Raw genomic sequence first — 139,649 nt, forward strand, 5'->3', positions numbered from 1 at the left:
GAGATCATGATCTTAGCAGAAATCAAGAGCCCAACACTTAACTGACTGAATCACCCAAATGCCCCTAAATATAACTTTTATATGTGCTGAGAAACCAAAAAATTCATTTGACTCACTTTATTGTGATATTTGCTGTATTGTGGTGGTCTGGATATCTCTGAGGTGTGCCTGTTAAAACTTTCCACACATAGTGACAGATGATCAAAATATATGAACCAAAAATGGACAGAATTAAAGGGAGAAATAGTTCTATAATGATAAGTGGAGACTTCAGAATCCCACTCTGAATAATGGATAGAACAACCAGACAGGAGATAAATAAGGAAATAGTCTAAACAGCACAACACAGATCCATCGGATGTATACAGAACATTCTACCCATCAACAGCATACATATTCTTCTCAAGTGCATGTGGAACATTTTCCAAGATAGACCATATGTTAGGAGACACATTGAATCTCAATAGACTTTTTTTTATTTGAGAGAGAGAGTGAGTGAGAGTGAGAAAGCACAAGTGGGGAGAGGAGCTGGGGGAGAGGGAGAAACAGACTCCCCGCTGAGCAGGGAGCCTGATGCAGGACTTGGTCCCAGGACTGTGGGATCATGACTTGAACTAAAGGCAGACACTTAACAGACAGAGCCAAGCAGGCACCCTAGACTTTAAAAGATAGATATCAACAGTCTCTCTTTGACCACCATGAGATAAGGTGAAAATTAAGAAAAAATGAAAACAAAAATTCTCAATATTATGAAAATTAAACAATACATTTTCCAAACAACCAATGACTTGAAGAAATCATAAGGGAAATTAAAAAATACTCAAAGTTGAGTGAAAATAAAAATGCAACATATTGAGCCTTATGAGTCATAGCAAAAGCTGTACTAAGGGGAAATTTATATAGTTATAAATGCTTATATTAAAAACAAGAGGGCTGGCCCCTCTCTGCCACTTCCCCTGCTTGTGCTCCCTCACTCTCACTCTCTCTCAAATAAATAAATAACTAAATTTTTTTAAAAATTAAAAAACCCAGGAAGGATCTTGGGGTCTCTGAAAGGCTCAGTTGGTTAAGTGTCTGACTCTTGGTTTCAGCTCAGGTCATGATCTCATGGGTTGTGGCATTGAGCCTTGGGTCAGGCTCCTCACTCAGTGAGGAGTCTGTTTGAAAGAGTCTCTCCCCCTGCCCCTCTCCATGCTCATGCTCTCTTTCTCTCTAAAAATAAATTTTAAAAATCTTTTTAAAAAGATTTAAAAAACCAGGAAGGATCACAAATCAATAACATAACTTTACAACTTAAGGAACTAGAAAATGAAGAGTGCACTAAACGCAAAGCAAGCAGAAGTAAAGAAAACCATAAAGATTAAAGCAGAGATAAATGAAATAGAGAATAAAAAACAATAGAGAATATCAGTGAAACCAAAAGTTGGTTCTTTGGAAAGATCAACAAAAATCTTTAGCTATTTGAACTAAGGAAACAAGAGAAAAACTCAGATTACTTAAATCAGAAATAAAGTGGGGACACCACTACCGATTCTACGGAGATAAAAAAAGATTATAGGAAAGTACTATGAACAATTGCATGTCAAAAAATTGGGTAGCCTAGATGAAATGGACAAATTCCTAAAAACACAAAACCTACCAAGACTACATCATGAAGAAATAGAAAAATCTGGAGGTATAGTAAGGAGATTGAGTCAATAATCAAAAATCTTGGGATCTCTGGGTTGCTCAGTGGTTTGGCACCTGCCTTGGGCCCAGGGCATGATCCTGGAGTCCCGGGATCAAGTCCCACATTGGGTTCCTTGCATGGAGCCTGCTTCTCCCTCTGCCTGTGTCTCTGCCTCTCTCTGTGTGTCTCTCATGAATAAATAAATAAAATCTTAAAAAAAAAAATCTCCCAATGAAGAAAAGTCCTGGACCTGTTGGGTTCATTGAGGAACTCCACCAGGAATTACAGAATCAACATTATTCCTGCTCACACCCTTCAAAAAATGTAAGGGAGAACACTTATTGACTCATTTTATGAGGCTAGAGTAACCCTGATACCAACCCAAAGACACTACAAGACAAGAAAACTACAGATCAATATCTCTACTGCAAAAATTTTCAACAAAATACTAGCAAACAGAATTCAGCACCATATTAAAGGATTATACACCATGACCAAGTGGGATTTATCCCTGAATTGCAAGGATGGTTCAACATGTGAAAATTGATCAATGCAATACTCAACATCAACACAGTGAAGGGAAAAATCCATATAATTATCTCAATTGATGCATTTGACAAAATGCAATACCTTTTCATGATAAAAACACTCACTACACTAGGAATAGAAGGGAACAACTCCAATGTAATAAAAGCCATGTATAAAAAAAAGCCACAGCAAACATCATGCTCAATGATGGAATACTAAAAGCTTTTCCTCTAAGACCGGGAATGAGGCAAGGATGCCTACTTTCACCAGGTCTATTCAATATAGTACTGGAAATCTTAGAGCAATTAGGCAAGAAAAAGATATAAAAAGACAACTCACAGAATGGAAGAAAATATTTGCAAATCATGTATCTATTGGATATATTGGATCATATATCTAAGGAATTAATATTCAGAACATAAATAGAACTCCTAAAACACAACAACCACAAAAAACAAGCTGATTCAAAAGTTAGGGAAGGGAGGGTGCCTGGCTGTTTCAGTTGGAAGAGCATGTGACTCTTGATCTCATGATCGAGAATTCAAGCCCCATGTTGGGTGTAGTGATTATTTCAATAAATAAGTCAAAATTTTCAAAAAAGTTAGGAAAGGCCTTGAATAAACATTTTTCCAGAGAACATATATGAACGCCTAGTAAGGACATGAAAAGATGCTCCATATCACTAATTACTAGAGAAATGCAAATCAAAATGACAATGAGATGCCACCTCACACCCAGTAGGATGGCTAGTGTCAAAAAACAATAACAGCAACAAGAAATAAGTGTTGTCAAGGATGTGGTGAAATAGGAACCCTTGTACATTGTTGATGGGAATATAAGATGATACAGCTGTGAAAGACGGCATGGAGGTTTCTCAAAAAATTAAAAGTAGAATTACCATATGATCCAGCTGTTCTACTCCTGGGTATATACTCAAAAGAACTGAAAGCAGGGTTTTGAAGAGATAGTTGTACACTCATGTTCATGGCATCATTATTCATAATAGCTAAAATGTGGGAGTGACCCATGTGTCTATCAGCAGATGAAAGGATAAAAAAATGTGATATACACGCATATGATCCATATATAATAATGAAGTATCATGCAAACTTGAAAAGTAAGGAAGTTCTGCAATATGCCGTAACATGAATAAAACTTGAGAATATTATACTAAGTGAAAGAAACCCCTCACAAGAAGGTGACGAGAGAGATTCTACTTCCATGAGGTACAAAGAGGAGTCAAAATCCTAGAGACTGGAAGTGTAATGGTGGTTTCCAGGGGCCTTCCAGAAAGGAGAAGAAGGACTTACTGTTTAATGGGTATAGAGTTTCAATTTTATAAGATGAGAAGAGTTATGCAGATGGATAGTGGTGAAGGCTGCCCAGCAGGGTCGGTGTACTTAATATCCCTGAAATGTACTCTAAAAAATGGTTAAGATTTTAGTATTTATATTATGTGTATTTTCCTGTAAAAAAGGAAAAAAAGTTTGTTGTTCAATTGACTCTTGTAGTTGAACGAAGTAGTATTTACTTTTTGAAATTTTATATGTAATTTCTTCTCTCATGATATTGGCTGTTACATTATTAATCTCACTTTGAACTCTATCTCAGAAGTGATTATTGACTTTGTTCATCACTTTTGTTTATCCATCATACATATTTGTCCATTCTATAATCAAATTTCCAAATCATCTTTACTATACCCAGAAAATATCTATTAACTTCAGCAACTATTGTGCTTTTGTTAGTAACATATCAAGATGTCATATTATTCTTTTAAGAATACTATGCCAACATTCTTTATCAAAGTTCTTATTTGCTTTTTTAAATGATTTTATTTATTTATTTGAGAGACTGAGTGAGAGAGAGAGAGAGAGAGAGAGAGAGAGAGAGAGAAGGAGCAAGGGGAGGGGAAGAGGGAGAAGCAGATTCCCCACTGAGCAGGGATCCTGATGCAAGCCTCCATCCCAGTACCCTGGGATCGCGACCTGGGCTGAAGGCAGAACCTTAACCAACTGGGCCACCCAGTTACCCCAAAGTTCATATTTGTTTAGTGCTATCAATTGTTCCTTTTTTGAGCTTTTTCCCTAGACATTTTATTAGATGTAATTTCAACAGTACTAGGGGCATCCATGTGTTCTTTAATAAATTGTGGTGTGTGTGTGTGTGTGTGTGTGTGTGTGTGTGTGTGTTGTGCCTGACTCTCCAAAACACAGGGACCAGAGATGGACCTCTTTTCCTTCAATTTAAGGAGGATACTGTCTGGACCCATCTGTTTCTTTCCTAACATTTGATCTGTAGTAGGAAATTTTAAGTGTCCCAATGTTCAGAACACTCTTCAAATATTTAGACCTATTGTCCCCATAAATGGGGATAGCCAACATTTACTGAGGGTTTCCTACATCTCAGGCACTGTTCCACCCATTTTATACTTCTTTACTAATGAAATTAGTTAAATCAAGTCTTTTCTCATAGGAGCTCTATAAAGTAGATACCACTATTACCCCTATTTTATAGATGAGGAAACTAAGGCTAGAGAGACTAAGCAGATTGCCTAAAACATGAAGATATCCCAGAATGTCAATATTTTGGTATCAAAATTTTCTCTCTTGAATCTTGGAGGAGCACAAAAATTCATAGCATGGTTCCCATTTCTTGTTTCAGAAAATAAATCAGAAGGCGCCTGGGTGGCTCAGTGGCTGAGCATCTGCCTTCGGCTCAGGGCGTGATCCCGTGTTCCTGGGGTTGGGTCCCCCATCGGGCTCCCTGCATGGAGCCTGCTTCTCCCTCTGCCTGGGTCTCTGCCTCTCTCTCTGTGTCTCTCATGAATAAATAAATAAAATCTTAAAAAAGAAAAAAGAAAGAAAAAATCAAATATATCTAATCTACCTATCTCCTACCTTTTCTTGGAGTTCTCATGCCGTAGGTCCACCTGAGTACTAGAGATAGTCTCCTGGGAGTCCCATGGGCATTTCCAACTCAGTATGTTTAAAATCATATGAATATCTTTCTCTTCCAGTCCTCCTTTTCCTCCTGTGATTTCTATTTCAGTGAATGGCACTGCTCAGTCATTGAGCCAGACCCTGGCGTGATCTCAGGCTCTTCCTTTCTTTTCCTACCAAGTCCTCCTTATTTGGACATATGCTTTCATGCTGATAATGTGCTGTTTCTTGATTAGGACTGGCTATAGGAATGTTTACTCTGTGACATATTCATCAAGTGACACCCTTATAATTTATGCAGTATATATGTATGTGTGCATATTATATACAATCCAGTTGTGATCAATAGAATCATTTTATAGATTTAAAAATGTAATCTATTTAACATTTTAATTGATTTTTAAAAAGAAAATTTTACTTTGTCTCTCTCTCTCTCTCTCTTTTTTTTTTTTTTTAGAGAGGGAGGGGCAGAGGGAGAGGGAGAAAGAGAGGATCCTAAACAGGTTCCATGCCAAGCATGGAGCCAGACACAGGTCTCAACCCCACAACCTTGAGATCATGATCTGAGCTGAAACCAAGAGTTAGGTGCCTAACTGACTGAATCACCCAGATGCTCCAAGAAAAATTTACTTTTAAAAAGTATTTTTATTTTTTAAAAGATTTTATTTATTTGACAGAGAGTGTATAAGAGCACAAGCAAGGGGAGCAGCAGGCAGAGGCAGAGGGACGAGCAGCCTCCCCCCCCCCCGCCCCCCAAGCAGGGAGCCTGATATGGAATCATGACCTGAGCTGAAGACCAACGCTTAACTGACTGAGCCACTTGGCCACCCCTCAAAAGTATTTTAAAAACTTTTAAAATGATATAAATGTCACAGAATGTCATGGTTGGGTGTGACCTGGGGCTCAGGTGTTTCTGAGGAATGTTGGGCAAATCGTCCTCTCTTTGTACCCATTCACATCAAGTGATTTGCACAAGGCCCGAGGAAACCCCGGAGAGAGACCCTGAACTCTTCAGAATAGACAGATATGGCTGATGGACGGGTGACCCTACCAGAAGCCAGATATAGGGAAGGAGACTGGAAGTCACCGAGGGAAAACCGCCTCGATAAATGGGAAGAGTTGTCGAGTGCCTCAACCAGCTCTCACGCTAGGTCACAAGTAAGGGAGAAGAGCGGTTCCAGTCCAACCGCTCTAGTGGCAGGTGTGCATCCTGGGAGACGTGGATTAAGACTTTGAATTGGAAGAGTTAGGTCATCGATCTCGAAGACACCACGGGGCTCCATCTGCCTTGCTGGGCTCCTCTCCTCTTCCCCTGAGCGTTTCTCAGCAGAGTCTCTTGCTTGCTTCCAAGGAGCAAAGACCTGGGCTTTCTGCCTCGACTGCAGTGCAGTGTCTCAGTTTCACGGCCTTCAGGCCATAGCTGCATTCTAGCTCTGCCAGCACGTGGCCCAGCTGAGCGAGTTGGGGCTTCGCGGGCTCCCAGGGCTGATGGTGGGGGTAAGGTCCGTAGGAATGGACTGTTAACAGGCGTGTGACTCTTGTGTGGAGACATTAGGTCCTTTGGAAGTTATATACTCTCTTTCTGTTCTTTTATTGATTACTCCACCAATTTTAACATATTTATTTATCAGAATCTGAAGTTAATCTCCTTATCCTCCTTCCCCCAAATACAAGGACCTTAGACACTTACTTGAACTCTACTTTTTCCTTCCCAAAGATACAGGCTACTGTCACCTGTTTTAATTCTACCTTTGAGGGCAGCCTGGGTGGCTCAGCGGTTGAGTGTCTGCCTCTGGCCCGGGGCCTGATCCTGGGGACCTGGAATCGAGTCCCGCATCGGGCTCCCTGCATGGAGCCTGCTTCTCCCTCTGCCTGTGTTTCTGCCTCTCTCTGTGTGTCTCTCATGAATAAATAAATAGATAAAAATCTTTAAAAAAAATAATTCTACCTTTGAAAAACTCACCAGAGCTTATTATTACTATTTTATACAGTCATGGTTTATTTATATGTATTCACATGTTTACCATTTTCTTTGTTCTTTATTACTTCTTGCATCCTAGACCTTCCATCTGAGATCACTTCTTACACGAGATCATATTTTGTCTGAAGAACTTCCTTTATAATTTTCTTTAGTGAGGGCGGGCTAATGGCAGGCAGTCTTTCGATTTCTTTCTTTTCCGCAAGGTCTTTATTTCACCATGATTCCCAAGAAGTCTTTTTAACTGTGTGTAAATCTCTAGGTTGACTGTTTTGTTCCCTCAGCACATTGGACAGACCATTCCATTGTCCTCAGGGTGTCTGTAGCTGCTTTGTGAAGTCACTTGTCAGCTTATCTATTGTTTGTTTGAAGGCAAACTTTCTTTTCTCTGGCTGCTTTTAAATTCTTCTTTGTATCCTTGATTTTGCAGTTTTTAAAAAAGATTTTATTTATTTGAGAGAGAGAGAAAGCACTAGTGGGGTGACGGGCAGAGGGAGAGGGAGAAGCAGACTCCCGGCTGAGCAGGGAGCCCGATGTGGGACTCGACCCCAGGACCCTGGGATCATGACCTGAACCAAAGGTAGAAGCTCGCCTGACTGAGCCACCCAGGTGCCCCTTGATTTTGCAGTTTTAACATGATGTTGTAGATTTATTTCGATTTATTCTATTTGAAATTTGTTGGGCATCTGTAATTTGATATCTTTATCAGTTCTGGAAAATCATCACCCACTCTCTCTCCACATATTGCCTCTGTCCCATTGTGTCCCTCTTTTTGGGGGGGCTTCTGATTCCATGTGTGCTTGGTCATCTCACATTACCCTTCATATTTCGTGACCTCTCTCTTAGAGCTTTCTCTCTCTATGATGCCTTCCACATATATTCAGCTCTTTCTGTTCACTGATTCTATTAGGACCTGCATCTAGTTGGCTGTTAAACCCATTTATTGAGTCTCTAATTATAGTTATTATATTTTTCATTTCTGGAAGTTATATATAGTTTCTTATCTACTTGATCATTCTTTAAAATTTCAGTTCTTTGCTCATATTTCAAAATTGTCTTTTATTTTTTAATGAATCTGAGACACACAGAATTAGATAAATCTTAATCTTTGGTTCATGGTCACTCACTGTCATCATTGGACATAGACATCTTATTTTGTATATGAATGTATGCATGTATATGTGAGTGTGTATTTATAAAAGACTGTAATGAATACCTGTAATCCCACCATCCAACCCAAGAGCTAGAAAAGCTATCTATTTGCTTCTTGGCATCCTATAATTCTGCTTCCCCCTCCTAAAGTTTGTGATTATCAGACACTTTTTTTTTCTTTTTATAGTTCGACCAAATATATTTGTGACCTAAGTATATTCAGTTTGAATAGTTTCTGAATTTTAAGAAAAGAGTATTATGGCATACATAATCTTCTGGGACTTTATTTATTTTTAAAAGATTTTGTTTATTTATTCATGAGAGACACAGAGAGAGAGAGAGAGAAGCAGACACACAGGCAGAGGGAGAAGCAGGCTCCCGTGGGGAGTCTGATGTGGGACTCGATCCCATGATCCCAGGATCACGACCTGAGCCAAAAGTAGACGCTCAACCACTGAGCCACTCAGGGGCCCCTCTTCTAGGACATTAAAAAATATCTACATTATATTAACTAAGACTTTTCCATATTTTTGCACATTCTATATAATTTCCATTTTGTAACTATTCCATGATTATTTCATCCATTTTTCTGTTAATGAACATTTTCTATTGTTTCTATTTTTTGTTACTATTTTTTGCTACTACCAAGAGTCATGCTGTGGAATATTCCTGTATCTGTCTCTTGATAAACATGAGACATTTCTACTGGCACATAACTAGGCGTGGAATGCTAGGTGGTAGTGTACATAAGGTAAGTAGCCGGTACACACCAGTAGAGCTACTGGCTAGCATCCAATCTGATGGGCCAGGCATCTGTTCTGATTGGTGAGGATCCATGTAGTATTGGTTATTAATACTCTGAATATTATCCTTAAGGGTCTATGAATGGCAAACATAATCTAATGCCAAATTATTTTAAATGATTGGTCTAATTTTCTTCTACTAGAAATCTATGAGATCCCGTTGATCCATATTGTTTCCAACATTTGGAATCATCAGGCATCTTAATTGTTGCCAGTCAGTTGGGTATGAATTGGTATCTCATTTTGGTCTTGACTTGCATTTCCTGTTCAAGCATCTCTTCAAATGTATTGGCCATATGCATTTCCTCTGAGAATTCCCTGCTCACATATCTTGTTCACGTACCATGTGCTTTTATATTTGATTGTCTTTTTCTTATTTATTTGAAGGAGTTTATTTAAAGACATTTAAAAATACTTGATGCCAGTTCTTGGTCAGTTATATGTGTTATGGATATCTCTGCCCCGTTTGTACCTTTTCACTTTCATTGTAAGATGGTTATGAAATAAAAAAATAATCAAAAAATGAACAAAAGATTATGTATGAATAGAAGTTCTTCACTTTACTATAGTCAAATGTATCAATTTTTTCTTTCCTAGATAGTGCTTTCTGCATGCCTTGTTTAAGAAAGTCTTCCTACAGGTGCCGGGTGACTCAGTTGGTTAGGCAACCAACCTTTGATTACAGCTCAGGTAATGATCTCAGGGTTGTGAGATTGAGCCTGCATTGGGCTCTACACTGAGCATGAAGCCTGCTTGGGATTCTCTCTCTCTCTCTCTCTCTCTCTCTCTGCTCCCACACCTCCCCCCACCTTGTGCATGCTTGCACGCACAGGAACACACTCTTTCTCTCTCTCTCTCTCTCTCTCTCTCTCAAAAAAAGAAAATCTGAGTGGCTCAGCGGTCTGCCTTCAGCCCAGGGCGTGATCCTGGAGTCCCAGGATCGAGTCCCACATTGGGCTCCCTGCATGGGGCCTGCTTCTCCCTCTGCCTGTGTCTCTGCCTCTCAATCTGTGTCTCTCATGAATAAATAAATAAAATCTTTAAAAAAAGACAATCTTCCTAATCCATGTTCAGAAAGATATTTACCTATACTTCTGTGAGGTGTCACATTAATTTTATTTGTCAACATGATTGGGTCATGTGGTACTCAGATATTTGGTTAAATATTACTTCTGAATGTGTCTGCGAAGATGTTTCTGGTTGAGATTAACATTTCAGTAAAGCAGATTGCCTTTCTCCAAGTGAGTGGGCCTCATCCAATACATTGCAGCCTGAACAGAATTAAAAGGCTGAGTAAGAAAGATTTGTCTGTGTCTGCTTGTCTTCAAGCTAGGACATGAGTCTTTTGCCTTCGAACTTGGACTTCAATTGGAACTTATGCCATCTGCTCTCTTGGTTTTCAAGCCTTTGAACTTGGACTAGAACTATACCATTAGTTCTCTTGGGTCTCCAATTTGTCTACAGCAGATCTTGGGACCTCTCAGCCTCAATAATTGCATGAGCCCATGCCTTATAATAAATATATATATGTATATGTTTAATAAATATGTAAATCATGTAATTATATATCCATACCCATATATTTCTATAACTCATAAACAATATATTTATATAAATATACAATATTGAAATATATTTTAACATAGTAAATATGTACTTAAATATTTATTTATTAAAGATTTTATTATTCATTCATGAGACACAGAGAGAGACAGAGAGGCAGAGACACAGGCAGAGGGAGAAGCAGGCTCCATGCGGGGAGCCCGATGTGGGACTCGATCCCAAGTCTCCAGGATCAGGCCCTGGGCTGAAGGTGGTGCTAAACCACTGGGCCACCCGGGCTGCCCAATATATATTTATTTAGATTTTTTATTTTTAAGTAATCTCTACATCCAGTGTGGGGCTTGAACTCACAACCCCGAGATCAAAGTCTCATGCTCTACTAACTATGCCAGCCAAGTGCCCCATATACTTATATATCTTTAATAAATTGAGTAAATGTATACTTATGTGTATGTATATATATTTATCTCCTATTGGTTTTGTTTCTTTTTTTATATAGATTTATTTTTATTGGTGTTCAATTTGCCAACATATAGAATAACACCCAGTGCTCATCCCATCAAGTGCCCCCCTCAGTGCCCGTCACCCAGTTACCCCCACCCCCGCCCACCTCCATTCCACCACCCCTAGTTCGTTTCCCAGAGTTAGGAGTCTCTCATGTTCTGTGGTTTTGTTTCATTGGAGAACCCTGACTAATACAGTTTCTATTACGGCATTTGAATTTATTTGACATTTAAGTCTTTAACCCAACTGGAGTTGACTTTTGTATTATATAAAATAGGGATCCAATTAATTATTTTTCTCAATAGATCGTCAGTTCCCCTCATTTTTCCACTTACCTGCTATGCCACCTCTGTTATACATCTAAGTTCCATATATAAATCTGTTTTAAACAACTTAGTCTATCGTACTGATTATTTTGTCTCTCTGAGCCAGTACGACTTGGTCTTGATTTTATACCTTCTTAATAAGTCTTGGTATCTATAGAGCAAATCACATCTCTTTATTCTCTTTTGTAGAAGTGTTTTAAAGTAATTAATTAGATCTCTTAGTACCCAGTTTGGAGCTTTTAATATGATTTAATTAAAAAATGACCCTGGATTCTTGGAAAAAATGACTATTTTTCATATTTGGATAGAAAATGTACAAAATGAGTTGAAACAGTTTCTAATATTAAAAAATGAGGAGATTACAAATATTTCTGGGATTACAAATGACTTAGTAGCCAACCTGAACCCTGTTCAAAGATGAGAAAAATAAAACATAAATAGAATAATAACTTCAATGGATTAAAATATATAAAATACATTTAAATCTATGAGTTTGTAATGATCCTAAAAAACCTTCACTGGTTACCTTTGGAATATGCTAGTGAACCATTACTTTTATTTGATCATCTTAATTTTGTATTGGGTTAAAAAAGACACAGTAAAACACATCTTAAATATATAGATCTTAATATGTACAACCTAAATGTACAACCTTAAATGTGTAAATTGATGAAATTTTACATTTATATATGTCTATGTAACTATCACTCAAAAGAAGGTATAAAGTTCTCAAGTCATTTTTTTAAAAGATTTTATTTATTTATTCATGAGAGAAAGAAAGAGAGAGAGAGAAAGAGAGAGGCAGAGACACAGGCAGAGGGAGAAGCAGGCTCCATGCAGGGAGCCTGATGTGGGACTCGATCCCCGGACTCCAGGATCACGACCTGAGCCAAAGGCAGACGCTCAACCGCAGAGCCACACGAATGTCCCAAGTTCTCAACTCTTAATGTGCATATGCATCAACTGGTGGTTTTCAAGTTCTGATTCAGTAGAACTGTTGTGAGCCCTCAGGTCCTGCATTTTTAAAAAAGTTTATTTTTGTTTATTCATGAGAGACACAGAGAAAGAGGCAGAGGGAGAAGCAGACCCCTGTGGGGAGCCCCATGCGGGACTCGATCCTGGAACTGCAGGATCACAACCTGGGCCGAAGGCAGGTGCTCAACCGCTGAGCCACCTGGGCGTCCCAGGTGCTGCATTTTTAGCAAGCACCCGGGTGATGCTGCTCTTGCTCGTCTCTGGACCACACTCGAGAAGCAAGGCTATGAATTCTCCTATGTTGTAGTTTATAGTAATAGTTTGTTTGGTGCTGAATGATTTTCATCTGTTAAAGGAATGAATATTCGTACCCATATGGATGACAGACATTTGTGTTTCCAGTTTTAGGCCCTTATGAATTAGATAGCTGTGAACATCCTCGTACATGGCTAGGCGCACTCGGTTGGTGGGGAGGATAGGCCTAGGAGTAGAATTGCTGGGTTATAAGGTCTCCGTATAGCTATCTCTAGTAGATAGATGCTGTCAAACGGTTTTCCAAAATGGTTGTAACATTTCACTCTTACCAGTAAGGCATCAGGTTCCGGTTGGCCCACATTTCACCAACACTTGGTCTCGTTCTTGTTAAAATATAGCCATCCTGTTGAGTGTACGGCGGTATCCAGTTGAAGTTTTTGGCTAGCGAAAGATCCTCTTTGCAGAAATGCCCACTCGAGTCCCCCCCCCCCCCCCCATTAAAATTTGGGCTTGTTGTTTTTTGTTGTTGTTGTTTCCTTTTTTATTTATTTATTTTTTGTTTGTTTGTTTTTTGTTTCCTATTGATTTGTAGAGATTCTCCATATATTCTGTATTTGAGTTTTTTTTATTAGATTACAAATATCTTACAAATATCTTACAAATATCTTACAAATATCTTTCCCCAGTTTAACGATCTGTGCTCACTCTTTAACGATCTTTTAATGAGCATAAAGTTAATTTTAACAAAATTCAATTTGTATTTTTTTCTTCAATGTTTGAAAGTTATGGTAAAATACACATCACGTCAAATGTGCCATCTCCACCATTTTTAAGGTCACAGTCAGTGGCATTAAGTACATTCATACTGTGGTGCAACCATCACTACCATCCGTTTCCAGGACTCTTTCCCCCTTGCAAAACTGAGATCTCATACCCATTAAACAACTACTCCCCATTCTTTTCTCCCCTCAGTCACTGGTGATCACCTTTCTACTTTCTGTCTCTCTGATTTTGACTCCTGTTAGTACTTCATGTAAATGGAATCAGACACTGACACTTATGGGACAATAACAGTATTTGTCTTCCTATGACGGGCTTATTCACTTAGCATAATATCTTTCTTTGTCTCTTGTAATGTTTTTTGATTTAATGTTTTTGATATTAGCACGGCCCCTCCTGCTCTTACACCGACTGTCCTCTCTTGTGTTTAGTTGCTTTTTGTAGTGAAATGCTTGCCATTGAAGCCCTGGTGGCTCAGTGGTTTAGTGCCGCCTTCAGCCCAGGGTGTGGTCCTGGAGTCCTGGGATCGAGTCCCGCATCGGGCTCCCTGCATGGAGCCTGCTTCTCCCTCTGCCTCTCTCTCCTTCTGTGTCTCTCATAAATAAGTAAATAATTTAAAAAAAAAAAAAAAAGAAATGCTTGCCATTCTTTTCTCATTTCCTGTTGTGTATATTTTAGAGCTCTTTTCTTTGCGGTTATTATTGGGGATTTCATTTACAAATTTAAAGGTACAGCACTCTAATTTGAATTTGAATTTATACCAACTTAACTTTAATGATATACAAAAAGCTCTGTCACCGCTGATTTAGGTTGTTGATATCACAGAATTATATCTTTACATATGGTGTATCCCCAAACAGGAACTAATAATTATTTTAAATGCATTAGTCTCCTAAATTACATGGAAAACAAGATTTGAAGTCACAAACTAAAGTTCTAGTAATACTAGCTTTTACACTAATACTTTTTTTCTTTAAATGTATTGGTTTCTGAAATCATGTAGAAAAAAAACAAAAAATGCAGTTACAAACCGTTGTTACAATAATACCAGCTTTGAGTTCCTTTCATTTCAACCTGCAGGACTCCCTTGAGCATGTTTTTTTGTTTGTTTGTTTGTTTGTTTTTTCAGAGAAGGTCTAATGGTGACAAACTTCCTCAGCTTTTGTTTATCTGGGACTGTTGTAATTTCCTCTTCACTTTTATTTTATTTATTTAAAAAAAATCTTTTATTTATTTGAGAGAGAGAGAGGGAGAAAGAGAAAGAGAGAGTGAGCACAGGGTGAGGGCCAGGGACAAGCAGAGTTTGTGCTTGAGCGCAGAGCCCGAAGTGGGGCTTAATCTCATGACCCTGAGATCGTGACCTGAGCCCAAACCAAGAGTCGGACACTTAACCAGCTGAGCTACCCGGACGCCCTCACCTCCTCACTTTTTAAAGATAGTTTTGCCAAATATAAGATTTTTTTATTGACAGGTTTTTTTTTTTTCTTTTAACACTTCTGATATATTGACCACTCTATTCTGGTCTCTAGAGTTTCTGATAATAAATTTGCTTAGGGGACGCGTGGGTGGCTCAATGGTTGAGCACCTGCCTTCGGCTCAGGGCATGATCCCGGGGTCCTGGGATCGAGTCCCGTGTCGGGCTCCCTGCATGGAGCCTGCTTCTCCCTCTGCCTGTGTCTCTGCTTCTTTCTGTGTCTCTCATGAATAAATAAATAAGACTTTTTTTTTTTTTTTAAAAAGAAGAAATTTGCTTAGGAGTTTATTGAGGACCCATTGTAATGTGACAGGTCACCTCTCTCTTGTGCCTTCACAATTTTTAGTCTTTGTCTACGGGCAGTGTGACTATAACGTGTCTCAGTATGGGCCTCTTTGAGCTCATTGTAGATTGGTTGAACCTCTCAGATATTTATATGTGTGTCTTTTACCAGATTTGGGGAGTTTTCAGCCAATATTTATTCCAATATTTTTAATATTTCAAATGACTTTCTCTTCTTTCTCTCCTTCTGGACTCCCCCCGCCCCAATATATATGTTGGTTCCTTTGATAGCATCCCACAGGTCCCTCAGGCTCTGTTCGTTTTTTTTCCATCTTTTCCCTTTCTGTTCCCTCAGCCTCAATCCCTTCCATGTCTTACTTCCAAGCTCACTCTTATTTCTTCTGCTTGCTCAAATATGTATTTGATTGACTCTAGTGAAATTTTCATTTCAGTTAGTGTATTTTTTATCTCCAGATTATCTTTTTAGGTTTTCTCTCTATTGACATTTCCATTTTGTTCATATATCATTTTCTTCGCTTTCTCCACATCTCTCTTTAGTTTTTTGAGCATCTTTAAAACTGTTGTTTTAAAATCTTTGTTTAGGGGATCCCTGGGTGGCTCAGCAGTTTGGCGCCTGCCTTTGGCCCAGGGCATGATCCTGGAGTCCTGGGATGGAGTCCCGCATCAGGTTCCCGGCATGGAGCCTGCTTCTACCTCCTCCTGTGTCTCTGCCTCTCTCTCTCTCTCTCTATGTCTATCATAAACAAATAAATAAATCTTAAAAAAAATAAAGTCTTTGTTTAGGGGTGCCTGGGGAGCTCAGGGGGTGAGCATCTGCCTTCAGGCCAGGGCGCGCCCCCGGGGTCCTGGGATTGAGTCCCACATCGGGCTCCCTGCATGGAGCCTGCTTCTCCCTCTGCCTGTGACTCTGCCTCTCTCTCTCTCTCCGTGTTTCTCATGAATAAATAAATAAAATCTTAAAAAAAAAGTCTTTGTCCAGTAGATCTACCATTAGATCATATTCAGGGAGTTTCTGTTGACTTATAATTTTTTTTTACTTATAATTTTTCTTTGAATGGATCATACTTTTCTGTTTCTTTGTATGCTTTGTGATATATTGCTGAAAACTTGACGTTTGTGTCTAATAATGTGGTAACTCTGGAAATCAGAGTTTTCCCCTAACCCTAGAGTTTGCTCCTTCTTTCTTTCTTTCCTTCTTTCTTTCTTCTTTTTTCTTCCTTTCCTTTCCTTCCTTTCCTTTCCTTTCCTTTCCTTTCCTTTCCTTTCCTTTCCTTTCCTTTCCTTTCCTTTCCTTTCCTTTCCTTCTTCCTTCCTTTCCTTTCTTCCTTCCTCTCTCTCTTCCTTCCTTTTTTTCTTTCAAGAGTGCAAATGGGGAGGAGGAGGGGGTGAAGGGGAGAGGAACAGGGAGAGAATCTTAAGCGGACTCCATGCTGAGCACAGTCCCCAGCAGGGCTCAGTCTCACTGCCCTGAGATCATACCTGAGCCAAAATCAAGTCAGATGCCCAACAGACTGAGCCACCCAGGCACACGCTCCCCCACTTTTTAAAAAATAAATCCTTATAAGCTGTTTCTGTATCAAGGATCGACCTGGGGAGTAAACTTAAGGTCTTCTCAGCCATTTTCTGAGCCTGTGTCTTTTTTGGAACATGCACAGTGACTATCTAGTTTCTCCTGTATATGTAGTTGCTTTTGAACATCTTAGACTTTAATGTCTGGTTCCCAAAGAGGGAAAAGAGGAAAATGAAGGGGAGAAAGGCCCCTTAAAATCCCTAGAAGTCACTTGCACCCGGGTATGGGAGTACATGTCTTGCAACAATGGGGGAAGGTCCGACAACAATGGCTACCTCCCCTTTGTCTACACCCTGTTATTAGAAGGAACTTTCAGTGGTCAGAGCACAGATTGCTGATATTTGGAGGAAAGGGTCCTTTTGGCACCCTGGCGCCTTCAGGCTGCTTCAAGAACATATGCACGGCTGCCCATCAGGTCACTGGAGGTAGGAGATAGGCACATGCCACTGGGCTAAAATTGCTGAAATTGATAGCAATTTACTGTCTACATTTTTCCTGGAAGTTGCAAGCCTTTCAATAAACTGCAGAGTTCCAAAAATTGTTACATCAGACAGATTCACCAATGCAATTGTTACCTGGTTGAGGAGATAGGTTTTTGGTGCTTCCTACTCTGTCATCTTCCCAGAATCCTTCTGTCAATATTTTATTATATGGTTATTATCTTTTGCATTCTGCTTAAGAAAGATTTGCCCACTCCAAAGTCATAAAGATATTCGCCTATATCTTCACCCAGAAGCTTTAATATTTTACCATTCATATTTAGGTATGCAATCCCTTTTGAAATGTTTTTTTTTTTTTGTAGTCAGGTTTTTTGTTTTTTTCTTTTTCATATTTTTTTAAGGTCAAGGTTCATTTTTAACCAACTCATTGCTTTTCAACCTTAAAACTAAAGGAAACAAATCAAGCGTTTTCTTGCTTTTCCTATATGAACTATACATTAGAGTAATAAAATAATTGAGAAGTTTCTCTTCATAGAAGTGTTCCAGCTAATAATTGAGGAGGGAATTAAATAATTGGCATGCCACCATTTTGCAACCTTTAATGCATAAGAGAGAGCCATCATGAAAGGAAAGATTACCAGACACAATATATCTGCTGATGGAAACATACAACACTATATAATTTGCCCTCAAATTGAAGTTGCATCTGATCAGACCTCTAGATCTACTTGCCAATTAATAAAAAAAAAGGAGGGATAGAGAAATGTGATAAACAATTTTGTAAGCAGAACCCACAAACTATAGGAAATTCTCAAGACAAATTTCTTTCTGCCACAAATACATTTGCTGAAAAAAAAAGTGGAGAGAGGGAATCTATATATTAAAAAGACTTAAGTGACATCACTCAATTACAATATATGAGAAAAATCAGAAATTTGACTGCATATTTTAATAGATTTTTGATGATATTTGATGATATCGAGGGATTATTGTTAAATTTTTAGATGTGATTATTACATTGTATTTATATTTAACAAAAATGCTTGTATTTTAGAGATACATACTAAAATGTTTATTAACAAGATATTATGTCTGGGACTTGCTTCAGAATAATACAAAGAGAGAGGGGAGTGAAAGCTATGTATTAAACAAGATTGGCCTGGAATTTCTAATAATTGAATTATTATAAATAATGATAATTATATTATTCTCTCTTCTACATTTTTTGTGTGTGTACGTGTGTGTGTTTGAAATTTATCATGGTAAAAAGTTTAAAAACTATGCCTTAATCATTCTTGATTGTTTACTTTTCCATATTGATTTTAGAACCAGCTTATCAAATTACATGGTTTTTTTATTGAAATTGCATTGAATCTGAGGATCAATATGAAAAGAATCAATATCATTATAAAGTTATAATTTTTAAATTCATGAATGTGAATTATCTTTCCATTGATTAGGTCTTTTAAAATGACTTTCAGTAACTATCTATACTTTTCTGTATCTTAGATTTATTTCTAAATATATAACATCATTGTAGATATTGTAAATGATGTACATTTGCAAATGACATGTTTTGCTAATGTGCTAATGTAAAAACATGCAAATGACTTTTGTATATTGATCTTCTATTCAGGCACCTTGCTAAATAGAGTTTCTTTTTTTAAAATTTTATATATTTATTCATGAGAGACACACAGAGAGAAAGAGACAGACAGACAGAGAGGGGCAGAGACACAAGCAGAGGGAGAAGCAGGCTCCATGCAGGGAGCCCGATGTGGGACTCAATTTTTTTTTTTTTTAAATTTATTTATGATAGTCACACAGAGAGAGAGAGAGAGAGAGAGAGAGAGGCAGAGACACAGGCAGAGGGAGAAGCAGGCTCCATGCACTGGGAGCCTGACGTGGGATTCGATCCTGGGTCTCCAGGATCGCGCCCTGGGCCAAAGGCAGGCGCCAAACCGCTGCGCCACCCAGGGATCCCTCGATGTGGGACTCAATCTCGGGTCTCCAGGATCATGCCCTGGGCCGAAGGCAGCGCTAAACCGCTGAGCCACCTGGGCTGCCCTAAATACAATTTCATCTAACAATTTTTTAGATTCTTTTGTATTTTCCAAGTAAGCAATATATCATCTGAAAATAATGTTGGTTTTATTTTCCCTCTTTAATCCTAACATGCATGTGCCTGATGAAGTGTCTTAAAATACTTAAAGAAAATTTTATTGGGCTACAATAGATATGAAAAAAACAAATCCACCACCATAGTGGGAGACTGCAATACCTTTCCTTAAATCACTGATAAGTCAAGCAGATACAAATCCACAAATGATGTTGAAGACGTGAACAACAAAATTGAACAGCAGAGGCTTGACGTATACATAATTCTGCTTCCTACAATTAGAGAGTACAAAACATTCTCCAGAACTGTCTTAATTATCTATTGTTGCATGAACTCAGTAGTGTTAAAAAAAAAAGGCATTTAAAAAACATCTCAACGTCTATGGGTCAGGAATTCAGGAGAGATTGACTGGATGGTTTTAGGTCAATATTTCTCATGAGATTCACAGAGATGTTGTTAGTGATTACAATTATCTGATGGCTTGACTGAAGCAAGAATATCTGCTTTCTTTTTTTTTTAATTTTTAATTTTATTTATGATAGGCACACAGTGAGAGAGAGAGAGAGGCAGAGACATAGGCAGAGGGAGAAGCAGGCTCCATGCACTGGGAGCCCGACGTGGGATTCGATCCCGGGTCTCCAGGATCGCGCCCTGGGCCAAAGGCAGGCGCTAAACCGCTGCGCCACCCAGGGATCCCCGAATATCTGCTCTCAAACTGATTTATCCACATTATTAGTAAGTTGGTGCTAATGGTTGGAAAGAAGCCTCAGTCCCTCCTCATGTAGGTCTTTTCACAGGTCTACTGGAATATCTTCATGACATGGCAGCTGGTTTCCCTTAGGGTGAGCAACTTCAGACAGCAAAGTGGAAGCTGCAAGGTGTTTTATGGCTTAGCCTCAGAAGCCACATGCTATCATTTCTGCAACATCCTATTGCTTGTCCATATCAGCCTTATTATTCAATGTGGGAGGGGACTACCCAAGACCATTAATGCCTCGAGATGAGAATAATTGAGGGCCACGTTAAAGACTGATAACCACAAGTACATGTGTTATATTTACAAACACTGATTATATACTAGTCACAGAGCAAGTTTCAATAAATTTCAAAGAATAATCATCATACAGGCAAGGTTCTTTGATCACAGTGCAATTAAATTAGAAGTTAGTAACAAAAATATACACTAAATACTATTTGTAAGTGAAAAACACTTTCAAATAACTCATGTGTCAAAGAAGAAATCATAATGGACATTTTAAAGTACTCAGAACTGGGATCCCTGGGTGGTGCAGCGGTTTGGCTCCTGCCTTTGGCCCAGGGCGCGATCCTGGAGACCCGGGATCGAATCCCATGTCGGGCTCTCGGTGCATGGAGCCTGCTTCTCCCTCTGCCTGTGTCTCTGCGCCTCTCTCTCCCTCTGTGACTATCATAAAAAAAAATTTTTTTTCAAAAAAAAAAATAAAGTACTCAGAACTGAATGATAATAAAACATGTGAGATATAGTGAAAATAGTTCTTCAAGGGTAATTTATAGCATTACATATTTACATTAAAAAGGAAGAAAAGCGGGATCCCTGGGTGGCGCAGCGGTTTGGCGCCTGCCTTTGGCCCAGGGCGTGATCTTGGAAACCCGGGATCGAATCCCACGTCGGGCTCCCGGTGCATGGAGCCTGCTTCTCCCTCTGCCTGTGTCTCTGCCTCTCTCTCTCTCTCTCTGTGTGACTATCATAAATAATAAATAAAAATTAAAAAAAAAAAGGAAGAAAAGCTGAAAATTAAGAATCTAAGTTTCCAATTTAAGTGGTAAGTTGAAGAATGAGTAAACCCAAAGAAAGTAAAAGAAAGTAGGTGATAAAAATAAGAGCAGAAATCAAGCAATTAGAAAAGCTATAGTAGAGAAGATCAGCAAAACCAACAAACTGACTCTTTACAACTATTAAAATATGGATGAATCTCTGTCAGTGGGAATCACAAAAATGGAGAAGACACATAAATATTACAAGGTGGGCACGATTACAGGGGAAGCAGAGATTCAGATGATAATGAGAGAATTTTGTCAACAACTTTATGGAAACACATTTGAAAACGTAGACAAAATAGACATAGTATTAGAGAACTATAACTTATTAGAACTGACTCACAAAGAAATGGAACACCTGAAATAGTCCTTTAAATAGTCCTGTTAAAGAAACAAGCAATAGTGAAACAAAACAAAAAAAACTTCTGTAAACATCAGTTGCAGATGGTTTTACCAATGTGTTTCACCAAACTTAGAAATATCAGATCCTTCCAACCTTAAATAAACATTTTTCAGAGGAAAAAAAAATAAGATAGTACTCTCCCAACTCATTCTATAAAAGTAGAATCATTTAAATATCAAATTCTAATAACAAAAAGTGAAAACATCAGGCTTGTTTTATTCATTAATATAGATGCAACAATCTATATGATATGTGTACAATAAATCATAAAGTTCCTTGACTAAGTTGATTTTACTTCAAGAAAGCAAATTTAAATATCAGGAAAATCTCTAAATGTAATTGATCACAACAGATTACAGGAGAAAAATCATATATATGGTCCCTTAAAAGATGCAGAAAAAGCTCTTGATAAAATTCAATGTACATTTAGTTAAAATTTTAGTAAATTAGAACCAAAATTGAACTTCCTTTACTTGATCAAGAGAGGTCTCCAAAAACTAGAATAAATACCATCCTAGAGAAGAAATGTCAGAGCATTAAAATTACAAATAAGACAAACATACTCACCATCACCCCCTTCTTTCTGACATTGTCCTTTAGGACCTGGCCAGAGCAATAAGAAAAGGAAAATATGTCAAAGGCAACAGTTTTATTTTATTTCTCTAAATATATTAAACATAATTATTTTATATTCTGTGTCTCACAGTTTTGAGTTATTTGCAGATGTCTTTCTGCTATTTGTTGTTTTAGCTGGTTCTTGTTCTTGATGCCATGTTTCCTTGTGTGTTTGGTGATATTTGATTGTGTTAGCTCATTTCCTTTGGAACTTTATCTGTGTAATTTACTTGAAGCCTGGGATTTATATTGGCTTCTACAAGGCACTGGGGGCACTAGCAGTTTGGGACCATTTTATACTAAATTCTTGGTTTGAGGTCTTTCGGATCTCCTAGATCTGATCGCCTATGGTGTGAAGTCTAAGTTGTAGGTTTGGAATCTTAGGAGGTGATCCTTCTTTCCTACATTCAGGAAAACAGTAGTTTTCTGGGGCACCTGGGTGGTTCAGTGGCTTAAATGTAGGACTCTTTATTTCATCTAAGGTCATGATTTCAGGGTCATGAGATAGAGCCCTGCATCGGGCTCCCTGCTGTGGGGAGTCTACTTAAGATTCTCTCTCTCCCTCTGCCCCTTCCCCTGCTCTCTCTCATAAATAAATGAACAAACAAACAAATAAAATCTTAAAAAAAAAAAAAACCAACAAAACCCAATAGTAATTTTCTTGCAATTTCCTGGGTGTAGGTTGGGGCAAGTTTTTTCTAGTTCACCTGTACCTTAGAGTAGAAGGAGCTCTTTGGGAGCGCGCTCTTTGGGATTCTAAGTAAATGCGCGCTCTTTGGGATTCTTTGCCCAACTTGGGCACACCCTGTGCTTCATCTTCTTTCCCATATGCCCTGAGAGATCATGAGAACTGAAGTTCAATTTCATCTGTTAACAAGTACCCTTATATCAGTTATTTATTGCCACAATATTATGGCATAACATAGCATTAAAAGATTTAGTGGCTTAAATTAATAATGCAAGAGCCATCAAATCCATGGAACGGTTCTTCTCATTCAGCTTATCTCACTTAGATGTCAGTCAGGTATCTACCCCTCTTGCTCCTGGCTGGGCCCTCTTGTGTTTGGGGGTCAGCTGGCTATACCCGACCACGAGATGATTGCTCCGATGGTCTTGGCTTGGAAAGCCTGGCTCTCTTGCACCTTGTCTCTTGTCTCAAGCAGATTATTCTAGGCTTATACTCCTAGCAGAGGCAAGAATTCAAGAGAAAGAGTAAAAGTATGCAAACGCTGAAGCTTAGGCTTAGAACTGGTCCACTAGGACTTCCTCCCCGTTCTGTCGGTCATAGCAAGTCACAAGTCAGACTGGTTGAAGGTGTGGGAAAACAGACTATCTCTTGGTGCAGGGAGTTCCAAAGTCTTATGGCAAAAGACCCGGATTCAGGGAGGGGTGAACTAGTGCCATTTTTACAATCAATGGATCTCAACCCCCAAGACTAAGGGTCGGCTTCAGTGTTCTGCATACTTCTCTGATTATGCCTTCGCTTAGATTTTGGCTCAGGTGTTTATTTTCTTGCCAGGTCATTGATGCATTTAAGAAAATTAAAACAATTTTTTATCTATCATTGTTTAACACTTACCACGTTTTCAGTGGAAGGATCAATAAGCACCAGCCCATCATATTGCTAGAATGACCACTTGAGGAGTTCTGGTACCTGCATGTGTAGGGTTCTCGGCCCTAATTCTCTCTCCCGGCTTGGAAGTCTCCAGTGTCTCCTTTACGTTTCCTTACTTCTCTGCCTGCCCCTCTTCACTGAGGCAGGGCTCACTGTTGCCTCTAGACTCAGAGTATCTTGTGCCCATCTCTGTGGAGGCATAGAATTCCTAACATAGCAATCATAATTTGTGAAGTGCAGGGCCCCTTGTTAAGAAATCATTAAGCATTTCGAGACGGTGACAGGAGAGCATTAAACCGAGAGTGGGGCCTTTTTAAGTGTGGGGCTCTGTGTGACTGCACAGCTCACACTCGTTCGAAGCTGGTCCTGGAAGTAATTATTGGTTTACATCTCTGTCTCCCTTACACATCACCGGACGGCTGTGAAAGCACACTGCCCAGGGTGAGCCTGTCTGATTAATCTTAATCAGTAAATGGTTGTTGAATTAACAGATGAAAACTACATCATGTTCTCAATTCTAAAACACGTCAACCCTTGGATAACAGCCTTCAGAGAAAAGCAGAAAACCGTATTGAAGGTCCCTATCGGTTGCAGGACACGTTCCAATTTCAGAATAGCTAACAAAACGTTCATCTTAGGACTCAGAAACCACGGTGGTGCCCCGGGTGTCCTACGTGATGGCTGGTCTTATCCTCCACGGAAAGCAAAGTGGTTCTTTCAGTTCTAAGGTGGGTTCCTGGGACCAACTTTCCACTTTCTTTTCTGTTGTATCTGGTTTTGCCTGGTCCCTGGGCTGGAAATGAGCTGCAACCTTAGCTTAGATTGAAAATTCCTGATGGAAAGGCTCTCGTGGGCCGCAGGGCAAGGTAACCGTCCTGCCGGGCCCCCACTCCAGAGTCTAGATTTCCTTGGGCAAGGGCTTTCCACACTCCTTTTTGTCATTTGTGTCATGTGGGATCTTTAAACAGTTCTCTGCAGCAAGGGGAAAGGGCTTATTCCGTTTTAACTTTTTTGGGGCCTGTGACTCCTACTTTACCCGCCTCAGTTTCTCCCTTTATACAAGGAAGAGAGCCGGCAACCCCAGAGGGGGACCGGGCAAAGGGGGTAGTTGAGTGAATGTGGAGTCACAATGACTTGAACGTGTGTCCCTGAAGAGGAGGACAGCTAGGACAGCTGGTCTCCGAGGCTCCCGAGCCCTGGCTGGGGACCAGAACCGGCGGAGGCAGGCAGGGCGGAGGGGGGCTCCAAGCAGCACAGGCCCCCTCTTCCCGGCGCCCACCGCACCCCGCGGAATCCCAACCCAGGACCAGCCCCTCCCCCGCTTTCCAGCCCCTCCCCCTGCGGCTTCCCCAGCACCCCCCCCAGCCCCCCAGCGTCTCCCAGGCGCCGGGACCGACTCCAGCCAGGAAGTGCTGCAGTCAGCTCTCCGCCTCCGGGCTGGACTGTCCCCTGCCCTCCCCGCAGCGCCCCGCACGGCCCAGGGCCCCGAGGTGGGCGGGCACAGGGGCTGGGGGGCAGCCGGCCGGCAGGTGGCCTGGGCCGCGCCGGTGTCAGGCTGGGGGGCCCCCGGGCACAGCGCCCCTCCCTGGCCGCGGCTGGGGGGCGGCCCGCCGGGACCCCAAGAGCCTCCCGAGGGGATGCAGGGGGGGATACGGGGGACCCGAGGAGCCTCCCGAGGGGATGGGGGGGATGCGGGGGGATGCAGGGGGCGGACCTGAGGAGCCTCCCGAGGGGATGCGGGGGGGGATACGGGGGGGGGCCCGAGGAGCCGCCCGAGGGGATGGGGGGATACGGGGGGACCCGAGGAGCCTCCCGAGGGGATGCGGGGGGGGGGTTACGGGGGGGCCCGAGGAGCCGCCCGAGGGGATGGGGGGATACGGGGGGGGCCGAGGGGCCTCCCGAGGGGATGCGGGGGGGGGATACGGGGGGGGCCCCCGAGGAGCCGCCCGAGGGGATGGGGGGATGCGGGGGGGACCCGAGGAACCTCCCGAGGGAATGCGGGGGGGCTCCCGGGTGACACCCAGGCTGTGACCTGCCCTGGGGGGGCGCGAGACCTGTGCCCGGGGCTGCCCGACCGTGTCCCCGGCTGCGCGTGGTGGCGACGCGGTGGCTGCCCGGGCCCGCGGCGCGGGTGGTCCCGGGGGGAGGGGCTGGCGGGGAGCCCGGGCCGCTGCGGGGGCAGGAGCGCGGCCGCCTGGGGCCCGGCAGGCGCGCGGGGGCGGGGGCGGGGGCGGGGGCGGAGCGCGCGGGCGGGATCCCCCCGCCTCCCCGTCCCGGTCCCCGGGAAATCCAGCCTCCGTGGCTTGGCCGCCTCCCGCTCCCGCTCCCGCGCCCGCAGCCGCCCGGCGCTCGCTCGGGGCTCCGCAGCCGGCGCGGCCCCTCCGCCGGGGGCTCCGCAGTGCCGCCCCCCGCCGCCCGCACCATGGCCCCCGGCCGGAGCCCCAGCCCGGCCAGGTAAGCGCGGGGGGCCGGGGCCGCGCCCTCGGCAGCGCCCCCCAGCCTCGGCCTGGCTGCGGCCCCGGCGCCGCCCACGCCCCGGGCGCCCGCGGCCTCGGCTCCCGGCCCGGGGCGGGGGGAGGGGGAGGGGAGGGGGGACGGGGGAGGGACGGGGAGGGGGGGGAGGGGGAGGGGAGGGAGGGAGCCCTGGGCCGCCCCCCCCGCCCCTGCAGGCGGCCGCGGCCGGACCCCGAGCAGGGGGGCGGCGGGAGGGCCGCGCGGGGCCGAGGGGGCTGCGGGCCGGCGGGGGGGCGGGGCTCGGGCCGCGGAGGGGGCGCCGGGCCGCGGGGGCAGCGGAGGTGTCGGGGAGCCCCGGAGAGAAGTTTGCCTGCAGGTGTGCGAGCGTGCGAGCGTGTCACGGGGCCCGCGGTGAGTGTGCGAGTGTCCCCGCGTGGGTCTGCGGCCGTGGGCGCGGGCGCGGGCGCGGGCGCGGGTGCGGGTGCGGGTGCGGGTGCGCGGCGCGAGCGTGGAGTGTGTGGCTGTGTCCGCGGCCGTGTGCGAGGAGCGTGTGCGCGGCCGCCTCGCGTGCCTGTGTCTGTCCCTGCGAGCAGGGTGTGTGCCCTGAGCCTGTGCCTCCGTGAGTGGGTCCGGGCATCCGCGGCCTGTGCGTGTGTGTGTGCGTGTGTGTGTGTGTGTGTGTCAGGTGTATGTGAGCGGGGCTCACTCTGAGTCGCAGCACCCGGGCTTTGTCCCTCCTTCCCCGGGCCGGGGACGCTGGGAGGCCTGGCGCTGGGAGATGAGGCTTGGCCCAGGTCGGGTCATCCCTCCCCGCCTGCGACTCCGGCCCCTGACTCAGGCAAGGGCTGCGCTGCGCTCCCCACCTTGAGGCTCACCTTCACCTCCCCAGGGGCCACCCCCCACGATGACGCCTGGGTCCTTGCTGCCTGTGGGGCCCCGGTGGTCGGCCCGGGGCGTGGAACTGTGTGTGTGCTGCTAAGCATCTTGGGGCCTAGGAACTTGTGTCACCCCCGTGACGCTCACCAAGGGCCCCTTAGTGCCAGGAGCTGAGGAGGCCAGGTGGAAGCTGCTGTCCTGTTGTTAGTCATCAGAGCAGGTGGCTGTCTCCCAGACTTCCAAGTCCTAAATTTCCAAGTTCTGGGTCATTTGTTCAGGCCCTTGGCTCCAGGTGGGTCTGTGCTAAAGCTTTTGAAGTAAGAATAGTAAGAAAACAGTGCCTTTGTATCAGTGCAGGGCTTTTGAAAAACTAACCCTCCCTCACCTCCTTCCTCTTATCCCCCCAACAGCCTCAGGAAGCAGGCAGGCCCGGTTAAGGCTCTGAAAGGGCCAGGATTCAGCTGTTTTTGTTTTTTGCCTACAAGAGCAGCAATTTCACGTAGTTTGGCTTAGTATGATGCCGGTTGACAGATGAGGGTGTTGAGGCTTCAGAGGTGAATGTCAGTTCTCCGGATTGCCCCCTGCTAACCAGCAGGGCAGAAGGACTCCAACCCAGGTCTTGGGGTGACTCGCAGAGTTGGGCTGGGCCAAGGCGAAAGAGTGGCGCTCCCTGGCGTCTTCTCTCTGACCCTGGGCCGCTGTGTCTCCCCCCACCCAGCGTTCCCTGAGTGCCGGGGCTACTTCTGCACCCAGCTGCCAAGGCCTAAAAGAGAGATTGGGGGAGAAGAGAGGAGGGAGGGAAGGGAGAGGCTTCGTGAGTTGGCAGTGAATCAGGGTCTAAAAAGGGAGCCGGGAGGGCTAGGGTGGCAGGTGTTTCTAAAAGGAACATGAGCATAGGATGAACAGCCTCAGAGGCAAGCCCTGCAGCCCCCACCCTCAATGCCCCCACTGATCCTGCACGTGGTGCCCACTGCATTTTATGCCAGGGGGCTCCCGTCCAAGGGGTGCGCTTGCATGGAGCTGTGGAACAACGGCCAGGAGAGGAACCTTGGGACTGACTTGCTCTAACCTCTTGATTCTAAAGTGAGGGCACTGAAGCCCAGAGAAGGGCGCGGACTTGCCCAAGGTCACACAGCAAACTTGCCTGTTCCTGGCAAGTCTCAGCCCGGAAACTTTCCAACCCTGCATGTTGCTTTCCATTCCTGGACCCCCCGCCCGCCCCAGTCTATGCCCGTCAGAGCCGAGCAGAGGGGGTTTGAGGAGAAGAATCAAAGACCCAATAAGCCCGAGGCTGTAGACCCTTTAGCCTGGGACCCTTTATAAAAGAGAGGGCCAAGGGTTGGGGGTGGGCTTCACGGCCATGCCCACCGTGGAGTAGGCCACGGGCTTGTCCGGATTCCTGCGTGTGAGGGGCCGGATCCGCTGAAGACCAGACTCACAGACTCTCCGTGGCGGTGCCTGCTTTCAGCTGCCGCCTGGCACCTCACATCATCTCTCTCCAGCTGATGTTGGGGCTCGAGCTGGCCGGGCTCCATCTTCCTTCATCCCACCCAGTGTCTGATACATTCCGCCTCTAGCTGGCCTGACAGTCCTTATCTCATGGGTTCCTGTTGGGTAGAGAAACTTCTGGGGCTTTTCTGGTTTGGGGAGGGTCTGTAGTTACCCTTAAACCCTTTCGAATCACACTTTCCAGAAACCTAGGGTAAACGCTAAGATAATTGTCCCCATTTGCCAGATGGGAAGACTGGAATTCAGAGAAGGGGCCTTCTATTTGGTGTTTTTTTTTTTTTTTTTAAATTTTTTTCTCTTAATCTGCTAAGATCAGTGGAAGGGTTTCTTGGAGTGAGGGGACTAGGCGGCAAATGACAGCCGAATCTTTTGCCTAGAGGGGCTCCTACAGACCCCTTCCAGGGTCTTGCTGTCTCCGCCGTCAGGAAGCCTTCCCAGAGTCTGATTTGATTCCCACTTGGTGGAGTCAACGTGTTGTCTCAGTGGGAGTTGGAGGACCAGCTGTGTGCCCTCCGCTGTACGAGCATCGGAGCATCGTGTCTTGCTGCCTTCTTTGCCCGCCTGCCCCCCCCCCCAGCCCCAGTCTGAAGACTGCTGGCTCAGCGGGCCTCCTGCCGTCTGGGGAGTCTGGGTTTGAGCTGGGGCGAGGCAGCGGCACCATCGGCACCATCGTTATGGTAACGAGCTGCTAGCTCATTGTTGCTAATAACTCGTCAAGTCCCTGGGCTCCGGGGCAGCTTGCCTCCCCACCAGCCCTTGTCCCCAAGTCACAGAAAGGAAAAGTGAGGCTGCGAGGGAAGGGCCGATGAGTAAGGGTGTCTGGGGGAGAGGATGGCCTTGCCCTTGGGTCGCTTGGGGTCCGATTTATGCGTGGGATTACATAAGTTTGTGTAGGATCGCCTGGGCTGTGACATGGGAATCCACCCAGAACATACTTGCACCGACCTGCACATGCTAGCTGACGTGTTCATGTGCTTGCCCAACAGCCCACATGCAAACATGCTTCTGAGCATCAGAACATGCTTGCGCCTGAATACTTGCCTCTACCATCTGCACATAAGGCACCCAAGAAATCTGGGTTTGTGGGGGTGTCCAGGTATGTGGGTGGGGATCTGATCCTTTTTTCTGATGCAGCTTCAAAGTGTCTTGTTAACAAAGGGCCAGAATGGTCCCGGGGTCCCTTCTTCCTCCCAGCCAAGAGCTCAGAATGGGAGCAGGCCGGGATGGAGGCGGGGGGCTCAAGCTCCCAGCTCCTGCAGGCTCCTGCCTCTGTGTCCTTTGAGCTCAGGTACCCCCTGCCCCCCTCACTCTCTGTTCTTTCCCATCTTCTCCTCTTCCTATGTGTAAATATTAAAGAGCTGAGCCTGCAGGGCTGATGTAGACATGGGGAGAGAATGAAATTAAAAAGGATTCCCTTGCCCCCATCCCGACACCCCCACCCTGCAGTCCCCCGCTCCTGCCTCCTCCCCTTTTTCTTCTCCCCTCCCCTCAATCCCTTCCACATGTCTCTCCTCCCCCCAGTCCAGATGGGAGCTGGCTCCTTCAGAAAGGGGGCTCCGATCGGGGTGTGGGGAGGTACCTCTCTCGGCCTCCCCCCACCACATCTGCCTACAGGGCTGGGAGCCCCCACGTGAGTATTTCTCTTATCTTCGGGGTGGTGGTTAAGAAGGAAAAAGTGGTTTTTAGAGCCAGCTGTGAGTGGCGTTGAGAGGCTCTGGGCTGAAAAGGAGGTGGGTGGGGTCCTCTCCCTGGGCTCCCTCAGGGAAGCCTCGTGGCTGGGTTTCCTTTCTCTCTTTGGACACAGAGGCGAGGGAGCAACAGCAGGTGCTCCCGGTGGCCAGGAGCCGAGCGTGGGCTGGGCAGGGGCTTGGGGCTCGGCGGGCGCGGTGGGGGTGTCAGGCGGGCGCTCCGGGGCGCAGGCTCTCTGGGAGCTGTCCCGAGTGCTGACCGGGCTCCGTGGGGACTGGCTCCTTCCCGGCCTCGGCCTCGGGGCTGAGCGGCGCTGCGCTGGGGCCTGTGTCGGGAAGGGGACCGAAGGGGACCGGGCCGCGCTCGGGGCTCACTAGCAGAATTCTCCCGGATGACCCACTTTCCAAGGATGGAGCCCGTGCATGGGGAGATAGATTTTGGGGTCCTCCCTGGGGCTTTAGGCCTCACGGTTAGTTATTAGCCGTATTTGGGGGGGGGAGGCCTCCTCTCTTCCTCTTCCAGTCCCCTCACCCCTCTCCCAGACCACTTTTCCGTGAGTGTGGGGGTGGCCATGGAGGGGGGTACCGTGGCGGCGAGCTCGCTCTTCTTCTGCATAGTTTTTAGTGCCATGAGCTTAGGGGTACGGACACCGGCTTTTTCTCCTCCCGGGCCCCCGAAGTTCAGGTTCAAGGCAGCTCTGGACTGGGAGAGCTTAGATTTTGCGAGTTAGGCCTGGGGGTACACAGAGCCCAGGAGTTCGGGACCATTTGCTTGACCGCGTGGCATCCCTCTGCCCAGCATACTTGGAATCGAGACAGGGGACAGCGAAATATTCTGCAAGCCTGCCTCCTGCTCTCTGCCCACCCTAACCACAGCTCGGAGCAGCATTTGGGAGAGACTTTTGTTGGGGAGGAAGATTTCCAAGCAGAGGATTCAAGGAGTGGGTGGGGTTGTTCAGTGCCATGGAGCAGAGAAGGAGGAGGCTACTGGAGACAGGGCAATGGGGAAAGAGGAAGATCTAGGGGAAGAAAAACCCCCTCAAATTAGGGGGTAGGGTCTAGGTTTCAATCCTCAGCTTCCTTGGAAATCTTTTCCCCACTAACCTAGCGCCGTCTCAATTTTCTTGTGCTTTGTCTTTGTAACTCTAAAGGGAATAGAGCAAGGAGTTATTTCTCCAGGTCCCTTCCCTTGTCATCCCAGGGGGATGAGAGCCAAATGTCAGGACATGCAGATGAGACTGTGGGGAACAACAGGCAGGAAGGGTTGATGGCAGCTTCACCTCCCAGCCCCAAGAGCACAATCAAATATTCAAATGGGATCCTTCTTGAGGGGAGAGCAGAGAAGGTTTCCAGATGATGCTGGGCAGAAACTGGGTGTGGCAGGGAGTTCAAGGAAAGGGGGGACGTATCCAGGGACCCCAAACCGAGCCAGTTTGTTCTTTCCCAGATGTGACTTGTAGTTAATAAGGAGCCCATCACCCATCATGTTTTTGATGTAACTCATCAGGATGATTCTTCCCTTCTCGCTGCTTGGGAGGAGCCGAGTTTTCCTATGCTGTGGGTGCTGGGAGGTGGTGGGTGTGGGTGTGGGTGCCTGTTTGGGGAGGGGAGGTGTTTGTGTTCCACTCAGCTCCCTCCGTTACATAACAGCTTTGATAAGACTTTACTTTGGAGCTGCTGCTACTGCCTGAAGCAGTCACCCCTCCACCCCCACATGCAATGCTGGATGTCCACCCCCCTCTCCCTGGCCCCTTGGAGAGTCCTGCTATCCATGATCTAATGTTCCAGCAGCCACTTTCCTGCTAGGAGGTGTCTTCAGTTTCCCTCCCTGCTCCCTACCCAGCTCATGTTTGTTTTATTTTTGTTTTTTGTTTTGTTATTTTTCTAAGTACTTGCTTCTTTTGTTATCTTGAGCCAAGGTCACCATCTTTACATTTTTAAGCCTTAAGGTCTGGCCTCTTTTTGGCAGGGTCCTTGGGCTGGGATGGAAGGGGTTCGCTGGACATCATGAAGTTGCCCTCTAGGGAGGAAGAGGGGGATCCCAGGAGGTTTTAGAGCCCAGAGATAATTTTCTGACTGTTCCTTCCTGCGCCCCAATAACTGTTTTGGAGTCTGGGAGCGGTGGGCCATACCCAGAGGTATGGGGAGGAAAAACTCAGGTCTCGATATTTTCTTCTTATGTCCCCCTTTTGCATTAAAGAGTTGTATGTGTATATGGGGGTGGGGTGGGGGTGGCCTCTTAGGTGGAGGAAAAAGTGCACCTTGGGATGGGTGCACCTGCTTCGTTGGTACTGATTCCCCAGGTTGTCTGAGGAAATATTGGTTACTACAGGCATGGGACAAGGGGATAACAGCCCATTTTTAGAATGACTTTTTTTGTTTTGTTTTGTTTTTCCTGAGCGTGGGTGGGAATGGGGTGTGTCCAGGAGTGGGGCATATCCTATTGATAGTAGGAACAACTTTCCAAATGGAGAAGTGGGAGACTGGCAAGAAAGAGAGCAAGTGCAAACTTGTGATGTCCCTTGGAAAGGATATGGACTCCTGGCTTTGTGCGCGGGATAGAAGCCAGGGGAGGGGCTGGATAGCTCTGCTGTTCCGGCGCACGTGCCTGTGAGGGGGTATGTGACTGTGCATAGGTACACACATACGTGTGAGCATGCCGTATAAATGTGTACAAACACTTATGATTTCGTGTAGAAGCGTGGACATGTGTATACGTAGGCGTATGTGTGCATGACTCTATGCGTGCATCCTTATATATATGTGACTTTGAAGGCAATGATTTAATTAAACCGGTACATGAGACAGTGTGTGTGTGTGCTGGGGTGCTCACCCAACAATGCATATATGGGAGTGGAAGTTTGCATGTGGGCATACATGTGGGGACACACATGTGCATACGTGAATTAGTAGCACATGAATTATGTACGTAAGCTGGGTCATGTGAATAAATGTGACACAGAGAGAGAGAGAGGGAGGGAGAGAGAGAGGTTCTGAACACTGGAGCTGCCCAGAAGCTGCTTTCCCACACGCTTAAATTTGATCCACCCTGATGCCTGTGGCTCTTCTCCAGAAAGCAGCCTCCTTGAGGTATCTCCAATTCTCAGGTCACGGGGACCCAACTGTTCCTCACTACCATCCACATGGTGGGGGTTTGCAGAGAAGCCTACACAGGCCTTGGACACAGCTGAGTGGGGGAGCCCAACCCAAGGCTATCGGAGGCTGGGGTGCTCAGGAGCGTGTGCAGGGAAAGAGTATGGGAGCTTAAACCTCGACATGACTCGAGACATTTCGAGAATCGAGGGGAACGAGGGGGGCTTGGTGGGTGAAGGGGGCAAGGATAATAGAGAAGCCCAAGTGTGTGCATGAGCCTCACACTCGCGGGGCAGGTGGCGGTATGTGTGTACGTGTGCATGTGCATACCACCTGTCCGAGCTTTCATATGCCGCTCTTGGCATAATTGCACTAAGGTGTACGCGCATGAACGGATTGGCAGGAATGTGTGCACCAACATGGGGATTTGTCCGCACGTACCCGCCTGCTAACACACGTACACATGACCAGAGCGCGCAGAAGTATGTGGGTATGTGCTAACAGTGGCCTGATTGCAACCCGTGAGTGCATCCGTGTGCACCTACCTCACTCACCCACTCGCATGCTAGCAGCGGCCTGCACGTGGTTTCCTGCCACCCCCCGTGCCCCCCACAGTACCTCCATTCATTCAGCCAACGTTTATTCCATGCCCATGATCTGCCACGTTCTGTGCTGAACACCGGGGAGGGTCCTCGACCTCAGGGAACTTATAATCTAGAGAAGGTAAGAGACCCGCACCAATTAAGGAGAGCGTTAGGGAAGGTTGTGTGACGCAAGTGTTCACGGGGGTGGTGGGGGCGTGGAGACCTAGACAGGGCTCGGTCAGTCCTGGGGCGGGGACGGGAGGGGTTGGTGAAGCGTCCACAGGAGAGGAGGCCTCCGAGCCCCTGCACGACATGGGAATGGGTGGTCCCCAGGTGGGCAATGGTAGGGAAAGGGGTTGTGGTAAATGTCCCAACTGGTCTCCCTACTTCCACCGTTGCCAGCCCCTCCTCTACAGATCCTCCCCTGCAAAAGCAGTGAGATGAGGTCATGCCTCTCCCATGGCTTCTCGGCTTGGGGTGAGTCCATATGCTCAGTGGGGCCTGGGTGGCATGATTGCCGTATGTAAAATAGCTCCAGTCACCTCCCCGATCCCAGGTGGCACCCCTGCCAGGGCTTCCTTTCGGTGCCACCAAGACGGTAAGCACAGTCCCACCTCAAGGCCGTCGTGCTAATTTTTCCCTCAGCTTGAGCTGTTCTTCCCCCAGATATCCATGTGATTTGCTCTCGAGTCTTTGCTCAAAAGTCACTTTTTTTGGAGAGGCCTCACCCACCGTTTACCTTAGACGTCCGCTTGCCTTTCTGTCCCCTCCCCGCACTCCGTTATCCAATCTATTTCTTATCATCTCTCTCTCTCTCTGAGGTAGGGAACCGAGGCCAGGGCCAGGGCCCGTGCGACGCTGGGGGGCTCGGGTGCCCCGAGGGGACAGGCATCCTCTCCATCCTAATATGCGTCCTGTACCAGAAAGCGAACTTCCTGACAGTGGGAGCTTCCTGGGTCATGTTCGTGGCTGCCCCTGCGGCGTCCAGAGGAGCGTGTGGCCCTGTAGGTCCCCGGCCTGCAGGTCCCCGGCCCGCAGTTGGCAGATCACGCAGGCGGCCAGTGAGGGGAACGGCTGGGGTCGCGCCAGGCTGTGGGGCAGGGGCCCAGCTGGGAGCCCCTGCAGTGGCTTCTGAGAGAACCCAGGGCGAGGGCCGCCCCGATGCCCAACCCTGGCGGTGGAAGTGGAGGAAAGGAGATGGGACGGGTGCGCCCCCGTGCACAGGCGAGCACACACAAGCACACGCGAGCACACGTGGGCACACGGAGGTATTTTGAGCAGCCCCGTCATTGCCTTGGCCGGAGGAGCCTAAGGGGGGTGAAGAGGTCTGTGCGTCCGCAGAGTGTGGGTCGGGGACAGCCCGCGGCCAGCTGGACCCCCTCCGGTTGACCTTGGCTGACCCTTCTCCCTTCCTCTGGGATCCCGTCACCACTGCACCGTGCACCCACCCCTGCGGCCGGTGCGGGAGGGGGGGGCTCAGTGATACGGGGCTCCCGCCTTGGGGAGCAGTGTGGGCAACCTTGGGAGGGCCTCAGGGAGTCAGAGCCATGGACGCTTGGACACCCAGGGACCCAGGGCCCACCCTGGAGCGGACCGGGGGCCCGGTGTGCCCGGTAGGGCCCCGGGCAGGCAGCCTCCCCTACAGCACTTTCCGACCCTCCCTGCGCCATCCTGGGTCCTGGGCCCGCGCCCCTGGTCGCGCTGGGCCACGCGTGGGCTCAGGAGCACTGGGCCCCCCCAGGCTGTGACATGAATTCAGTCGTGTGGGGACACCCAGGGGAAAGGGACAGCTTTCCAGAGAACCGGCCAGGGCTGGGGGGCAGGGAGGGGGCTCTGGGGGCGGCTCCACTTTGGGCCATCCGGCCTCTCCCCAGAGGCCTGGGGTCGCGCTGGGGTCGCTCGGGAGGGACAGGCTTGGATGTCGGCCGGGAGGGGACCGCGGTGGTGGGAGGACTGGCCCCCGCAGCAGCAGCCCGTGCCCGCCGGGTGCCCGCCGGGTGCCCACTGGGTGCCCTAGGCCTGGGCGCGGGGCCTTGGGGGCCAGGCTCGCTGCATCCGGCCGGGGCGGGGGCGCACTCCCCCCACCTGGCTCGGGGCTGGGGGCTGGGCCCAAGCTGCCGCCAGAGCCGCCCACCTGCCCGCGGTGTCATGGCAACGACTCTGCCCACGTGGACGCAGAGGAAGGGAGAAGAGAGGAGGTATCACGACAGCCGGGAGGATGGGAGGTGGCTCCCGGCCTGGGCGCTCACCCGCTGGGCAGGGGACAGGAGCCGCTGTGGAGCGCAATCCTGGGGCCTGGGGGCTGCTGACGGGGGGGGGGGGGGGGGGGGGGGGGGGGGGGGCGCGCCCTGGGGGAGCTGGGCTGTGGCTGTGCAGGTGTCGCCTCTCCGGCCCTGCAAGTCCTCCCCGCCCTGCAAGTCGGGCCGGCGCCTGGGGCTGAGGGGATGAGAGCCCGACCTACTTCTCCATTTTCTCACTATTTTTCAAAAGGAAAATGACCCACTTTTCAGCCAATGGGACTGGGGCCTGCTCCCAGGCCGATCCCGAGCCCCCCTGCCCAGGCCTCTGCCCTGGCCTCAGCCTGCCAGCTGAGTGTTGGACCTGCCCCCGGAGGGAAGCAGGTGCATCTGTGCGGAGGGTCCTTCCCCGCCGTCTGCGCCGGGCTGCGGAGGGGCCTGCTGACCCCACCTCGGCTCCACCTGGGCGGACCCCAGGGGCAGCCACAGCCCCGGGCAGCCTGAGCGTCCTACCTGCCACCCCCAGACCTGCGCGGGACACATCCGTGGTGGGGCAGGAAGGCCCTGGGGAGCTGGGGGAGGCCCGCCCTGTATGAGTGGGTGGTGCTGTGCTTCTTAAGCGTGGAAAGGGACAGCCTATGGCCCTTGAGGACTGTGTCTGTCCGTCTGTCTGCCTGCCTGCTGGAGCTCCTCCCAGAGAAACTCCTAGAGGGTTCTGTTCTATGCCTCCCCTCCCAAGCCCCTCCCTCTCTCTATGATATTGGTCTGGGCCTCAGAGCTCCCTCCCTCCCTCGGCTATATTGGCCTGGGCCGGCTTGGGGGGTGATTAGGGATTTAATTATTTAGTTTCTCCAGCTCAATAGATTAATTCCATCCATCACAGGCAGGCTGAGCCTTCTTCCCCCTTCAGGGCCTCCTGGCCAACCCCAGAGGGAGGGAGCATCATTGCTCACCTGGGCCTAGTACAGGGTCTGGGAACAATGGACACAGTCTTGTTGGGGAGGATCTGGTGCATGACATTGAGCGGATGTGGGTGCCTGGGTGATGTGGGGCTCACAGGTGTATTTGTTGTGTGGGGTAAGCACGTGAGTGAGCGGGTATGTGAGGTCTGTACCTGTGCAGCCTCCGTGTGGACAAGCCTCACTGTCCGTTGGGTAAAAGTGCAGAAGTGTGTGACCCCTTGTGGGAACAAGTTAGTGTGTATCTGTGCACATTATGTGCTGGTGACTACGTACACGACGAGTGCCATGCGAGTCCTGCTGGGTGATCTGCATGGCTTTGTAATCTGACTTTGGATGAATACATATGTTAAGCTGTGAATAAGCGGCCTTGGCAACATGTGCCCGTGTGCGAGGGAGGGATGGCAGGGATGGAGGCTTTCTCAGGCCGAGTGATGAGTCAGGGCACACTGGGGGTCCCCCTGGGGGCTTCGTCAAACCGCTTCGGTCAGAGAGCCCAGCTCCTTGGGGCCTGCTTGGCCTTGGTCTCTCAGTGGTGGAGAATGTTGGGCGTGGACTCAAACCAGATGCCAGTCCCTCTTCGGCCACCTCTGTGACCTTGGCCACTTTTTGTCACGTTTCTAAGCCTCACTTCCCCATCTGTAAAACCGAAGTAAAAATGCTAGCTTCCGCAGAGGCCAGTTCGCGAGGGCTGCGTGGAGAAGTGCGTCCGAAGCGCCGGACACCATGGCTTTTTAGTTGCGGGCATTCCGAGCGCCGGACCGTGGACTCCAGAGTTGCAGGGCACCAGAGGTGGTGTGTGTGACATGTGTCCAGCGCTTGAATCCACTCTATAGCGTCCCCCAGAGCAGCCCTGCAACCTCTGCCTCCGCGCCTCGCCGGGTCCTCAGGGAACCCCCCACCCTGGAGCAGCTGTGGCTGCTGGGCCCTTCTGGCACAGCCACCGGCAGGCATTTCCCTCCTGCCTTCTTCTTGTCTCCTCTACAACCTGTGCCCCAGCTGAGGGGTACGAGCTCTCGATGGCTCAGTCACTGATCCTGAGGGTATTGAGCACCTACTGTATGCCGGGTCTGTCCATACTGAGACAGATCAGATGCATCTGGTTTTCCTGGAGCTTATGGCCTGCAAGCAAACGTTCGCTCTACTGTGCTGAAGTGTGGGACCTAAGAGGAGGTCGCAACGGCTGGAGCTGATGGGGAGGGCGCTCATGGGGAAGTTTTCTTGGGAGGACGGAGGCCTGCACTGCATCAGAGGCGAAGCTGAGAGGACAGGCCTTTCCTCTGGAAGGATCTCCTCTCCCCATGCTGTCTCCCCCTGTGGCCGTGGCTCCTGCTAAGCCCAGAAATCCAGAGAGGAGAGCAAAGGCTGAGGTAACCCAGAAGCTGGGAAGGGTGGGAGGTGTTACCCCCTAAACCTGGCACCCTGCCCACCAGCCAGGCTCCATGGGTCCCCGTGGACTAGCCCTGTGCATGACCTCCCTGCAGGAGAGGCCCAGAGGAGGAGACAGGCCCCGATGTGGGCAGCGCCCGTCTACAAGCTCACACAGGTTGCTTACAGGACAGGGTGCTAACCGGGGGGGCCGACCTAAATTCTGGACTCCATCGGACATCTGGGCCATAGGGCCTGGGCTGGCTGAGAAGCTGCTGCCCAGTGGACCCTCGCCACGGGCTTGGGATCCTCCCTGTTGTTCTCTGATGGCTCTAGCAGGATGAAGTCTGGAGGCCAGAGCCCCAGTGGCCCAAATGTCATCAAACACATACAAGTGAAGGGCGCTGAAGTCAGGAGAAGCCAGTGTATGCAGGGAGACCTGTGTGTCAGTTGCCTTGGATAGATCAGCTTTTTTTGTCATTGCGACAGCCTTAGGAGGTTTATTCTCCCCATTTTACAGATGAGCAAATTGAGAATCAGACATATAGAGCGGTTTTCCAGGGTCATCGGGTGGGCTGTGATATAATAGTTGGAGGCAGATGCCTGTCTTCTCAATACCCAGCAGTAAGGTCCCCGGGCCTTCCCTTCCAGATCCCGACCGAAGAGAGGCACCATCCCTGGCTGGAGGGACTGGTGGGGCCTGCAAATCAAGGCCTCTGGTTGTCTCAGATGCCACCATCTTTGGCCACCAGGGCTGCTCTGCTAGTTTTAGCAGCTCGAGGTGCAAGAGGCCTCCAGAAGCAGCTCTGGCACACCAAGTCCTGGGTGAAACGTGAAACAAATGAATTTTCAGAGCACCTGTTTTTGATCCCAGCCCAAATGAGGCATGGCTCAGCCTCTGCCCAAGGCCCTTGGAGAGACCCTCTTGGAGGCCCTGCTTCCAGGCCTCACACATTCTAGTAGTCCCCCCACCCATTCTCAGTGGCATTGATGGACCTTTTCCCTGCTTAATTCTTAATCCTTATGACATCATGATGAGAAAGGAACTATTCTTGCTTCCATTTGGAAGTTGGGGAAACTGAACTCAAGAGAGACTACGAAGGGCCTTCCTTCGGCCCTGTGTCCAGTAAGTGGTGGGCCTGGGACGTGAACCCAAATAGTTTAACTCCAGACCCACGGTCTCTCTTATCAGCGCCCCTGACCAGGGTCCCTGAGAGTCTGGTTTTGGGAATCCTGCCCCGTGGCGAGTGGGCAGGGATGGCTTCCCCACGAGGCTTCTGCAAGGCCTTCGGGAGGGGGACACGTCGAGGCAGGAGAGCCTGAGAATGGGTTCACTCGGCAGGCCGGGAAGAGCAGGCCGAAGCCGGCGGCGGCGGCCGCAGTTAGGCGTGGGGGGTGGGGGGTGATGGCTGAGTTGAGCCTCATGGGGCCTTCAGCAGCCCTGAAGGAGGAGGCCTGACTTCTGCTCCTGGGGCCTCTCGGCTGATGGTGCCAGCCGGGGAGAGGAGCTGGGCCCAGGGAGCGGGAGCGAAGAGACCTGCGTGGGGCTGGTGGTGGACTCTGAACCCTGAGAGTCCCTCCTCAGAGCCTCAGTCCTCCCTGCAGTGTGGGGAGGCCATCTCCCCGCTCTTTCTTCTTCTGTCCCCCGAATGCCTTCCTCGAACCGTGCCAAGGGGGCGCATCTGGAGGGACCCACATGCCACTGGCAAAGAGCCATCCGGACCTGCCCAGTTGAGATGGGCTAGAGGAGTATGAGAGCAGGGCTGGGCTTGGAGGCTGGATGTCTAATACCAAATCCTTCAAGGGCTCGCTAAAGCCTGTAGAGGGAAAGGACTAGAGGTCCCTTCTATGCCCCGCTGGGCACAGGAGAAGAGTGGGTGAAGGTGGCAAGTGAGGACTTTCATTCTTATAAATAGATACATATTTTTTAAGATTTATTTACATATTTACTTTAAAGAGGGGGGCATGCATGAGGGGGCTGAGGCAGAGGCAGAGGGAGAGCATCCCCCAAGCAGACTCCCCACTGAGTGCAGAGCCTGACATGGGCCTCGAGCCCATGACCCTAAGATCATGACCTGAGCTGAAATCGAGAGTCGCCCACTTAACTGGCCGAGCCCCCCAGGGGCCCCCAGATGGGTATTGTTTTGAGCGCCTGTAATACCAGGCGTTGTTTGTGACACTCAGAATCCCGCAGCACCTGAGACAGACACGGTCCGCGTCCTGCTGGGGCTTATGTCCTCCTATGGGGAAACATACTATAAACATGTAATAGAGAAAGAAAATAATTTCAAAGGGCAATAAGTGCGGGGAAGACAATGAAGCAGGGTGATGGAGAGCATGCCTGGGGGGTGGGGCTCAACTCCAGCTGGTGAGTGGTCAGGGAAGGCCTCTCTGAGCCGAGACCTGCAAGATGAGGCAGAGGAAGCCATGGGAATATCTGGGGCAGAGCGTTCCAGCAGAGAGAACATCAAGTGCAAAGCCCCCTGAGGTGGGATTTTCAAAGAGATTATAGGTAGTGTGGGTTATTCACAGACTGAGCACTGTCCAACGGGTCAGGAGATGGATTTAGACTTGGCTCTGCCTAAATGTCTCGAGTATTTTGGAGCAGTAAGCCCATTTTCTGTAAAATTCCTACCCTAACCATCCCCCCCCACCCCCAAGAAGAGCTGATTAAATTAAGTAATAAAGGCCAACGAGAAAGACCCCGCACCTCCCTCCTTCTATTCTGTTTTCTGGGGGCAGTGAGGGTAGGAGGAGGTTTTTCTCTGGGGTCCTGAGGGGCCAGGGCTGGGCATGAGGCACATGGAGTCGTCCGCGACAGGGCTGGTGGTGAGGTAGAGAGAGGCAAGGGACAATGATGCCAGCCCAGCCCCTGGGATCCTGTAAAGGCAGCACGGCCAAGCCGGTGGTATGGGCCCGGGGCCCGGGTAGCCCTGGATGCGGGGTCCCTGGGTGCAGGGTCAGCCCGGGGAGGAGCGCCCATCCCTGAGCAGAGCAGTGCGGGCTGCAGGCCGTGGGCCCAGGGAAGGCCCCCTGCGCTGACCCATTTACACTAGTGGACACACCCCCCGCCCCCGTGCACAGGCTGCTGTCAGGATGGGGGGCGTGGAGGCCAGGGCGGGACCCCGAGGCAGGGTCCTGGCTCCTCTGGTGGACCCGGGGAAACAGGCAGGCTGGGTGGGCAACGCCCAAGCTCCGGGGGCCCGGGAGCAGGCCCGGCTCACCCGCAGGACGAGATCCAGGCCTCACTCACGGCAAGTTGCGCCGTGTTGGACCTGGCGTGGGGGCGATCTCAGAGGTTCCAGGGTGAGGGGGCGAGACAGGGCCTATCCCCGGCAAGGGGGCAACCGTACCCCTGGGCTGCCACCTGGACCACTGTGGCCAGCCCGCCGCTCTCCCAGCTGGCTTCGTGCGGAAGGCATGACTCGGTTCGTATTCGCTTTTTGAAATCTCTGTCTTTGCCCAGAGTCGCTCTGCGCCAACCTCTGACACGGAGGCCTTTGCTGTCAAGCGTGCCTGGCCCCCTGGTGCCTGGGTGTGGATGGTCTAGACGAAGGCCTGCTTTTGTCCGCAGCAGAATAGCTTCCGTCCATGGGCTCAGAGAGATTAAGGGACCCAGCCGAGGTTGCGCTGTAAACCATTGGAGGAAGTCAAGAGAAGAGAAAGGAAGAGCGTGCAGATGAAGAGGGCTACTTTAAGTGCTCCCCAGTGCCGGCTGTGCCACCAGAGGGCTTTGTGGGCTGCACCTTGTGGGCGGCGCACGTCGATCCCTTTCTGGCGCCCCATAGCTCTGCCTTCTCGCAGGCGGGAGTGTGGGCGCGGAGGGCGAGGCAGGGAGTGGGCCACAGCCTGGGCGCGGGCAGGCCCTGGGAGAGCCAAGGAGGCGCGGCTCTGGCCTCCGCAGCCCTGCCCCCTGCCTCCACGGTCCGTCCTTTTTCTGGAAGGTAATTGCTTGGGGCAGGGACAGCCTCCTGGCGGAGCGCACAGCTGCTCTCCCAGTGAGCTTTGTAGCGACAACCCCGCCAGGCTGGCGGCCCCCGGCAAGTTCCGGTTTAAGGGACTAATTGCCGGATTGTGTAGTTGGTGCTAAATCGGGTAATTTCTTGGTGACGGCATGCGTGCCAGTTCCTCCATCCCCGGGTGGGCTGGAGCCGCCTCAGGGGACCTGTCACCGCGGCGCCCCCAGGCCCTCTGGCCCCACGCGTGGGCCAGCACGGGCCGCTGCGAGGGCGGCCGCTCCCGGAGCCCGGGGGGCAGATGGGTGACGGGGGTGGTGGGGGGTGGTGATGGGGTGCAGTGGGCGGGCGGTGGCACCGGAACCTGGGGTTGCCGCGGGGCTTCCCGGAGCTTCCTCTCTTCTGAGCTCCTGTGACCTTGGACCTGGGCAACCGGGGCGCTCGCTGCTGGGAAGGCGCAGCCTCTTGGCTCTGGCGGTGGGTGGCTGTGAGCGGGCTGCTGTCTGTCTGTCTTTTCCTCTTTGGCCCACTGCACTTTCATCCCTGTGTTGGCCTCCGCTTGGTGTGGGGGGAAAGGCGGCCTCCGTGGGCTGGCGGCGGGGGCCGCAGGGAAGCCAAGGCTGCGGGCTTGACAACGTCCGGCTTGGCCGCCCGCTCTGTGACCCGGCGCGGGTCAGTTGGCCTCTCTCAGCCTCAGTTTCTCTTTCTGTGAAATGGAAGCGGGGACCCGCGTCTGTCCCTTGGGATCGTTGAGGGAGGTACGTAAGGCGTTGTAAGCGGAAGGCTCCCGTTCACCCCACGAACACCTGCCGAGCGCCGGGCGATGACCTGGGGCCAAGGGAAGGCGACTGGGGCCACGAGAAGGTGACCTGGGGCCACGGGAAGGCGACCTGGGGCTGCGGGAAGGCGACCTGGGGCTGCAGGAAGGTGACCTGGGGCTGTGGGAAGGCGACCTGGGGCCACCGGAAGGTGACCTGGGGCTGCAGGAAGGCGCCCCCGAGGTGCACGAAACCCCTGCACCTGCCTGGAGCCCAGGTCCCAGCGGGGCCGTGGCCCGTCTTCTGCTCACAACCTGAAAACGGCAGCAGCTGAGGGCGGCGCAGGTCCTGGCGCCTCGAGAGCAAACAGCAGGGAGATCTGACCTAGTCGGGAGACCAGGGAAGGCCGCCGAGGAAGCAGCAGCGAGGCTGAGATCTGAAGGGTGTGTGGGAGTTGACAAGGCAGAGGAGGGCGAGGGAAGGCTTTCTGGACGAAGAGGGGGATCAGCCCCTACGGGAGGGATCCCTGGGCTGCAGGAGGACTGGCCTGGTCGGAGCCGAGGGAGCGCGGAAGAGCGTGCATGAGGGGTCGCTTGGAAATGTCGGCGGGCTGGGCCCTGCAGGCCGTGGGGGACATGGGGGCCGCATGGGCCATGGGGGCCGCGGGGGACGTGGGGACGGTCATGGCGTTTCATCTGAACAACGGCAGTAAAACCAGTGAGGAGTTTTAAGCAGAGAGGTGACCCGATCAGATGTCCGTCTCCACGTGACCATTTGGATTGGAAGGAAAGGGGCAGGAGAGGAAGCCGGGGGACTAGTTAGGAGCTGGCAGGACAGGGGTGCTGAGTTAGTTGGACTAGTTTGCAGTGCTCTCTACCTGCAAATCTGGCCAATCGGGCCGACCATGGTTTCAAGGCAGAGGAGTTGATTCCTTACCAACAGTTAGGCCTGGAGGAAGGCGACGCTCCTGTTGGTTCCTTGGATTCCAGGACTCTCGTTTCTGGGATTCTCTAGGCCTTTCTGTCATGCTAGCAAGACCCCGGACTTTGCTCCAGGCATCATGACTGCGTTCAGGCCCAGAAGAAAGGGGGGGAAGGATGGTACCAGCAGGCCCCACCCCTTTTATCACAAAAGCAAAGGATTTCCCAGAAACGATCGGATGTTTGGGTATCATTAGCCAGGAGTGAATCGTGTGGCCTCTGGTTGCAGGGACTGCTGGGACAGGGAAAGGACACCGAGGGTGAGGCTGAGCTGGTCAGCCAGCAATGATTTGGTGGCTGTGGAAGTAAGCGGGCAGGTCTATGCCGAGGAAGCAAAATCCATAGAACCTGGTGATGGATGGAGTTATGAGTCCCCTCCCTGCTTGTGTTGCCTCCCTGTTAATTAGTGATGGGGCGACGGCGGGAGACCGTGATGGTAAAACACACCGTACGGGGCGGGTGGGGGGGGAAGCCTGGATGATCCAATCTACATCAAGGAAGTCTTTTCTTTAGGAAACCCGTAAACTGCGTTGTCGCCTCCCCTCCGTGCTCTGTATTTTAGTTTCACCGTGGTTTAGTATTTGGACGTCGGGGATTTTGGAAATCCAAAATAAGGCTTCATATGAGGGGATTATATTGTGTGATCTTGGAGAGTCTGTGAAATGGCTCCATATGCGTTTTATCATTTGATATTCAGATCCTGGGAGATGGAGAAGCAGCAGGCATCAGGTCACTTGCTTGGTGTCACACGCCTTTTGGTCTCAGAAGCTGCGCTTTTCCCACTAGACGATGCTGCCCCATAGGATGCGGGCAAGGGAGGCGAGGATAGCTTGTCTGGAGAGCATCAGTCACAGAGGCCTGGCTCCCCCGAGACTGGCACTGGGAGAACATGGATTGATGCTGAAGAGACTGAAGTTGGAGGATTCCCTAGGGGGCTCAGCGGTTGAGCATCTGCCTTCAGCTCAGGGCGTGACCCCCGGGTCCCAGGATCGAGTCCCACGTCGGGCTCCCTGCATGGAGCCTGCTTCTCCCTCTGCCTGGGTCTCTGCCTCTCTCTCTCTCTGTCTCTTATGAATAAATAAGTAAAATCTTAAAAAAAAAGAGACAGAGATTGAAGTTTGATAAGATCTTGATGGAGGCTCAGAGGCTTGGCAGCAGCCCCTGGTGTCAGGCAGGGCTGAGGGTGGGGGGAGCTGGGGAATGAATGTCCACCCTTGGGAAGCTCAGCGTGATGGGACCAACAAACAAAGCCAATGAGACGGGCTGCGCTTCTGCCAAAGTGGACTGTTGTGCTGTGAGTCTTGATCATGGTCCTGCCTGGGGCGAGGAGAGGAGGACCATGATGAGGATGAAGGCCCAGGCTATCAAAAGTTCTCTCCATGGGATCCCTGGGTGGCGCAGTGGTTCGGCGCCTGCCTTTGGCCCAGGGCGCGATCCTGGAGACCCGGGATCAAATCCCACATCGGGCTCCTGGTGCATGGAGCCTGCTTCTCCCTCTGCCTGTGTCTCTCTCTCTCTCTGTGACTATCATAAATTAAAAAACAAAACAAAACAAAACAAAAAAACGAAAGTTCTCTCCAGAGCAGTGAGGTGCTTCCAAGAGCTTTTCCAGCAACTGCTTGTGAGGCCATGTGGGTCTGAAGTCCCCCCCGGTGCCCCAGAGAAGGGCAGTGGAGGAGAAGACTTGTTGCCCAAAGCCAAGCAGTTGAGATCCATGAGGTCACCCCAGGCTCCCTTCAGGCAAGATAAGCAGCCGCATCTTCCGTCTGGGCCACCGGGTGGGCCGGGGGCTGGACATGTCTCTGTCTCCTCTATGGAAGGTTTCCAGGAGACTCCACAGCTCTCTTCATCGTCTTGCGTAGCTCAGGGCCAGGAAGTTCTTCCTGAGGTCTGACCGTGTCTCTTGCGCCGCTATCAATCATGCTGGCCAAGCTGGCTCTTGTCTGGACGTCGCTGTGTCCAATAATGGCTTCATCAGTCTCCCAGTCACGGCTGCTGCAAACTTCAGAGTCGTCTTCCTTCCTGACTCTCTCTCCCCCACCTCATCCCAGAATCGGCCAAGCCCTGCGTGTCTGCCGGAACTTTCACAGCCCCCCTCCCGCCCCCCGAATTCCTTCCTTGCCCACGTTTTGTGCCTTTATGCTTCCCGTTTCCTGCCCTTTGGGAATTTGGTCTCCCCACCACCTCGTCTCAGGACACGCAGCCCTCATTCTCCGTCCCCAGCACTGTCTTCCCCAGGAAGTCCTCCTCAGCTCCCTCTATTGGATCCGGTCTGGTCTTCATCCGAACCAGTGTGGCGTTGAGTTCAGTCATTTATTCATCCACCTGGTGAACCTTGAAGGAGGACCTGCTCGGCACAAAGCCCCGAGTTAGGTGTTGGGAGATCCAGGGACACGTAGGATACGGTTCCTTCTTGCGCTCTAGTTGGGGAGAACGGACTGAACCGATTTCAGTGCCACGTTATGGTTTCTTTCATGGGGGAACCAAGGCTGTGGGGAAACCCCGATAGGGAGGCATAACCCGGAATAAGAGTCCGGAAAGTCACGGAGGGAGGGTGAGGCTCCATGAGAGTAAGTGGTGGCCGAGGGAAAGAGCTGAGGGCAGTGGATGGAAGGAGATTCTAGGAGGAGGTACAGCTTGTGCAAAAATACAGGGACCTGAAATGACCCTGCCACGTAGGATTGTCCCCTTGTTGGACTGGAAGCCTCTCGACGACAGAGGCCATACTCGGATCACTTCTATACACGGCTTGCTCAGTCTGGCTTATGGTAGCTGCTCAACAAATTCTGTGGAGTGGATTCGTATTTGAGGGCGATGGGGGGGGGGGGGATCCCAAATGCTATGGAAGGGGAAAAAACCCAAACACGCAGTGGCTCAGCACCATGGACAGATCACAGAGACACCTGCACTTGGAGGTAGTCCAAACCGTCAGCTCATTTGCATGTATTTGCATAATGAAGCCAACTTCATTTCCCTGGGCGTCCAAAGGCTGCGCATCATGGGGGACCCAATCAGTTCTGGCGCGGGGGTCGGCTGGGAAGGGAAGCTGTCCAGGCCTGAGGCTGGGCCTCCGAGGACTCTGAGACCACTGCTCACCACGCTTTTCTCTTCCATGTAGGAGCCAGTGATCCTGAGCCTTCTGGAGCTTCCGTTCTGTCTGGTGGTGGGGATCCTGACGCCAAGGATGGGAAACCCCAGATGGTGAGTGGTAGGAGTCTGGGACATGGGGCGCGGCTCGAGGTTCTGAAACATCAGCCTGGACGTGGCGTGAAGCAGTGGGTATGGAGAGGTGGTGCTGGGGAGCGAGGGAGGACGGGTGTCCGAGGTGCTGCTGTCTGGAGTCTTTGAGGCTGTCATCCCCTCCTGGTCAGCAGATGGCCCCGGAGCCTGGTCTGGGATGAGGGAGGGCGCCGTCTGCCAGTTCCTCAGTCCCTGTCCCCCCTGCTGACACCCCCTCCTGCTGTAGCTCCTGTCCTGGCAGCTCTGCAGTCCTGATTGGAGGCAGTTCTTGCTGAGAGCTGACCTCTCTGTCCTGTAGCCTTGGCAAGCATGGGATGGGGGCCAGGGACACCGGTTCCAGCGCTCACTCTCCATCACCTCCCTGCCCGGCCCGCCCTCTGTCCCTGGGAGGAGGAACTCCTGCGTTCCCATCTCAGTTTAGGATTTAGACGCCGCCTTTTGCAGCCAGCGTCCCTCCTCTGCATGGTGACTCCTCGACAGTGGGATGAGGGTGCGGTGGGGATAAAAGGCAAAAGGGGAACACTTGGAAGCCAGAAGAGGAAGTGGCAGTCATCTCGGGTTATTCCTTCCTGTCTCAGCCCTGGAGTGGGTGGGCGGGGGGTTGGTGGGCGGGAGGAGAGTGAGCCTGCCGCCAGATGGAAGGAACAGGGTGCGGAAGGCAGGGGAGGGGGCGGCTATGTCCCTGTGGGTCCAGCGCTCTGTTTGGTTACCGCTCCTGGAGGCCGTGACCCTGAGGCCTGGCCCCACACAGCGGTGGATGTGGGTAGGACCGGGGCACAGGTGTGGCCTTGGGTCAGTGCGCCTAAAGCCAGCTCGTTAAAAGGTAGTTCACCGAATGACCGGTTTCTCTGAATATCTATTTTTGTGTCTGCTCGGGTATCCTTTTATTTTCGGTGACCTAAGTATTCTTCCAAATCCGCTCGGCTGAGGGCATTTAGTCTCGTGAACAAGTGTTTATGAAAACGTGCAGCATTCGACGGGCGATGGCATTATCTTGCACCCTTGTGAGTGCCGTCACCTAGTATGACCGTTGTAAGGGATTTCAAGCTCATTCGGGGGAAAGATAGTACAATCAATCACAATAAGTCAATGTGTGTCACCTGCAGGGACATGAGAATGCCTGATAATTGAGAGTTTTAGGTGAAGTGGCCTGTTGTTCCACCTGAATCCTTTTTTCTCCTTCTTTTCCCAGGAGGTTCCTGGGGCCTGGCCCCCAGCACCATGAAGTACCCTTGCTGAGGCCATGAGGGGTTACCATGGCGACCGCGGTAGCCATCCCCGCCCAGCCCGCTTTGCCGACCAGCAGCATATGGACGTGGGCCCAGCTGCCAGGGCCCCGTACCTGCTGGGCTCTGGGGAGGCCTTCTCCACCGAGCCCCGCTTCTGTGCCCCAAGAGCTGGCCTGGGACACCTTTCTCCTGAAGGGCCCCTGAGCCTGAGTGAGGGGCCATCAGTAGGCCCCGAGGGAGGGCCAGGGGGGGCCGGGGTTGGGGGGGGCAGCAGCACCTTCCCCAGGATGTACCCTGGCCAGGGCCCCTTCGACACCTGTGAAGACTGTGTGGGCCACCCCCAGGGCAAGGGTGCCCCCCGCCTGCCGTCCACACTCCTGGACCAGTTCGAAAAGCAGTTGCCAGTTCAACAGGATGGCTTCCACACGCTTCCATACCAGCGAGGTCCGGCGGGGGCCGGGCCGGGGCCAGGGCCCGCGTCTGGCGCCACCCCGGAGGCCCGCAGCGAGAGCCCCAGCCGCATCCGGCACCTGGTTCACTCCGTGCAGAAGCTTTTCGCCAAGTCCCACTCTTTGGAGGCCCCAGGGAAGCGGGACTACAATGGGCCCAAGGCCGAGGGAAGAGGTGGCTCTGCGGGAGACAGCTACCCCGGCCTGGGCTCCGGAGGCCCGCACGCCTCCCACCACCACCATCACCACCACCACCATCACCACCACCAGTCCAGGCACGGCAAGAGGAGCAAGAGCAAGGACCGCAAGGGGGACGGGCGGCACCAGTCCAAGGCCGCTGGCTGGTGGAGCTCCGATGACAACTTGGACAGCGATAGTGGCTTCCTGGCGGGTGGGCGGCCCCCTGGGGAGCCTGGTGGTCCCTTCTGCCTGGAGGCTCCAGACGGGTCCTACCGGGACTTGAGCTTCAAGGGGCGCTCAGGCGGGTCAGAAGGCCGCTGCCTTGCCTGCACTGGCATGTCCATGTCACTGGATGGACAATCGGTGAAGCGAAGTGCCTGGCACACTATGATGGTCAGCCAAGGCCGGGACGGATACCCCGGGGCCGGGCCGGGCAAGGGGCTCCTGGGTCCGGAGGCCAAGGCCAAAGCCAGGACTTATCACTATCTGCAGGTGAGGCTTTGGTGGGCCCAGGGAGCGGGGTCCTCGACCCTCATCGGTGCTGTCATCCAGGGAGCTCTCGGAAGGGCTGGCTGGGAGTCACTTGTCCCTGCGATGGAGGCCCGGAGGCGGGGAGGTTGTGCCCTGCCTCCCTGCCTCCCTGCGAGTCCCTTCGGGGATCTCAGTTTCCCCATTTTTGACATTGCGTGTCAGTGCGGGGAAGACTTCCCTTCGACCTGTTTGCACAAGCTGTGCTGAGCCTCTGTCTTAGGGGCTTGGAGGCAGAATGAGGTCGAGGGTGGGCCACGGGAAGGACGGCGCGGCCCTCGGGATTGGAGGTCACAGTCGGAAAGGAGTTCTCTCGCCCCCAGGCCTTCTCCAGGCCTCTTTTCTGCTCAGATCTGGGTGGTCCAGATACTGAGTAGAAGGTCAGTTATTTCCAGAGCATTGCTTCTGCTGGGTATGTCGTCCCGGGGTGCCTGCGGCAGAGGACTCCATGAGGCCGAGGCCGTGGGAGAGCCCGGGGGGCCTGTCCTGGGGGTTTTCCTGGGCTGGGGACACGCTGACGTCTGAGCCCCAGATACGACCCCAGGGCAGGGAGTCTTGGGAGCGGATGGTGCAGGTGACGGCTGGCATGACGTCCCCGTCCTGTCTCGCCACTTGCATGGTCTCTGCAGCTGAGGCTAGGGGCTCTGACCCCTTCTGCTTATGGGGTCCTTATCCATCCCGCACCGTCCCCTCTCTGTCTTCCTCCCGAGGTGAGGTCAGGGCTCTTCCCACTGTCAACCTTCCTCTTCTCTGTTCAGGCCCCTCTCCTGTACTCCTTGGCTGGCTTCATTTTTTTTCTTTTTTAAGTTTTATTTATTTAGGTCATGTCTACACCCAATATGGGCTCAAACTCATGACCCCGAGACCAAGAGTCTCACGCTCTTCTGACTGAGCCAGCCAGTTGCCCCTACCACGACCCCCCGCCCCACCCCGCTTGCTCTCTTAAGGCCTCGCATAGGTTTAGGAGGAAAAGTCAATACAAGTTCTGGAAGTCCAGGAGACTTGGAGTTTCCCCCCAAACCCACGTTCCACATATTTCATCCGCAGTCGTTCACTGGGGCGCATTTCCGGGGGGGAGCCTTGGATACAAAGGTAGAGACACAGGTGGGGCTTGCGAAGCGATTAGACCGGGAAGCAAGTAGGATAGAGCAGCGAGGCCGGGCTGGAGAAGGCCAGGCACCTCGGGAGCACGGAGGAGGCACATCACCCCCTGGGGTGGTGGCTGGGGGCTGCTCAGGACCAGGCTCAGGGCCGGGGACTCCTGAGCTGAATTCCCTCCCATGGGAGCTGGAGTTGGTCTCGTGCAGCAGTGGATTAAGGGTCCCCCAGGAGGAGGCCGCAGCCGTTCGTTCAGGGTACTGAGCATTGACCTTGCATGCGTGGTTTGAGGGTCCCTGGCCTTGCCAGTAAGTTCTTCACGCAGCGGGGCTCTCCTGGGTGGAGAACTTGCGAGAGCCCAAGGGAGAAAAAAATCGGGCCGCGTGAGAGCCGGAAGGGGTGGCCGGGGGGCTAGGGAAGGTTGGAGACTCTGGGCTGGCCTCGGGTGTGCCCCCTTGCTGGGGAGGCAGAGGTTCTCAGCGCCGGGAGCTGAGGGTCCCGCAGGAAGGGCCGAGGGGGGATGGCGGACCCTGCTGGGGCCTGGCTGTCCCTGGGGCCTCGCTGCCAGCCGCTGCTCCAGGGCCGCCCTGACCTCTCTGGGGGCTCCCTTTTTAACATGCGCCTCACAGTGTCCTGCAGAGGAGCGAGGAGCCGCAGTGGCTGTGGAGGGGGAGCCCTGCAGTGGCAGAGCCGCCCGGCTGTCCCTGTCCCATGTGCGCTCTGCGCCTGGGGCTCCTCTCCGCGGGTGGGCGGCGGGGGAGGGAGGATCCCTTGGGTCCTGGGGCTCCAGGCATCCTAGGATGGCGGAGTGGGAGCCCGTTGGGGGGGTGGGGGGGACCAGCACCCTGCAGGGACCTTGCACGAACACAGGGGCAGCCGGACCCTTCGGACCAGGTGCCTCCGTGGGCTCCTTAACCCTTTTGCTGGACCCCAGCACTCCCTCCACCCCCTTCTGAACCCCTCCCGTTTGCCGGAGTCCTTGTCCCTTTGCAGACTCTAGTCCCATCCCTGTGTTTCCATCCTGTGGCTGAGCTCCGGCCCCCTCCCTGAGCCCTGCCCCTCCCTGCGGGTTCCTTCCTCCTGGGATCCCATCCCATGCCTGGGACTTTGTTCAGATCCTGACGTCCGTCCCCTCTGCTAGCCTCACCCCCAGAGTCTGTGTCCCTCCCTGAACCCTGTGCTCCCCCTGAGTCCTGACCCCTGTCACCGCCGCACCCCATTCCACATGTTCCTTACGATGGCTGTTTGCAGTCTTCCCTGCCGCCCCGGCCCTCTCCCCCATGCCTCCATTTATACCTCATGCCTCCTAGTGGAGTCAGCGGCTTCCTGTCAGCCCACCCACAGACTCCTCTGGGCCCCCACCACCCCCGGGCCCTTCCTGTCAGCCCACCCACAGACTCCTCTGGGCCCCCACCACCCCCGGGCCCTCCCTTCTTGGCTCAGAGGAAAGGCCGAGGCCACTCATCCCAGGCTGACTCCTGCAGCAGGGCTTGAGCCCACCTCCCCAGAGCCCCCTCCACCCCGGGACTGACTGTCCCCCATCACCGCCCCCTCCCCATTTAAACACTATCTTTGTCTACTGGCTCTTTCTCTTACCCTGGAAACCTGCCCGGATCTCTCATCCTGAGAAATCCTTCTTTAACTCTACACCCCCTGCCATCCCCTGTCTTCCCTTCACACCCAGGGTCTTCGAGCACCGCCTCTGCATCCTCACCTCCTTTCCCTGCACTATAGGCTGCCTTGACGGACGCCCTCCAGTGCTTATGCCCGGCCCAGCCAACAGTCCGGAGGCCTTGCTGGGGCCGCGCACGCTGTGTCCACCCATTTATCCTTCGCCCCCCACCCCTCCCCGGGATGTGGGCCTCCTCGTCCCCACCAGTCCCCAGACGAGGAACCGGACAGAGTCGTGGGTTCCGCTCAGGTCCTCCTGTAGCCAAGTGATGGGGCGAGAACTTAACACGGATCCGCGTCCCGCGTCCGAATCACTAACCTCGGAGCGCACTGTGGCATTTGACATTATCAACTCCTTTTATTCTGGAAATGTCTCCTGTTTCCATGACACGGCATTCTCCTGACTTCCCTCCCACCCCCTCGGCCCACTCCTTCTCAGGTGACTTCATAGGCTTTTCTTCCTTTCTTTGCAGTCCCCTTTTTAAATGTCACTGGATCCCTCCCCAGCTCTCCTTCTCCCCCCTGGGCTGTTTCGCTCACCCCTGGGGATTCAGCTGCCGCCCGTGACTCCCACGTGTCTGCCTGGAGCCCGGATCCCTCCGCCGAACTCCAGCACCCAGCACCCAGCACCCAACCACCTGCTCGGCATTTCCCTGCCAAACTTAAGATACTCAACCCTAACCTATCACCTCTCCCCCAAACCCGTTCCTCTGGGATTCTGCGGCTCTGAGCGACAGCACCCTCCCCCGGGGCCTCAGCCAGCAGCCTCCCAGGCATCTGCGGCTCCTCCCCGCCCCTCGCCCCCTCGCCCCCTCGCCCCCTCGCCCCCTACGTCTAATCAGGCTCACTGGTGCTCTTTAACACCTCATTTCCATCTCCCGTCCCCCTCATTGTCACGGTCTTAATTTAGGCTCATCATCTCTTGCCTGGCTAACAGCACCAGCCTCCTAATTGGTCTCCCTCCTGCCCCTCGAGCCCCTGCCCCGCTCCCAGCCCCACCCGGTGCATCCCCCACTTTGGACTGTGGGGCGTGCTTTCGGAACCCAATGCTTGGAGGCCTCTGCTCCAAGGCTCCTCAGAGAGGGAAGGATAGGAGGCTTGGAGGGTTTGGGGTGGCAGCAGGTTGAGAGGGGGAAGGAGAAGGAGGGGTGATAGGTGGGGATGGGTGGTACTCCAGTGCAGGGGGTGGGTCATCACAGGTCGCAAGTCACTGGCCTCTTATCCTCATCCTCTTGGCTCCTGACCGGTCACCTTGGTTGAACAGCGACAGGTCCACGGAGGATGATGAGGCCCCCCCGTAATGGGGGGACAGCCTGAACGCTTCCCTCGGGCTCTGCCTCTGGTGTCTCTGCCCTGGCGGTGGGGACAGGGGCCCTGACTCCCAGGTTTAGCAGGCGGGTGTCCGAGAGACAGAAGCTGCTGTCCCCGCAGGTGCCGCAAGATGACTGGGGGGGTTACCCCACTGGGGGCAAGGATGGGGAGATCCCCTGCCGCAGGATGCGGAGCGGCAGCTACATCAAAGCCATGGGGGATGAGGAGAGCGGAGACTCGGACGGCAGCCCCAAGACATCTCCCAAAGCCGTGGCCCGGCGCTTCACCTCCCGCCGCTCCTCCAGTGTGGACCAGGCCCGGATCAAGTAAGGACGGGAGGGCTGGGGCTGGGGTGGGAGCTGATTCAGGGTCCCTGCAGGAGACACCTGCGGGCGCGTCAGGGCCGGGGCCTGCTTTGGGTTCAGCTGGGCGTCTTGTCCTGCCCCACCTGGAGAAGGGGCCCCTGCTGGTAGCTCCCATCTGGGTGCCTCTGGGATCCCTGCGCCCAGGAGCGACCTGTTGGGGGGCTTCTGAGGGGCACCACCTGCCCGGGAGCCCCAGCGCTGGGAGTCCCACCTTCTTCAGACCCCCTCTGAATGTGGCCCTTTGACCCTTCCCAGCTGCTGTGTCCCGCCCCGGATCCATCCCCGGAGCTCCATCCCTGGCTACAGCCGTTCCCTCACCACCGGACAGGTAGGGGCGGCAGGTGCCTGTAGGGGGGGGGGGGGAGAGGGGCGCTTCCAGGCCCCCTCAGCAGGTCCGGGCCCGGGGGGGTGGGCAGCTGGGGCGCAGCTGGGACGCAGCTGGGCGCGGTCTCAGCCCACCCTTCAGACCTCCAAGGGTCCCCAGGTGCTGACTTTGCAGGGGGACTTCAGTTCTCCGGGGTCCCCCGGCCGCCGGGCCTGGTCGCAGCTGGCCCCGAGCAAGGGTGGCAGTGCTGTGGCCGAGACGGGGCTCCCCCCAACCCCGTGGACTGTTCCACATCCTGGCAGTAGGTGCCTGGGGCTCTGGGGTGCCCGGTGGGGGGCTCAGTGGGAGAACCTGGGTGCCTGCCCCGACCTGGGGCCAAGAGCGTCTGCTAAGCGGGGGCAGGCGCGGTGCCGGCTCAGCGACTTGGGCAATTTACGTGACTTTTTTGAGCCCCACTTTATTTCAAAACTAGGCATCATAGTAGTGTTCTTGGCACAGCAGCTGTGCTCGGGAAAGGATAGCTATCGTTACAGTTTGCTGGCGGGTGGGGAGCAACGCAGAAGATGATCTGATTGGCCCCAACTGTTTGCGGCTGGGGTCTTTGGGACGGTCCCCAAACCAGGGAACCTGACGGGCACGGCTGTCCCTCCACGTCCCACACCGTGTGGCTGAATCCCATGGAGGGTGCTCAGGCCTCAGTTCACCTGCCCCCTCAGCGCCAGCTAACAGGGCCGGCTCTCCCCTTCTGGAAGCCCCGTGCTTGGTTGGCCCTGGAGACCCGCACCTTGCAGCTCTGCTGGATTCCCGGCCTGGCTGCCCGGCTCGCTCGCCCTGCGGAGCGTCTCCAGCTCTCCAGGACCCAGCACTGGGTTTTTCCAGGGCTGTAGTTGCCGGACTTCTCTCCACACTCACTCCTTGGGCCCGTGGCTCGGAGTAGCAGGGACAGCCCGATGGCCCCCAATGTGTGTCTCCAGCTCTGATCTTCCCGTAGTTGCCAATGCATGCGTGTCTCATGGGGTATCAGAATCTCCCTTGGATGTTGAGGAGACTCAAACTTAAGAGGTCCACAGTGAGGCTGCTGCACCCTCATCCCCTTCTCCTTCCCCCACAAAACACCCTGCTCCATTCACTGCCCTCTCCGGCTCGGGTAAGGGCAACTTCTAGGAGCTCGGATCCCAAAGCCTGAAGTCCGCCTCAACTCCTTTCTCTCTGTCTCACTTGCCCATATCCAACCCTTCAACAAATCCTGTGGGTCCCCCTTTCAGGCATGCCCGGGGTCCAGGCGCTTCCCCCCACACCCACTGCACTACTCCCATCTGCATCAGCATGGCTTTTTTCCCCCCCAACATTTAGGGAAATTTATTTTATTATTATTTTTATTGGAGTTGGATTTGCCAACATATCGCATATCACCCAGTGCTCATCCCATCAAGTGCCCCCCTCAGTGCCAGTCACCCGGCCACCCCAATCCCCTGCCCACCTCCCTTTCCACTACCCCTTGTTCATTTCTCAGAGTCAGGAGTCTCTCATGTTCTGTCTCCCTCTCTAATATATCCCACTCATTTTCTCTCCTTTCCCCTTTATTCCCTTTCACTATTCTTTATATTCCCCGTATGAGTGAAACCATATAATATTTGTCCTTCTCCAATGGACTTACTTCACTCAGCATCATACCCTCCAGTTCCATCCACATCGAAGCAAATGGTGGGTATTTGTCATTTCTGATGGCTGAGCCATACTCCATCGTACACATAGACCACATCTTCTCTCTCCATCATCTGTCGATGGACACCGAGGCCCCTTCCACAGGTTGGCTACTGTGGACATGGCTGCTATGAACATCGGGGTGCAGGTGTCCCTTAGTTTCACTGCATCTGCATCTTTGGTGGGAATGTGAACTGGGACAGCCACTCTGGAGAACTGTGTGGAGGTTCCTCAAAGCATGGCTTTTGTCTGCCCTATCTCATTGCCCCCAAAGAGGTCTCCTGCAGCCCCCCCCCATTCATTCTCTCTCCGCGTGGCCCCTGGGGGGATGGTTTCAAAATAGAATTGCATTCATTCCAAACCCTCGCCTTACTCAGAGGACGTTACTGTGACTTCTAAGGCTCTGCTGCATCTGGCCCTGGTGCGTCCGGTAAGTCCTTCTAACGCTGTCCCCTGCCGTCCCCCACCCCAGCCACACTGGTCCCCTGGCTCCTCCGACACCACGGGCGTGCTCCAGCTTTTTGTCTCCTTACGTGTTACGTGTGTCTTTTGTAAACAGTTTGAGGAGTTTATTTCACATCTATTCTGACAACTGCTTGAGGGTTAGTACATTTATATTTGTTGTGGTTACTGATAGGCCTGGGCGTGTTTTGTGGTTTTATTTTGTGCCCTTATTTCTCCTGCCTTTTGGGTGATGCTTTTCTACTCCTTTGCTACCTTCTTTTGGATTAGTTTTCTTCATTTTTCTTTCTTAAAGATTTTATTTATTTGCGAGCGAGAGAGAGCATGAAGAGGGGTTGAGGGTGGGGCGGAGGCAGAGGGAGAAGCAGACTCCCGGACCCTGGGATCATGACCTGAGCTGAAGGCAGACAGATGCTTGACTGACTGAGCCACCCCGGTGCCCCTGGCTTAGTTTTCTTCATTTTTCTTCCCACCAAATCCCACTCTGGTTTGGCAGTTCTATATTCTATTTTCATTCTTGTGCTTACTCTTAGGATTTTCATGTGTATATTTGACTTTGCAAAGTCTAAATTCGACAATTTCTTCTAGCCTTAGGACACTTCCGTGGTGATCACCTCTTCCCTTCTTACCTGTGCATGTTGCCTGGTATTTTAGTCCCACCTTGTTTTTACCTCTCCGAATGAGTCTTTCTTATTGTTGTTACATTTTATGCTTTAGTACTTGATTATATAGACTCACATCTTTACCTCCCCGCCCCCGTACATCCTTATATTTTGTTTCTTCCTTTTAAATATTCTTTAGTAACTTTCTCAGTCAATGTCTGTTAGTAGCAAACTTTGCCTTTAACGAAAAATGTAGCCTACCCTCATTATTTACTATAAATCAGCTTATTATAGAATTTTAGGTCAGCGTTTGTTTTCTCTCAGTGTTTTGAAGATATTCTTTTGTCATCTGTCTTCTGTTGTTGCCATTGCGAAGTCTGCAATCAATCTAATCGTCTTTGTGGATGGCGTTCATTTCCTTCTGATTGCTGTTGAGATCTTGTCTGTGATTTTGGTGTTCTGCAGTTTCACTCCATGTGTGTTCTCTCTGTATCCGAAGATTAGTGCTATTCATCAAATCTGGAAAATTCCCTCATGGTTACTGTTTGCTGGCACATCTTTTTTCATCCTTTTTACTTCCAACCTACTTATGGTTTTATTTATTTTTTAAAGATTTTATTTATTTATTCATGAGAGACACAGAGAGAGAGGCAGAGACACAGGCAGAGGGAGAAGCAGGCTCCATGCAGGGAGCCCGACGTGGGACTCGATCCCGGGACTCCAAGATTGTGTCCTAGGCCAAAGGCAGGTGCTCAACCACTGAGCCACCCAGGGATCCCCCTACTTATGCTTTTATTTTTTTATTTTTTAAAGATTTTATTTATTCATGAGAGATGCACAGAGAGAGAGAGAGAGAGAGAGAGAGAGAGAGAGGCAGAGACACAGGCAGAGGGAGAAGCAGGCTCCATGCAGGGAGCCCGACATGGGACTCGATCTGGGGACTCCAGGATCACGCCCTGGGCTGAAGGTGGTGCTAAACCTCTGAGCCACCCGGGCTGCCCTACTTATGCTTTAAAAAAAAAACTCCAGGGATCCCTGGGTGGCGCAGTGGTTTGGCGCCTGCCTTTGGCCCAGGGTGCGATCCTGGAGACCCGGGATCGAGTCCCACGTCGGGCTCCCGGTGCATGGAGCCTGCTTCTCCCTCTGCCTGTGTCTCTGCCTCTCTCTCTCTCTCTCTCTGTGACTATCATAAATAAATAAAAATTAAAAAAAAAAACTCCAGTCTAACAATTTCTGCCTTTCGAACGAGGCTTTCTCATTCATTCATGGTTAATGTGATTATTGATATGGTTGGATTGTATCGTGTCATTGTCGTTCCTCTGTTCTTTCTTTACTGTCTTCTTTTGTATCAGAAATGTTTTGGTGTCCCATTTTAATTTCTTTGTTATTCATTCCGTTTTTACTAGATTATTTGAGTTATTAGAGTTGTTCTAGGAATTGCAATGTGTACCATGACTGGTTAAAATCTAACTAATTCTGGTAAAATATAGAAGCGATGCTCCAATGTATCTCTTTTCCTCTCTCCCCTCTTTGTGCTATTAGTGTCGTGTACCTTTCCTGAGTATGTTATCAATCTAACAATTATTATAAAGTAATGATGATATTATGATAATACTTGTGTAAAATATTGTGCCTTTTAAAGAAGTTGAGAGAAAAAAATCAGGCAACTGTATCTATAGAGTCTTTTATATTTGTCGTTTCTGCTCCCTTTCCTCTCTTCTGGTGGATTTGAGTTACTGTTAAGTGTCACGTCCCTTTAGCCTGAAGAACTTTCATTAACATTTCTTGGGTCTGCAACAAATTCCTCAGTTTATATGTATTTGGAAAGATCATTAGTTTTACTTCATTTTTGAAGAATAGTTTTGCTGAATGTGGAATTCCTGGTTGACAGTTTTTTTCTTTCAGCATTTCAAATCTACCATTCCCATGCTTATTGCTGTGATGAAAAGCCAGTTGTTAATCATATTGTTGTTTTCTTGTGTGTCATGAATTGTTTTCCCCTTGCTGCTATTAAGATTTTCTCTTTGTCGAAATGGCTTCCAACATTTTGGCCCTAACATATCTGGCTATGGATCAGAAAAATTCCAATGAGTTTGGATTAGTTTTCTTCATTTTTCTGTGATTTTAAACATTACACACATTACAGGTGTGCTCCATTGGCCAGAGAGCTGCTTTGTATTTAACCTACTTTGCATTTATTGAGTTACTTTAATCTGTAGATTAATGTTTCATCACATTTGGAAAATAACTTTGAGTTATTTTTTCAAGTATCTTTTTCTTTCCCTTTCTCTCTTCTTTTGGGATTCCCATTACACGTATACTGCTTTGCTTATTATTGTCCCATAGGTCAGAGACCTTTGGGACAATAATGGGTTTCTGTTTATTTTTATTCTTTTTTTAAATCTCTGTTCTTCAGATTGCATAATTTATACTGATCTAGTTTACTGATCATTTCTAATGCTGAGCACTTCTAGTGAATTTTTCACTTCCATTACTGTATTTTTCAGCTCCAGAATTTCCTTTTGGCTCTTAAAAAAATTCTTTTTTTAATTCATGAAAGTCATTGCTATGTTTTCTTTTCAGTCTTTAAACATGATTTACTTTAGATATTTTAACATATTTGTAATAGCTGCTTTGCCGTTTTTGTCTGATAAATGAAACATTTGGGGACATTCACATTTTCTTGTTTATTTGCATGTCTCATTTTTTTTCTTGTATACTGAACATTTTAAGAAATATATTGTAGCAACTCTGGATTCTTACTTGACCTTTAAAATTTTTTAAAAATTTACATTCTAGTTAGTTAACATACAGTGCAATATTGGTTTCAGGAGTAGAATTCAGCAATTCATCGCTTATATACAACACCTAGTGCTCATCACAAGAGCCCTCCTTAATACTCATCTAGCCCATCTCCTACCCATGTCCTTCCATCAATCCTCAGTTTGTTCTCTATCGTTAAGAGTCTCTAATTTTTTTTCCTTCTCTCTCTTTTTTTTTCCCTTTCCCCCCTTTCCCATATGTTCACTTGTTTTGTTTCTTAAATTCCACATATGAGTGAAATCATATGGTATTTGTCTTTCTCTGACTGAATTATTTCACTTAGCATAATGCACTCTAGCTCCATCCTCATTGTTGCAAATGGCAAGATTTCATTCTTTTTGATGACTGAGTAATATTCCTATATATATATATACATATATACATATATATACACATATACATATATAATATACACATATACATATACACATATACATATACATATATACATATACACATATACATATATGTACATATATATACATATATACATATATATATATACATATATACATATATACATATATATATATACATATATATATATTTCACCTTCTCTATCCATTTTCATCAGTCACTGGACATTTGGGCTCTCTCCATAGTTTGGCTATTGCTGAGAATGCTGCTATAAACATCAGAGTGCATGTACCCCTTCAAATCTGTATTTTTTAATCATTTGAGTAAATCCCTAGTGATGCAATTGTTGGATTATACAGTAGCTCTATTTTTTAACTTTTTGAGGAACATCGATACTGCTCTTCAGAGTGGCTGCACCAGTTTGCATTCCAACCAGCAGTGTAAGAGGGGCTCCCCTTTCTCTGCATCCTTGCCAACACTTAATGTTTCTTGTGTCATTAATTTTAGCCTTTCTCACAGGTGTCAGGTGGTGTTTCATCATAGTTTTGATGTGCATTTCCCTGATGATGAGTGATGTTGAGCATCTTTTCATGTGTCTATTAGCCATCTGGATGTCTTGTTTGGAAAAATATCAATTCATGTCTTCTGCCCATTTCTTAACTGGATTGTTTGATTTTTGAGTGTTGAGTTTGATAAGTTCTTTATAGATTTTGGATTTTAACCCTTTATCAGATATGTCATTTGCAAATATCTTTTCCCATTCTGTACACTGCCTTTCAGTTTTGTTGGTTGTTTCCTTTGCTGTGCAGAAGCTTTTTATCTTGATGAAGTCCCAATAGTTCATTTTTGGTTTTGTTTCCCTTGCCTCCAGTGATGTGTCTGGAGGTAAGAAGTTGCTATGGCCAATGTCAAAGAGGTTGCTGTCTGTGTTCTCCTCTAGGATTTTGATGGTTTCCTGTCTCACATTTAGGTCTTTCATCCATTTTGAATTTATTTTTGTGCATGGTGTAGGAAAGTGGTTCAGTTTCATTCTTCTGCATGTGGCTGTCCAGTTTTCCTAACACCATTTGTTGAAGAGACTGTCTTTTTTCCATTGGATATTCTTTCCTGCTTTATTGAAGATTAGTTGACCATATAGTTGTGGATTCTTACTTTACCTCTTGAAGATTGTTATTGCTTTGTTTATGTGTTTGTGGATCCCTGGATTAAATCTGTGAAACCTGTCTTCCCTGTTAAATATGGTCTCTGATGTAGTCACTGTTTTTTTTCTTGTTTTTATTTTTAAGCCTGGTTTCCTAGCGGTTGTCCTTGCATCTGCATAGCTTAGTGTTCAACCAGAGATTGGTCAGAGATTGTGCCCAAGAACCTTGAGCCAGAAAGGCTTTTCTCGGCTTATGGTTCTATGTGTGGACTAGGGACTGCAGGCTGTTTTTTTTTTTTTTAAATTGGAGTTCAATTTGCCAACATATAGCATAACACCCAGTGCTCATCCCATCAAGTGCCCCCCTCAGTGCCCATCACCCAGTCACCCCCACCCCCCGCCCACCTCCCCTTCCACCACCCCTTGTTCGTTTACCAGAGTTAGGAGTCTCTCATGTTCTGTCTCCCTCTCCGATATTTCCCACTCATTTTCTCTCCTTTCCCCTTTATTCCCTTTCACTATTTTTTATATTCCCCAAATGAATGAGACCATATAATGTTTGTCCTTCTCCGATTGACTTATTTCACTCAGCATCATACCCTCCAGTTCCATCCACATCGAAGCAAATGGTGGGTATTTGTCGTTTCTAATGGCTGAGGAATATTCCATTGTATACAGAGACCACATCTTCTTTATCCATCATCTGTTGATAGACACTGAGGCTCCTTCCATAGTGTGGCTATTGTGGACATTGCTGCTGTGAACATTGGGGTGCAGGTGCTGCAGGCTGTTTTTAAGCCTACCTTGGATTTTGCTTTTTGCCAGCCTCTCTTATGTTACCATTACAGATGTGCTCCATTGGCCAGAGAGGTGTGGGTGGCTCGAGGCCTCTCTGGTCACATGTTGTGCATGCACTCCCCTCTAGTTAACCCAGGATATGTGGAGAGCTCATCAGACCTTCTCTGGCTATCTCATCCCCTGGAACTCCTCTGTTAAATCCTTGCCTAGTGTGCCAGTCCATTGCATGCTTCCAAAAGTGCTGAAATCTCAGCTCAGCAGTACTGCTGGTTATCCTTGTTCCCCGCCCCCCCCCGCCCCAGCTCTCCCCCCAGCCCCATTCTTGATATTATACGACAATGTTCCAAATTCAGTGAGCCCCTTTTGGCAGTGGCAGTGAAGCAGCTGGTTTTCACAGCCTGCCTCACCCTGGTTGAACTATTGCAACTGATAGAGCCGGGAACTTGAGTAACAGAAGCAGCCCCAGGCAAGGACACCACAGACTCACGCTGTTCAGTAATTTTCACATATATGTTTCTTTGTTGTATACCTTTGATTGATTTTCAGAGTGATGAAGTGGTTGTTTTCGACAGTTTTGTCTAGCTTTATAGCTGTCTTGCCTGTCACCCTGTCATGCATGAAGCCAGAAGTCTGGAAAAATCTCCATCAGTCTAATTAACTCTTCAAATATTGCTGCTTCTACATTTTATTTAGTGTGTCACCTGGAGCTCCTATTAGTTGTCTGTGAGACCTTCTTATTCTTCTCTCCGTGCATCTTGACCTCTTGTTCATATTTTCCATCTCTTCCTCTCTATGCTGTCTTCTGGGTGAATTCCTCAGATCTCTCTTCTGATTCACTAACTTCCTCTGCAGGTGTGTCCATCTACTATTGGATTCATTAATCGTGTTTTTAATTTGACTTTTTTCTTTCAGTTCTGGAAACCAGGTTTGGTTCCTTTTAAATCTTTCTCATCTTCTATTTGAAGCTTATGTCTCCTATGTCTTCAGTTTTTTCTTGTAAGGTTTAGAAGTTTGAAACACAGTTTAAAAGCTAATCTGAAAAAAAAAAAAAGCTAATCTGTTTTAGGTAAGGTAACACCAGCCGCTGTGACAGATCAAGCTTGCCTTCTCAATGGCTTAACTTAACAAAAGCTTAGGTTTTGTCTATATCACAGTTTGCATTATTATCTATTGCTGCGTAACCTATTACCCTCAAACACAGTGTCTTAAAACAACAAGTACTTATTATCTCACCATCTCTGTGGGTCTGGAATCTGAGTGCAGCATAGGTGCTCTCTGGATCAGGTGACTCATGTGGCTTCAGTTAAGGTGTTGGCCGGGGCTGTAGTCATCTCAAGGCTTGATTGGAACAATATCTGCTTCCTCACTCACTCACGTGGCTCTTGGCAGGCCTCAGATCCTCACTGGCTATCGGCCAGAGTCATCAGTTTTTTGACATGTGGGACTCACCACAGGGCTACTCCTAACATAATAGCTTGCTTCTCCCAGAACAAAGACTCTGAGAGAAAGAGAGTGTCCAAGATGGAAGCCTAGTCTTTTTGCAATCTAATCTCAGAAGTGCCATCCCGTTGTATCTACCGTGTTCTGTTCATTACGATAAGTCCAGTCCACACTCGAGAGGAGGTGACTGCACAGGGCGTTAATGCCAGCAGGTGCAGATCATCAGGGCCCGTGTCCGAGGTAGGGCACCACATGGTCTGGTGCTACCTCATCTTCAATGGGGCTTTATCTGTGAGGATCCTGAACAGCCTGGGTTAGGAGCGGGTCCCTCAGAAAATATTTTGCAGTTGCTTCTGTTAGACTGTTCTTGGCTTGTGATCATTTTATGTCAACTTTTAATTTTCAGGGAGGTGTCTGGGCCACACAGGCCCACAGGCCCACAGAACCCAGTGTCTGTATGAGGACCAGCTTGTGGGTACAAAAATTTTAGGCGATTAGCCCACTTTTCCCTCTCTTCAGTGCCTAGACTACAGACAAGGTCCCTGTCATCAGCCTGTGCTGATAATTGATTTCTTTTTTCTTTTTTTTTTAGTTTACCTTTCATGAAAGGTATTTTCCTCTTTCCTACCTTTATGGAGGTTCTCATTTCTGATGCTGTGTTTCATGTGGACCCAACGCCTTACTCCTGCGTCCAAGTGGGTGTTGATACCTAAGCTCTTTGGTCCTTCAGGCCAGCAGCCCATGCCCCCACCTCCCACCACCACCGGGCTGTTTGCAGCCCTGACTCACACAGTTAATATTCTGATTTCCCCATCTCTTCTCTGCTTTTGTCCCCTGGGGACATATCTTGCTTTCTTGTGAGCTCAGCTATGCATATAAAACATTTCTTATATTTTATCCAGTGTTTTAGAGTGTTTTGAAATGGGAGCATTTTCCAAGGTTAGCTAAACTAAATGACACAGATAAAGGATACAGGATGTTGCCCAGCCCCCAGAGGAACCCGGTGACTCTAGCGCAGACAATTTGCAATTAGACCCAAGCAAAGTATGTTCTTCGAAACATCCCACACTCTTGGAGATGTTTACTGATCCTGAGCTTGGTGTGGACAGAGGCTAAGGTTCCCATTTTCTTTTTTTTTTTTTTTAAGATTATTTATTTAATTATTCATGATAGTCACAGAGAGAGGAGAGAGAGGCAGAGACACAGGCAGAGGGAGAAGCAGGCTCCACGCCGGGAGCCCGACGCCAGACTCGATCCCGGGACCCCGGGATGGCGCCCTGGGCCAAAGGCAGGAGCCAAACCGCTGAGCCACCCAGGGATCCCCAGGTTCCCATTTTCTAAGAGGATTCTTTGACTTTGACTCTACAGAAAGTGGGTGTGGGGGCAGCAGGCTGGAAGGCAGTTCAGCACAGCACGATGTTACAGTTTTATAATCACGATACAGTAAAGATCAGCACAGGTGCAAAATTCCTCTGGGAGTCTCTACAAGTCTGTGTTTCCCTTGGGACCTGGTCCCCTGTGGAAACTTCCGAAGCTCCTCTTGGCCAGTAGAGACGGAAGGTGTGTGGCCCCAGGGAGTTTCTCACCTTCCCTCTGTCTGCCGTGGGTGGAGTTGGGCACAGGAATTGCATATGGTTGGGACTTCAAGAGCTTCAGAGACCCTGGGAAGGAGCGGCCCCTGAAAGGTATCGTCGCTGTGATTTATGAATCTCCTACTACTAAGAGTAGTCTACTATGTCTACTGGGCACCCGCTATATGCCAGATATTATGGGTAATACTTTACACACAGAAGAGGTTTGGAGATACGGAGATAGCCGCAGAATGAGATTCCTTCCATCTGTGGTATCCAGAGTTGAGACTAGAATGCTCTCTACTGGGGTTAGATCAACTGTCCTGTGCCCCAGGAGGGATCCTCTGAGATGGATTGGTTCTACTTGGGGACTGTCTTGAGCCTGGCCTAGAAATAGCAGGAGTTCGATCAACTTCGGAGTGGTAGGAAATACTCTGGCACTGCTGGTCCTTTGTACCCCAGACGTCCCGAGATAGGAAACCGGAAGGTGGGCTTGCAGAGGGTCATGATGAAAGCCACAGCTGCCACAGGAGTATGGCTTGTGCCAAACATGACACAACTTAACTTCTACAGTATCTCAAATTGATTTTTCCGTGACCTATGATTTCCGTACACTTGTAATGAAGTTCCCGTAGTACAAGCTGCAGAAAGAAGTCCAGACACTCCTTTTTGATTTCCTGGGCCCACACTCGAACCACTGAATCTGAGTTTCCAGCCAATTTTGTCCCTGAGCTTCAAAGCAGCCAAAGCAAAGAGAAGCATATAGTTAGAGAGCCCTGGGTTCAGAGCCTGGGGGTGGAGCTTGAGTTAATGTAGTTTTAAAACGTCCCCAGGAGAGTCTGATTGAGCTTGGCAAAAGAGCCAGGACACCTGGTAGTTAACTTTGGTAAGTCGCTCACAGGCTGGGCGTTGCTGGTCAAGTCATCTGCTCTCTCTGAGCCTTAGTTTGCCCATCAGTAGAACGGGATGGAAACTTCTCAATTTGAGGTAGAATTTAGTGATACCATGTTATGCTTTGGAGGCAGGGTTATGAAAACATTGAGCTGCATGTTACACACGTGGTCAAGCCACTACTTTATCTACTTTATCAATATGATGCTGTGAATCTTCCCTGGGAGGTGTCATAAGATGCGGCCAGGGGACATTTGCTATGACATTTATCCATGATCCGTGACATCCTCCAATGGCCTCTCCATAATCATTCATGGGGGGATTTCTCTTAGGATCAGTAACAGGAATAGTTATGGTTCTTTTGAGCGGTGGCCTATTTCCAGGTAGGTCCTGAGACCTTCACCTGCCACACTGACCGAGGGCTTGGTATGTACCAGTACCTGCATCAAGTGCCTCCCATGTTTTCCTTTGAGTCCCCTAAATAGCCCCATGAAGATGGTACCATTATCATTCCCATTGGGCAGGTGATTCAACTGAGGCCCCAAAGTTTTAAGTAGCTTCCCCAGGCCACACTACTAGGAGGTGGCAGGGCCGGCTCTTGAGTCTAGGTGGGTCTCCCCCGCTAGCCTGTGCAGGCAACCTGCAGGCTGTACTTCTATGATGCTTTGGCTGCTCGGAAGCTCGGGGTCAAATGTGCACCTATCCTGTGCTCTGGGTGAAGAGCTTATCCCTGGGACCACCCACCTTTTTTTTTCCTTCGTGCCAATTTTCTCAGATAATATGAATAGAAGCTCAATCTCTGTAGTATATTTAGTCTCAGTGCAGTGCAATGGGACACGGTTCCATGAACAGAATTTTTGTTTTGCATTTTTCTTAGTTGCTTTGATTTTTTTTTTTAAACACCATGGGTTCTGTACCGCAAAATATAGGAACAAAAACAAGAACCTCCATCAGCAATGGCTGAACTTGCCTTAGAGGATGAAGACAGGGGAAGCAGCAGGCCAAATCAGAACCCTAGGGAGTGGGCAGAAGGTGGGAGAAGGTTTACAACACTCAAAGGTTAATAATTTTTCCTTGATCACTTACTCATTGATTTCTTCCCAGCCTCACGGTATGGATCTCTATAGGTTGCTGTCAATCCATTTTGTGATGTGATGGGTCATACATAATAAAATAAGAGGTGGCCTTCCCTGCAGTTCCCCACATCCATGCTGGGCTGGAGGGTGGGTGTCCCTGACACCTTCAGGGGGAGGTGAAAGAAATGGGAGGGCCTGGGGCTTGGTGCAGAGGGAGATAGGGTGGTCCCGGAAGCCTGGGAACCTGGGAAGGCAGACAGGCAGACACGGGGGGGGGGGGGGGGGGGGGAGCAGTAACACTAGACCCCGAGGCAGGCCTTGGGGAGCAGCACAGGGCAGAGGCGCCTCCACCTTCCTGCGCCCCGACGGAGGGTCTCTTCCTCCAAAAGCAGGCGGCACACAGCCCGTGTGCACTTCTGGGGATGTCAGAGGCACCGCTTTCCTCCCAGAGCCCCGGTAACCCCGCCCCCCCCACGTCCCCCCGCAGCTCAGTGAGGAGCTGAACCAGCAGCTGGAGGCCGTGTGCGGGTCCGTGTTTGGGGAGCTGGAGTCGCAGGCGGTGGACGCCCTGGACCTGCCCGGCTGTTTCCGTATGCGGAGCCACAGCTACCTCCGGGCCATCCAGGCCGGCTGCTCTCAAGACGACGACTGCCTGCCCCTCCTTGCCACCCCCGCCTCTGTCTCAGGGAGGCCCGGCTCCTGTGAGTGCGCTCTCCTGGGGCCCGGCCCGGGCTGCATGACCTGGGCAGCCGCTCGCCTCTCTGGGCCGGATGAGGCGGAGCTCCAGCCTTGGCGTGGGGCGCGCGGACGGCCTGGGTCCTCTGGCACCTCAAGGGTGTGGGTGGGGGCGGCCGAGGCCCGCTGGGACACCTCCCGGACACCTGCTGGGACACCCCTCCAGACACCCGCTGGGATGTCCCTGGGAAACCCCCGGGACACCTGCTGGGACACCCACTGGGCCACCTCCTGAGACACCCACGGGGCCACCCCCTGAGACCCCCCCCGGGACACCCACTGGGACACCCTTTGAAACACCCCAGGGACACCCATTGGGACCCCCCCGGGACACCCCCCGGGACACCCACTGGGACACCTGCTGGGACACCCTCTGGGCCACCCGCTGGGCCACCTCCTGAGACACCCCCCGGGACACCCACTGGGACACCCCTTGAGAAACCCCTAGGGACACTCCCCGGGCCACCCCCTGGGCCACCCACTGGGACACCTGCTGGGACACCCCCTGAGACACCCCCCGGGACACCCACTGGGACGCCCCTTGAGACACCCCTAGGGCCACCCCCCGGGCCACCCCTCTGGGCCACCCCCTGGGACACCCTCTGGCCACCCACTGGGCCATCCCCTGAGACAGCCCCCAGGACACCCACTGGGACACCCCTTGAGACACCCCATGGGCCATCCCCTGGGACACCCTCTGGACGCCCCCCGGGACACCCAGGACACCTGGCTCACCCGCCGCCTTCCCGCCGCAGCCTTCAACTTCCGGAAGGCCCCGTCCCCTATCCCGCCGGGCAGCCAGGCTCCGCCGCGCATCTCCATCACCGCCCAGAGCAGCACCGACTCTGCCCACGAGAGCTTCTCGGCCGCTGAGGGCCCCGCGCGGCGCTGCAGCTCTGCCGACGGGCTGGACGGGCCCGCCCTGGGCCCGCGCACCCTGGACCTGGCGCCCGTGCCCCCCCGGGCCGGGCCCAAGCCCCCCACACTCATCATCAAGACCATCCCGGGCAGGGAGGAGCTGCGGAGCCTGGCGCGCCAGCGCAAGTGGCGGCCGTCCATAGGGGTGCAGGTAGGGGAGGGGGGCTGAGAAGGTGGGGGCGGCCTCCCGGGTGCTCAGGGCTTTCCTCCGGCTTCCCGAGCTGCTGAGGGGGTGGGTGGGGGCAGGACAGCCAACCCCAGGGCCAGCCCATGCCCTCGGCACCCTTCCTTCCCGGGAACACCACCTCACGGGGGGTGTGGAGTGGGGGGGGCCCTCTTGACCTCCTGGGTCCCTTTACTTGCTTGGGCCCCCTGGCTGGGGGCCTGGCCTCCACTCACACCCCCGCCCCCGGCCCCGGGTGCCTGCGTCCCTGGTCTAGCCCTGGCCCTGATTCCCTGGATCCTGCCCCAGGTGGAGACTATCTCAGACTCGGACACTGAGAACCGGAGTCGAAGAGAGTTCCACTCCATCGGTGTCCAGGTGGAGGATGACAAGAGGTAGGTCTGGGTGCGGCCTTCTCAGGCTTGGGGCAGGAGAAGCGGCTGCCCTGCCCTCCCCGCTCGCTCGTCCTGCTCCCCCTCCTTCGGGTCGCCAGGGCGGTCATCAGACCTAAAGAAAGTTCTCTTCCCGCCCCTGCCTACCTCGGGCTCCAGAGGGACGGGAGTGGTGGGGGAAGGGGACGCTGGGGAGAGGTGACAGCTAGGTGCCGAGCAGGGCCTCCTACAATTGTCCTTCCGGGGGATAGCAGCATTTTTCCCGTCCTCTGTTGCTCCCTGTGGTGTCTGAGTATGTGGACTGAGAAACGCGTCAGCCTGAACACTGCCTCCCGGGGGCCCCGGGCCAACGTAACGCTGCTCACCCAGCATGCAACCCGTCGGGGCCCCTGTTACATGCGCGAGTCTGTGACATACCGAGATGGTCAGATTACAGCAGCCACGGGTGCGGCCTTCGGTGGCCCCAGAAACCCGGTTTCCTTAATATCCAGCTGCAGACTCAGCACGTGGGGTGCTGGGAGGAGTCCCCCAGTCTTTGGCTTCCTGTGCGAAGATGCTTTCTCTAGCGACCAGGTGGCAGTACCGCAGTGGCCCGTCTGCCCCCTGGGCTGCAGGGCCCCCAGGCCAGTGGCCTCAAGTGGGGCAGCCGTCAGAGTTTCATGTAATCCGTGTTGCCTGGGAGGGATACGACCAGGGTCCTAGTAGCAGCCCCTCATAGCTCTGTTCCCAGTTGCCATCGCTGGGCCCTTCCCCTAAGTCCCCCTGTGTGTGTGTGTGTGTGTGTGCACGGTCACATGTGCATGGTCACATCTCCTTGGGGTTCCTGTGGGCTCCACCTGTGTTCTCCGTGCGTCCTCCAGCCCCCCGCAGGCCCTTATGCTCCTCAGGCTGTAAATGCCTCCATCAAGGGTGACAGCTGTCTTATTGCCCCCATCATTCCTGAAAGCTACTGTCCTACAAACTCTTTTTTTTTTTTTTAAGATTTATGTATTAGGGTGCCTTGGTGGTTTCGTCGGTTAAGTGTCCAACTCTTGGTTTTGGCTCAGGTCGTGATCTCAGGGTCATGAGATTGCACCCTGCATGAGGCTCTGTGCTCAGTGGGGAGTCGTCTGTGTGGCACTCCCTCTCTGCTCTTAGGCCCGTCCCCCTCAAATAAATAAATAAATAAATAAGCGTTTGAAGATTTTATTTATTTATTTGAGAGACAGAGGAGAGAGCATGTGAGTGAGCGGAGGGGGGCAGAGGGTGAGAGAATTCTTAGCCGGGAGCCCTATGTGGGGCTCCATCCTCTGACCCATTAGATCACAACCTGAGCCGAAACCACGAGAGCTCAGCCGACTGGGCCACCCAGGCGTCCCTCCTTCCAACTCTTAATATTCCCCAAAGATCCCAGAGAACCAGCACTTTATGGCCAGCCCAGTTTGCAGGTCGATGGCCTGAGTTCTTGAGGGGTGGGTGGCAGATGTGGAGGGATGCAGCTGTGTGTGGAGCACACTTCCCCCAGCTCTATTGCTGCCCCCGGCGCCCGAAACCAAGCCTGTTACCCCCACTCACACGCTATGGGATAGTCTGTAATGGGATATTGTCATATATTATGGGGAGGATATGAAAGAAGAAAGCTAAGAGAGAAGGGATCCCGTGTGGGGTGAGCAGATGACATTTAAGCTGGGACTCGAGGATTGAGTAGGACGCTCAGCTGATGACTGGGGGTGGAAGCGTCACAGGAGGAGGGAACAGCACACGACAAGGCGCTGGGGCAGGGCAGCGTTTACACACAGCAAGAACCGAAAGAAGGTTCCGGAGCTGGCATGGGGTGGGACGGGGCAGTGGTGAGGGAGTGGATCGGAGAAGAGGCAGGCGCCAGGTCACACAGAGCATGGGTGTGATAAGGAACTGGAATTTAATTATAACTGATGAGTAGCCATTAAAGGGTGAAAGGAGCATGACAGGGTCTAATTTATGTTTACAGAAGATCACTAGCTGCTAAGTGGAGAATGAATTCGAGGGAAATAATAGCGAGGACATGGAGGCGAGTAAGCAGGAGTGTGTCCTGATGCGGAAGAAAGGGGACGGTCTTTTGCCTTGTGGAGGATCTAGGATATTTTCTCCTATTGTCTTTGGTGACCGGGCACCACCCGCATGGGGAGGATGCAAAGCTTTATACGCTGATCTCTGTGTTTTGCTTCCGTGTCTTACTGGGACACATAATCTATCTGAAAATCATGATGGGTTTTAGTCAGGCATGTTTTTTGTAAATGAGGATATTTCTTTCTTTTTTTGAGAGAGAGAGTGAGACAAAGCATGTGTGCAAGTGAGGGGGAGAGAGAATCTTAAGGGGGGCCCCGAGCTGGGCATGACATGAGGCTCGATCTTGCGACCCTGAGATCACGACCTGAGCCAAATCACGAGTTAGATGCTCCACTGCCTAGCCATACAGGTGCCCCGTAGGTTTTACTTCTCTTTCTTTTTCAACAGAAAATGAGACCGGAATTTTATCGGATGCTCTTTCAGAATCTACTTAGATGATCATAGATTTTCTCCATTCATCTATAATGTGATTTATATTAATAGATTTTCCATGTTGGTCCATTATTTCATTCCTGGGATGAACCCTGCTTGATGCTATTATCAGTTTGGATTAAGTTTGGCTGTAACAGAACCTCAGTAGCATCTTAAGTGCGTGTCTCTCTCACTTAGAAAAAGAAGCAGCAGGGCTCCTGGGGCGCTCAGTGGTGGAGCATCTGCCTTCGGCTCAGGTTGTCATCCTGGGGTCCCAGGATCGAGTCCTGCATCGAGCTCCCTGCATGGAGCCTGCTTCTCCCTCTGCCTCTCTCTCTTTCTCTTTGGGTCTCTCGTGAATAAACAAATAACATCTTTATTTTTTTTTTTAAGGTTAAGTTGTAAGTTTTTTTTTAAGATTTATTTATTTAGGGATCCCTGGGTGGCGCAGCGATTTGGCGCCTGCCTTTGGCCCAGGGCGCGATCCGGGGGACCCTGGATCGAATCCCACGTCAGGCTCCCAGTGCATGGAGCCTGCTTCTCCCTCTGCCTGTGTCTCTGCCTCTCTCTCTCTCTCTCTGTAACTATCATAAAATAAAAATAAAAAAAAATTAAAAAAAAGATTTATTTATTTATTTATTCATGATAGACATAGAGAGAGAGAGGCAGAGACACAGGAGGAGGGAGAAGCAGGCTCCATGCAGGGAGCCCAATGTGGGACTCGATCCCGGGTCTCCAGGGTCACGCCCCGGGCCGAAGGCAGGGGCTAAACTGCTGAGCCACCTGGGCTGCCCTGATGAGACATTTTTAATACAACTCTCTCAGAACTGGCAAATCAAGCATTTGAGAAATATAATGTAGAAGTCCGATCATCTATATAAGAATTGCATATATATGACTGAGGAAGCCTCAACAAATTCTAAGGAATAAAAACATCGTACAGAATGCATAGTGTTACCACATGCAGCAAATTTAGAAATCGGTAGTGCAAAAGGTACCTCCCCAACCCTTCCCCCTGCCAAAATTTGGAAACTAAAAAAAAAAAAAAAAAAAAGAAAAAAAGAAAAAAATCTTCAAAATAATTCATCAATGAAAAAGGAAATTGTGATAATGGCTACAAGCTATTCAAAATGGAACATTGGAAATACTGCACCTCAAAACTTATGAGGTGCAGCTTTGGTAGGATAGTTAAAGGGAAATTTATAGCCTTAAAAACACATGTTAGAAAATGAGTTTTCTCATTTTCATTTACAGAGGCTGTAAAAAAGACAAAGATGGTAGGAGGGAGAAAATAAAGATAAAAGAGAAAGAAACAATAGAGATGCTAATCGATGCCAAAAGCTAGTTTTGTAAAAGACTGATAAAATACAACTTTAAAAATATATTAAGAGGTGACTGGGTGGCTCAGTCGGTTCAGTACGTGACTCTTGATTTCAGCTCAGGTCATGATCTCAAGGTCATGAGATCGAGCCCCATGACGGCTCTGTGCCAGGTAAGGAACATGCTTAAAATTCTCTCTCTCCGTCTCCCTCTGCCCTGCCCTGCCCACTTGTGCACACACTCTCTCCCTATCTCTCTCTAAAAAGTAAAATAAAATGAAACGAAATCATTTTTCATTAATTAATAAATAGGAATATGTTAAAATGAGAAGATATACAAACCTCGGACAACACTGATCGAGAAATAGAGGTAAAACATACATATATGGAATTTAGGAATGAAAAGAGGGGACATAAGCCATAGATACAATAAAAACTTATAAAATCATAACACTAAAAAAAAAACCCATAACACTATGACAAAGAATATCTGTGCCAAAAATGTTTGAAAACTGTCAAATTTTGTAAAATGGCCCATTTTCCCGAAAAATATAAATCACCAAAATTGACTCAAGAAGAAAAAGAAAATCAGATAGGGGACAACCCAGGTGGCTCAGCGGTTTAGCGCCTGCCTTCAGCCCAGGGCGTGATCCTGAAGACCCAGGATCGAGTCCCGCGTCCGGCTCCCTGCATGGAGCCTGCTTCTCCCTCTGCCTGCATCTCTGCCTCTCTCTTTCTCTCTGTCTCTCACAAGTAAATAAATAAAATCTTTAAAAAAAAAGAAAATTGGATAAGTCAATAGCCACAAAAGAAACTAAAGCTGCGATTCCCTGGGTTTTTCCTATTCCCAAAAGGCATCGGGCCTAGACAGTTTTATGGGCAACCTCTACCAAACTTTTAAGGAATAGATCATTCTTACCTGACACAAATTGTTCCAAAGAACAGAAACACAGAGCATGCTACCAAACTCATTTTAGGAGTCCAGCCTAACCTAAATACCCGAACTGAATAACTGCAATAGAGCAAAATCGTCAGCCAATATTACTTATGAACAGAGACTATAAAAATCTTAAAGGACGGCCACCTGGGTGGCTCAATCGGGTAAGCGTCTGCCTTTGGCTCAGGTCATGATCCCAGGTCCTGGGATTGAGTCCTGCCTTGGGCTCTCCCTGCTCCGGGGGAAACTGCTTCTCCCTCTGCCTCTGCCTGCCACTTCCCCTGCGTGTGCTCATTCACTCACTCCCTCTCTTTCTCTCTCTGTCAAATAAATAGATATTTTTTAGAACTCTTAAAGCAATAGCTATTCAAAAATTCAGTAAAATCTATAAAAAATAATACATCAAGATTATACAAAAACTGCTGGAGTCCCATATGTCCATTTTTCTTTGTCTTTAGCCACAAGAACCCTGTATTGAGCTCTGTGCTCTGCTGACTGTGTTGCTCCCCAACTACGACCATAGCCCACTGCCTCCCTTGCAGCTAGATGCCGCCCCTCGATGAGGTTTCAGCCAACGCGATGTGGGAGTGCTGTGTGTAACTTTCAAGGCATCTTTTTTTTATTTTAAGGATTTTATTTATTTATTCGTGAGAGACATACAGAGAGAGAGGGGCAGAGGCATAGACAGAGGGAGAAGCAGGCTCCATGCAGGGAGTCCAATGTGGGACTTGATCCCAGGACCCAGGGTCACAGCCTGAGCCAGAGGGAGATGCTCAACTGCTGAGCTGCCCAGTGTCCCCAAAGCATCCAACTCTTGATTCCAGCTCAGGTCATGATCTCAGGGTGTGGCGCCCACGGACGGGCTCTGTGCTGGGCATGGTGGGGTCTGCTTAAGATTCTCTCTCTCTTTGTGCCCCCCCCCACCCCCGCCATACTCACTCTCTCTTAAAAAAAAAAAAAAGTCTCACCATGATTTTGGATGTGTCATTTCCCCTGGTAATTTTATTAATTTTTTTCTTTATTTTTTATTTTATTTTATTATTATTTTTTCTTTAGTTTGAGAGTTCTGTTCAGATGTATTCAGGCTTATGACTGTTATATCTTCTTCATGGGTTGGTTCTTTTGTCATAAATAGGCTGCTTTTCATCCTTCCTATTGGGTTTTTTTTAAAAATGTTTTATTTATTTATTCCTGAGAGAAACACGGAGAGAGGCAGAGACACAGGCAGAGGGAGAAGCAGGCTCCATGCAGGGAGCCCGATGTGGGGACTTGATCCTGGGACCCCGGGATCACGCCCTGGGCTGAAGGCAGTTGCTAAACCACTGAGCCACCCAGGGATTCCCCCTTCCTACTGGTTTTTGCCTCAAAGTCTGTTTTGCTTGATTTTGCTATTATGGCTGCTTTTTTTTGGTAACTTCCCAAAATATCTTTTATCATCCTTTGATTTTCATCCTCCCTTTATCCTTATGTTTCAGATCTGTTACTTGTGCTGAAATTTACTAAACGTATTTAATCAATTTATCTATATCTTTCATTACTGATTTATTTGGACTTATTTTTATTATCTCTTTAAAAATCTTTTATTTGATATGCTCTTTATTCATTGTTTATTTTTCCCCCGCAAATAAGCTCTAGACCCAACACGGGGCTTGAACTCACACCCCCGAGGTCAAGAGCTGCGTGCTCCGCCGACAGCCAGCCGAGTCCTCTATCATGCTTTTTCTTTGCTCTCCTCCTCCTCCTCCTCTACTTTTCTGCCTTCTATTGAACTGATCAAATTTACTTTATTTCTCTTTATCCTTCTACTGGACGTTTACATTTTGGTAGTGATTTTTCCTCAAATTTTTAGAAAATATGCTAATTTAATATTTTTCTGATAAAGTCTAAAAATAGTATTTCCGTCCTTCGTAGGCAAACAAACACCAAGAACCTTGGAACACTTTAATTTCCTTCTTAGCTCCCCCCTCCCATCTTCCGTGTTGTATTTGTCTAGTATTCTGATTATAGCTCTTAAAAAAAAAATTCTGCCAAATCACTTCGTTTTTTTTTTTTTTAATCTTTTATGGTTTAGTAGTTCAGATTTACAACCACGTTTTAACAATTTATGCGTGCACCATCAAGTGCCACCACCGCCCACTCCTTCCTCATGGTTCAGTGTTTTTCATGCCGAAATACGGCCCGAGCTTAGGACCAGTTTTAGAGTTCATGTCTCAGCTTGAAGTTTCTGTGTTTCAATGGTGGTGCTCGTTGGAACCCACACCCACACACCAAAGCAGCCTCAATGCTCTTATTCTCAGCATCCTACTTCCCGGCCGCGTTCCCGGAGCGTGACCTGAGTTTTCCAGTCCACGCTTGTAAGTGAAATGGACCCTTTTCTGGCTGCTGGCTTCCTGCACGGGGTCCCCATCCAGCTCCCCGGGGTGCACAGGTGTGAGGGCTCCCCTCTCGCCCTCCCTGGGCATCACCATCTAGCCTCTAGCATATGTCTGGCCCAATATCCCCGTTGGCTCACTTGGCTTAGAGTCCCTTTCACTTCGGATTTAGGTTTGTCTTTACTTTTTGGGAATTTCCCAAAGAGGTTTCGAATTTCCTCTTTGTTTCTAGCACCCGAAGCCTTCTCTCTTCCTATTTTCAAGCGTGGAGCGCACTATAGCGGGGACCCTTTTGGACCTTATTTTATCCAGCATCTCCACGTGTTTGGGGGCGGGCGGGTGTGTGAGCGGGAGCTTCTCAAGTCTGTTGCGTCTACCGTACTGCCCAGTTGTCTGGATTAGGTTGATGGCAACAGACACAGAGAGAAGTGGACCGATTGGAGGAGCCCTTTGAAGTGAAGTTTCGGGAGGGCAGGGACAGGCAGAGAGTGGGGACTCCCTTGCTCCCGTGTAGGTGTTCGTGAGGTCCTGGTGGGGGAAGCTGGGGAGGGGGAGATGGTGTTGGATAAGCGTCTGAAGGACTGGATTGCCCAGGACAGGTGATCACACTGGGAACCCATGGGGGTGACAGGTGGGAAGAGAAGAAATCTGGCGCATCTCTCTGGCCAGGCTCCCTTGCTGGTCTGATGCAGGCGTCCCTAGTTATCCACCTGCACTGTCCTTTCTGTCCCTTATGTCCCTGGCATTTTAAGTCTGACGTACCCCACGCCATGCCCCACATGGTACACAAAAGCGAGCCACGACTACCAGCAGCCTTTCTGGGCAAACGTCCAGGAGCCCCCACCTGCTGCCGTCCCATTTCCTTGGACTCCCTTGTCCTTGCTCCCGTCTCACCGTCTCTCTCTGCACGCCAGGCGTACAAACTGCCAGGGAGCAAAGGCGTCTCCTTTTCCATCTTTCAGTGTGTCCCCCGCCAACCCGTTGGATGAAGAACTCTGCTTTATTGCCCCTTGTGCCTGTTGCCAGTGGGCTTGTCCAGGTGCCCATCGTCAGTGGCGACCTGGCTTAGGAATAAATACATAGGGACGGGTGTTGGTGCGTCTTTACCTCTATTTGCACCTAACCCCCACCCAAGATTCATTTGTCCGTGGGTATTTATTGGATCCCTATTATTTGTCCAGTACTTTGTCGGGCACTGAAGATACCAAGGTAAGTGGGGCCAGGCCACCCTTGCCCCGTGGAGCAGGCTGCCGTGTTAATCCAAGACGCTCCTAAATGACGCAGATGTGTAGCCGTGGTGGTGCCATAGAGGAGAGGTCTGTGCCTGGTGAGAGGGGCGTTGGCCTAGTCGGAGGGATTTGGCAGGGCTTCCCCGAGGAAGTGACATTTGGGCAGAGGTCCCAGTGAACGATTAATACAATTTAACCAAGTGAACAAAAATTAACAAGGTGCAAGTGGGAGAGAAGAGTGTTCCAGGCAGAAGGAACAGCATGCGCTAAGGCCCTGTGGTGGGAGGGAGCACGCCAGCACTGTCGCAGGGCATCCCACTGCACCTGTCTACCCAGCCTCCACATACTCCGGGCCAGGGTAAAGGAAGGCATCAAACAAATGTCCTTGCCAAGCATTCGAAGACTCTTTCTGGGCCCTTAAACAACATAGAAACTGTAGGATTTTTTTCCTTTAAACTCTAACTGTGGGGAATCCCTTCGTACCTTTTAACCTCTGGATCCTCCCTACCAAGACCTTATCTCAAATTCCAGGTTTAGCAAAAAAGAACAAAAGCTACCGGAAGTTTCGGTTAAATTTGGTCATCAGATAAACCGTGAAAGCATTTCCAGTACGAGTAGTCCCCAAATATTGCACGAGACGCACTGAAAAATCTGTTCTTTATTGGAAATTCAAATTTCACGGCGAGTCCTGTATTTTACCTAACAACCCTATTATAACCAGCTGAGCCCAAATGGGGCCCCCTGGAGAATTCCATGTAGGAAAGCTGCCCCCTCCCCACTGCCCTTCCTTCGCCTCACGGCCGTGTCTGGGGCCTTGGGAATAGCAGGTTCCAAAAGAGTAGAGCCCCTTGGGCCCCGGCGGGGGGATCATCCGTCGACATGAGCTCCTAGTCCCAGGACAGTCCTGGAAAAGCAGGTGCGCCGCTGGCAGACCTCAAGCCCTGATGTGGGCACCGCCCTCAGCTCTGGGGCTTCTTTTTTTTAAAAAAATATTTTATTTATTTATTCACAAGAGACAGAGAGGCAGAGACCCAGGCAGAGGGAGAAGCAGGCTTCCTGCTGGGAGCCCGACGTGGGACTCGATCCCAGGACCCCGGGGTCACACCCTGAGCTGAAGGCAGATGCTCAGTTCAACTACTGAGCCCCCTGCCCACCTCCCCCCCCCCCCCCCCCCGATTATGTTTAAGCCTCTGCTGCTTCCTGAGAGAGGCAGCCAGTGGCTGTGCCTTTGCTGGGCGGTCGCTGTCCCCCCCCCCCACCCCAGTACTCCTGGCGAAACCTCGTGGCAGCTGCTGGCTGTTCCCCGATCCTTGGACTCGTGTCTCTGGGGACCAGCCGGTTCCTTCCCAGAGCGCCCTGTGCCATCCCTCGGAGAATCCCAGTAGAGAGTCTCCATCAAGTCACCGCGCCACAACTTCTAGAATCATCAGGAATGTGGCCACTGTCATCCCACCGTCACGAGGAGCGGGGAGGCCTCCTCGACCTTGTTCAAAAGCTTGGGGAAAAATACCGTGACGGGCATGGTTATGGGTGAGCGATGATTCGCAGCCACGGCGGCTTCTATCCTGCGTTTATGGCCGTGGCGAGGATGCCAGCGGACACTGCCAGGTCCAGAATGAAATTAGGGACGTAGGCCCCAGACTGCGGCACCCCAAAACCTCATCTGTTGTCCTTAGGATTAGGTTTGGCTGTGAGTTATTGTAGGCAGATGTCTACGTCCCTGTGGCCTGGAAGAGGTGCAGAGTCCGCTGGGTGGGAGCCGGTGAGTGCTGGGCGGCGGCGGGACCCAGGCCCCTCCCGTCTTCTCACTGCTCCCTGGTGCTCCGCTGCCACCTCGTGTTCCCGGACCGCTGCTGGAGTCCAGCTGTCGCGTCTGCATTCCGGCCAGTGGGGAGGACATGCTCATATCCCGCGAGCTAGGACTTGGCCGTGTGGGCTACACCCGGGAGGCGGGTGAAAGAATAATTACTCGGCGTGGCTGTGTGTGCAGCTTAAACCTGTGGGATCCTGTTACTGAGGAGGAGGGACGGATGGGTCCTGGGGGCTGAGCAGTGGTTCCTGCATCCCACTTTCCAGCCGAGCCACCCCTGCCACCACCCCCCACCCAACCGCTCAGCCAGCACTTGTGTGGGGAACGGCTCTATTTATAGGGGAGACCAATGCAGATTACCACCCAGAACGCAGTGTGCTGGGGAGGATGAAAGGGGTGTCGATCTGGGTGCCGGGTGACAGCAGGTGCAAGTGATCAGTGGCCATCGCAGCCACGCATCACCTCGGTGCCCTCGCGGGCTCTCTGGGCGCGTTCCTGCCGTCATGCTTGTCCAGCCCCCCGTCTTTTCCAGCGAGAGCTTCCCACCTCCCCGCAGGGCCAGTGACAGTCACAGAGGGCGGCCGGGCGCCACTCTCAGTCCTTGACGTCCGTTATCTCCTGCCAGTCCTGTGCACCGCTCTCCTGCCTCACTGGGAAACTGAGGCACAAGCCCCACAGCTGAGTTTGGACCCCGGGCTGCTTGGCTCCAGGGCGCGTGTGCTGAACCACCTTGATGGGCCACCTCGCCACCCCCCCCAAGCTGCTCATTCTCGCTTCCTCCCTGCCTCCCACCCCTGCCCCCAAATGTCCGTCCACATCTCGGAAGGATTGGGGTCGCCTGGTGGGGATCCCCCCCGCTCCCGCGTCCAGACCGAGCCCTAACTTCCCTGCCTCCTTTCCCTCACCTCTGCCACCGGTCCTGCCTGAGGCTGAGGCGGTGTCTTCCTAGGTAGGGCCACCCCCCACACTCCCAGTCCTGGGAATGGGCTGCAGGGGTGTAGACACCGGCCCCCACCACCGCGCTGGACCACTCTCGGAACCGCTTGGCCCGGGAGGGGGACTGAGCACGGTTTGACTGGAACCCTCGGGCTAGCACGACTGCCTGCATGGACGGGGTGGTGATGCAGCCCCGGAAGGCGGGTCCTCGGACCCCGGCCTCTTTCTCCGCGACCTTGGACCGGTTTCTCTTTATAGGTTGGTGGTTTCCTCTCGCGGCTGTGGGGCCGCCACAGCCCCCCAGCGTGGAACAACACGTGCTTACTGTCCCAGATCCCCAGGGCTCGGGTGCCTGAGTGTGCTTCGTGGGGCTAACACCACCGTGTAGGCAGCGCCAGCGCCCTCGGCACCCCCGGGAGCAATCCTCCCTCGGTCACCTTCCCCTGTGTCCGAGGTTACACACTGTCCCTGGCTCGTGGGCCGCCTCCGCCTTCGGGGCCGCGGTGGCAGGGTGAGTCCCCACATCCCAGCCTGGGTCCCCCTCTTTCCCTTATGGGGACCTTTGTGATTCGGCTGGATGCACCTGGGTAGTGCAGGCTCTTCCCATCGTCTCGGGACCCTTAGCGTCGTCGTATCTGCAAAGGCCCTTTTGTCGTGGAAGGCGACCTGTTCGGAGCTGCCAGGAACTAGGCTGTGGACCTCTTGGACCGTGATTCTGCGGACCCCGCAGCTTCCATCCTCTTGAGCAGGGCGCAGGGGAACCATCCTAAATCAAGCATCCCTCTCCTCCCCTCCGGAACAATCCCCCCCCCCCCCCCCCCCGATGGAGAGCTCACTGACAGATAACCTCCCTGGAAGGTACACTGTCTCCCCTTTTCCTCTTTTCTCAGCTAAGCTCTTTGAATTGTCTTGCTCAGTTGTCCCCTCCTGACGACCTCCTGTCCCCTGTGTCCGCCCTCGGACTCTGCCAGACTGACTCCTGCCCTGGCCGCCGGTGGCTTCCATTTGGCCAAATCAGTGGACATCTTCCGTGGGCTACGTTTCCCATGTTGACAGCTCACACCCTTCTTGAGACCCTTGTCCCCTCCCGGCTGGCCTTTAGCTGACTTTGCCCTGGTTTCCGTCCTCTTCTCCTTTGGCTTAGACGCCCCTGGGGCTACATCGTCTCCACCTGCCCCTGAAATGTCCACGTTCCCCAGGGCTCTGCATCTTTGTTTCGTGGCTCTTTTCTTGGGCGATCATGTCCCATGCTGCTGGCTTGATTACTTATTTTTATCTTTAGTTTTTTTTTTAAAGATTTTGTCATTCAAGTCATCTCTGCACCCAGCGTGGGGCTGGAACCTATGACCCCGACATCAAGAGCCGCACGCTCCACTGACTGAGCCAGCCAGCGGCTTCTCACGGCTGCTTTTATTATTTATTAATTTAAATTTTTTTTTAATTTTATTTTTTTTCAAGTTTTTATTTAGGTTCAAGTTAGTTGATGTACAGTGTAGTATTGGTCTCAGGAGTAGAGCTTAGGGATTCATCTTTTACATGTAACACCTCGCACCTGTTACATTGGGTGCTCTCCCTGATGCCCGTTACCCCCACCTGCTGCCCCTCCAGAAACCCTCAGTTTCTTCTCTATGGTTAAGAGTCTCTTAATGGGTTATTTTCAAAAGCTCTTGCCCAAGCTTGACTGGCTCCTGCTGTACCTGTGCCGATCTCTGGCCCCCGGCTAGGAGTCCTGGTGAAGACTGCGCTCCTCATAATCCCGAGCTTCTCAACTTGTTTTGAACTTTCACGAGACGGACGTGGTGAAGGGGCCTCCTTGAGGTAGAGGCTTGAGGACCATGGAGCCTGGGGCGCGTATGCTGCTTCTGTTCTGGACCCCGTGGCCTGCTTCCATCCAGACAGAATGTGATCCCCTCAGGACCCTGGGAGGATGGGTGAAAGGCCCGCAAAGGCAGGGGGCTGAAGGACAGGGGCAGTCAGCAGGCTCACAGAGGAAGAGAGGATGGGAGCTGGGGATGGACGGGGAGGGAGGAGGAGGAAGGCCATTTGAGAATGGGGAATAGCACAGGTGAGGGCTTAGAGTCCGGCCCACTAGAATCTACTTGGGGAACAAGGAGGATGCAGGCGGGATGGGGCTGGGGAGGACGACTGTTTCCAGCGTAGATGCTGGCGTTGGGTGAATGCCAGCAGAGGAAGCTTGAACTTTATCTTGTTGGCAGTGGGAGGCTCACGAGAGGGTTTCGGGCAGGGGAGTGAGGTGGGCAGGGGGATCCGCTTTGGGACGATGGCCCCAGATCTGAGTGGACTGGTGAGTCCCTGATGGGACAATATGCAAGCTGTGATTTTTGAGAGAGGAGGTACCTTGGTGAGTACTGGTCCATTCCCATCGTTTTAGGAGTATAAATGTGCGCACGTGTATTTATACCTAATCGTAAGTACCGTATGGTATATTTTACACACACACGCAGACAGAGAGTGAGGGACTTCCCAGAGGCATGTAGCAACAAAACCAGCATCAGAACTCCGATCTGACTCCCCATCTAGTGCTCTTCCTTGGTGCTGAGTGGAGACGGAGGTATGTCGAAAGGAGCCTGATCCCATAGAAGGCAGAGGCTGGTTCCATTCCTGACCAGGGCAGGACAGGGCGGATGCTGGGGTGAAGACCGGGGTGAAGTCTGTGTGGGAGGCAATGCGGCTATGTTCTCGTGTTCTCTCCCTCCCCGGGTGGGGGTGGGGACACAGGGCTTGTTGGAGGCTGCACATGAGTGCATCTCTCTTTCCTGGGTCCTGCAGCATCCTTCTGGGCCTGGTTTCTATGGCAACAGGCTCCCAGCAGGCAGCCCGCCAGCTGGAGGGAAGCAGGCAGGCAAGGCGGGCGGCCTGGAGAGGAGGCCTGGGCAGCCAGCGCAAGGCTGAAATTGTGGCAGTTGGAGGAGACTCTGGGGAGGCTGGAAGGCACCCCCCCCCCGAAGAGCTGCCCCCCTCCCCGAGTCCTGCTCTCTTCAGGCCATAATGGGGTACAAGTGGCTTAAGACACATGGGTGCTTTCTTTTATGGTCCTGACATTTCCAGACGTCAAACTTGCGTTGACCCCTCCCCACCGCCCTCCCGTCTGCTGCCTCCCACTTCTTCAAGGACTGTCTGACCGCAGCCCCGTGCTTCAGGGGCCGCAGGCTCTGCAGAGGCAAGAACGCTGAACTGAGTCGGTTGGGGGTGGGGGGCGGGATGACAAAGAACAAGGCCAGTTTACTTTCTGTGTTGTAGAGGATTTGCATATTAACTCAAAGACAAGAAATTTCCAGGCCCCCTGTCATTCCTGCCAACAACTTAATTCAGCTCCACTGGCACTGGCTGACTGTGTCTGGCCAGGCTGGGCTGAGCCGAGGGGTCCCCAAGGGGACATCCTTTCAGCTGCAGGCTCCTCCCCGCTCCGGGGCTCCCCTCCGAGGCCAGGCAGCTCTTCCTGACGTTGGAGCAGGGAGGGTGTGGGAAGTGCTGGGCTGTGGCAGCGGCAGCCCTGAGTCCAGCTCCTGGCTCAGCTACTTGGTAGCCGGGTGACCACAGGGCCTCCCTGCTGGAGACAGAGCCGTGCAGCTGGTGTAAGCTAGCGACACATGCTGTCAGCAAACTCTGCTCTTTTGTTAAAATGCTGAAATACTTCTGTGCTGTGGGTGGAGAGCTGCCTCCCCAGCCCCGTGGCCCTTCGGCTGTGTCCCACTGTCCGGCTTCGGCCCGGCCGTCACGCTCCCGGGCTCTGGCTGCGTCCAGTTGGGCCACCGTGTGCAGCATTTTTTCTGCCCGTGGAGGACAGGCTGTTGACTGGAACATCAGCCCTGTCCAGAGGTGGCGCAGCAGGCGTCTGCGCCCACCTGCAAGGACGGCCAGAGCAAGCGGCTGGGGTTAGTGTCCTCACGTTGGAGGTGGCTTTTCCCTTTTCCCATTCCTGCAGGGCCTGGGCTGGGAGGGGAGGGCAGGGCTGGCCGGGCAGGGGCAGAGATGACGGCCCCCTCTGTCACCAGGCGGGCAAGGTTCAAGCGCTCCAACAGCGTGACAGCAGGTGTGCAGGCGGACCTGGAGCTGGAGGGCCTGGCCGGCCTGGCCACGGTGGCCACAGAAGACAAGGCCCTGCAGTTTGGACGCTCCTTCCAGAGGCACGCTTCTGAGCCCCAGCCCGGGCCCCGGGCCCCCACCTACTCAGTCTTCCGCACGGTCCACACGCAGGGCCAGTGGGCCTACCGCGAGGGCTACCCACTGCCGTATGAGCCGCCGGCCACCGATGGGTCGCCTGGCCCTGCCCCCGCCCCCACCCCAGGCCCCGGGGCCAGCCGCCGAGACTCCTGGATGGAGCGCGGCTCACGTAGCCTCCCCGACTCAGGCCGTACGTCCCCTTGCCCACGGGACGGCGAGTGGTTCATCAAGATGCTGCGGGCGGAGGTGGAGAAGCTGGAGCACTGGTGCCAGCAGATGGAGCGCGAGGCGGAGGACTACGAGCTGCCCGAGGAGAGTGAGTGGGGGGCTCCGTGGGCTGCGTGGCGAGTGGGGGGCCGGCTGCCCTCCGGGTGGGCTTCACTGGGCCTCCCGTGGCTCGGTTCTTCAGCCTGCATCTCCATGGGTGCCCCTGGCAGCAGGGCAAGCTGGGAGCCCCTGGAAGGAGGTGGGGAGCAGCTGCGGCGGCCAGGGCGGGTCTGGGAAGGGCGCCCAGGAGAAAGGGCTGGGCCTCTTAGGAGACGCCGGACGTCCCGGTCACCCAGGCCATGGGGGTCAGGGGCACTGTTCCCACCCGGCCCGTGTGGAGTCCAGGGCTGATCCAGGGAGCGAGACACACTGCAGAGTAGGGGGCCAGGCAGGGCACAATGTCACGTCACCGTGCGAGGCCTAGGGGAAGGAGGGTCATTCCCCAGGACACGGCCACGGCCCTTCCCTGCAGGTCCATCCAGGGGGACACAGCCCTGAGCTGATGAGATAGTGACTAGGAAGACGCATGACATTTTCTGGACTCCTCGATGAGTGATAAAGGTCTGCCCCTGGGTGGTCATTGAGTAGTGCCCGGGTGAGACTGACGGGCAAGGCTGGGGCTGGTTTCCATGTCATGGGAGGAGAGAAGGACATGGGAGGATGAGTGTGTGAGAGATGGAGCTCGTATGAGGAAACAGTGGCGTCTGAGGATACAGGCTTCTTGATGAGGTGGGGTTCGAGCTGCTTGTGGGGACCCGGAGGATGCGGGGAGGCGCCGGAGGACACTGACGGTGCCAGATAAGGCAAGGTTGAGTCATTCAGGGCAGGCTTCCTGGAGGCTGGGAAAGGCAAGGCATCGGTCCCTCCCCTGAATCCCCTTCCGTTCTCCAGTCCTGGAGAAGATCCGCAGCGCCGTGGGCAGCACACAGCTTCTCCTGTCCCAGAAGGTTCAGCAGTTCTTCCGGCTGTGTCAGCAAAGCATGGTGAGTGCCTGTGGGCCGGAGCCCACCGCAGGTGTGTGCCTGGAGGTGCGGCTGGGTGCCTGTGCCCAGGATGCAGAGGCTGGGCTTGCTCTTGCCTCCCTGCCTTCCCCCGCCCGCCCCTTCCCAGGGATAGGGCTTTCTGTGTCCTCGCTGGGGTGCAGATCTTCCTGACCAGCTGCCTCTCCTGTCTCCCCCCACGGAAGGACCCCACTGCGTTCCCTGTGCCCACCTTCCAGGACCTGGCGGGTTTTTGGGACCTCCTGCAGCTCTCTATCGAGGACGTGACCCTCAAGTTCCTGGAGCTACAGCAACTCAAGGCCAACAGCTGGAAACTCCTGGAGCCTAAGGTAGGGGGAGAGCGCCTTTAGGGGAGAGGCCAGACCGGCCTGGGTGGGGCCAGGGGCACTCAGGGCAGCAGAGGCAGTCCTGGAGCCGTGATGGTGACTGCACCCCTGCCGTGTGCTGGGGCCTGTGTTCGTCACTGCCTGAGCCCCCAGAACCCGGGGGGGGGGGGCTGCTGCCCCCTGGCGCGGGCCGTGGTCGGAGGGCGCATCACTAGAGCTGCAGGAGAGCGGGCTTGGACCCAGGCGCCGAGGGCACCCCGAGGCCTGGGAGCGAGCCCGCTGCCCGCTGCCCTGCCTGAGTCGGGCCGCACCCCCCTCCCCCGCGCGGCCCTGGAGCCAGCCCTTGGGAGACACCGTCGGCGCCGGGGAGCGCCCTGGTTCGTCGTTTGTAGCGAAAAGCCGCTTTGGCCTGGGTCGCGATCCCAGGCTCCGGCGTAGGAGGCGCGCGGTGGGGGCCGGGGCGGGGCCGGGACGGTGGGGGCGGGGCCCGGGGGCGACGGGGCGGGGCCGGGGTGGGGATAGGGCCGGGGCGGGGGGGTGATGACCCGCGGTCTCCACTGAGCCCCCCCTACCAAAGGAGGAGAATAAAGTCTCTCCGCGGATACCAAAGAAGCCCTCGCGGGGCCGGCGGCGTGGGGGGCTCGGGGGCGGGGCCGGGTGGTGGGGGCGGGGCGGGGCCCGAGCTGGCGGGGGCGGGGCCGGGCTGGAGAGGGCGGGGCCGTTGGGGCGGGGCGGGGCTCGAGCTGGCGGGGGGCGGGGCGGGGCCCGAGCTGGCGGGGACGGGGCCGGGGCGGTTGGGGCGGGGCGGGGCCCGAGCTGGCGGGGACGGGGCCGGGCTGGAGAGGGCGGGGCTAGGGCGGTGGGGGCGGGGCCGGGGCTGGCGGGGGCGGGGCCGGGCTGGAGAGGGCGGGGCTAGGGCGGTGGGGGCGGGGCGGGGCCGGGCTGGAGAGGGCGGGGCTAGGGCGGTGGGGGCGGGGCCGGGGCGGTTGGGGCGGGGCGGGGCCCGAGCTGGCGGGGGCGGGGCCGGGCTGGAGAGGGCGGGGCTAGGGCGGTGGGGGCGGGGCGGGGCCCGAGCTGGCGGGGGCGGGGGCGGGGCCGGGGCTGGCGCGGGCGGGGCGGGGGTGACCCGCGGCCTCCCCTGACCCCCCGCCCTCCCCCCGCAGGAGGAGAAGAAGGTCCCTCCGCCGATACCAAAGAAGCCCCCGCGGGGCCGGGGCGTGCCGGTGAAGGAGCGCTCCCTGGACTCGGTGGACCGGCAGCGGCAGGAAGCGCGCAAGCGGCTCCTGGCGGCCAAGCGCGCCGCGTCCTTCCGCCACAGCTCGGCCACCGAGAGCGCCGACAGCATCGAGATCTACATCCCCGAGGCCCAGACCAGGCTGTGACCGGGCCGCCCGCCGGGCCCGCGGTTTTCGCCCGTACTGTACACCCAGCGTCGAGGTCACTGTGAACGCGGCCGCCCGAGCGCCCGCCCGCCGGCTCCGCGCGCCCCGCCCGCCCGCCCGCCCGCGCTCGTGGGTTTTTTACCTTCCCGACCCCCGCGGAGGCCCCCGGGCCGGGCTGGGGCCGTGCCTCTCCGCCCTGCGCCCCCACCGGACCCCTCCCTCCTGGTCCGACGCTTCGCCCCCCCCCCCCCCCGCCCCGCACCATCTCTGCCATCACGTCCCTCCCCCTCCACGGGCCGGGCCGGGCCGGGTCCCCCATCTGGGCTCTGCGTCCCCCACCCCCCCACCCCGCGGGGCTGGGCTTCGTGGGGATCAAGCTTCGTGGCTTTTTATGAAGAATCCCGAACCCCACCCCGGAGCCTGCCCCCCCCCCCCCCCCCCCCCGGGGCTGCGCCCTCCGCCCCCAGCCCGCCGGGACCGCAGTGGCTGGACCAACCCAGGACCAGGGCGCCTGGGCCTCTCCCGTTCCCCGCTGCTGGGGGGGAGATGGGGCTTCCCCCCACTACACCTGTGGCTGTTCCCACATCCCCTTGAGTATCCCAGGAAAAATAAAACGGCAGAACTGCACCCGAGCCGGCTGCTCTCTCCGGAAGGAGCCACCTCTGCCCCGCGTGGGAGCCCCGGGGTGGAGGGGGGAGGGCGGAGGGGGGAAGGGGGAGGGCCCCTCGCTGGGTTTGGGGAGAGCGCTGGGCCAGGGGCCCAGGGCGGGAGGACAGGGATGGATACTGGGTTCCCTCTGCTGCCCTCATTCCTGATCAGCTGCAGAAACGAGGTTCAATGTAGTGGTGGCACATTTTCTGATGCCTCCCCCCGCGTGGGCACTTTGGGGCAAGGCTGCGGGGAGAACAGGACTCTCCTGGGAAGCCAGGTAGCAGCCCAGAGCTAGTATGATGGCTAATGCTTATGGGATGCATGCCCTGGAGCATGCAAGGGGACTGGTGCTTTACCTGAATGTAGCTTCTGCGTATGACAGGTGAGAAAGCTAAGCTCAGTGGCGGACCCAGGTCTGTCTAATGCCAAACTGTGAGCTTTTAGCTCTACGGCTTTTCTGAGCCCGGAAGGGATTTGATGGCAGTACCCACCCCCCCCCGCCTTGTGGTTTGGCAACCCCATGCAGAACTTGGGGTTGATGCATCACCCGGGCGCAGGAACAAGAGCCCTCCAAGGCTTTGGCTGCCCTTCTGGGCCACACACGGGACTGGCCAATTCACATTCATTCATTCAGCAGGTGTCTATCAAGAACCTCTGTTGGCACTGGCCGGCACCTGGAGATAGCCTTGGACAAGTGTAGTTTCTGCTCTTATGGCACTTACTGTCTTATGGGAAAGACAGACAAGTAAACAAGCAGTTGCAGAATAAGAGCGAGTGCTGGAAAGAACCACTGGAGGCCGGCCAGGGCTGGGAAGAATGTTCCAAGATCAGACACCAGCCATGCAAAGGCCAGGAGGAGAAAGAGTATCAGGAGTGCAGAGGCATGGCCGTGTTGGGCTTTGGGGTGGACGTGAGGAGGGTGGGTCTGGGTCGCGAGAGCCGTGGGGAGCCATGGAAGGCTTTTGAACGGGAGGGTGGCATGAACAGCTCTTTTATGGGCCAGTGTGGGCGACAGCCTGAAAAGCAAGAGGTCATATGCACACACTTCTATGGGCCCGCTGGAAGGCGGAGAGGAGCCCCATGTGATCCAAATTCCCGAAAGTGAGTCAGCTTGGAGCTGATCCCAACCAGATTCCTGGGCCCGGTCCAAGACTGTGAATAGACTCTCTGCCCCCAAATGAGTTTGTAACAATTGTGCCAGGCGGTTCTGATGGGCAGCCAGGTTGGAGAATGCTTAGGTTGGATGACCGTCCAAAAGTTTCCACTGGAAATGCCCATCTGTCTGTTTCCCCTAGACTTGCCAAGTGAGTCTTTGGCTGGGTCACTTTTCCTGAGATTGAGTTTTCTCATCTCTAAAACCAGGCCACGGGCAAGGTTTGATGTAGATGATCCTCGGAGCCACCCTTGAAGCAGATACTGTTGTTACTATCGTTTACGGGTAAGGAAACAGGCTTGGAGAGTTTAAAAACTTGCCCTAAATCACGAAGCCGAGAAGTCGCTGAGTCTGAGTCTAACTTCCACACTCTACAGCTCTTTAGGGGTCCGTGTCTCTTCCCAGAAACTGGATTAGGTTTCCGAGAACCATGAGGTGTATGGGATGGGCAGAGGGATGCAGGGGCATTCCTGGATGAGTCAAGTGGGCATCTGGCCGCAGATGTCTGAATCTCCCCATGTGGAGCTGGTGTGGTGGGGAGTTTCTGGATGTTAGGGCTGGGGAGTCGTGCTGGGCTCCACGGACAAGAGAAGGATTGCATCCAGTCCCTGCGCTTGAGTTGCTCCCAGCTGGCCAGGCGCATAAACAGAACAATACCTGCAAAGGGAGGCCTCTCCCAGAGGGGCTGAGGAGCCCAGAGGACAAGGCCTCTGGTAGTCAGTTGAGTGTGGAAAGCTTTCTGCAGGAGGGGCCTTTTGAACTGGTTCTTGCAGGATGAGTTAGTTTCGCAGCAGAGGAAGAGAGGGAGGACGATCATTTCGGGCAAAGGGACCGTGTGTGTGTGTGTGTGTGTGTGTGTGTGTGTGTGATCATGGGAAGAACAGGGACTATGGGGAGGTGATAGGTGCGGATGGGGGTGTAGAGGGCACAGAGGAGATGTGGCCAGAAGGGACCCGAGGGAAGAGAGGAGGCATAAGCTGGAGATTTCATGTTTTATTCCAGGTTTTGAAAGACCCTTTGGCTAAGAATGGAAACGGACTGTGGGGAGTAATGGGAGGTGGATAGACCATTGAGACAGTAGTTCAGGTGGTCCAGGTAAGAGATGATGATGATGATGGTGATGATGATGATGAGTTCGAGAGGCATTCAGGAGGCGCAGGTGGTGCTGTAAGCTGGGTTTCGGAGATAATGCAGAGATGGAGAGATTTGGAAGATGTCAGGCTTTTGGCTTAGTGAATAAGTAAAACCATAAGTGGACATAGGACGTTACGAAGGAGGACTCACTCGGGAGGGACACTAAACATGCCAGCAACCATTTACTGAGCACTCAGGAGGTGCCAAGTACTGTGGCCAAGTATTTTATCCATGTTAGGTGATGGAGGACTCAGAACCACCCTAGGGGATGGGTATTCTTTTTGCCTTTGTGTAAACAAAGAGTATAAACAGCTTTTCTGAGATTGGCCGGCGGCAGGGCCAGGATTTGGACCCACCTTTGATTCCTACCTCTGTGCTCTCAAGCCCCGCTCAGTTCCGTCTGATGGAGCTACTGGCCATCACTTGAGGCCCAGCTCAAGGGGGGGCTCCCCTGCTGAGCCCTCCCTGATTCTTCCTGGGTCCTCCTCCGTGCTTCGATGCATGCTTCTGTTGTCCCATTTCTCACACCCCTTCGACAGTTGGTAGAGCCGTCCTCTTCCCCAGCAGTTGGGCCCCGGACTCCTGAAGGCGGGGGGTGGTCCTGGTCATTTTTGCCTCCCCGGTGTCCAGCACATTTCAGATGCTGACTGAACATGAAGCGTTCTGGGCAATTCTGTTCCCTTCTCCTCTCTACACGTTCACTTAGGAGACACGTCCTGCGAATAATAGTGTTGACATATTTCTCTAAACTGTTCCTTTCCATCTTCGCTGCCAGAGCTTCGCACTGACCCCTTTGAGGTCACAGAGGAGGGGCACGTGAAGGCCTCCTCTGGAGGTGTCCCTTAAGCTCTTAACATGAGCCAGGGCTACTTTGGTAAAGACAGGTGGGGAGGGCACTGCAGATGGACGAAGGCACAGAGGTGTGAGGGAGTTCGGTCTGCACGGGGGGGAATAGGAAGGGTCTAGCCTGTGCCATTTAAGATAAGTAAACAGGCTGGGACGAGGCCTGTGGAGCAAAGGGGCCAAGGCAGGGCTGGCGGGGCCACGACACAGCTCGAGTTTGGTGTTTCATCTCTAGACAGTTGACCCCCGAGCAGTGACGACCCAGTGACCCCCTTCACGGTGGAAAATCCACGCATAACTGACTCCTCCCAAACCCAACTACCGAGAGTCTACGGTTGACCGGAAGCCTTACCGGTAACGTGAACAGTTCTATGTGACACGCACATGTGTGCTCTATGCCTACGCTAGAATAAGCTGGAGAAAAGAAAATGTTAAGCAGGGGATCCCTGGTGGCTCAGCGGTTTGGTGCCTGTCTTTGGTCCAGGGCGCGATCCTGGAGTCCCGGGATCGAGTCCCACGTCGGGCTCCCGGTGCATGGAGCCTGCTTCTCCCTCCTCCTGTGTCTCTGCCTCTCTCTCTCTCTCTCTCTCTCTCTCTATCATAAATAAATAAATAAATCTTAAAAAAAAAAAAGAAAATGTTAAGCAAATCCCAAGGGAGAGGAAATGCATTGCCAGTTCCATGCTGCATTTATTGAAAAAAATAAAATAAAATAAAATAAAATCCGTGTGTAAGCGTGCCCACCCAGTTTCAGACCCCGGGTGTTCGGAGCTCAGCTGTCGGTGATCCAGTAGGTGTGTGCCCAGGGCTCAGCGGGGTCACGGGGGGTGGGGGGGAGCGAGCTGCCCCCCACATGAGGGGTCACGCAGAGCTCGGGCCTCGCTCTCCTTTAGCGCTTTGTACACCGACAGCAGTACCACGTGTTCTCTGCTGCTGCCTGGCACAGCCCTTAACACGCACCGTGTCATCAAGGCTTTGCAACAGCCTGGGAAGCAGGTGCCATCACCTGTGTGCTTAAGAGGTGGCGGAGGGGGCTCGGCCGGGCCAGGATATTGCCCAGCTCACCCGGCCAGAGCCGGCCCACGTCCGAAGAGCTCTCGGGTTCTACACCATGGCCCGCTAAGGACATCTCCTCCAAGGCAGGGAGCACTGTCATTCGTGTCTGTGGGTGTTGGGGACCAGTGATGACCTCGCACGGACGGTCTCCGCGCACGTCGCTGGGAAGCCTCCAGACCGCCAGGGGGCGCGCGGCCCCGCTCCGCGCGGCGGCCCCGCTGCCGACGCTCAGCTTCCTTGGCCGGGGCTCAGCCAATCGGCGCGCTCCGAGGGCGCAGGCGCAGACTCCGGGGGCGGGGCCCGGGGTGCCCCGCGGGCTGCTGGGAGCGGCGGCGGCCGGACAGGGAGCGCGGCTGCGGCGCAGGTGAGCAGCGGGTCCGGCGGCCGCCGATCGTCAGGGAGACGGCTCCGGCCGCGACCTCGGAGGGGCGGGGCCGCTGCGGGCCCGGCCTGGCCGCTGGCTTCCCGGGGCTCGGAGGCCGAGTCGGGCGCGTGGGTGAGAGCGGCCGCTGCGGGGGGGAGGGGGGACGAACGGTCCCGCTGGTTCCGCGGCTCGCGGGGGGCCGAGCTGCGACCGGGCCTCGGGTCCCGCTGGCCTCCGGGCGGCCCGCTGGACGTCGCGGGGCGGGAAGGCGTGCGGGCGCCCCGGGGCGACCTGCTGGAGCGTACGCCGCGCCCTGCAGCCCTCCGAGGCCCGCCCTGCAACCCGCTGCGCCCCTGCAGCCCGCTCTGGAGCCCGCCCTGTAGCCCGCTGCGCCCCTGCAACCCGCCCTGCAGCCCGCCGCGCCCCTGCAATCCGCTGCACCCCTGCAACCCGCCCTGCACCCCTGTAGCCCTCCCTACAGCCCTCCGAGGCCCGCCCTGCAGCCTTCTGCACCCCTGCAGCCCGCTGTGCCCCTGCAGCCCGCCTTGCAGCCCTCCGAGGCCCGCTCTGCAGCCTTGCAGGCCGCCCTGCAACCTGCCCTGCACCCCTGTAGCCCGCCCTGCAGCCCTCTGCACCCCTGCAACCTGCCCTGCATCCCTCTGAGGCCCGCCCTGCACCCCTGCAGGCCGTTCTACACCCCTGCAGCCCGCGGGGCCCCTGCAGCCCTTGCGCCCCTGGAGCCCGCCTTACAGCCCTCTGCACCCCTGCAACCCACCCTGCAGCCCGCCACGCCCCTGCAACCTACCCTGGAGCCCACCCTGGAGCCGGCCTTGCAGCCCTTTGAGCCTCTGCCACCTTCCCTGTAGCCCATCCTGCTGCGCCCCTGCAACCTGCCCTGCAGCCCACTGCACCCCTGCAGCCCGTTGTGCCCCTGCAGCCTGCCCTGCAGCCCACCCTGCAGCGGCTGCACCTGCTGTGCCGCCCTCCGAGGCCCACAGCACTGATGATGCCCATGTGCCGTTTGACCGTCCTGCGTTCAGGCGGTGAGCTTGTGGTGGGCCCTCGATGGCAGGCAGGGCGCCCTCGGCCTCTCGGAGCTTCAGGGCTGGGCGGAATGCAGCCAAGAGGGATGGGCCGCGGCACCAGGCCTGGCCCGGAGCAGGTGGTCCTAGGTGTTGGATGAGGGGAGGAGTGCGGTTATCTGGGGACCACTAGAAGGGGGTCGGGACAACAGAGATCTTTGCTGAGTGTGGGAGATGTTGTGAGTTGTGGCCTTGTGCTTGGGATGTTTCACAACAAACGAGGGATCCACGTGGAGAATTGCCGTTTAGGGTGCACGTTAAGGTACAGAGAACCTCCATGAAGGTAGAAGAGGAAGTGGTGTATTAGGTTTGAGGTTCTTCGGGGTGTTCCTTTTATCTATTATTTTATTTTATTTTTAAAGATTTTATTTACTTATTCATGAGACACCCAGGCAGAGGGAGAAGCAGGCTCCGTGCAGGGAGCCTGACATGGGACTCGATCCCGAGACTCCAGGATCACGCCCTGGGCCGAAGGTGGCGCTCAACTGCTGAGCCACCCGGGTGCCCCAGGGGGTTCCTTTTATTGACTTCTGCTGTTTTATAATTTGGCAAATCTCTGCGTAATCTCAGAGTTTGCCTACAGGGAAGCTCTTGCAGATGGTGATGTGCCAAGTTGATGGAAAAACAAACCAAACAACAGTTGCAGGAGGTGCTCCCCAAGTCCAGGATTTGGACAGACATGGCCACCTGTCCGCAGCGTGTTCTTGCCGCCAGAGCGAGCACAAGCTCTCTGCCGTTTGGAGAGGCCTTGATTCAAAGCAGTGGTTCTGCACGTCTGGTGATCCCGGGCAAGTTCACATCAGGTCCCTGAGCCTCTGTGGCCTTAGACACAAACCTGGGCTGACAGTTCCGACCTCATAGAGGTGCTGTGATGATCAGCTGATGACTGGTGAGTGACCCAGGTGGCGCTGGGCCCGGTGCTAAGACAAGGGACCCAGAGGGGACCCTTGGAGCTGCTGCGGGTTTCCCCCTGATGATGGTCCGTTACAGTCTTGGGTCCACAGAATGCTGGGATTCCTCCAAAGAGAATCGGAACCAAGGAGAGAGAGAGAGAGAGAGAGAAGATCATTTTCTCTTTGGTGAGGTTTCATTTGTACGTGTTGGACTGGAGAAAGCCAAGTCGCAGAAATACCTACGGAGGTGCAAATGGAATGAATGATGTTCTTAGTGGAGACTTTGGGGCAAACCACGTAGCCCTCTGATGATGCCGTCGGCCTCACAGTGGACATGAGGGCGAAAGGACGTACAGTGTATAAAGTGGCCCGAGCACGTATGTGCTCCATCAACGGTAGCTACCCTTATTATGATAACGTGGATAATCGTTTTTCTTTAGGCACTTTATTTATTTGAGAGAGGGGGAGAAGGGGGAGGAGAAGAGGGAAGAGGGACAAGCGGACTCTCTACTGAGGGAGGAGCCTGACTTGGGGCTCGATCCCACGACCTCGACGTCATGACCTGAGCTAGAACCAAGAATCAGTGCTTCACCGACTGAGCCTGCCGGGTGCCCCGTGAATAGTAACTGGTAATTGTTAATGGGGACCGTCATGAGACTAAATGGCCATTAGAGTGGACCAATCCGTATGTTTCTGTATTTTTTTTTTTTTTTTTTGGTGTTGTCTTAATTCATTTCAGGAAGCTCTGGGACCATTCTACCTTTTTTTTTTTTTCTTTCTCGGCGACAGGCTTATACAGTGTGTTTTTTACAGAAAAAATTCGCTCCCTGTCGTGTTCAGAGTCTGTATAACGTGTTGGTGACACTTTTAGGAGTTTTTTATGCAAATATGAAGGGTTTGGTTGAAGAGAATGTGTTTTAAAAGAGGTGTGGCTAGCCCCCGTTTTGTAAAGTCCAGGTATGTCTCACTGTTACCAAGATCAAGTTCAGATTGGGGGGAAAAAATCCTTATTTCTCTAACATCCAGAATGGTTGAGTAACGAGTTAGGGTTTGGGCCACTTAAAGACGCTTCTTATTCTTTTTTGTGGCAGAGGAACTACTTATGGTGGAGCCAGGAGAGTGGCCGTGGGACCTCACCTGGTGGGAAGAGGGTGGCAGGCTGTGTTCACGGAGAAACTGCGTGGAGCAGAGGGAGGCTCTTTTCTGTTTCTGAAATGTTGGTTTAAAGTGTGGAGGGAGAGCCTGGGGCCAGTAACAGGCTTGAGTCTTCGTCGGGAGAGCTCAGAGGCTCCCTCGTGGGGAGCACGGCCACGTGTGGTTGCGTAACAGTCAAACAGGATAGTATGGAACCTAGAGATTCTTCCCCTTTCCCTAACGGTTACGTCTTTCAAAATTTTCTAGACTGTTTCAGGGCCCTGACCACTGCCTGAGCAGGGCACTCTCTTGCCTTACTCTGCATGGGGTGGATGCTCAGGCTGCCTGGTGACGGGAGCGCCCCGGAGGGTTATCCGTATTCGTGGGACGGGGGCTGCTGGTTCCTCCCTAACACTGCCTTGTGCTCTTCTGCAGATGTCATGTGGCCTGTGCTTTGGACCGTGGTACGTACCTATGCTCCCTATGTCACGTTTCCTGTGGCCTTTGTGGTCGGGGCTGTGGGTTACCACTTGGAATGGTTCATCCGGGGAAAGGATCCCCAGCCTGTGGAGGAGGAGAAGAGCATCTCTGAGCGCCGGGAGGACCGCAAGCTGGATGAACTGCTAGGCAAGGACCACACCCAGGTGGTGAGCCTTAAGGACAAGCTGGAATTTGCTCCTAAAGCCGTCCTGAACAGAAACCGCCCGGAAAAGAATTAACGAAAGACCCAGAGCCCTGTGGGCCCTTGTGTGGGCCACCACTGGCCCTGCCACCATGTCTGCGCCGCTCCAGAACCCACATCTGATTTGCTTTATGGCTTATTCTGGCCCCTTGTGTACCACCCGGCCAGGCAGACGTGTGAGCAGCGGAGGGGCCGGTGAAGAGGAAGGCCCTTGAGGGTGCTGCTGGCCTGAAGGCTCATCTGTCAGGCTTCTGCTCGTCGGGCGCACGCTGGGAGGACTGTCATGAAATGAATGACGGCTGTCTGTTTCTTTGGGGAGGCCCCCTGGCCTCACATGGGAGCGGCTGGGGTCGGGGTGCTGCCTTAGGAGGGACACCTGCGTGCCCAGTTCCAGTGCATACTGGGAAGAATGCAACCAGCTGCCTACCTCCTGTCGCTGGCTTGCCCACCCCCCCTTCACACTTCCTGAAATCCTGTCCTGTCAGCTCAGGAGTGAGACTCCCTGGGGAGGAAAGCCTTTTACTGTTCTTGGAAGCCCAGGCTGCATACCTTGGGGCAGGGGGATATGCTTGTTCTTCGCACACACCCACGCCCCCATCACTGTATGGTACAAAACCTGATTAAAGTGGCATCTGAGAACCATCTTGATGTGCTCCTATCTTCCAGATGGTGTTGGGGTCTCCTTAAGAGTCAGGCAAGTGCAGGCATTGCGGGGTCGGAAATCACTGACCTCTAACCAAGGGCTCCGAGGCCCAGGCAGGTCCCCGGGAGCCTTTTTATCATGACGAGAAGAGAGTTCAAGGACTTATCAAAATATGAATCCAGCGTAGACCAGGTTGCTTAGTAGTTGCTGTCAAATCTTTCAGTCATACGCAGACATACATTCTCCCCTACAAAAGTAATATGCGTGCACCCCAGGACACTTGGTAGAGATTGGGAAGGGTCGCCCCGCTGCCAGGGCTCCGGTACAGCCAGCAGGATAGCATCTCGCTACCTTTCATCCGCTCTTGGTGTAACTGTTCAAGATTCCTATCACCTGTGTCCATTTAACTTTATCTTTTTTTTTTTTTTTACCTAGTGTTTCACGTCGTCATTTTTCTGTCTTATCTCATGGTCTTCATAATCCTAGTTCTTAGCAGCCGCATCACTGCCTATCAAGTGGGAAGGAAACGGACTTTGTTTTTTTTGACGGTTTCCCCGTGGCTGGACGCTTCGGTCATTTCTGGTGGTTCCCCAGTGTGGGTGTGGCAGGGACTGTCTCTCGCAGGGCTCCATCCTGCATTTTGGAGTAAATGGCGTTCTGATGAAGGAGGATGAGCAGTTTCATGCGTCTGGATGCACGATGCCAAATGTCTTTCCTAAGTGGCTGCAGGCGTTTGTACTAGTGCTGCCATTTGAGATGTGACAGGTGCTGTTGGAAGGGCAGCGAGAGCAGAGGGCAGGAAGGGGCCTGAGAGCCGGGGTCCCCTGGAGTCCGCTGACCTTTAACCCAAGTGAGCAGAAGGAAATGAGCGCGTGACGGGGGACGCGCTGTCCTTTAACGCCAGGGAGGGTGTTTGTCCTCTTATCTTGGGAACCGAGGCTCGACGGCGTTAACGGGTGAAGGTGGGACCCTAACAGGTGGAGATGCCAGGTGGAGATGCCGGCTGTGGCGTGGGAGGAGCTGGGGAGCTGGGGAAGGTGGTGGCCGGAGGGCAGGAGGCAGTGAGTCACTGGCGTCTCCTCCGCCGTCCCTGAGGCTCCAGGGTGTGCTGAAAGGAGGTGCTGTTGCCATTAGGGACACCAGCGGATTCCTGGTTCCCGGAGGACATGCCAGGCTCCGCCAGCTGAGCCGGGGCGGGCGGGCCTCCGTGGCAGCTCGGTGCTGCCCCCCCGCGGCCATCCTGGGCAGGCAGGCCGGGAACCAGGAGGAGGGTGGGCTGCCCTCGTGGGCGGGCCGGGCGGCTGTGGCTGCTTCCAGTGTGTGCTGCTTGCTCAGTGATGCCCACATTTTTTAGGGTTTTTTTTTCCCCTAAAAGATGGTAGGAATTTAGGTATTTGTGTATGGTTCTTTTTTTTTTTTTTTGAGACTTGATATTTAAATGTTGGCATTTTTTAAAAAGATTATTTATTAAAAAAAAACGATTATTTATTAGAGCGCGCACATGTGAGCAGGAGCAGGGGAGGGGGAGATGGAGAAGCAGACCCCGCGCTGCGGACCTGGGAGCCTGATGCAGGGCTCGATCCCAGGACTCTGAGATCGTGACCCGAGCCCAAGGCAGGGGCGTAACTGACGAGGCCACCCAGGCACCTGGCATTTTATCTTCTAAAAAGAAATTCTAAGCGTGCTTGTGTGCTTGTGGGGTTGATTTGGCCTCCCAGACTACCGCTGTTCTCCCAGTAAGGTCTGAGAGGTATACTATCCCCTCCCCCAACCTGAGCAGTCTAACAACGTGGGGTAAACGTTAGGGCCCCGGAGTGGCGTCTCTGGAAACACTTCTGCGTGTCCTGCACATGTGTCGTTTTATTATCTGTCTAAGCAGAACTCGGGGAGATGAAAAAGCCACGGAAACAATAGCAGCAGAGTTTTCCCACAGCCTGAGATGTTTTGGGACTTGCAGCTAGGTCAGGAAGCCTGTCCCAGCTGCTGCACCCCTCCCAGGGCCTGGCTGCAGGGGCACCATCTTTGGAGTCCCAAGGTGCTCCCCTCCGGCCCCACCCCCGTTGCCCCCTTTTAAGTGATTCCGTGCCCTCGGGCCTGCCCTCCCTGAATCTCTGTGTGGGGCAAGCGTGTTAGGATGCGCAGCCGGGTCTGTGTCTCTCGGCCGCCACCGTGGGGCTCAGACCTAGAGCGGGCCTTCCTACCTCTGCTCGGGAGCCTTCTGCAAAGGTGGGGCGTGGGGAGCAGTGGGGATGCGCGGGGCGCTGGTTGCCTTCCATCCTCGCTGATTCACCTTGCACGCACATGTCCATGTTTCGGGGCCGGCAGTCCTGATTCACTGAGACGCGTCAGGGCAGAGGTGCTCGGGGGGGTCGTGCTCGGGCCCCCACCCCGCGGGGCCTTGCGGGGCCAGTGATGGCCGTGGCTTCCGAGCTGGCTGCCTCTGCCCTCCCCTCCGCCGCCCGGCGTCTGGTGCTTTTCCACTCTCGCTGGAGCCTTTCCTGTGCCCATGGCCGTGTTCTCCGAGTCAGCTGGGCGGCCGCCAGGATAAGCCAGCCCAGGAGCCCTTTGACTCCTGTGGGCCTCTCAGGGCTCCGGGGGGGGGGGGGGGGGTGTTGCTGGTGAGCGGGCCGCTGTGGGGTTGGCCTCCCGGAGCTCCCTGGGAGCAGCTCGAGGGGAAGCGCCCCCATCTGGCCTCCATCTTCCTTTCCCACATTGGCGTGGGCATCTCCGCGGTGCTGGGGTGGCCGGGCAGCCTGGCCCACTCCAGGTGACCCTTGCCTCAGGCGCTGTCCGCATGGCCAATGGCGAGTCCCCTAGGCTTTCTGGGTCTCCCGTCGTCAGCTGTCATGGGGCTGGGCATGCCCGTGTGTGCCGGGCTGGAGCAAGGCTGAGGTGACGCAGGGAGCGAGTCCAGGCGAGTCCAGGGCGTCCGGGGACACTAGCTGCGCTCATCTGCCCCTACCTGGAGCCCCTGCTTCCTGCACTAGTCGCTCGTACCCTTGTGACCCTGGTGAGGGGGGCCCTGGAGGCGGGAGCAGCCTTGGCCGGGGGAGTGATGATGGGGCTGTTGGGGGCTTCTTAGGGATCCGTCACAGGGCGGACCTGCTTGCCCAGGAACCACGCTGGCCAGACCTGGGTCGCTAAGCGGTAGTTCCCCGGGTGCCGTCTGCAGGGTCAGAGGCGGAGAGTGGGGAGCAGGGGAACAGGGGCTTGCGGGATGCCCGGGAGAGGCAAGGAGAGCAGGGCCTGGGGTGTGACCTTGCCCTCCTCCTGGCCTTGGCTTCTCTGCCTGCAAACTGGGGGTTCGAGTGTGTTCCCCGTGGATGGAGCAGAAGGAGGGAGAGAGCAGCCCCCGGAGTCCACGGAAACGTGGTGGCCTAGAGCCCCTTGGAGCCTCCCTGTTGCTGCGTCGGGCGGCAGCCAGGCTGGATCACGGAATCGCAATAAATAAATGCTCTTTTATGCCTTCCCTGTCCAACGTCTCTCCCAGTGTTTGCTGAAAAGCAGTGTTTGGGATTCGAGCTTTTAAAGAAGAGCAGCACACGTGGGTTTCCCTCCCAGGCTATCCGCTGGGTTTGCAGGCGGCCCGTAGTCTAGGGTGTGACTGGGAAGTCCCTTTGCTTGTCCAGGCATCCTCCGCCGGTGGGGACAGGCCTGCCTCTCTCCCGAGCTGGGAGGTGCAGGGGATGTTTGTAAAAGCCCTGGCTGGCTCTCCGTTCGGCGTGGAGCCCTTCCCCCGCCCTGTTCCTCGTGGGCCCCCCTCACCCCTGGGTCCCCTCCCTAGCCCGCGGCCACCGTCCTCTACGTCCTCTACATCTGCAGTTCGTCCTCTGTTCATCTCTCACGTCCCCCATTAGGGCCTCCTCCTCTTACCTGAACTTTCAGTCTCTTCGTGGAAACCCCTCCAGGTTCTGCCAGCATTTCGTCCGACGAGGTCCCTGCCTGCCCTCCACGACCTCCGTGGCTCCTTCCCCCGTTGCCCCAGGCTCCCTCCTGTCATCCCCCTGGGCCGGGAGCTAAGGTCTGCTGCCTCCCGAGCACACGATGCTTGTTTGGACCCTGATGCCTCTGTGTGCGCCGTGCACCCGTGCGCTGTGTGTCCTTGGCTTCGGCCGGCTCCTGTTAATCCTGTTACGCCTGGGCTTTGGCAGCTCTAGGCCCAAGCCCGCTCCCCTAAGCAGGGCCTTCCCTTTCTGCTTCTCCAGCCCCGTGGTCACTGTACCATGGCACTGATTCCGGGGCGCTGTAACGGGTGCGCCGCCCCCCCCCCGCCCCGCCCCAGGACGGTGGGTTCCTCGAGGGCTGGGGCCTGCTCACCTCTCTGCCCCTTTCGGACGGCCTGGCACACAGTCATTTTCAATAAATGTTGAGTGAATAAAGAGGCCCCTGAGTGATTCGGGGGTGGAGCAGGGGCTGGGGCCGGCGTCTCTGGAGGATGGCAGGGCCGCTGGGGGTACTTGGAGGGACCTGGCGGCCGAGTTTGGCAACAACTTTGCCTTCCCCGAGGCTGGTGATAAGTGAACCCAGAAGAAACCACTGGCTTAGGTTTCCCAGGGGGAGAGGGGCTTGGGCAGAGGGCTGTGCTTCCCACTGGGTGGGACCTGGACCAGCAGGGCCCATGATGAATTTGACCCCGTGACTCTGTAGTGGGGAACAATGTCCTCAGGAAGGCATTCAGGAAACCCTTCGCGTCGTAGCGATGAGCATTGTGCAGCCGCCCGGCAGGGCGGGTGGGGTCGCCCCAAGGAAGCCGCCAAGGCCCTGGGCCCAGGCCCGGGGATCCCTGGACGCCCTGACCAGGGGCCTCTCCCTCAGCCTCAGTGCCACCGTGGGGATCCCTGGGGGGGGGGGGCCTGGGCAGGCCTGGGGGGCGTCTGTCCCTCTGGGGGGGCCAACGGGCCAGACCTGGGTTCCTTCCTTTGCCCTGAAGCTGATGCACACCTCCCGTATCCATGTGAAGCCCTTTCATTTGTGCCTCCTCCCCGAGAGCTCAGGCGAGAGGGCGATGGCGCTGCTTGTCCTGCTAGCAAAGGGGAGCCGAGCCCCGGGCGGAGTGGGTCCCCCCCTCACCCCCCGTGACCGCAGCCCGCGCCCCTCCGCCTCCCAGCCCACTGCCGCCACCACTGTCCCTGCTCCGAAGACCGCTCCCCGCCGGGGCAGCACCCTTCGAGGGCCTGCTGGCCCCGCGCCGAGTCAGGCTGTGGCCAGGGCCCCTATGGTGGCGGTGCGGGCGGCTCCGGGACCCACCTCGCGGGGACGCTGCTGCCCCCTTGTCCTGTCCCCTCCTGCTCCCGCGGCCCCGGGGCGCAGACCAAAGATGAAGCTTTCGGGGTAGCTATGCCTCTGGTGCTCCCCGGACGGTTTGCCCTGCGTGCGGGGGCAGGTGGGGTGACTCCCACAGATGGAGGCCTGTGTGGGGGCAGCTCGGTCAGTTGGTGGCCGGGCGGGTCGTTTACCCACTGTGGCCCCCGGAGTCCTGTCCTGGCCGGCGCTCACCGGCTGTGAAGCTGAGGCCGCGGTGGGCGGGTTCCCGGGCACCCCCCTTCCTGTCTGGGGAGCTCAGCCCTGCGGTTAGGGTGCTGGGGTCAAAGCCTGTGCCGCAGTACGGCTCTGTGGGGTCCCGTGCAGGGCTCAGCTGCGGGGTGGGGGGAGGACACGGGGGCTCCTGGGGCGGGGGCTTGTGCTGAGGCCCGCTGCGTGGACCCTTGCATCGAGACCATGTTCTGAGTCTGGGCTCCAAGAGGGCGTGTGGGGCAATGGGCCCCCCCCCTGCGCTGCTGCGCCAGAGACAGGAGCTGGAAGTTGTGGGGCGCCCTGACCCCTGCCCCAAGGCCCTGATCCTTGCACTGAGGCCCAACCCTCGCCCTGACCCTCGTCCTGACCCTCACCCTGAGACCCCGACCCTCACCCTGATCCTCACCCCGACCCTCGCCTGAACTCTCACCATGACCCTCACCCTGACCTTCACCCTGACCCTCGCCCCACCCTTGCCCTGAGACCCTGACCCTCGCCCTGAGGCCCTGACCCTTGCCCTAACCCTCGCCCTGAGGCCCTGACCCTCACCCCGACCCTCACCCTGAGGCCCTGACCCTCGGGGTGCCATGCAGCAAGGCAGGGTCTCCGCGACAAAGGGCCACAGGCCAGGGCGCATCGACAGCAGATGTAGATCCTCCCTTTGCTGTGGGGTGTCCGCAGGGTTTGCACGCCCTGCGGCCTCTCTCTGGACCCAGGAGTGGCTGCCCCTTGCTGCGTGCCCACGACAAGGCCCGGGGTCCTGTGCTCACACCTCCTTACAAGGACACAGTCTGGGTCAGGGCCAGTAAAGGCCTTGTCTCCAAATACGGGCACACCGTGGGGTCCCCGGAGGTCGCAGCTTTAACATACAAGTTTTGAGGGGACACAGTCGAGCTGTAACAGGAGGGTGGGCAGGGGGAGAGCCTTGGGCGTGGGTACCCAGCCCCTTGAGGCCGAGGCCTTAGGGTGGGAGCTGAACGCCTGAGGCCGGAAGACTGTGAGCTGATTATCCTCGGGGTCCCTGGGGTGAGGGAACAGTCAGGGGGCCCCAGGCACGGTCCCTGCTTCCCGGGCCTTATCAGAGCCTGGACGCCCTTCCGCCTCGAGGCAGCGGCAGCTGCTGAAGGCCTGGCCACTGGGCTCGTGGGGGGTGGGGGTGGGGTGTGGAGGGAGGAGGGCGCCCAGAATCCAGGATCGCTTCTGTTGTTTTTCCAGATTTACCTGCCCCACTGGGTAGGTTCACGCTGATACCCTCATACGGACGTTCCCCCCTGCGCTCTTGTGTGTTTTTGATAAAAGCTGAGCAGAGTGGGAAGGCGCCTCCGATGTCTGCTGGTGTCCAGATAACAAGCCGGCCCTGCTCTGGCCCGGCGCCCCCCCGACCCCCGTGTCTGCTGCCAGCCCCCTCCTGCCCAGCCAGCCCAACAGTCCTAGGGGAAGAGCGAGCGCGCAGCCCCCTGTGTCCCGGGGGACCTCGTTTGCCCCAGCACCCGAGGCAGACGGATCCCTGTGGAGACAAGGGAGCTGGCTTACCCACTGAGCCCCACCTGGGCCAGGTGCCCACCATCGCCCTCGTCCTGCAGGGCAGGGTTGTGTCCAGGTCAGGGGGTGGAATGGGGGTCCGAGGCTGGGCCGCCCTCCCTGTCGCAGGTGCACCCAGTTCCTTTCCTCCCTGGGCAGCTGGCTGACCCTGGGGCCGGGGGAAGGGGACGGTGGGAAATTGGTGAAATTGGGAAATTCTCCCCTCCTCTCCATCTGCAGAGGCCGGGTTCTCCTCGGGCCCCGGGGTGGGAGTGAATGGGTTGTCACCCATCGACCTGTGCTGCCTCCCCCCTGCTGCCCCCCCCCCGCCCCTGCCACCACAATGGCCCGAGGCTGATTCAGTGCCTCCTTTATCAGAAGTGGAAAACAATACAGAGCGGCCTGCTGGCAGGGTGGGTGCACCCCTGCCCTCCCTCGGGTTGCTTCACCACTGCCAGGAAGCCGGGAAGGACTTCCCATGGGGGGATGGGACGTGGGCGGGAAGTCGTGAGAGGCCAAGCGAGAGGAGGGGTACATGGCAGCCCCCACCCCCTCTCACTAGCTGGGGGCCCCTGGGCTGACTGCTGACGCCCGTGCACCCTTGTCCTGAGCATGAGGCTCCACCACCAGTGTCACCGGGTGGGCGCGGGCAGAGCTGTCTGCCCAGTGCCTGAGCCCCCAGAACAGGCTCCAGGTTGCCTGCCCTGGTCTCCCTGAGCCGCCTCGGTGGGGAGTCAGGGTGCGGGGTGGGGGGCGCGGCCTGGGGAAGGCCTTTCTGGGGTCCAGCTGGAGCCCAGACGGACAGGAGGCCTCCCGCCCTGTTTCCGTGACATGCATGAAGGCCAAGGAGTCGTGGCCATCCACTCTGGGGAGACGAGGTCCAAGGGGTGAACAGAGCAGCTCCGGGGAGCCCCCAAGGCTACAGCCCCGAGTGTGCTGCGGAGGGAGCCGGATGCGGGGAAGCCTTTCCCAGCAGGAGCCCGGGATCCTGGGGGCGGTGGGGGGTGTCCCTGAGGGAGGCCGCGTCGGCACGTGGGTTGGCTGGGAGTCGCCCCGGAATCAGAACCGGGCAGGGGGCTCCCGGGGAGGCCCAGCCGCCGCCCCTGCCCCCGCCCCCCGCCTGGCAGGGCTGTATTTTCGGAGACAGCGCAGGAAGTGGGCCTTCACAATGTCAGGATGCAGGAAGCGATCGGACTATTGAAGGCCACTTCCTGTGAGCTGGTCATTCACAGACATTTGTCACCGGCTATCAGGCCCTTAGGGTCCTGCCATTGTGTGGAGGGGCTGCAAGAGCCCGGGGGCCGCCGGCCGAGGCTCCTGGACACAGAATGCACTATTGTGCTCACCGGGCAGCACCCCGTGGGGTGGGGAGGAAGGCAGTGGGTAAGAAGGGGACGCCTGCCTCTCATTGTCCCCACCGCACAATGGGGGTGGGGGCTGGGGTCTGCTCCACGGGCCTCAGGGGGCTTTGGGACAGATCTCGGCCAGGAGGCAGAGTGATGTCCGGCGGTCGTCCAGGCCACGACCAACTGGATGGCTCCGGGCGCGTCCGTGGCTCCAGGGAGCTGCAGGCCTGCTCCAACCTGCTGGAGCGCGTCCCGGCGTGGGAGGTCGGCACGCGGAGCGGCTCTGCTCAGGCTCCTGGCTGGGTGCCGCAGGTCCCTCCGTTCCGCCTGTGCCCTCCTGTCTTCCCTTCCCGCCCCCTGGCGACCCCACCCTCGGTCGGGTCCAGGCACGTGTGCAGGGGGACGGGCCGGGGGGTGACGCGAGGGCACACCAGCCACAAGGCTCAGCGCCCCTTCCCTAGTATCCGCGCTCAGGGTCGGCCCAGGGCCCAGCATCTGTCCGTGGCCGCGCCTCTGGCCTGCTGGGTGAGCCTGGGTGAGCCTGCATCCCCCGGGGTCACCTGGGGCTGTGTCATGGAGTCCTGATGGGCAGACGAGGCTCGGGAACACACGGTTAGAGACCCACGGGCAGCCCCCGGCCTCGCCCTGCTGGGCTGTGACCCCGCTGTGACCCCTGTGACCCGCAGGGCCAGGTAGGGGCCCTCGTGTGGCTCTGCTGTGTGACCAGGTGGACGAGCAGAGACGTGAGGTCGGTCACACACATGGGGTCCGAACCTCGCCTCTGGCTGTGACTCACCGTGTGGCCCCAGGAGGGTTACGGGCGTCCGCCCCTTCCCGACCCCCAGCATGGAGCTGCTTCTCCGCTCCGGGCACAGGACGCGCAGACACTTTGGGATCTCAGGGGGTCGTGCTGCCCCCACCATGTGGAAGGGCCAAGGCCGCACACTGCCCACTGTCCTGCCCACCGTCCTGCCCAACACCCTGCCCGCTGTCTTGCAGTCGTCCTGCCGCCGTCCTGCCCGCCGTCCTGACCTCTGGCCACGTGCAACTATTACAAGTAAAAAGTAATGAACTAGAACCAGAGATTCAGCTCCTCAGCAGCCGCACTGGACGAAGGAGCCGGAACCGTCCAGCGTCGTGCAGTGCCCTCCTGGATGGCCTTGAAAACGCATCCGAGAAGCACAAGGAAATACATGAGTTGGGAGGAGAGACGATCTGAGGTGAATACTGGCTCTGCTGGTCCTGGTTGCGTCTGCGGGGTTCGGCGTGTCCGTGTGGCGCTGCTCTTCCTTGGGGGACGTAATCAGGGCACGTGTGGGCTGGGCCCCCAATGCCAGGGGCCGTGGGGCTGGGCAGCAAAAGCTGCCCGACGTGCCCTGTGCCCCGGAGTGGGGTCACCCACCTCCAGGCCATGTGGACACACACAGTTTGCCCCATGAGCCTCGGCCGCCATGTGGGTATGAGTTGTGGCCCCTGTGGCCCCGGGGAGCACAGCTGGACTCCCTTCACAGCCTTGGTGTAGAAAGCTGGCCCGTGTCCTGCCTCGTGGTGACACAGGCTGCCTGGGACGCTCCATCCTTTCTCACCTTGTGCTTCTCTGCTCAGGTCTTGGCTTCCTGTCCTCTCCCTCCACCTGGCCACCAGCAGAGTCCCAGCGTGCCAGGCACCGGAGGCCAGTGGTGTTGGCCCTGTGGGCTTGCCTACCCCGGGCAGGTGCCCCTGGGTAGGTGCCCCAGGCAAGTGCCCCCGGGTAGGTGCCCCTGGGTAGGTACCCCCCAGCAGGTAACCTGGGCAGGTGCTTCTGGATAGGTATCCCGGGTAGGTGCCCTTGGGCAGCTGCCCCCAGCAGGTGCCCCGGGCAGGTACACAGAGTCACAGCAATGAGAGTTGGGGGAGCTTGGCGGGTGCTGAGGTCCTGAGTGGGTCCTGTGGGAGGCCAGGTTGGGAGGGGTCAGGGTTCTCTAGCTCACCGTCTATTCCACTCCCATTGCCTATTCCCGGGTGCGGGGGTCCCTGAGGGAGCGGGGGAGAACCCACTGCCACGGCCACCCGGAGGCCAGAGTGGGGGCCAAGTGGCCATCGTGGCTTCTGTTGAGAGGCCTCCTGGCCCCTTTCTCCACCCAGGCATGGGGTCGCTCCCGCCCTCCTGTCCCATTGGACCTCTCCTCCTCTTTCCCTCGCTGTCCTGGTGATGTCGTTGCCGTCAGAGCGGTGATCCCCTGGCGTCCGCTTCGAAGGCCCTGGAACTACCTCTAGCAGCCATCCCATCCGGGCAGGTCCCAGAAGGAACACTGTGCTGCCCATGCTGGTGTTGGGAGCGCCCAGGGGACCGCCTGGCTGGTGCCCCTCCCACCCAGTGCTGCTGGATGGGGAAGGCCACGCGGAGCTGATGGAGCCTCAGGTGAGGGACCGAAGTCCACCTTAAGGCTTTTCAGGCAAAAAAGGAGACATCCGTTCACCAGGACTGTCCCTGGGCCTCTCGTCTCCGTGTCTCTCTGTGGCTGTGCCACCTGTGCCCACGCACTTGTTTCTTCCACGAGGAGGAACACGGCGGCCAAGAGCTCCAGGTTCTGGCGCAGGACTCACTCTGATCCTTGGTCTCCAAACCTGGGAACCCGTCCCTTGACCGGTAGGCAGTGGCCAGGAGAGGGCGGGTGTTAGGTGAGATGCGGCTGAGGCTGCTGCGGTCTGGGGCGCGGGCCGGAGTTCCGGAGACTCGGCAGGTAGTGGCTTAGGGGGCGCGATGGGGGTGGGGGGCGATGTGACGGCGCCTCTGGGGCAGTACAGGAGTTGGCTGGGTGGCCCCGGCCTCTGTGCTGCCCTGCTGGCTCGGCTCAGGTGTACTAGTCTTGGGAAGGGCCGTGGGGTGGGACGGTGACGGGATTTCTGGGACCTTGGCATTGGAGCGGGCGCCGGGGGTGCCAGGTGGATGAGTGTCCTGGAAGGGTCACGGCTGTGGAGCAGCGTGCAAGTGACTTGGCCTCTGTGACCTCCACTGACACCCTAAAAGCCCATGCGACGTGGCTCCCCATCCTTAGCCCCCCCCAGGCGTCTGTCTCCTCCCAGAGTCCGGGATATTCACGTGCACTCCTCATCTGCTGTTTCCCGAGTGGCCCTGCAGGGGCTGGGGGACCCTGAACCCCAAGCCCAGGCCGCCCCCGTCCCCTCAGACCTACACACAGGGTGCCAGGAGACATCACGTGTCCTTGCTCACCTGGAGCCGCGTGGAGCTGTGTGCAGAAGCGGGGAGAAGGGTCCTGTCGCCAAGTCCAGCCCCCAACCGTGCGGCGTGGGGGCCTTCTCTCGCCTGCCCCGCACCCCGCCCCCCAGCTGCCGACCCGGTCCCGGAAGCCGGGCCCCGTTTCTCCAGGAGCCTGGCTCCTCTGTACTCCCTGGCGCGGACCTTCCTCTCGCGGGGGCACCACTAGCAGAGGGCACCGCCATTTCCCCGCGTGGGACACAACCCGACTCTGAATCCCGACCCAGCCTCCTGTGCAGATCCCTTCTTCGCCAGAACAGGGCTTCCCCGATAGAAGGGGTGCTGTGTGTGGGCGCTCACCCACCGTGGGTGCCCCGCCCTCAGGCTCCTAAGTCTCCTTCTGGGGAGGCGGGGAGGACGGGGTCCCTCGTGTGCCCGGGGAGCCTGCTGGCCTGGCCAGACGGAGCCGGTGTGCGTGCAGCCTAGTGGCTCTTCTCTGGTTTTGGGGACGAGCCTCCTGGGCTCCGCACGTGGTGGGTCGAGGTCCTGGCTGTGTGAGCCCCGGGCCCGCAAGGTCGCGGGAGGCAGGAGCACCCGGGCGGCTCCCCGCGGCCTCCCCCTGCAGTGGGAGTAGCTGCCCCTGCTGCAGGCCCGAGCCCCGCGTCCATCCAGGCAGGAGTGTCCCCTGCGGCCCCCAACGGTTGCTCCTGCTCGAGCCCCCGGGGTGGGGGACGGAGGGCTCCACGGGGCCGGGGCTGGGTCTGTGCATCCCGCCTCCACCCTGCAGGCGGGGCCCCGGGACCGGGCTCAGCCCTGTGCATGTGCCGCCATGTGCCGCCCACCCGGCTGGGCACCTGCTCTTGGGGGCTCGGGGGCTTGGGGGCTGGGGCACAACCGCCAGCCCTTCCCACCCCCCCGGCTCTCGTCCTGCACAGTTGATCCAGGCCCAGGACCTCCTGTCCCCTCCTCCCCACCCCCCCCCGCCAGCCCCACCCCTGAGAAAGTCCAGCTCAGGGGTCCCCAGGGCTGCACAGGAAATGCTTTGCACACCACGGGTCAGCCAGGCTATTTTCTGTCCTAGAACCAGAGGGAGGCTGGGCTGCGAGCCGCCAGTCACGACAGGCCGCCCTTCTCGGCCTCGCTCCCGTGGCCTTCTCTCAGTCTCTACGAGTTTTCTAAAAAAGATTTTATTTATTTATTCCTGAGAGACACAGAGACAGAGAGAGGCAGAGACACAGGCAGAAGGAGAAGCAGGCTCCATGCAGGGAGCCCAGTGGGGGACTCCATCCCGGGACCCAGGGACCCCACCCTGCACCCAAGGCAGGCGCTCATCCGCGGGGCCCCCGGGCGCCCTGCTGCCTCTCCCATCTCTACCTTGTCTCTGTCTTTCCTGCCCCGGAGGCCTTTAGACCCTCTGTCCTCTGCCTCCTTGTGCTTGACGGCCACCTGCACACCCTTTAATGCTCAGCTCAGCGCCACCTCCTGCAGAAAGCCTCCCTGAGCCCCAGCCTCAGCCCCCGAGCCCCGAGCCCCAGCCCCGTGGGGATGAGCAGCGCTTCTGCCCCCGGGCCAGCCCCCCTCCCCCGGGCTCAGGCTGCAGGGCGCCAGCCAGTGTCAAGGCTCCAGCCTTCCTAACAGCGGCTGCTGAGCACCATCCGTGGGGTGGGGTGAGCCACGCCGGGTGGGATCAGGGCCCAATCCCTTGGGACCGACCGTCGCCCTCCTATACGGGGCGTGGGCTGCCCGAGGTAGTGGCGGGGCCCCCAACGACCTGCCACCAGGCCAGCAGGCCTAAAGCGACACGGTTTCGCTTTCACAGGCCTGGGGGTCGGTGTGTGAAATGTGCCCCCCCCCCCCCCGGGTCCAAGGCCGCGTCTCTGCAGCCTCTGGAGGAGAACCCGTGTCCCCGCTTGTTTTCGCCCCCAGAGGCCACCTGGCCCCCTGGCCCGTGGCCCCCGTCCCTTTTCCCCATTGTTACAGCTCCTTGCAGTCCCCATATCCCATGGCTCCGACGTCTGCCTTCCTCTCCCACTTCTCACGGCCCCGTCGGTGATCTAGGACCGTCTCCCCGCCTGCTGTCAGCTGACCGATGACGCTGCATCCCTCTGCGACCCCAACCCGCCTTTAATCCTCCATGGAACCTAACACGCTCCTCAGGGGCCGGAGACTGGGATGTGGACATTGGGACGGAGGCCGGCCAGCTCGGTCCGCCAGCGTGCCAGGAAGGGGACTGGGAGCACATCCGGAGGGCTTGGGGGGCCGACCTCGCGAGGGGCGTGCAGGTCCTCTGTGCTCCTCACCCAGCCTCCAGCCCTCGGATGCCCTGCATCCCTTCTGTGGGTACACGTGTCGCCACGAGGAAAGACCCGGGGCTTCCCACAACGGGAGGAGCCGGGGACTGGGTCATGCATCCCTTCCCTCCACCTGGTGCGCCAGGTGCAATCACGTGGGGTGGGGGGCTGAGGCGTGAGGATCTCCCCCTATGGGGCTCGGAGAACCCTCCGCTTCGTCTGCGGGGAGAAGAGGCTGGGGAGACCCAAGGAGGTTGCATCTTGTCCTCATCTGAGTTTTGAAGGCTGAATAGGAGTTCACCGGGTGAAGGTGGGAAAGCGTATGACTAGACGGGAGGCACCTCCTTTGGCCGAAGTCCCCCCCGGAGTCGCCACAACCCACCCAGGACGTCTTTGTCAGGGTCTCTCATCAGGGCAAAGAGGGGAGTTGATTTCACACCCGGTCTCCAACCTGAGACGGACTCTTCGTGTGCGGAGAAGGCGTCACACTTGCCTACATCACCTGTAACGTCTCAACTGATTTTTGTGTTTTTTTTTTTTTTCTTCCCAGCTAAAGAAACCAAGGCTCAGCGAAGGCGTGAACCTTTCCCCCCGTCCCACAGCCACAGCCCCACGGCAGGACCTCGGCCCTCCTGCTTCCGCGCCAGGCCCCGGGCTGCCGCTGACTGTGGGGTCCCCTCCCAGGTGCTGAGGCAGCTGGGACCCGGGCCTGGGCTGGCCAGTGTTCTTTCCCAAAGGGCTTTCCTTGTTTTTTAAAAATTTTTAAATGTTTTTAATTTTTAATTTTTATTGGAGTTCAATTTGCCAACATATAGCATAACACCCAGTGCTCATCCCATCAAGTGCCAAAGGGCTTTCCTGAGGGTGGAAGTGGATCCCGAGGCCCTGGCGGGTGTGCATTGTTCAGCTGCACCTGGAGGGTGAGCTCATGTCAGCAGACAGCAGGGAAGGCGCTGTGGGCGGGGACGGGGGGACGGGACGGGGGACCGGACCGGAGGCCTGAGCAGCCTGGGGCCTGGCCCTGCTTCCACCTCTGTCTCCTCTTCCCGGGAGCGGGTCCTTTCCCCGAGTCCTGGGCTGACCGTCAGGACACCAGGGGACCTGGTGATGCCAGGAAAGTCCCTCCGTTTCCCTATCTAAAAATGAGGGTTGAGTTAGATCGGGATTTCCCTGTCTGCTGAACACCAGTCCTACGGAATATTCTCCAAGAAAAGGGTTGCACAGTCAACGAGGGAAAAGCCGGAGAGCCCTTCTGCTCCAGGACCTTCACAGTGCACATGACGTATTAAAGGCTCTGAGAAATCCTGAAACGAGGAAACCCACATTGGCCAGGGTCTGTCCCCCCGCCTTTCTGGCAGCTTGGGCGGGGACATGTGATGTAGGCTCAGGACTGGGTCCCCGAACGTGAGGGACGGCAGTGGGTCCACCGAGAGAGGCTGGGCCTGCAGGCAGGAGGCACGGGCGCCTGGAGCAGGACCCCCTGTGGGTCACTGCGGCTGGAGTGCCCGCCGTTGAGCTTCCCTGGGTTCACGGTGTTCTCTGAGCCGCGTTTTTCAGTCTTCCTGTTACTACCGCATCTTCCTACAAGAACATTTCCCACCCGTGTGAGCCCGCATGGTTACTACCGTGGACGAACCCAGCATCTTGACTGAGCACATGGCAGGTGCTCAATAAATGTTGGCCGAATGAACCTGTACAACCCGTTTCCTTTTAGTTTTTTCTTTTTAAAAAATATTTTTGTTTTTATTTATTCATGAGAGACAGAGAGAGAGAGAGAGAGAGAGGCAGAGACACAGGCAGAGGGAGAAGCAGGCCCCATGCAGGGAGCCCAACGTGGGACTTGATCCCGGGACCCCAGGTCACGCCCTGGGCTGAAGGCAGCACTAAACCGCTGAGCCACCCAGGTGTCCCTACAACCCTTTTCTGACCCCCGATTGAGCCCACTTTCCTATTTTCAGCAATCCAATCCTACTTGGTCCAGCTGCGCGGCTCCTGAGGACGGACCTTCCGTGGGATGATGCCGTGGAGGGTCCTGTTCCCCGGGACCCCCAAGTCCGCTGCGGGAGATGGACCTGTGCCAGCGCAGAGGACCCGACAGTGTCTTCAGGGACACGGAGCGTCTCGCTAGCTGAGACCTTCCAGGTTGGTGCTCCCAACCCGGATCTTGAGGAACGGAGAGGTCAGGTTGCACAGGAGAACATCCCAGGCTGAGGAAACAGCACAAGCCCGGGGTGGCAGCCTGGGACAGGCAGGCCTGGTCTGAGCACAGCGACAGGCAAGGCCCACGGTCCAGGCCACAGAGACCGGCTCTCACTGAGGGTGAGAGTCGCAGAAGGGTGGAGCGGGGCGGGCCATGGGGTCGGCCTCAAGGGCAGTGTGGTGCCCCCAGGAAGAGCGTGGGTTCTGGGGACCCACAGCCAGGTGTTGACGCTTAGGAGCTATGGCTCGGGCAGGTCGCCTGAGCCTGGACTTCCTGAGCCTCCGTTTCCTCCTCTGTAGGAAGGGACATGATGACACTCGGTAGCATCACTGCAAGGGTTTGAGACATTTGAAGTTCACGGTACTTAGTGTATTGCAGGCGCCCACCAGATCATCACGGGCCATCATCAGACCCCCGTGCAAGGAACGTGAGCTCCTTCACTACATGGGCTCCTGGACGGTAGAGGTCGGGCCTCCCATCCTGTCATCCTTTGCACGGCATCTGGCACAGGATGGGTGCGAGGCGACGTTGTTGGATGAGGATGGATGGGCGGAGCGTGGCACTGGCGTGGAGTAGGGGTGGGGGTGGCCTCTCGGTCCCCCCACGGGGGACAGACGTGTGCCGTGTGACCCTGCCACTTTCACTGCAGGGGCTGGGGAAGAGCAAGGCTTCAGAGACCCGAGAGGGTCTTGCCCTGTGCAACACAGAGAAATGAGAAGCTTTGGGTTTGGGACGTGCTGACTTGGGAGCGCCCGATGGGTCCAGGAGAGAGAGAGAGAGAGAGACCAGGCTGCTTTTGAGTGCTTCTAGGAGTTTGGCAGGGGAGGAGATGCAGGGGAGCAGGTGCAAACACGCAGGGGGGAGCAGATGCAAACACTCCAGGCTGGCACCTGGGCCGTCCTGTGGCATTTTGTTGGTCACAGCTGGCCAGGAGGCTGGCCCAGGGTCAAGGGGAAGGGAAGCAGCCTGCATCTCTTTAGTAAGAAAAGCTACAAAGGCACAGACAAAGGCGGTGGGGCCAGGGAGGGGTGAAGCTGTAGAGTCCCCAGTGCGATGCAAAATGGGTGGGAATTAGCCCATTGTTTTAAAATCCGAGTTCCCTGTCAACTAAAGGTTTTGAACGTTTTCCCCAGGGATCCCTGTAAGGCTTGGGGGAGGGTGACGGGGTGGAGGTTTTCTCTGGGCTGCTGTAAAGGCCTCTTACCCTCGTATTAACGGTGTATTAGTCACTTGGCGATAAACACCGGTAAGGAGTCTGCACATCTGGTGTGTGTTGGCTCCTGAGTGAATTCCCGTGAGAACCCTGGAGACGGGCATTCTCGCTTTCCCCGCCTGGTTGGGGGAAAAGACAGCGGACTTTACAGATCGTGAACTCATCCTGTCTGATTTCAGGGGGAGAGCCCAGCAGGGCTGGTGCGGAGAGGATGGGGTAGCGGGAGAGCCAGGGTCACTGCAGGTGAAGGAAGCTCAGAGGGTGACATCCCGCAGGCAGAGCCATGCTGAGGCTGCCCCGGGTGCGTCTGGGCCTCGGGGGGGCCCGGGTGGGGGCTGAGGAGAGCATCTACTCCCTCCCACTGCTAGCGGCTGGGTGCCTCTCCTGTTTCAGGCCCTGCCCTGCATGCTGGGCACACAGAAGGGAAGAGGGTGGACCAGGCGGCTGCCTTTTGGGAATTGACTCCCCAGGGGAGGGAGACACCAAAGCTGTAAGCAAACCCATCACGGAACTCCAGGTTGTGGTGAGTGCTGGGGCCAGGTCTCCGTGAGGGGCCTTCCCCGAGGGCTCATGACCATGCACAGGTGAGAAGTCACCATCCAGAGTCCCCTCTGGGCCTGTGCCATGTGACCCTTGGGGGAGATCACGGCCCAGAGGTAGACAGGCTGGAGGCCAAGCGTTTTTGGATCCAATTCTAAGGCCAGGGCCCTAGGTGCCCTGGGGTCGGGAAGCAGGTGTGGAGCTGGACAGGAGCAGAGCAAAAAGAGAGCCCTGAGGACAGTCAGGAAAGCTCTGTGAGGATTGTGACATCAGAGGGGTAGGCATGGGGTGATGCAGGCCAGGCCCTACCCTCACTTCTTGACCAGGGCTGGGTTGGTTGCTTAGAGCTGTGGGTAGAGGATGGGGTTGGAGGCAGCACCCCCTTCAGTGGAAGAGAGCCCTGATTGAGTCAACATGCTTGTTGCGGATACGGGGGTGGGGTGGGGGGAGGAGTAGCAGAGCACAGTGGGGTGGGGGGTGGGAGCCTCTACCTGGGGGAGGGGGCTATTTTGTTACTAATATTCTTGAGAGTTGCCAGTGCTTGGTGATAATGGAAAGCACTCCGAGTTCTAGTCAGTTTTATAATTATTCCCTTTAATTTAGTACAGACGATGCACCCCTTTAGTGCCCACATCTGGGGCGGACCATTCCCCCCCCACACAACCCCAGGCCCCCTGGAATCCCTCTGCTCACATGCAAATGGTAGGACGAAAGGAGGAGGCCGCCCCTTTCTAGCATCTGTTATAAGTTCTCCAGCGACTGGATGCATACACCCCCTTTCCCTGAGATAAGGAATCGGAAGGTAACCTGCTAGAGGGGGCACCTGGTGGCTCAGTTGGTTAAGTGTCCAGCTCCTAGTCCCGCCCCAGGACTCTATCTAAGGGTCATGGGTTCAGTCCCTGCATTAAGGTCCATACTGGGTGTGAACCTAGGAAGGGGAAGGAGAAAAGGAGGGGGAGTGGGGGAAGGAGGAGGAGGAGGAGGAGGAGGAGAAAAGGAGGGGGAGGGGAGAAGGTGGTTTGCTGTGTTGAAGTTGGACAGATCACTTGAATTTCGAGCTTTTCCTCATCTGTGTGGGGAAGCACCTGGTGCGGTGTCATTTGTACACCTGCTGCCCTGGGTGCTTGTCACCGAGTGACTAGGCCGCCCGGGATAGTTTGCACAGAGCTGTGGGCATAGTGAGGGGGATGGTGAAGGGTATTTTGGGGACTGATTGCTCCTGGACCTTCTCCCCAGGGGCACCTGAGTGGCTGAGACAGTTAAGTGTCTGACTCTTGATCTTTTTTTTTTTTTTTAAAGATTTTATTTATTTATTCATGAGAGACACAGAGAGAGAGGCAGAGACACAGGCAGAGGGAGAAGCAGGCTCCCTGCAGGGACCCCAATGGGGAACTCGATCCCGGGACCCCAGGGTCACGCCCTGGGCTGAAGGTGGACACTGAACCACTGAGCCACCAGGTGCCCTCAGCTCAGGCCGTGATCTCAGGGTTGTGGGTTCAAGCCCCACATCGGGCTCCACACTGGGGATGGAGCCTACTTAAAAAAAAAACAAAAACCAAGGGCACCTTCTCCCCCAATAGGAGGCAGTAAATCCTGCCTCTGCCTTTTGGAGGGGGAGGTTGTGCATGGGGTTGGAAGACAGAGGTGGAAGGGAGAGGAATCCAGGGACAGGGTCAGAACGGGTGCGGATGGGGAGGCTCGCGGTGTCTGGGTGGGGTCCCCCGTGGGCCGTGCTGAGAGGTGGGGCGCTGACTTGGGGCTGAGGATGGGCCCAGGGCATCTGAGTCCCTGTGGGCCGGGCGTGTGGGGTGGTGTCCTGCGCATCTCCTCTTCCACCTGGGGACGTCCTCGGGTTATGGGGACACGCCCAGCCCCCCACGGCACCGTCTCGGGAGCTCCAGGACTAGGCCTAAAGCTCGCCTGCCCATCTGGGCGACAGTCCTGCTGTGTGCTGTGCCCCAGGGTCCCCGGTGTGACCGAGTGCCGTCTGCCCACCAGAGGTTCCTGGGGCTCACTGGCGATACAGTGCCTTGCACCATGGCCCACGGGTGTGCGTGGGGCTGAGGCAGGAAGCCAGCAGGTGTGCCCGGAGCCTCCGGGTCGGGACCAGGGCCTTGGGAGGCACTCGAGGCCTGTGGGGAGGGAAGGGCCGCAGGCTCCCGCAGCCTCCGCCGGGTCCCTGTGCATCTCCAGCCTGTCGCCTCGGTCCCTCTGCAGCGTGGCTGGCAGTGGTGATGCAGGGACAGGGGAGCGTCCAGACACGGGCCAAGAAGCAGGAGCCCCGCGACTGTGGTGCTTGTGCCCTCCCTGCCAGTGTCCCCCCCAGCGCCTCCCCGCGGCCCGAGCTCGCTGTCCCCGCCGTGACCGCGCCTGGGGCCCGGGGCTGCCCGTGGCCGCTTATCAGCGCCCGTGTTTGCTCAGGAGGGCACCGGCCGCCTCCTCCCGCCCTGAAAACAAGCAAACATGTTTTGCCCCGGCGTCGGCAGAGCGCTGCCCCCTGGCTCCAGGCCCGGGCCGTGGCGGGCGGCAGCTGCTGGTGGCGGCCGCGGCCTGCTTCCTCCAGCTGTCCAAGCACGGCCGCCCCGCTGGAGGAAGCCTGCTCGGCCCCGGCCTCTGTCACAACAAGGGACAATGGCCCCGGGCGGGCGGCCACGGGCCTGCTCCCGGGCGAGGGGCGCAGGTGTGGGGACACGGGCTCCGGCTCTGGCTCCTGCCCGGCCCACCTTGTTTTCCAGCTCGCAGCCGGCGTGTCCCATCCCGGGGCCAAGGCAAACAGCGGTGGCAGGAAGTGGCCCTGGCCTGGTGCTGGGGCTGTGTGGCCCGGGAGGCCGCGGGGGCGGGGGCGGGGGGCTCGCCCAGCCTCTGTCCTGCCCAGTCTGTGTCCCCCGAGCGCCCTGAGCACCGTGTCCCCACGTCTCCTGTCCCCGGGCCCAGCACTCGGCCTGGCGCGGGGCAGAAACGGTTTCCTGCCTGAATCCCTCAAAGACTGAACGTGTGAATAGGTTCGGTTTGTAGCTCTGCTCTGTGGCTGTGGGGCTTCCAGCAGATCGCTCAGCGCCTCTGAACCCTGCTGACCTTGCCTGCAGAATAAGTACTTCACAGAATTGTTGTAAACATGAAATAGGCTTCTGGATTTATTATTATTATTTATTAGAGGGAGAGAGAGAGAGAGAGAGCATGAGTGCAGGGGGAGCGGTGGGACAGCAACAAGCGGACTCCACGCCAAGCAGAGTCCAGCGTGGGGCCCGATCCCACGGCCCTGAGGTCACAACCTGAGCCCAAGCCGAGAGGCAGAAGCTCAATGGACTGAGACCCCCCCCGCCCCCCCCCCCCCGGCAACCCCAGTGCTGAGCTTTGGCAGGTGCAGGTAAGGCAGTCAGCTCGGGTGGCCGCCCACAGCACTGACGCCTGCCTCGTCGGAGTCATTGGATCTGAACTTGTACAGCAGCGTGTGCGTCAGGGGGCTCGGGCGGTCTGCGAGCTTCCTGAAACGGCCCGAGTGGAGAAACCCGGCCCCATCCTCTTTGACGAGATTGATGCCACTGGAGGGGCTTGATCTGAGGATGGAGCCGATCAATCAGGGGGACGGCTTTGATCCTTGAGGTGACAGTCAAGAGCTGATGGCCCCTCACGGATCGGACACTTGGGCTCCAGCCCCAGGAGGCCAGGGAGATGGGACGGGAAGCTTGGATTTCGCTCACCTGAGCCACAGAGGGCTGGACTTGCCTTTTTAAGGGTCACGCTGGTTCGATGAGGCATCAGATTTGAACTGTGTCTAACAGTCTGCCCTCAGAGCCGGGTGAAAAACTGCTACTGAGAAGGATTTCTTCGAGGCTATAAATAAGGTCATTAAGTCTTTTTTTTTTTTTTAAGATTTATTTATTTATTTATTTATTTATTTATTTATTTATTTATGATAGACACAGAGAGAGAGAGAGAGAGAGGCAGAGACACAGGCAGAGGGAGGAGCAGGGACTCAATCCCAGGACCCCAGGGTCACGACCTGGGCTGAAGGTAGATGCTCACCCGCTGAGCACCCGGGGCAGGGGTTGGGGGGCCCAGGTCACTAAGTCTTATACCAGATCCAGTACTACCCACCCCCCCTTGCTCTATGACTTACAGCTGAGCCCTGAATACTTCCACAAAAACACTTCTTTCAGTGGGGACCTAACCTTATTACAGACGGGAGGATAACCATTGCATAGAGAGAAATCAAAGAATCGTGAAATTGCGTGCTTTCTTTCAGATGTATTTTTCTTGGTAGTGCAATAAGAGAGATATCTAATGTCTCATATCACGGGGCAGAAAAGCCGATTACAGTGCACACTGGCTGTTTTTCGATCCGCCGTCGTTTACGAGTCCCGTGTCCTAACGTGCTGGCTTCGAACACGCGTGTTCCAGGCACATGCTGGCTGCGGCCTGGTCGTATCCCTGCCGCCTGCCCAGTGAGGCGGACCCAACGCACATGCACAATCTCTCCCACCCGATTCACTCGCAGCAGAGCCGGGATTCAACTCCGAGTGTGTCCGCTCCGTCGCCTGAGCCCCTACCCCTCCTACTCTCTGGCCTCCTGTCAAAAGAGCCCATCTGGGCACAGGGCCACCTGCGTTTCAACGTTTCGTTTTATTTTGCATTCCTTCCACATCAAGTACGAAAGCCTCGGTGACTTGTTTTGTTTTGTTTTGTTTTGTTTTGTTTTTAAAGTGGAAGAAGCATCTGGTCACATTAAGTTTCACTTTGCTGTTTGAGTTCAAGTTAATCAAGAAGAACTAGCGATTGTCACGATGAGCGACGTAGTGAAGCAGACAGAAAACTGTACACGCATAATAATCTAATTTGGGAAATCCAGAGTTAGTTTCATACATATGAGTAGTTACTTTCGTCTTATAAGTTAATGGTTTACAATTTGGTGAGGGTCCTACTTCTGGCCCACAGTGAGGCATTTCTAAAAATAACGTTGTCTTAAGATCCTTAAAAAAGAAAAAAAAATAAGATACTGTGCTAAGGTCTCTATAGAAGTCGTCTCCTCGATCCTTGCAACAGCTCTGGTTGGTTGGTGCGGACGGAACTGGCTTTGCCCTTCACAGTTGAGGAAACCAGCAACCGTTGATCTGCTTTCTCTCACTGAAGTTTTATCTTTTCCAGAATTTCAGAGAAATGGAATCATATAGTCTATCATCTTTTGTGTCTGTTTTTTTTTTTTCCAGTTAGCGTGTTTCTGAGATTCATCGTGTGGTTGGTATGATCAGTTTTTTGGTTGTTGTTTTAGCCATCCTTGTGGGTTTCGTAGGGGCATTTCATTATGGTTTCCACTCGTATTTCCTTAATTTCCAAAATGTCATTGAATAGCTTTGCACGTACTTCAGTTATTGCTTCTGCTCAAGTCCCGTTTATCACTTTTTTGTTCTGTGATTTGTGCTTTTTACATTCTAGGAAATGTTTATCTTACCCACAAATTTCTCTTCTTCTTACTTGTAGAATTTTTATAATACGAGTGCTCATGGTTAGGCTTTATGACATACTTGCAGTTAATTTTGGTGTATGGTGTGAGCTAAGGGCTCGTGTTCCTTTTTCCCTCTCCCTAGCCAGTTGTCCCAGCATGGGTCAATGAGAAAACTATCCTTTACCCACTTACTTACCTTGGCATCTTTGCAAAAACTCAATGGACCACATAGGTATGGATCTATTTCTGGACTTTCTATTCTACTTATTATCTGTATGTCTAGCTTTATACCAATACCACACGGGTTGATTATCATAGTTTCATAGTAAGGCTTGAAAACAGGTGGCGTATGTCTTCCAACCTAGTTCTTTTTCTAGGTATATTGCGTTTTTGTATACGTTTCATATGAGCTTGTCAATTTCTACGCAAAAAGCCGGCTGCAATTTTGATTGGGATTGTATTTAATCTATATTATATTTAACTTATGTTGTATTTAATTTAGAAACCAGTTTTTAAAAATTTTTATTTATTTATTTATGATAGTCACACACACACACACAGAGAGAGAGAGAGGCAGAGACACAGGCAGAGAGAGAAGCAGGCTCCATGCACCGGGAGCCCGACGTGGGATTTGATCTCGGGTCTCCAGGATCACGCCCTGGGCCAAAGGCAGGCGCTAAACCGCTGCGCCACCCAGGGATCCCCTAGAAACCAGTTTTTCAGGAGAATTGCCATCTTAAAAGCAACGAGTCTTGTTATTCGTGAACATGGTACATCTCTCACTTATTGAGACCTTCTTTAACTTCTCTCCACAATGGCCCCTTTGATTATGTGTTCATGTGTCACTGTCAACTTGTTGAGTTGCTCAAAGGGTCTCCCCAGTCAGACGGGGGAAGTAGCTTTCAAGGTATCCCTGAGGCAGGCACAGTGGATTCTCGCTACGGATACATTCTGTGCCGTGTATACATTGCCGTTGATGTTACTTGTGTGTTTGGATGGTAAAGACAGCTTCTCTGACGTTCCAGAGCACCGTGTTCTCCAGTGGAGCTAGTTTCATGCTCATGACCGACATCACCTCATCCACTCTATCTCGCCTGCTGCCGAAATAAATGAGTCACTGTTAAAGGAATTACGGGGGCAAAGATGACAGTGAAATTCAAGACCTTGGATAGAAAGCTATCAAAGGTGAGGAATTCAAAAGACCTAGAGAGAAGCAACTCTTCACTAACATCACATTTTTCCTGCCAACTGTCCACTGGTTTTAGTGCTTAACTTCTCAACAAAGTATTGCTCAGTTAAGGAGCAGACATTTCAGGAAACACTTGTATATTTGTTTCTTCTTGAGTGTTCTTTGGCTGTTTGTTTCTTTCCGGGAACTTACCCATTTTATCTAAATTGTTGAATTTGTTGGCACGAAGTTGTTCATAATATTTCCTTATGCTTTTAATGTCTGTAGGATCTAGAGTAGTGGCCACTCTTTCATATTTGATATTTGTGATTTCTGTCTCTCTTTGGTCAATCTGGCTCATGATTTATCAATTGTATATTTTTAAAGAACAGCTTGGTTTCATTGACTTTCTCCATTATTCACCTTTTTTCTTTTCTACTTCATGGACATCTGATCTTATCTTTGTTATTATTATCATTATTTTTTAAAAATTTAGATTCACTTTGATCTTCTTTCTATCTTCCTAAAGCTTATTGTTTTTAGAACTTTTTCTTTTCTAATAGAAACATTTAAATCTGTCTATTTCCATGTAAGCACCGTTGAGCTGCATCACAAAATTTTATGTTGTGTTTTCATTTTCATTCAGTCTAACATGTTTTCTAATTTTCCTTGTGACTTCTTTTATTCCTGGCTTATTTATAAGTGTGTTATTTTCCAAATGTTTTTTTCCTCTTTCTATTGTTCATTTCAACTTTAATTCCATTGTGGTCAAGGAACATATTTTGAATGATTTCAATTCTTTAAAATTAATTCAGATCAGTGTTATAGCCCCAAATGTGATCTATCTTAGTGATGTTTCATGTGAACTCAAAAAAAGTGTGTATTCTGTTCTTGTTAGGTGGAGAGTTGTATAAATGTCAATTGGGTCAAACTGGTAAATAGTATTTTTTAAAAAGAATTTGTTTATTTGAGGGGGGAGCACATGAGTGGGAAGAGGGGCAGAGGGAGAGGGAGAAGCAGATTCCCTGCTGAGCAGGGAGCCCAATGTGGAGCTTGACCCCAGGACCCTGAGATCATGACCTGAGCTGAAGTCAGATGCTTAACTGACTGAGTCAGGCAGGCGCCCCAATTGATAGGATTGTTAAAGGCTTTTATATACTTATAAGATTTTTGGTCTATTTTTTCTATCAGATTTACTGAAAGAAGGGAATTGAAACCTTTAGCTATAATTACAGATATATCTGTTTCTCCCTTCAGTTGTATCAGTTTTGCTTCATGTATTTGAGACTATTACTAGGTGCATGCATACCCCTATAAGATTGGTACTTTTTTTTTTTTGTAAAGATTTTATTCACTTACTCATGAGAGACACACACAGAGGCAGAAATAGGCAGATGGAGAAGCAGGCCCCCTGGATCTGGGAACCCTGGGATCACGACCTGAGCTGAAGGCAGATGCTCAACCACTGAGCCACCCAGGTGTCCCTAATTAGTACATCTTCTTGAATTGGTGCCTCTACATGATAAGATGCCCTCTTATCCCTGGTTATATTCCTTGTTCCAAAGTCTATCGTGTCTGACATTAGTATAGCTACTTAACTATCGGTTAGTATTTGCATGGTATATTTTTTCCATCCTTTTTAACTTACAAAAAAATATTTTTTTAATTATTCATCTTTGTTATTCAGGACTATTCATCCCTTCCTCCTCCCTAATTCCTGGAAAGCACTGTTGTTTTTACCATCTTCATAGTTTTACCTTTTCCGGAGTGTCACACAGTTGAAATCATATAGTATGTAGTCTTGTCAGATTGGCTTATTTTACTAAATAGTATGCATTTAAGGTTCCTTCATCTCTTTTTGTGGCTTAAAACTTGTTTCTTTTTAGTGGTGAATGATATATTCTATAATCTGCATGTACTTCAGTTTATTTATTTACCTACTAAAGGACCTCTTAGTTGTCTCCAAGTTTTGGCAATTATAAATAAAGCTATAACCACCTATGTAGAGGTTTTTGTGTAGACATGAAATTTCAAAATGCGTAGATACCAAGGAGCACAATTTCAGGATCATATGGTAAGAGTATATTTAGTTTTAAAAGAGACCACCAAAGTGTCTTCCAGAGTGGCTGTACTAGTTTGCATTTCCACTAGCGATGAATGGGAGTCCTTGTTGCTCCATATTCTTATTAATAATTGGTGTTCTGGACTTTGGGGGATTCTAATAGGTGTGTAGTGGTATCTTGTTTTAATTTCCCTCAGATATCTGATGTATATCTTGTCATATGCTTATTTGCCATCTGTATATCTTCTTTGGTGAGATGTCTGGTAAGGTCTTTGGCCAATTTTTAAATTGGGCTGTTGATTTCTTATTGAGTTTTAAGAGTTCTTTGTATATTTTGGATTAACAGTTCTTTATCAGGGATCCCTGGGTGGCACAGCGGTTTGGCGCCTGCCTTTGGCCCAGGGCGCGATCCTGGAGACCTGGGATCGAATCCCACGTCGGGCTCCCGGTGCATGGAGCCTGCTTCTCCCTCTGCCCGTGTCTCTGTGACTCTGCCTCTCTCTCTCTCTGTGACTATCATAAATAAATAAATAAATAAATTAAAAAAAAAACAACAGTTCTTTATCAGATGTCTTTGCAAATAATTTCTCTCAGTCTGGGGCTTGTCTTTTCATTTTCTTCACAGAGGAGAAATTTTAATAATTAAAAATTTTTAATTTTAATAAAGGGTAGCTTTTCAATTACTTCTTTTATGGATTGTGCCCTTGATGTTTATTTAAAAACTCATTGCCAAACCCAATGGCATTTAGAATTTCTCCTATGTTATCTTCTAGGAGTTTAATAGTTTTGCATCTTATGTTTAGGTCTATGATCCATTTTGAGCTAAATTTTTTTTAAAGATTTTATTTATTTATTTATTTATTTATTTATTTATTTAAGAGAATGTGAGCACAAGCAGGAGAAGTGGTAGAGGGAGAGACAGAGGGAGAAAGAAAGGGAGAAGCAGACTCTCCACTGAGCAGGGATCCCAATGTGGAGCTCAATCTCAGGCCCCTGGGATCATGAACCAAGCCAAAGGCAGAGGCTTAACTGACTGAACCACCCAGGCTCTTCTTTTTTGAGCTAATTCTTATGGAAAGTTTAATATCTGTGTCTAGATTCTTTTTTTTTGCATGTGGATGTCCAGTTGTTTCATCATCATTTGTTGAAAAGACTACCCTTTCTCCACTGTATTGCCTCTGTTCCCTTTTCAAAGATTGACCATATTTATATGGGTCTATTTCTGGGATCCCCATTCTGTTTCCCTGTCTATGTTTCTATTCTTTCATCAATACTGCATTGTCTTGATTCCTACAGCTTTATAGTAAAGAAGTTGGGTAGTGTCAATCTTCCAACTTTGTTCTTCTCTTTCAATGTCATGTTGACTATTATGGGTATTTTGCCTCTACCTATAAACTTTATGGCTGGCGTGTTGATATCCACAAAATAACTTGTTAGTTATTCCTTGTTAGGAATTTGATTTGGATTGCCTTTAATCTATAATCTATAGACTGAGTCTTCCCATCCATGAAACATGGAATATCTCTCCATTTATTGAATTCTTTGATTTCTTTCATCAGAGTTTTGTAGTTTTCCTTGCATAGATCTTGTACATATTTGTTAGATTTATACCTAAATATATAATTTCAGTGAGTGTTAATGTAAATGGTATTATGTTAATTTCAAATTCCAGTTGTTCATTGCTGGTATATACTAAAGTGATTGATTTTTGTGTATTAAACTTGCATTTTGGCAACTTTGCTACATTGCTTGTTAGGTCTGGGAGTTTCTTTGGTTGATTATTTTGGATTTTCTTTTTTTTTTTTTAAAGATTATTTTTTATTTGTAAGAGACACACAGAGAGAGAGAGAGAGAGAGAGAGAGGCAGAGACACAGGCAGAGGGAGAAGCAGGCTCCATGCAGGGAGCCCGATGTGGGACTCGATCCCAGGACCCTGGGATCACACCTTGAGCTGAAGGCAGATGCTCACAACCATTGCACCATGCAGGTGCCCCTAAATTTCAATAACTTCTAAAAATTGCTCTATAAGTTTGATTTAGTTCTCTAAAATGCATGGTTCTTAATTTCTTAACAATATCTATTTTGCTCACTTTTATATTTCTTTTTCTTGATCATTTTAAACATACTTATTTGTATAATTTACCTAGTTACATAATAATATTGTGTAAGTTACCACCCCAAAACTTAGTGGCCTAAAACAAAAGTCACTTATTCTTATGCATCTCTTGATTGGCTGGAGCAACTCTGCAGAGCGAGACTAGGCTCAACTGGGAGCCTCTGCTTAACACAGCAGCTGGCATGGCTCCACTTTTCACTACAGATCTGTGGTCAGCTGGGGCAGCTCTGCTTCTAGAGTGTTTATTCAGGGCCCTGGCTGAAAGGGCAATAGCCACCAAGGGAAGGATCTTCTCATGATGATTGAAGAGACACAAAAGAACAAACAGAATAAGTGAGGCTTCTGAAGACTTATTCTGGGAACTGATCCATGGTTACTTCCTCCACATGCCACTGGTCAAAAGGAAGGCATCTACTTAAGCTCTAAGTTAAGGGGTCTAAAGGGTGTAAGTTAAGAGTGTAAAAGTACAGTCTGCCTTTGATGATGCCATTTGCCAGGGTGTAGACGCAAGGAGGGATAAAGTATTAGGGCCAGTAACTCAGTCTGTCACAATTCAATCTACTGAACCTATCCAGTGTTTCAGTGATTTGAAGCTTTGGGGGATCAAATTCTTTATGTTGTTTTGCTTGAATTCATAGCACATTATTTTCTTGTGTGTTTTGTAATTTCGGATTGTGTTTTCATATATGGTTGGACTTTTTCTATGGGATTTCCATGTGACTTTGCTTGAGGAAACAACCCTCAAGAGTGACTTTCTTTCAGTTTCTTCCAGGGGCCCTAAGGCTCATATTAGCCAAAGACTACTTATTATGTTAATTTCTGAGATTGGGCTATCTGGCTGTTACAAAGAGCAGAAATTGAACTCTATACTTGTGTGAGAATAGGTTTGTGGTTACTAAATCTCAAGGGAGGCACTTTCCCTACTACTAGCACCAGGGCTGAGAGAGAAAGACACACACACACACACACACACTATTGGTTTTATCAGGAGTCTCAGTTCCAACTCTGCCATAAGTGGGCCCAAAGTCTTGTTTCCTGTTCCCATATCATTATTAAAGTGTAGACTGGCACTCTGACCTCTGTCTTCCTGGCCTCCAGAACTGTGAGAAATAAACTGTTCTTGTTTAAGCTACCTAGTTTATGGTATTTTTGTTATAGCAGCCCAAACTGACTAAGACTATCATACCACTGGGCTCATCTCAACCCATCTTGTGTCTAGGCAGCACTTCCAGGAGGGTCCTAGGCAGAAACATCTGAGTGCCTGAACTTAAATCATGGTCCCTGGTAGCTGTGTTCCAGGGGAAAGATGTTTTCACTTCAGTTTCCATGGTGGGAGGTAGACCCATTTTGTTCTAGAACTCCCTCCCCACTGGGAAGGGTTTGGATACCTGTTCAGAGGCAGCTGAACTTACGTGCCTGGGTCTCCGTTTGCCCCATTTCCCCCTACCTCTGCCACATGCTCCAGGGATGTAGCTTTCTTTCCTTTCCTTTTGTGACACTTACCTGCCTTCATGCAATCTCTTGGATTTCTCTCCTCCTAAATTGGTTGCAAATCTCTTGCTTTCCACTTCTTCATATTGTGCAGATAAACTCATAGGCTTTACTCTTTTGAAAATGTTCCTGCTGTGTCCTGTCGAAATCTCTGAGTTCAGTTCAATTAAATTCTATAAACCTTAATGAATCCATTTTTTCTGGTTTAGAAAATGGTTATTTTTTTTTGTGGGAGTTTCCTGATTGTGGGTTTTGTGGATGCATATTCCAGGCCCTGGGGGATTTCCTGGTCCTGTGGAGGAGACCTAGAAACTCATATTATTAAAATCCTTAGTCCAGGGGCACCTAGGTGGCTCAGTGGTTGAGTGTCTTGCCTTTGGCTCTGGTCCTGGGATCGGATCCTGCATCAGACTCCCCACAGGGAGCCTGCTTCTCCCTCTGCCTGTGTCTCTGCCTCTCTCTCTCTCTCTCTCATGCATAAATAGGTAAAATTAAAAAAAAAAAATCCTGAGTCCAGGTTTCTCTTTTCAAAGCCTGTCAGGTATTGAAAATCCTCTACTAATTTTACTTCTTAAGGCTCTTGCTATATTAGATAGTAAATAATTGTGTATTAAAATTGTGGTATGTTTTAAAGATATAAATTTTGAATGCTTTTGACAGACTTGCTAAAGCACAATTGTATGTGTAACCTCACTTGGAAATAGTGTCAAAACTTCCACTGATGTTACTGCTGGGTTGGTGTTCTCAGTCTTAGCTTGTCCCCTCATTGTCTCTACTCTGGTACGTCTGGCTCAGATACACCCTGCTGTTATCGCTCAGTTCCTAGGGAGGCCTCTCTCAAGCCAAACTCAGGAAGCTAACTGGGATCCCTGCCATACTGTGTTCTGTTCTCCATAGGGACTGACTACTGTAAGGCTGAGAATGTTTCTTCCTATGGCTAAAGCTTGGCTTGGGCACCTGTAGTCCTAACCTAAGGCCTGGGCATCTGATCTTGAGAAGCTTTATGGGACCTGTGCTGAACTTGACTTTCCAAGTCTGTCTCTCATTCCCCTTGTAAGAATCGATCATCCCCCTACCCTTGAGTTTCGGTTTTTGCTTTCAGAGATCCTTTGGGTCACAGCCAACCTGGGCTGATTGAGATTCTCCAAGTGCAGGGCATGGCCTAGGTAATCAGGTCCCCCACGCCCTCAGGTTCTCTGTGATACATGCTGCCTCCTCTCCTGTGGAGTGGGCTGGAGCAAGGGGTATATAGGCTTTTAGGAATAGTATTTGTACTTGATAAAGATCCCAAACATACAGACCCAGGAATAAATGTAGACTCCACCAGGGAAAGCCACTTAATTGTATTAAGGTCTCTGATTTACCATATGAAGGATAAATCTGATTTATCAAAGCTAGGAGTGGCTAATACTCTGGATGAGAGTCCAGATTTAAGAGGATAGTTCTTGTCAGTTGACATAATGGGCTGAAGTGGACATGATGGCATTTTGCTGTTGGAGATGTCAGATGTGTAACTTTTATTGTCTAAATTCCCAATTACATAAGCTCATGCTTAGTAATAGCTTTGTGGCAGCCTACCAAACTAGTATAACTCTGACACAAAATGTCTCCACATGGCACACAATGAAGCCAAGGAGCAATTTTATTTAGGGTGCCTAGTTGAAGTGTAAGCAAAGCAAGAATAGGTGGTATGATTACCTAAGGCTGCCCAAATGCTGAATTCAAAATAGTATTTTCTCTATTATTTGTGGGAAAATATAAAGTTCTAAGATTCACGAAGAAGGAAATCTGAATAGGCAAATAGTTGCTGGAGACAGTAAAAAAAAAAAAACTTTAAAGAACGACATAAAAAAAAACATTGAGAGAAGAGTTACCTATTCTTCTCAAACTATTCCAAAAAATAGAAGAGGAAGGAAAACTTCCAAGTTCCTTTTATGAGGCCACTATCACCATGATACCAAAATGAAATAAAGACATCACACACACACAAAATAACTACAGGCCAATATCTCTGATGAACATAGATCCAAAAATCCTCAACAAAATATTAGCAAACTGAATCCCATAATACATTGAAAAAAAATCATTCACCATGTCCAAGTGGGATTTATTCCTGGGTCTCAAGGGTGGGTCAATATTTGCAAATCAATCAATGTGATATATCACATCCATAGGAGAAAGGATAAAAATCATATGGTCATTTCAATAGATGCAAAAAAAGCATTTGGCAATGTCTAATATCTGTTCATGATAAAATTCCCCAACAAAGTAAGTTTAGAGTAAGTTTATGTTGCCTCAACATAATAAAGGCCATATGTGAAAAACCCACAGCGAGCTTCATACTCACTGGGGGAAAATTGAGAGCTTTTCCTCTAAGGACAGGAACAAGACATGGATGTCCACTCTCACCACTTTTATTCAGCATAGTACTGGAAGTCCTAGACACAGCAATCAGACAAGAAAAAAAAGGCATCCAAACTGATAAGAAGTAAAACTTTCACTATTTGTAGATGACATGACTATAAATAGAAAACCTGGAAGACCACCAGAAATCTCTTAGAACTGATAAATGAATTCAGTAAAGTCACAGATACAAAACCAATGTTTAGAAATGTATTGCATTTCTATACATTAATAATGAAGCAGCAGGAAATTAAAACACTCCCATTTACAATTGCACCAAAAATAAGATACCTAGGAATAAAGCTAACCAAAGAAATTAAAGACCTGTACTCTGAAAACTATAAAGCAATGATAAGAGAAATTGAAGATGACACAAAGAAATGGAAAGAAATTCCATGCTCATGGATTGGAAGAGCAAATATTGTTAAAGTGTTTATACTACCTGAAGCAATCTACAGATTTAATGCAATCTCTATCAAAATACCAACAGTATTTTCACAGACCTTGAACAATCAAAATTTGTATGAAAGAAAAAAGACCCCAAATAGCTGAAGTTATCTTGAAAAAAAAATGCAAAGCTGGAGATATCACAATTCCAGACTTCAAGTAATATAATCAAAACAGTTTTGTACTGGCACAAAAATAGACACATAAATCAATGGAACAGAATAGAAAACCCAGAAATAAACCCACAATTATATATTAATTAATCTTTGACAAAGAAGGGAAGGATATCCAATGGGAAAAAGACATTCTCTTCAACAAATGGCGCTGAGAAAACTGGACAGCTACATGCAAACTAATGAAACCGGACCACTTTCTTACACCAGACAGAAAAATAAACGCAAAATCAGTTAAAGACCTGATCAGTGAAATCTGAGACCATCAAAATCCTAGAAGAGAGCACAAGCAGTAATTTCTTTGACATTGGCTCTAGTAGCATTTTTCTAGATTTGTCTTCTGAGGCAAGGGAAATGAAAACAAAAACTGTTGGGACTACATCAAAATGAAAAGCTTCTGCGTAGTGAAAGAAACAGTCAACGATACTAAAAGGCAACCTACTGAATAGGAGAAGCTATTTGCAAATAACATATCTGATAAAGGGTTAGTATCCAAAATACATAAAGAACTTCTACAACTAAGCACCAAAAAACCAAATAATCCAATTAAAAAGTGAGCAGAAGATATGAATGGATGAGTGACAACATCCAGATGGCCAACAGGCACATGAAAAGATGCTCAGCATCGCTTAGCATCAGGGACATGCAAATCAGAACGATGAGATACCACCTCACATCTGTCAGAATGAAATTTTGCCATTTGCAATGACATAGATGGATTTAGAAAGCATAATGCTAAGCGAAATAAGTCAGTCAGAGAAAGAAAAATATCATATGATCTCACTGATATGTGGAATTTTAGAAAACAGATGAAAGAAAGTGAAAAACAAAAGGAAAGAGAAAAGAGGAGGAGAGACAAATCAAGAAACAAGATTCAACTGTCACCAGAGGGGAGGCGGTTTGAGGGGATGGGGATGAAGGAGGAGGAGGGCACTTGTGATGAGCACCAGGTGACCAGAGAAGTGTCGAGTCACTATAGTGTGCACCTGTATGTCAACTGTACTGGAACTAAAATTTAAAAAATATGGGGGTCCCTGGGTGGTTCAGCAGATAAGCACCTCCCTTTGGCTCAGGGTGTGATCCTGGAGACCCGGGATCGAGTCCCACGTTGGGGTCCCTTCATGGAGCCTGCTTCTCCCTCTGCCTGTGCCTCTGCTTCTCTCTCTCTCTCTGAGTCTCTCATGAATAAATAACAAAATAAAATAAAATCTTTTAAAAAACATAAGTGAAGGCAAAAAAAAAAAAAAAAAAGCAGGTCCAACTGGCTTTTTGGCTTTTTTTTTTTTTTTAATTTATGATAGTCATACAGAGAGAGAGAGAGGCAGAGACACAGGCAGAGGGAGAAGCAGGCTCCATGCACTGGGAGCCCGACGTGGGATTCGATCCCAGGTCTCCAGGATCGCGCCCTGGGCCAAAGGCAGGCGCCAAACTGCTGCGCCACCCAGGGATCCCCCAACTGGCTTTAAAGGCACATTTGTTCAAACCTTCGAGGAGTCATGCTATTGAAACCATTGCAGAGCGTATAGCCTACCTGCACCCACCATTGGCCTGGGTATAGAATTCTAGGTTGAAAGTCGTTTTCCTCAGAATTTGGAAGGCATTGATCCATTGTCCGGTAGCTTCCGGTATTGTTCCAAAGCTGGTGTTCTTATTCTTGAGACCGTGTGCGGAACTCTGTTATTTCTCTGCACACTTGTAGGCTCATCACTTGGTCTCCTGCGTCCTGAAAATTTTCAGCAGTGTGGACTTATAATGTCCACTGGGCTAGGCACTCCGTGGCTTATTTCAGACCCTTTCGTATGAGATGCTTTCCTCAAATGTCTGGCGTTCTGGGTTGGGTGCTCATATTAAGGAAGGGTCACCAAAAAAAAAAAAAAAAAAAAAAAAACAACGCTGGGAAGCTCAGAGTGAATGGGTGGGGTCTCATGACTGGTCATCACTGCATGGCCACCAAGTGGTCTGTGACCTCTAGTGACCCTTAGGGCCCACATCTTCAGGGCTTTCCTGATGGATCCATCAGATTTCACTGAGAAGGTCTTCCAGACACCTGCCTAGGGACTATATACACGGCTTTCAGGATTCTGAAAAGAAGTAAAAAAATAAGAGGAGAATATACCCTGCCAGATTTTAGAGTGTGTTCCCAAGCTACACTGGTGCAAGGGGCATCAGTATCATATGCATTAATAAATCAGTGGAATGGCATTAGTCCAGAAATGGATTGCTTATTTTTTATTATTATTTATTTATTTATGATAGTCACACACACAGAGAGAGAGAGAGGCAGAGACATAGGCAGAGGGAGAAGCAGGCTCCATGCACCAGGAGCCTGACGTGGGATTCGATCCCGGGTCTCCAGGATCACACCCTGGGCTGGATTGTTTAATGTATAAAAATGTAGTGTGTGGTCAAGCCCATATCACAAATTAGTGTAGGAAGGCTCATGCAGTAAGCGCAGCTGGAATCGTTAGTCGGGAGGGTGGGGGGGAACGTCAGCATCTCACCTTATATGGTAAACTCAGTGTATTTGTTCATTATTTTATTCAACAATTATTTATTTGTCTCCTATTGTGTCCTAGACGAGTCAAACATTAGAAGCTGAAAAATAATTCTAGAGAGGGAGAAATGGTCTGAACATGAAATTATTGTACAGAAAGGAATTGATAAACTTGACCACATAGCGATGAGGAAGGACAAAATAACACACTAAGGAAATTTTTTATTTTTATTTATTTATTTTTTTAAAGATTTATTTATTTATTCAGAGAGAGAGAAAGGAGGCAGAGACACAGGCAGAGGGAGAAGCAGGCTCCATGCAGGGAGCCCGACTGATGTGGGACTCGATCCCAGGTCTCCAGGATCACACCCCGGGCTGCAGGCGGCGCTGAACCGCTGTGCCACTGGGGCTGCCCAGGAAATTTTTTAATAACAAGTATGCCCGATAAAGAGTTGATACCCTCTGTCTATAAAGAGCTTAAGCAAATTGATAGGAAAACACCAAAACCCAAGAGAAGAATGGGCAAGGAAAATCCACAGAAGAAACATGAAGTGCCGAAGAAGTAGTTTTAAAATGTCCAGCCCCGGCAGTAATCAGGGCATATGTGTTAGAGGGTGATATCCTATATATATTTTTTCCTGACCAGTAATTAACAGAGGAATTGAAAAAAAAATTAATAATGTCACCGTGGGTGCCTTGAAACAGGCACTTTCATACAATGCTATTGAACACATGAATAATTTTTTTTTTCGTCTCAGCTCCGTCCTCTCGTGAGCACAAGCTTGTGTCCCTCTAAGGGGGCGGGAGGAAGGATCCTTCCTGCCTCGTGCCTTCGGGCCCCTCTCCCCTCTTCTGCTGTACCTCGTCCCCCACGCGCAGAGGTGGCTGGTGCCTTCCCTTCTTAGAATTTGCTGGTGCGTGTCTGCATCTCTGAATCATCCACAGCGAATTACTTCCATAATCGGAAAAAAAAAGCCCCTAACTTTTTAGAATGAAAAATGCCCTACTTTGACCCAGGAATTTCGCTTCTTGGAATGGCTGTCTTTTAAGGAAATAGGCAGTTTGGAAAACACTCGTGCACAGGCGCCTGCATCACAGCACAATTTATAAGGGAGGATAATTAATTGCAAACAACCTAAAAATCCAGTATCAGGGTCATGGTTAAGGAGATAACGATAAGGCCGTTAAGTCGAGTTTCCCTCTTGATGACGTGGGGAGAAGGCTTATGACTTATGTAAAGTGAAAAAAGAACACAAAACTGTAGGTACACCTTCACACCTTCATTCAGATTTTATTTAAAATATGCATGGAGGAGCCTGAAAGCAATTATTTCCGAATATTCACAGTGATTATGGCTGGATGGTGGGATCTCATTGTCTACGATGATCCTAGCCTGACCTTTATAGTCTGAAAAAAAACAAGTCTATATATGGAGAAGAGAATAGAAAAGTTCATCTAATCCCACGTCGCACATAGAGGTGGACGTTTTGAGTCCATAGAGGTGATAACCTGGATCCTGGCCACCTCGACTATCATGCCCAGTGCCCAGCGGAGTGAGGCTCGTGTTGAGCGGAAAGTAGACAAACATGCCGAATGGCCAGAGACTTCTGGAAATCCGAGTCGGCCGGAAGAATAGGAGAAGGGCAGACTCAGCATCAGCCGGCGGCAGGTGCATGTGACTCCGGGGCCTGCAGGGGAAGGACAGAGGGTTGAGCCTTGGTGGCTTTGGGGTCAGAGCCAGGGTTGGTGGGGGACGTCGTAAGGGGGGAAAGTACATTCTAAGTATCCCCGATGAGCCCTCACCCGACAAACATCGGTGGTCACGCTGAGGTCAGAGCCAGAAGGAAACGAAGGATTGTGGGTGGAGGCGAGGGGGGCCGGGGGTGCAGTGGTGAGGTCGGCGCCCCAGTGGCCAGCGATGGGTAACAGGTCTGACGTCACTGGCCCACCGGCCCACTCTGGTTACGCGCCGCCCGTGACGTTCACAGGCTCCCGTGGGTCGTAGATAAGGTGACCTTGGGTCATGCAGAATTCCCAGAGCACGCCACATAACCCCGACCCTTTCGTTCCTACTCAGGAAGGCAAGTGAGCTCAAGTGACTGGAACTGATCTTATTATAGGAACAAACCGGAATCTGTGCTGATTGTTGAAAACAGCACGTCACTCAGGAGCTGTAGGCTAGGGATGAGTGACAGGTCACTCCCCGCAATGCTCCTTGTATCTTATTGCTGCATACCTGTTTCTCGTTTAACCCTTTCGTTTCACGGTGGAGAAACTGAGGCCCAGTGAGGCCAAAGGACCAGAGTCAAGGGAGTGTGAGGAGCTGGAGGCAGGAGTCAAGGCTCTTAGGGCTCTTGCCGTGACTGGGAATTGCCTGTCACCATCTTCGATGGTGGGGGTGGTGGTGAGGAATAGGCGGGTGGGAGGAAGAAGTGATGTGGAAGGTGCTGGGTTCCCTCCAGGCCCACGTCACCAAAAAGACACCGGAGTCCCACACACACTTAACATTCTCCTTGACCTCACCCCAGTGCTCACCAGTGCTTAGAGGTGAGGTGGGGCTGGTGCGGTGGCAGTGTGGGTGGTGTCCTCCCCCAAAGAGGTTGGCAGAGTCCTAGCCACCAGGACCTCAGAACGTGATCTTATTTGGAAACAGGGTCTTTGCAGAGGTCATCAAGTTAAAGCCATTAGAATGGCCTTAAAAATCCAATATGGCTGTGGTGTCCTCATGACAAAATGTGGACGCAGAGGACAGATGCACACAGAGGGAGAATGTCACGTGAACATGCAGGCGGAGTTGGGGGTGATGCTTCCATCAGCCAAGACATGTGACAGCTGGCCAGCAACCACCAGAAGCTGGGAGGGAGGCCTGGAGCACACGCTCCTTCACAGCCCCCGAAGGAACCGACCCTATAGACACCTTGATCTAGGACTTCGAGCCTCCAGGGCCGTGAGAGTTTAGGTTTCTGTTGTTGAAGCCACCCCAGTCTGTTGCGCTTTGTTCTGAAAGCCCTAGGAAGGGAGTACTGGTGAGTTGGAGCTTATAGCTCCGTCTCTTCATTTGTAAGTCTTCACCCTCCTGCACGGTTCCCACCGCTCTGCATGGCCCTGATCCCGCTACGGTGTTCTCACCCTTAGACCACTGTCCCACCACTCTGCATGGCCCCGATCCCGCTACAGTGTTCTCATCCTTAGACCACTGTCCCCACCACTCTGCGTGGCCCTGATCCCGCTACGGTTCTCATCCCTAGACCACCGCCCATTTGCCTCTGTGTTCGTGTGGCCACCTAGCCTGGTCTTGCCCAAGACCCAAGTCCCTGGTCTGACCTCAGACTCCAGACCCAGCTCACAACGGATGAACGGGCTGGCAGGCACGCTTGGGTAGCAGGGCGGCCAGGGTGTTGGATGGCCACGGGGGCAGGTTGGGGACTGGCATGGCTTTGGCTGCTGTGGGGGCCCAGGTGGTGAGGACGGGAAGGAGGACCGTGAGGGAGGCATTTCAAAAGATAAGTGTTTAAGACACAGGGCTGCTGAGAGGCAGGATGTAGGGGTGTGAGGGTTCAAGGTGCTGGGTGGAGTTCGGGTCGCCGAGGCCGAAGACAGGTCACACAGGCGGGCCAAGAGGCAGGAGATGGGAGATGGACGAAGGTCGAAGCAGCTGCCCCCCCGCCCCCGGACACCACGATGGCATCAGTACACACCTAGTTTGTGATCAAGTCTTATTTATTTTAGAAGCATAAACAGTGGAACTAGGGAGGAGTAAGGAGAATGAGAACCAGTCCCTGTGGCAGAGCCGGATCCAGCACAGGCTCCGCGCATGTGTGTGCGCGTGCGTGTGTGTGTGTGTGTGTGTGTGTGTGTGTGTGTGTGTGAGAGAGAGACCAAGGCCGACCCCGCGGCCTCCATCAGCCTCCTGGGGGGACAACGTGGGTGGAGGTGGAGCTGCTGTGAGGCTGGGGTAAAACTGGCTCCGGGTTTGCTCTGAACCAGGTGAAAAAGTCCGGAGGCGCCGCAACACCCTTGGCCCAGAGCACCCCAGGCTGGCTCTGTCCATGCCCGAGGCAAGGTCGTGCCCTGGAGGGGAGACCTTGGTGCCTCCTGCTCACCAAGAAGGCCCCAGGTGTCCAAGAACAAGCTGCAACGAGGCCCCCGGCCAGTGAGCACCTGCTCCCCTCCCCACGTCTTCCCTGCAGTCTTCAAGGACAGGGCATCCCAGGCCACCAGACTTCTCCGGGCCCCTGTGTCGGGTGACGGAAGCCCCGGGCCCTACACATACTGCTTCTTGGAAGCAGAGCTGCTGGGGCGACTGGGGGATTTCTGGCCACTCTCGGGGGGTGGGTCCAGGAAGAGGGGGGCCCTGGAGGAAGCCAGCCTCTCCTCCGTAGTCAGGTTGGCCCAGTTCTGCTCGCTGGAGGAGAGCCCATTGTAGGTGGGGCACGGCGGGGACGAGGGTCCCTCTCCCATGGGCAGGTAGAAGAAGACCTGGTCGGCGTAGGGCTCCGAGGAGGCGCCCCGGGGTGGGGGGGCATCCTGGCCCCGCTGGGCCTTCATCCCCCGGCTGAGGCAGCGGCACAGCAGGTGAGCCAGCTCCAGCAGGTTGAGCACCAGGGAGATGAGTCCAACCACCAGCATGAAGATGATGAAGATAGTCTTCTCTGTGGGGCGCGAGACGAAGCAGTCCACGAGGTAGGGGCAGGGCGCGCGCTGGCATACAAACACGGGCTCCATGGTCCAGCCGTAGAGACGCCACTGGCCGTAGAGGAAGCCGGCCTCCAGCACACTCTTACAGAGCACGCTGGCCACGTAGGTGCCCATCAGCGCCCCACGGATCCGCAGGCGGCCGTCCTCCGCCACCGAGATCTTGGCCATCTGACGCTCGACGGCTGCCAGTGCCCGCTCCACGCGCGGGTCCTTGGCTGGCAGGGCCCGCAGCTCCCCCTCCTTCTGCCGCAGCCGCTCCTCGCGCCGAGACAGGTAGATGACGTGGCCCAGGTAGACCAGGGTGGGCGTGCTGACGAAGAGGAACTGCAGCACCCAGTAGCGGATGTGGGAGATGGGGAAGGCCTGGTCATAGCAGACGTTAGTGCAGCCCGGCTGGGCCGTGTTGCACTCGAAATCGGACTGCTCGTCGCCCCACACCGACTCGCCAGCCAGGCCCAGGATGAGGATGCGGAAGATGAAAAGCACCGTCAGCCAGATCTTGCCCACGACAGTCGAGTGCTCCTGGACCTGATCCAGCAGCTTCTCGAGGAAGCCCCAGTCGCCCATGGCTCGCTGGCCTCCGTCTGCGTCTGTGGGAGACAGGACCTGTCAGCAAGGCCTCCTCCTCTGTGGTCCTGGCAACCAGCCCCAGGGAGGCGGGCCACGTCCATTTTGCCTACAGAGACACTGAGGCTCAAGGAGGGGAGGGGGCTGGCCGGGGGGCTCCCACCCAGCAGGGTGGGCAGGAGTAAAAGCCAGTCCTTGGATGATGGTGACTAAGCTCTGGCAGACAGACAGCCAGGGTCCTAGTCCTGTCACCTATCTGTGTCCCTCCTGTTCCCAGCCCGAGTCCCAGGCTGACACAGCCCAAGATCTGGGTCAAGTTGAGGCTCCTGAGCTCATGGGAACAGAGAATTTGAGGAACTTACTTGAGGCCACACAGCTGTGCTTCGCCCCTCCTTCCTCCTGCCCCCGACACGCTGTCTGGGGTGCGGGTGGTGGTGGTGGTGCTATCTTCACCTTCTCAGGGGCCCCAAAGCCTCAGGTCCCCACTCTTCTGCCCAGTGTAGCTCACCCAGCTGCCCTCACTCTAACCTTTCAGCTGGTGGTGGGGAGGGGGGTGGAGGGAGGGGCGTTAGGCACTAAAGGTCAAGGTCCCACCTGTCAGCAATAGCGACCACCTGCCGCTGAAGCGTGGCCGCTGCTCCAATCTCCTTCCTCCTTGCGCCGCCCCACCCCCCAAGCTGTTGCTACCAAGTTCTCAACCCTTGAAAGAATTGTCCTAGCGGGATGGCCGCCCCGGGGTTGGGCGCCCACCCCCCCCCCCCCCCCCCCCCCCCGCAAAGTTCCCAGAACATCAGAGAGCGGAGGGAAGGGTGCAGGGGAGGTGCCTTTTCTTGGAGCCACGCTGTTTAGAGCCAGGCGCTGGTCCTCCCTCCCCCTCGCCGACTCCCCCGGGTGAGCAGAGACCTCTGCACCTGAGTGTCCTCTCCCCATAAAAGGGACGCAATACTCTTACCTCCTAGGGCTATAGGAACACAGGGACAGGCTGACGGGGAGCCTGGCCACGGGCCGGCTGGGTGAGCGCGGCCCTTGGGGCTCCCCGCGACCCCGAGCAGCCCCGGGCCCCGGCAGTGGCGGACGTGTCCCCTGCTGCCTGGCAGGTGGCGCCCGGACCCCCCAGCCCCTC

The 139,649-nt window shown here is 52.9% G+C and overlaps 3 protein-coding genes and 2 long non-coding RNA genes across 12 annotated transcripts in view; 3 read left to right on the forward strand and 2 right to left on the reverse strand.

Annotated features, from left to right (window-relative positions):
- Positions 1-12,199: 12,199 nt before the first annotated feature.
- Positions 12,200-26,007, reverse strand: LOC112914699 (uncharacterized). Of its 4 annotated transcripts, XR_011994791.1 has the most exons (4): positions 23,776-25,056; positions 22,149-22,184; positions 20,929-21,559; positions 20,083-20,804 (listed from the first exon to the last, which is right to left on the reverse strand). It is a non-coding gene; the product is annotated as an uncharacterized lncRNA (long non-coding RNA). The 4 variants fall into 4 exon arrangements; XR_003233921.2 differs by lacking the exons at positions 20,083-20,804; positions 20,929-21,559 and adding an exon at positions 12,200-12,479; XR_011994790.1 differs by adding an exon at positions 25,866-26,007 and having other exon boundaries at positions 20,929-24,000.
- A 105-nt stretch (positions 26,008-26,112) lies between these two features.
- Positions 26,113-88,632, forward strand: DLGAP3 (DLG associated protein 3). 3 transcript variants are annotated; one of them, XM_072723899.1, is made up of 12 exons: positions 26,113-26,265; positions 47,392-47,474; positions 48,706-49,863; positions 54,100-54,305; positions 54,600-54,672; positions 68,022-68,235; positions 69,025-69,338; positions 69,660-69,745; positions 84,861-85,345; positions 86,188-86,279; positions 86,483-86,626; positions 87,787-88,632. In XM_072723899.1, exons 3-12 carry the CDS (start codon positions 48,757-48,759, stop codon positions 88,003-88,005), a joined length of 2,940 nt encoding a protein of 979 aa, XP_072580000.1. In that variant the 5' UTR covers positions 26,113-26,265; positions 47,392-47,474; positions 48,706-48,756; the 3' UTR covers positions 88,006-88,632. The 3 variants fall into 3 exon arrangements, with proteins under 3 accessions (XP_072580000.1, XP_072580002.1, XP_072580001.1); XM_072723901.1 differs by lacking the exon at positions 26,113-26,265 and adding an exon at positions 26,540-26,676; XM_072723900.1 differs by lacking the exon at positions 26,113-26,265 and adding an exon at positions 30,135-30,280.
- A 4,404-nt stretch (positions 88,633-93,036) lies between these two features.
- On the forward strand, positions 93,037-97,639 carry SMIM12 (small integral membrane protein 12). 2 transcript variants are annotated; one of them, XM_072723902.1, is made up of 2 exons: positions 93,037-93,206; positions 96,751-97,639. In XM_072723902.1, exon 2 carries the CDS (start codon positions 96,756-96,758, stop codon positions 97,032-97,034), a length of 279 nt encoding a protein of 92 aa, XP_072580003.1. In that variant the 5' UTR covers positions 93,037-93,206; positions 96,751-96,755; the 3' UTR covers positions 97,035-97,639. The 2 variants fall into 2 exon arrangements, with proteins under 2 accessions (XP_072580003.1, XP_072580004.1); XM_072723903.1 differs by having other exon boundaries at positions 93,203-93,338.
- Positions 97,640-105,942: 8,303 nt separating this feature from the next.
- LOC140594337 (uncharacterized) lies at positions 105,943-108,685 on the forward strand. The gene is made up of 3 exons (XR_011995055.1): positions 105,943-107,241; positions 107,627-107,771; positions 108,146-108,685. It is a non-coding gene; the product is annotated as an uncharacterized lncRNA (long non-coding RNA).
- A 28,278-nt stretch (positions 108,686-136,963) lies between these two features.
- The window catches only part of GJA4 (gap junction protein alpha 4), a 2,774-nt gene continuing 88 nt past the window's right edge, over positions 136,964-139,649 (reverse strand). Inside the window, exons 1-2 of one of the 2 annotated variants that reach the window (XM_025991797.2) lie at positions 139,479-139,609; positions 136,964-138,549 (exon numbers count right to left, since the gene is read on the reverse strand). In XM_025991797.2, coding sequence (XP_025847582.1) covers positions 137,525-138,526 — 1,002 coding nt within the window. In that variant the 5' untranslated portion in view covers positions 138,527-138,549; positions 139,479-139,609 and the 3' untranslated portion in view covers positions 136,964-137,524. Of the gene's footprint in view, positions 138,550-139,478; positions 139,610-139,649 lie in introns of those variants that run through there. The other variant, XM_025991796.2, reaches the window with a different exon arrangement.

The sequence above is a fragment of the Vulpes vulpes genome, chromosome 10 (assembly GCF_048418805.1).
Source record: "Vulpes vulpes isolate BD-2025 chromosome 10, VulVul3, whole genome shotgun sequence".
NCBI lineage: Eukaryota > Metazoa > Chordata > Mammalia > Carnivora > Canidae > Vulpes > Vulpes vulpes.

What these genes read in the sequence shown, in the direction of transcription:
- DLGAP3 (XM_072723899.1), top strand. Translation starts at nt 48,757, where the DNA reads ATGAGGGGTTACCATGGCGACCGCGGTAGCCATCCCCGCCCAGCCCGC. An exon ending in CTACGAGCTGCCCGAGGAGA is followed by an intron (nt 85,346 to 86,187) that starts GTGAGTGGGGGG and finishes TCCGTTCTCCAG; the next exon opens with TCCTGGAGAAGATCCGCAGC. An exon ending in GGAAACTCCTGGAGCCTAAG is followed by an intron (nt 86,627 to 87,786) that starts GTAGGGGGAGAG and finishes CTCCCCCCGCAG; the next exon opens with GAGGAGAAGAAGGTCCCTCC.
- SMIM12 (XM_072723902.1), top strand. Translation starts at nt 96,756, where the DNA reads ATGTGGCCTGTGCTTTGGACCGTGGTACGTACCTATGCTCCCTATGTC.